This window comes from Dermacentor albipictus, chromosome 9 (genome assembly GCF_038994185.2).
Source record: "Dermacentor albipictus isolate Rhodes 1998 colony chromosome 9, USDA_Dalb.pri_finalv2, whole genome shotgun sequence".
Lineage (NCBI taxonomy): Eukaryota > Metazoa > Arthropoda > Arachnida > Ixodida > Ixodidae > Dermacentor > Dermacentor albipictus.
This window is the reverse complement of record NC_091829.1, coordinates 40,001,887-40,116,552: the sequence shown is the minus strand read 5'-3', so window position 1 is coordinate 40,116,552 and position 114,666 is coordinate 40,001,887. Positions and strand designations below refer to the sequence as shown.

General features: G+C 46.2%; 2 protein-coding genes and 1 long non-coding RNA gene across 3 annotated transcripts; 2 read left to right on the top strand and 1 right to left on the bottom strand.

Annotated features, from left to right (window-relative positions):
- Positions 1 to 19,626: 19,626 nt before the first annotated feature.
- On the bottom strand, positions 19,627 to 51,404 carry LOC135916491 (lysosomal protective protein-like). The gene is made up of 11 exons (XM_065449880.2): positions 51,291 to 51,404; positions 49,231 to 49,419; positions 33,266 to 33,428; positions 32,644 to 32,892; positions 31,833 to 31,924; positions 29,646 to 29,745; positions 27,712 to 27,885; positions 25,359 to 25,477; positions 23,969 to 24,128; positions 22,514 to 22,606; positions 19,627 to 19,738 (listed from the first exon to the last, which is right to left on the bottom strand). Exons 2-11 carry the CDS (start codon positions 49,395 to 49,397, stop codon positions 19,652 to 19,654), a joined length of 1,404 nt encoding a protein of 467 aa, XP_065305952.1. The 5' UTR covers positions 49,398 to 49,419; positions 51,291 to 51,404; the 3' UTR covers positions 19,627 to 19,651.
- A 21,717-nt stretch (positions 51,405 to 73,121) lies between these two features.
- On the top strand, positions 73,122 to 76,351 carry LOC139049645 (uncharacterized). The gene is made up of 3 exons (XR_011508453.1): positions 73,122 to 73,389; positions 75,903 to 75,968; positions 76,300 to 76,351. It is a non-coding gene; the product is annotated as an uncharacterized lncRNA (long non-coding RNA).
- Positions 76,352 to 79,174: 2,823 nt separating this feature from the next.
- LOC139046733 (sodium-coupled monocarboxylate transporter 2-like) lies at positions 79,175 to 113,220 on the top strand. Its single transcript, XM_070525293.1, has 12 exons — positions 79,175 to 79,239; positions 81,906 to 82,063; positions 83,108 to 83,248; positions 85,420 to 85,549; positions 92,469 to 92,557; positions 94,929 to 95,038; positions 104,649 to 104,716; positions 105,936 to 106,022; positions 107,783 to 107,940; positions 108,518 to 108,618; positions 110,180 to 110,277; positions 112,700 to 113,220. The coding sequence occupies exons 2-12, from the start codon at positions 81,954 to 81,956 to the stop codon at positions 112,928 to 112,930; spliced, it is 1,323 nt and encodes a 440-aa protein (XP_070381394.1). The 5' UTR covers positions 79,175 to 79,239; positions 81,906 to 81,953; the 3' UTR covers positions 112,931 to 113,220.
- The last annotated feature ends 1,446 nt before the right edge of the window (positions 113,221 to 114,666 follow it).

The following is a 114,666-nucleotide window of genomic DNA, read 5'->3' as shown; positions in this document are numbered from 1 at the left end:
CGCTCACCTGCAACGCAGATAGATTTTAGTTGTGTGCTCAAGTTGCACTGCTGCCGAACTGCAAGCCTGGTCGCCGATCCGCCGCTTTTTAAACCAGCCGTGGTGTCCTGATGCCCTCTTGTGGCAGAAAAGGCGCCCAGGGAACCACGTGGGTGTCAGATGGACGATACAAGGCCAGGGCGATGAAGCTCCGCAATCTTGTAGGCGTCACCCCACTGCTCCACGTGCGGCAAATCCAGCGGCGAAAGCGATAGCTGCAACGCAGATAGATTTTAGTTGTGTGCTCAAGTTGCACTGCTGCCGAACTGCAACCTCTAAAGTGTCGTTTGGAGTCACCTCCAAAGTGTCGCATGTCTGTTGTCTAGGGATAGGTGAGGTGGGGGGTAGATCTGACGTGCGGCTCTATAAGCCTGCGTCAGATCGCTGAAATAGTGCATGCGCTCCTTCGTGAATCCCGGATCGGAGGCCACCTGAGCCCGGTTAATAGAACCTCGGGCTAAAAGTTTGGCAGCCTCGTTTCCGGGATTCCCGGTGTCCGCAGGCACCCATATCAGCTCCACATGGCGGGGTGGAGGTGCAATGGGCGAGTCCAGTATGCAAAAAGCAGGAACATGGATGGACTCGGCCTCGTGCAAAATTTAGTATAGCTTTTTTTGATCTATTATTATGTACGGCGCTTCCATATGGGTGATGGCAATGACAATCGCAGCTTCCTCTGCTGCTTCTGGGGAGGTGTGTGTGTGGGGGGGGGGGGGGAGGGGTAGTGTGATGAGTGGGCAGAGGGAGGAGTCCACCACGGCGGCAACCGCTAGCTGTCCCATGCATGCGGCGTCCACCCATACGGCTTCCGGTTTGGGGCCGTACTTCAAATCATAAGCAAAACCGCCTGCTTCTTGGCCAATCCCCCATAGTGGGTATGCCCCACTGTCTGGGACACCAGACAAGGCTATGCACATTGCGCGATAACTTACAACTCGAAGGGTAATATCGCGAGCCTGAACCTTCTGCGCTGCTATCGTGAATCGCAGTTAAAGGTGTCATTGATTTTTTTTTTTGCAAAAATATAACGGCGTGCACGTACGTTTACGAGGCAGGCCTTTACGCCGCACAGTGCCAGAAAGTACGTTTGCAGAGTTCTGCCTTGAGCTGCCAAATAACGTAAGTACACGCGATGAACACACATACACATTTCTTATGTTGCGCAAAGATGCATTTAGCATATTTTAACCTTAATCAAAATACTTTCACCAATGACAGGATTGTGCTTCACCACCATTTGTTTCTTGCATGACATCGGAATGCGCAGCGCTATCATCGCTATCTCGAAGGTGGCCAGCTACACACTCTACTGGCAATGACTCAACGATTTTGCTAGACACCTGGCCAGACAGTTCGTCGGCATGCCGGAGAGATGTCTGGCCCAGATAACGGCTCCTGCAAAGCTTCCGCTGAAAATGTTTTGTTCTTGCGCGGATGTATTTTATTTCTACACTCCTGTGGCCGCGGGCTTGCTCATACGTCATGGTTCTGTTTCGTCGGTTTGCCTTAGAACTGCCGTGGTACAGCCTCCCTGATTTTTAATAATATAGCGCGAGCGTCGACTGAACTGCTTATAACTGCTTATAACGGCGATAAGCGTGCAACAAGGCGAGAGTTCGCGCACGAGCCTTGTTGCCTTGTTGCACTCGCCTTGTTGCACGCTCTTTTTGCACGCTTATCGCCGTTTTAAAGCGCTCACCAGCAGTTCAGTCGACGCTCGCGCTATATTATTAAAAATCAGGGAGGCTGTACATTGTTTAAGCGGAAGCTTTAGCTCCGGCATATCTCCGATCTCTTAGTAGGGAAACGACAGGAAACAAAGACATACAAAAGTGAAGTTCACTATAGGGGGTTAGAAAATTTAGTTGTGGGAGTTCATAGTCCTTCTTTTTTTCTTAACTTAGCTAGGACATTAGGCAGTATAACAGCCAGAGCTTGGTGCGCAACTCACCGCCCCGTTCCAAAAGGGACACTCCATCCATGCATGTGGTATGTGGAAAGGTGCAATGGTTCCAGGACTTACATTTGAAAATGCGGTTGTTTGCTTGAAATCAGGGGTACAATAGGGACTCGATGGCAAACAAAGGTAAGTGGGACGCCTAACATTGGGCGCTCACGGGAAGACTACAAATAAGTTGTGAAGGGTGATATGGGATGGACAAGTTTTGAAGTGAGGGGCGCTCACAGAAAAAATAATTACGAAGAACAGCTAAGGAATATGGAAGAAAGTAAATAGGCTGGGAAAGTGTTCATGTACGTGTACAGGAATAACATCGATTCACAATGGTCGAAAAGAACTAGGAAGCTTACCAGCAAGTATGCGGCCTGTATGGTGAGCAACGAAGAACGTCAAGCGTGAAGTCAGAGAGGCAGAGATAATCTCATGGGTGGCGGCAATGGAAAAAAAAACCTGCCATGAGTAAGTACTTAGGAGGAAGAAAACGAAATTAGGAAAGAAAGAAATTATAACTCATACGGAAGCTCATTAGTTTTCGAAGTGGGATCAGGATGCCTTAGAACACGCAATTATAAAGCGAGGTCTAAAAAGAAAGAAGCATTTGCTTGCTGCAGTAAAGCTAGGGAAACGATTGAGCATGTTGTATCAGACTGTGAAGATATCTGCCAAGCGGTCGATTTAGGTATCACTAGCCTCCTCGAATCTCTTGGATTCAACGAGAGCAGGGGGAAAGTTAACATGTCCGCAATAGAGATTATTAAGAGGAGATTGGAAGATTGGTGGAAGTGGCGAAACGACAAACAACGGAGGCGTACAAAGGTCACGATAGGGGCTAGAAAATTTTGGTTATGGGAATTAAAGGTGGGTCTTGTTTTTACTTGTTTCTTAACATAGGTAGGACAGTAGGCAATAAACAAAAGTTTGGTGACGCAACCTACCACCCCGTTCCAAATGGGCGGTAAGTTCTTAACATCCACCCACCCACCCGTCCGTCCATCCGTCCGTCCGTCCGTCCGTCCGTCCGTCCGTCCGTCCGTCCATCCATCCATCCATCCATCCATCCATCCATCCATCCGTCCGTCCATCCGTCCATCCGTCCGTCCACCCGTCCGTCCTGCCGTCCGTCCGTCCGTCCGTCCGTCCGTCCACCCATCCATCCATCCATCCATCCATCCATCCATCCATCCATCCATCCATCCATCCATCCATCCATCCATCCATCCATCCATCCATCCATCCATCCATCCATCGTGTTTATAAACATCCAATGTTTATCGTGTATACTAGTATAACGAATATATGCTTTTCATAAGTATAGAATATAACGAAGGTATTTTTGTCTGTGATGTGGCTGATAATGAGCATCGACAATTAACAGTGAGGGTTTCGTTGTGTAGGTTCTCTGCACATTACCCATTCGGGGCTCTTTGGGATTCACTGGTAATAACAAGCAAGACCCTCTTGGCTTACGCATTTATTATATTATTTTACGTCAAGCACCTTCGCCACATCCGAGTACGTGAATCTTCCGCCTGTAGGTGGCGTGCTCGGCAGTATAGTTGTGTATAGGACCTCGCCGCAACAACGTCCTCGTTGGTTTCAAGCGCGTGGTTTCAGCAATACATGAATGAAGAAATGTGGGGGCATGAGCGCTCCATTGACTAAGTGATTAAATGTTAGCGAAAAAAATATTTCACGGAGTAATAAATCGAAACTTTCTTCCGGGCACTGGCGACATGGCACGGGTAGGAGGCGCCCGGCGAGCGGCTATCTTCGTCCTAGATTTGATATCTGTAAAAAAGAAAAGGAGAGAGAGAGAGAGAAAATATAAGAACGCGTAGAACCACGGGTTTTTCTCGGCGCTCACAGAAGCTGGGCTGCGTACTTCTTTGTTGTACAAAAGCAACCCTACACTTTTACTACACATCACTCTTACCCCGTCATTTTCAAACGATCCTCGACTGGACGCCTTCTTTCTGCTCAACTGAACTGACCACAGCGCCACCTCTCGGCTGACAAAAGCGCTATGATTCTCAAGATTTGCTGCGGTCCGTCATCCTAACCCAGTGGCCACTTCTCTCGCGGAGCTACGCTGCCGTCGACTTTCTCGAGTTCAGGAGGAACTTTCTAGAATACAGGTTTTACACTTGTCCAACATCAGTTTCACGAGGCGAGGAAAAATGTTTCTCCTTGAAGAACTTAAAGGAAGATGAATAATAGTGAAGAGGCACGACAGCAGCGGCGTATTCTTTTCATAGCGTAATGTATATACAGGTTTAAATGCTAGCATTATTATTTTAGACCATACTCAGTACCCCAGCCATTAGGCAAGTTGTTAAGGTGCAATAACAAATAGGCGCAAGTTACATCAATAGGCGTCTGATAAAAACTTTGCTAACTATACAGTAATAACTGCGATTAGTTAGCGTGTGCAAAAGCGAAGTGTCACAGGTGAGCGCTTGTAACACGGACTTTCAGCTAACTCCACAATGTTAGCTTGTGTATGACGAAGGAGCTGGTTCTCATTTGTAGTTACGATGTCTTTTGAAAGACGGTTCCAGCTTCCAGTCAGAGGACATACGAGGCAATAAGGATCAATAAAAGATAGGGTTACAGAATGCGATGTCGAAGTTATGTGGGCTATGGCAGAAAGACGAAGGTCCAAGAATTTGTTTGAAGCGTGGTATTGTGGTGCAACCCGTCTATGAGAAACTAGTGTGGACATCACGCATGAGACAGAACAGCAAAGCTGTTTCGCACTGATGTTAGACCGCCGTTCGGTTGTAATATATATTTATTTATATATATATATATATTGAAGTACATGGGACAAATACACCTGAACGTACAGGGAAGCAGTCTTGTAAACATATTCTGTAAGCTGGGAATTATATTTAAACGGCATTATAGCACTTCGCGCACTGCTTAATGTATCTGCAGTGTGATCTTCTGTTAAACGGAACATTTGAGTAGAGAGCACGCGGACATTTTTCTGAAGTGAAAAATTGCCCGACTTTGCTGCAGATGACTTGTAGTTTGTGGCTTTGGCCCCTTTATACACACATGTGAAATCACGCAGCCTTGGTAATTAGAACATGCACTTAAGCTGCTCACTAGAGTGTGCCCTTTAACATTGCATCAGGCTGTGCGTCACCATTTATGAAAGCCTAATCGCAATAGCAGCCAAGAAGGAACCCTAAATGGAAAGAGTAAACAAGTTCAAACTCAAATTATTCTCGAACAAGTTCATTTTTGTTATTTTGCCGTAATAAGTTAATTATCACGAGAGAAAAAATCAAGGTCAATGTTCCGGTTTCTTTTTCTGTATTCCAAACCCACAGCTTCGGTACGTCAGTAGGACGTCATAGATTTCAGAGCGCCTTCTTTTCAGGACCGTTGTGGCAGAGTAAGGGTTCGCGAAACCTGTGTGGTTTAGGCTTTGGATGGAATTCTCTTAGAAAACGACGAAGTACATTTTCACCGACACAGAATTAATAAGGCTTCATGAAATTCATGACATCGTGGAGGGATGTTGCGGGAATTTCGAAAGCATTGTGGCCACTTTACTTTTCGTGCTTTTCATAGCTTACCAATCGGCTTCTCGCGCTAGGAGTTGCTCTTTTCGCATCGCAGAGGAGTAATCTATTCCTTGAGTGGTCCGCTGTGGTAGCTTACTGGCTACGGCGTTGCGTTGCTAAGCGCCAGGTCGTGGGATCGAGTGCCAGTCACGGCGGTCACCGCATTTCGATGGGAACGAAATGTGAAAGCGTTCATGTCTGTGAATTGGGTGCGTGTTGAGAATCCTACGGCGCGCCTCACAATAAGTTCGTGATTTAGTATGGCACGTAAAAGCCCCACAAAGTTTTTTTTTTCTCTTCTCGTTAGTGTTCATATAAAAGGGCTCCAGGAAGACACCTTGGCATTCTTTTATTCTTATCTACCCTTGCTCTCATTGTTCTCGAATGTATTTAATCCTCAACCCCCACCCCCCCTTTGGCAAGTGTAGCATTGTAAACTGGACTCGATGTTACTTAACCTCACTGCATTTCCTTTTTTGTGTGCGGGAGGTGCAGAATGATAAAACGCCAACGTGGTGCACCAATATCCCGACTACAGATGAAAATTCTTGTTTTAACCGCGTTCCGCGTACATCTTGAAACACTCCTGAGTGAATACTTCGAGCAGATGTGAATACACACGCTCGAACCGTTCTAGTGAAACAAGTTGGAAGGTAGAGAGACGACTAGGTATTTCACTCTCGATGACAGCCAGCCACCCTTAGCGGGTTCATTTCATTCGTTGCTTCACACGATATTTGATGAGGCCATATATATATATATATATATATATATATATATATATATATATATATATATATATATATATATATATATATATATATATATATAATTATGGGGTAGTATGGGTGAATTCCAAGGGTGCTGGACATTAAATAGTTGATTTACTCATATCTGAACGTTCCCGTACAGAGCATTAACTTTTCAAAACGTAACAACACAACTCACTTTAGAATTGAACATCCTTGACCTGTTCTGCTGCTCTGTGCTTTTGATTCTTGATGTGGATGAAATGTGCTGATGCTAACTTCTCAATGTACAAAATTAACTGGCGCAAGAAGCCAAGTACTGACAACCTGGCGCACATTATGTGAACCTGAGGGTGGAGAAGTCTTTAAAGCGAAGTAATCTTTGCCTATAAGGTTGGAGAAAGTAGCGAGCAACGTAGTAACAGCAAATGGAGGGCCGAGAGTATTCCTATCTTGAATTGTAATCGGGAAGATATGAACATTTCAAATCATCATTAGGACAAATGTACTCAACGAAAGAAAGTGTTTCTCGGTGTTATGCATGGAATCGTAAATAGGATATGTTATGATGATCGAGTCATAAACCGGTTGTGAAATAGTTCATCCGTGCACTCGCTGAACTTACTTGCCTAAACTCGCTCCGTAATCCACTGCCATTCACGACGGCGTTTTGGTTCGCTTCGTTGTTTTTATAGCACGTTAATAAAGAGACAGCAATGATGGAGATGACGTGCAACAAATTATCGAGCAACTTAGTCGACAGAGTGCAACAGTAGGCGTGAAGATTAACACGGAGAAGACTGAGGCAATTTTTGAATAGCCACTCGACAGAGCGAAAATTCGTGATTGGTCGTCGGTCCATGCAATCTGTGTAATCTTGCATTTAACTAGGGTGAATCATTCGCAGGGGACTGTTATCATGAGAATCGCTCTTACGCAAGAACAAAATTGATTGGAATCTACAGGGCAGGCATTGTCGAATCATGACCGCTAGCTTACCGCTCATTGAAAATTGTACTATCATTGCATTCCTTCCGTTCTAATAAATAGAGGACGAAATTGGGGCGGGGGGGGGGGTGCACGAAAAAGAAAGTTGAGAAAAAGTTAGGAGTCCCGCAACGAGCGATAAAAAATGTTATGCGTAACGTTATGAGACTGTTAGACAGCCCTGTGGATTACAGAGGAAGCAGGGGTAGCCGCTATTCTGGTCGAGGCACGAATGGAGTCGGGGAGGACTTGAAATGCACGGGGCAGATAGCGTGTATGACCTATTAAAGCTACAGAATAGTTACGGAGAGAAGGGAAGTAGCTGTCAAGGACGGCAGAGAAGTGGGCAGTGTGGCGAAAAATAGGTCATTCAAAGCCACTGGTTGGTGTCGGCCGGCACAAGACAGTGACAGTCGGGGATTGCAGGGAGAGGCCTTCGCCCTGCTGCGTAATAATCGAGTGACCATGATACTGATGATGATGATTTTGATGATGATGATTTTGATGGTGATGATGATGATGATGATGATGGTGGTGGTGGTGGTGGTGGTGGTGGTGGTGGTGATGATGATGATTAAGGTGGCGTCGTGCACGTACCGTACAGGCAGCGCGCCAAAAATCTCCCCGGATGGTAGCCGACGGAAACTCTGAGCAACTTTCGCATCCTTTCGAGCCACATAAGACGCGACCAAGCGCCTCCCCTGAGCTTGTCGCAGTTCTTGGGTGCCGCATCGTAATTGACGTCGTAGACGGCGATTCCGACGGTCAGCTGCGTGTTGTTGTCCAAGGAGAGGCAGAACTTCAAGGCGGCGCGTTAGGAACGTTAAGAACAACTGGTATGACGCTCACCAGCCATCATTTTCACGCACTAACATCAGGTACAGGTCAGTGAGAACGTTGCGTTGTAGGAGACATAGTTGTTTAAAACCACAGAAAGCTGAGCTGCGCGGGCGTTCGTGTTGTCCACTTCTCTTGCGTCCTGTCTGCACCCCTCGCCTTTTTTTTTGCATAGTGAGCTGCTTGTAGGGTGGACGGGGAACAAGGATGCGAGGAGGCACTTGAAGGATACACGCACATAGCACTGCGTGTGTGTATCCTTTGTTTGCCTGCTCGGGTCCTCCTTCCCTGTCCACGCTACAACTCGATCAAGATGAACAGCCGGAGCCCGCATCGCCTGTTTCCTTACGTCAAAATGACAAAACCCAGCGTATATGGTTATTAGTATTTTAATTTTTTTGTCGCTACGATGAGTATGAAACTTTATCGGACTTGAGCACGAGGAACTTAGCGCGAAGCAAATTAATTATTTCCGTTTTTGACACGCCGGGGCGCGAGTTTTCGGTTGTGGACAGTTCAGCTAATCGATTATTAAGGAACACTAACTATAATAACTATAGGGAAGCTGCTAGTGCCACTACACATGTGCTCCAATATGTTGCATGCCTTTTTCGCGCTGCCTTACGAGAGGTAGATCATTCGCCGAATTTAAATTTAAAAGAAAAGGGAGTCAATTTAAGAGGGATATAGAGGCTAATTTGGCGGTGTGGACTAATCAAAGTCTCGATAAAGATTGCTAAAACCTCGTTTTCTTGCTGTGATGAGGAGGAAACCAAAGTCTCTCCTCTGCAGTGGGAGAACTAGAGGTGCCAGGAATATTACGTTCGGATGGGTACTTTGTTTCGAAAGGTTACAGGGCGCACATTAAATGTGCTTTCGACGGGAAAAAGTGTCATCCATCACAATGTAGCACGAAACGAAGGAAACCCATGGGGGTTTCTCAGAAACTCGTCCTAATCCTCAAAATTCGTCCTAGTCCGGGATTCGAAGCCGGCACCAGCGCTTTACCTGACCGGTCGGGGCAGCAAATTGCAGCGCGAGGGCAAATTAACCTACAACTCAAAGCACAGGGACGCTGAATATGGCAGATATGTTTTGCCGAATCCCGCAAAGTTGGGTTTCATGCAACTGCGCTGGCGTTTCTAGAAGTTCTCACAAATCTGCCATATTTTATTTTTCTCTTTTTGTCTAGTGTCCGTTTTAAGCTATGTTGCAACTCGAAAAAGGAGTCGGCTCGCGGTTGGCACGCGAGGGTCCTGTAGATACGCCAAAAACATGGTGGGCGGGTTACCTTTTTTTTCGAGGGATTCTTCCGTCTCGAACGTCATCGTAAAGCCATGCTTCTTGTCGAATGTAAATCAGGTGACGTGATTTGCCGTGTACTGGAAGTTTTCGGTATATCCAAAGCTGCTGTTGCCGCAAACCTGAAAATGGCCGTAATAGAGAGACAATTAAGGAAGGGCGAGCTTATTGAACGTTTTCTTCGACGCCCACTATAGTACAGCATAGCAGTGCAGCAGTATGATAAGTACAACCTGTGCTTATCACGAGTTGCAAGCTCTGCAAATCTGAAATTTGACTGTTGTTCTGTTAAGGCGCCCCGGAGATAAACACGCAAGGTCGTCAAATGACGCGGCGAGACTCGGGTAGCGAGACAGAGGGATGGCCACTTGCACCCACCACCATTAATTTCGGCGGGCCAACTACGAATCGGAAACGAGCATGATTGCAAGACTATATAACCCACCCTAGCCTTGTCACAAGTTAACCATACAAGGTTTGCAAACTGTGAACAAATGTCGCTGGTGTAATTCATTACGTCGTTTATGTATCCAAGCGCCAATACGCCCTGAGCAGCAAGACTTTTCACGTACCCTACTGTGGCTGAGTCCAAGTACAGCCTCCCGAATTATTTTTTGGGGAATCAGTGTTATTTTACACGCGGATGTCAGTAAAAGTAATGGGGGAGAAGTGGATCCCTATCTTGCATTGCACAGAGTGCAATTACCACCACCCGTTCGTAGAAACGCGGTTTGAGTCGATAGGCCGAGGCAGATGGGGCTGATTGTGTGTGTAGATGCGTGTGCTGCCGCTACGACTAGAGTGCCTAAAGCAGGAACGTTACGAGCTAGCGAATCAGGTTGGAAAGCTAGCACACTAACTCAAGTGTGAACAGAAGCACCGGAAGGGGTAGCATAGAAACTAGCCAAACCGGAAAACTTGTTGAGGACTGTCATTCCCCTAAAGAACGGCGGTCACTTCCGTGCGAGCACAGCGAACATGGGCTCGCTTCGAAGCAGGCTTAGGGTAGGAAAGGAAAACCACCGCGACGAAAGGCCATGACAGACACGTCAGTAATGCTCCCTAATGTCTACCACTGAGGGGGCGGCTTGGGTAGCCGATAAAGCGAAGGAATATGCTGCGTCATGAACTGAGGGAGGGCATCATCGCTTGAGGTACAGCTCTCGAGATCGAGGAGGAGGAGGAGAAATAAACATTTTATTTAAATAGTGGAATAACATTCGTGCGGGCGGAATCCCTATTCCAGGGCCACACTGGCTCTAGCGGCTCGTTCGGCTTGGTCCAAGCAGCCCTCCCAGGTCCTGGCTGGCAAGTCAAACCTCCCACGACCTTTCAATATCGTTGCGTGCGACGAGGGGCGAGTTACCCTCTGCTGGTCTTCGTTTGGAATGCTAACTGATGTGTTTGAGGGTTGGTGTTTCGCCACACCAAGAACAGCAGTCATCGTATTGGGGCGGCTGTATTTTGCTAAGAGTGTGTATTGTGAGGTACCTGTTTGTGTGCAGCCGTCTCTAGCTCCTGGATTGCAAGCCTGTCAGTTAAGGTTGGGGCGGCGCCATTGTCTGTCTGGCGCGTCTTTGTAAATCCAAAAATTAGTCCTCGAGCCGGGCTGTCCACCCGCCGTTCGTTTCCCTGTACACCTTCGTGAGCGGTACACCATGTGATGACGTGGTCTTCTCGAAGGTTGATTGGACATTCCGAGGGAGGACGCCCCTGAGAAACAGTTTGCAAGCTTTTTGGGAATCCGGGAAAATATGTGCAGATTACCTCTTGCCCTCTGCCGCTCGTATGGCTAGTGCTATGGCTGTCACCTTGCCACGGTCGTGCTCTTGGTGCGGGTCGTAGCCTACGTGATCGCTTGTTGCCTTCTAATGACGACCGCAGTAAATGCTCCCTGCCTCCAGGGGTAGGGACTTGCGTCTGTGTAGCATGTGTTTAGGTCGCTGCGTAACCGTTCGAGTGCAGCCGCTCTCGCTCGTCTGCGGCCGGCATTAACCATGGGGTGCATGTTCTTGGGTATTGGCTCTACGTGTATGCGTTCCCTCTATTTTCTGGGTATTTGTTGCGTCTCCTCCCTGCAGAATTAGGGTGCCAAAGGGTAGTGCAGCCTTTGTAGTAAAGGTCTACCTCGGTTTATCCAGTTGAGCCTCTCTCTCTGCGAGATCAAGGCTGCCGCGGCTTGTTCATCGGTAAATACCCAAGCTCTGCAGATGCTCAGTGCCAGTGCAGTTGGGGAGGCCAAATGCACTTTGTAGGCCGTGCGTATGAGTCTGCTCCTCTTCACATCCGCTTTAAGGCTGGTATGGCAGAGCGTACGTAATACGGCTAATGATGAAGGCTTGTACCAGTCTCCTGGTGTCGCCCTCTCTCATGCCGTCCTTACTGCGGGCGATTCTCCTTATGAGTCTCGCTACGCTCCTGGTCGTGTGTTTGAGTCTGTCTAGCATTGAGAATACGCTACCTGTCTCCTGAATTAGCATTCCTAGCATCTTAAGCTCCTGCACTTGTTTGACCTGGCTTCCGCTGTGGTTGTTCCGCACTTGTTTGACCTGACCCGCCGTGGTTGCTCAGTGGCTATGGTGTTAGGCTGCTGAGCACGAGGTCGCGGGATCGAATCCTGGCCACGGCGGCCGCATTTCGGTGGGGGCAAAATGCGAAAACATCCGTGTACTTAGATTTAGGTGCACGTTAAAGAACCCCAGGTGGTCAAAATTTCCGGAGTCCCCCACTACGGCGTGCCTCATAATCAGAAAGTTGTTTTGGCACGTAAAACCCCATATATTATTATTATTAGGTATTAGAATGACCTCAGCCTTTTTCCATTCAGGTGGTATGGTCCCTCTTATTTTTCAAGCCGTATCGTTGAAGAGCTGCGTTATGTTCTTCAAAGCTTACGTGCCCAGGTTCCTGATCATGGGATTTGTAACACAATCAGGTCCGGGTGTGCAGTGTTCCTCTTGAAAGCCTGTGCTGCAGCTTATACTTCTGCGAGCGATATCGATTCGTCAAGGGCGAGGTTAGCCGGTCCCGTGTAACTTGGTGTGTGGTGGTTGGGGCCACCGTTTCTCCCACGTACGTGCTTTGGAGCTTCTGCAGCAGCTCCGCTTCTGAGCCTGCGTAGTTGTAAAAAAGTGTCTTGAAAGAGCCCCTTCTCCGCATATGTAATTGCGTGGCATGCACAGACACGGTTTAACACGTGAAATGAACGATTGGGCACAGAATAATTTTCCCCGAAAAATTGAAAATGTACTGAGAATGACCTCTGTGCGGCCAAAAAAAAAGTGCCTTGAAAGAGCCCTTTCTCCGCATATCTAATTGCGTGGCATGCACAGACACCGTTTAACACGTTAAATGAACGATTGGGCACAGAATAATTTTCTCCGAAAAATTGAAAAATGTACTGAGAATGACCTCTGTGCGACCAAAAAAAAAGTGTCTTGAAAGAGCTCCTTCTCGGCATATCTAATTGCGTGGCATGCACAGGCACCATTTAAAACGTTAAATGAACGATTGGGCACAGAATCATTTTTCCCGAAAAATTGAAAAATGTACTGAGAATGACCTCTGTGCGACCAAAAAAAAAGTGTCTTGAAAGAGTCCGTTCTCCGCATATCTAATTGCGAGGCACGCACAGACACCGTTTAACACGTTCAATGAACGATTGGGCACAGAATAATTTTTCCCGAAAAATTTAAAATTGTGCTCAGAATAACCTCTGTTCGACCAAAAAAAAAAGTGTCTTGACAGAGCTCCATCTTCGCATATCTAATTGCGTGGCATGCACAGACACCGTTTACACGTTAAATGAATGATTGCGCGCAGAATAACTTTTCCCGAAAAATTGAATAATGTACTGAGAATGACCTCTATTCGACCAAAAAAAAGTGTCTTGAAAGAGCCCCTTCTCCGCATATCTATTTGCGTGGCATGCACAGACACCGGTTAACACGTTAAATGGACGATTGGGACCAGAATCATTTTTCCCGAAACACGCCGCCGTGCTAAACGGGAAAGTTGGCAAAAATACAACAGTAGCATCAATTTATATACAGACGAACGGAAAACCTGGAATAGGGTCAGCAAAAGAAAAGGCCGCGAAACTCATCCTCTGCCTTTAGTAAACACACAAGGAGAGACTACTGAGGACCAAGCCGATTCTCTAGGGGCACATTTTCAGTACATTTCTAGTTCATCCCATTACTCAGATACATTCCAAAGATATCAGCGATAAGCGGAACGACAGCCTCTGGATCTAAAATGAAATAAAAATGAACCTTACAACCGCACTGCCTGGAAGCAAACAGTCAGAATTCCTCTTCTCAAAGAGGGTAAGGATCCGACTTGCGCCAGCAGCTACAGGCCTACAGCCCTGACAAGCTGCCTATGCAAACTCTTTGAGAAAATGGTAAACAGACGCCTAATTCATTATCTTGAAAGCAGCAAAATACTAGACCCCCTGCAATGTCGTTTCAGGAAGGGTAGATCTACAACAGATCACCTTGTCCGCATGGAGGCGAATATCCGAGATGCCTTCTTGCACAGGCAGTTTTTATTAGCGGTATTTTTTAGATGTGGAGAAGGCTTACGACACAATTTGGCGTTTTGGAATTCTTCGTTATCTGGCTGCTATTGATGTCAAGGCAACCTGTTGAACGTGATTAAAAGCTGCCTTTCCAATTGTACGTTCCGTCTCAGGGTAGGTAATATGTTATCTCGTCCATTTACGCAGGAAACAAGTGTGCCACAAGGTGATGTGCTAAGCTGCACCCTATTCATCGTAAAAATGAATTCCCTGTGTAGGGTTATAGCACGAACGATGTTTTATTCAGTGTATGTGGATGACGTATAGATAGGGTCTAAATCATTCAATATTTCTATCTGTGAACGACATGTAGAGCGTAGCCTAAACAAAATGTCTAAGTGGGCTGACGAGAATGGATTTAAGTTAAACCCCGAAAAAGCACATGCGTTCTATTCTGGAAACAGACAGGTATACTACCTAACCTTGCTATCTATATTAATGGACAGCGGATATCTGTCAACCACGAACATGAATTTTAATGAATCATCTTAGAATCAAAACTAACACTTGCCCCTCACTTTAGGTATCTGAGAGCGAAATCTCTGAAGACAATGAATTTACTGAAGCTCTTGTCCCGCGCATATCGGGGAAGTGAGAGGAGATGCCTTTTGAGCCTTTACAAAAGCCTTATACGGCCTGGCCTCGACTATGGAGCTATAGTATATAGCTCAGTTGCACCTAGTGCTTTGAAGATGCTGGATCCCATTCACCACTTAGGTATACGCCTGGCTACAGGCCCTTTTAGGACAAGTCCCGTGAAAAGCCTGTATGTAGAGTGTAATGATTGGTCATTACATCTCCAAAGGACATATTCAAGCTGTACCTATGCTCTCAAGGTTAAATCAGACGTGCAGAATCCATGTAACTCCTCTATTCGTGACGTGGCTACTTCCAGGCTATTTCGTAACCGCACAGCTATTAGGGCTCCATTGAACCTTCGTTTGATAACACTGGCAGAAGAAACAGGTGTCTTAGTCCCAGAGAATGTCCTAATGGCACCCACTCGCATTCCCCTAACGTTGGAATGTCAGACCTTTGAATGCGACATTTTTTTTCTCGTAGAAATATCTAAGCGGGCGTTAAAAGCACATATAGAATTCCATTTTCGTGAACATCAGGAGAAGTACTCCTTTTCAGAATGCTATACAAATGCTTGCAAGTTCCCTACTTGACTTTCCTACGCAGCTCTGGGACCCTCATTTTCAGTATCCGGGGCACTAAATCGACACACAAGAATGTTTACATTGGAAGCCTACGCTATACTCTCGATTATTCAAATATAACACTTACAAACCTTGCTAGGGCTGTTGTGTTTACCGATTCATGAAGTGTAGTCAAAGCCCTACTTAGACCATAAAAATATAAGAACGCTATTCTAAGTGAGCTGTACATTCTTTTGTGCTCCCTATATATGTGCAATCAAGTGATTGTTATATGCTGGGTACCTGTTCAAAAAGTTACAAGAGGCAACGAAGCTGCTGACGAAAGCGCTACGTCAGTAAATTTTAGCGACAAAGATGGAAATATCCCCATCCCTGCTACAGACCCAAAGCCTTTTCTACGCCGCAAATTGAGGAATCATTGGCAAAGCGAGTGGGATACACAAACAATGAATAACCTTCACATTGTAAAGCCAAAACTGGCGAACCGGATAAGTGGGAAAATAGCACGGTACAAGGAAGTGCTTCTTTGCCGATTAAGGATAGGCCCCACATACAGTACTCACTCTTATCTCTTGACTGGGGGCGATCCTCCAATATGTAGTAAGTGCAGCAATAGTCTGACAGTGCTCCATGTTCTTATTCAGTGCCCTGCAATAGAAACAGAGAGGAAAAAGTATTTCCCTTCAGCATATCTCGAAAATATACATCTTCATCCCGCATTTTTTCTTAGCGATGAACCGTTTTTTTTTAATTTGCAAATAGTTTTCAATTTCTTAAGCGAAACCGACACCCTGAAAATCATTTGGCCACGTAACTTTTAGCACATGACTAACAGCCCTGCATTTAAGGGCTTTCTTGAAACTCGGGTGTCACTGCTATGTTTTATTGCATCATGTTTTAATGAAAGCCCATTGGCATAGCCCACATCACTACCTAGTGAGCGTCATTATTTTAGCAGTAAATATTCTACGCCACTCACAGCGACAGATTTTAGGCCCGTTTACAGCCATGTCACATCTACCATGAGGAATTCATTGTGCACGCCATCCACAATACACCGTTAGCATTACCACTTCTCATGGCGCTCTTTGGCCAAACCTGGCCCTTGCGCCATAAAACACCACACATCATCATCATCAGATCCAACGAGTTTGGATATATATATGTACAGCGAAGCTTTCTGTGAATGCATAGAAAGTCGAAACACGAGTACACGCACGCACGCGCGCACGCACACACACACATACAAGCACGGGTGCGCACAAATTATGCCAAGCCTTTTGTTCATGAGAGTGGCTTGTTGGGCTAGTTGGTACATGGTTATGCTAGGAGAATGCTAGCAAACTTTAGAGTAGGAAAAAATCGAGAGGCAGACATAGACAAAGAGACAGGAAGGTGGCTGGACTAACAACTGAACTTTATTCATGAAAACGACGTCCCCCAAGTCCGTACTGAACATGCGCAGGCACAACAAAACAAAAACACGTTCAACACCTTATCTATACACGTCTACAGTTATCAAGAAATAAAAGCTCTTTCTTGGTTAGGAACACAGATGGGGCGCTTACACACTTCTCGGGGCCAAGTTTATAGATGCGATAGGCTTCAATCAGTTCTCTTTCTTGCTGAGTCTTCGCCTTCGCCAAGATTGAAACGTCATTGAAGATAGGATCACAACCGCACTCCTTACAATGCAGCGGAAGATTACCTCCTGCGCCTGTGGGTATTAGATTTGCATGCTCACGCATGCGATCATTGACACAGTGACCGGTTTGTCCTATATAATCTCTACCACATGTCAAAGGTATACTGTACACTACACATGTGTCGCACGTGCGGTGCTTCACAACATGCTTGGTATTGCACGTACTCTTTCGCGAACTGTGCTGTGAGACCCTACTGCAAAGTTTTGCAAGCTTCCAAGGCGCAGAACAAACCGAACTGACGTCGTTTCTTGCCGCAATTTTTTCAATCGATGAGAAATGCCATGTACATACGGCATGACCACCAAGTTCTTCTTTATTTTGTCTCGCACTTCGCGATCCTCCCTGTTTTTCTTTTTCAAACGCTTGTACACAGATTCAGCCACTGCAGTGATGAAAGTCTTTGGGTAGCCTGCCGCTAACAGTCTCCTTTCTTGCTGGGCGGCACTGTCTTGCATTAGATGCGTACAACTCTTTTCCACCGCATTCGACAAGCACAAAGAGGCTATGCCACGCTTTACCAGTTTCGAGTGAGCGGATTGGTACGGTAGCAACGTCTTTTTAGTTCTTGGACTATAAGCCCAGCAAATGTGACCTTGAGGGTGCAAGGTTAGAGTCAAATCGAAAAACTTGATGGAATTTTCTTGTGGTGCCTCGTGGGGGAAACTAAGATGGCGAGAGCAATGCTGAAAAACTAATAAAATACTGCAAATGATATCAGGGAGACAATCACTTCGTCTGATATTTAAGAGAACCAGGAAATCGTCGACATACCTGAACACCCGGGCAACACGGTAATCGGTAATGGCGTCTGACAAAGACTTGTCGAATTTCGCTAAGAAAATACCACACATTATCGGCGCAACACTTGACCCTATACAGATACCATTCTTCTGTAAAAACATCTTGCCATCGAATTTAACAAAAGTTGCCGACAAATAAAAAAGCAACAGTTCCATAAAACTCTCAGCCGAGAGGCCGCAACTACCTTGAAAAGAAGTCTCTCCTTGGCATTCGATAGCTTCCCGCACTGCCACAAAAAGTTCTTCATGTGGAATAGAATAATACAGCTCTTCGATGTCCACAGAAAATGCCGTGTTCGCTGTTAGCACTCCCGATCTCAAAGCGTCGATCACTACCCTTGAACTGTCAATGCCGAATGGGTCCTCAGTGGCAAGGGCATTCAAGGAACGTTGCAAGAACCTTCCAACAGGCTTCTGCCATGAGCCTTCTTCTGTCACTATGGTTCTCATAGGGTAGTCAGGCTTGTGCGTTTTTACAGTGAAAAATGCGGAAAGTACATCACCCTTGCTCTTCTTAACAGTCTTTTCTAACAACTCCAGGTTAAGCCTTTTTAGCAGCTCTAAGGCACTTTTCACTTTTTCTGGTTTTACGCACACAGCCTTGAAGTTTTTGCTCAAAGCTTCTTTGGCTTTCTTAGTAAACGAAGTATTCGGGAGGACAACAAACCCACCTTCCTTATCGGACTGCAGAAGTCCAAGGTCATTGTCCACGCAGAAACGTACGACAGGCCGCATGAGCTTTTCCGTGGGACCACGGGAAGGTCCTGAATGCTGGAGTTGTTCGATACCCTCTGATATGCACCTTTCCTTCTCCTCGGAAGGCGCTTTTCGTGATATCTCCCGGACAGTGGCTAGAAGCTGGTTGAAGCTGGTTGAACGCTGTTCGAAATCAGTGCGCTGCCGCCTAGATGCCCCTATCTAATCATTCCAGCTACCTGATTCAAGCGCAGGTAGCGCGCGTTTCATGTATCCAATATCAACTCGTTAACTGCAAATGTTCATTTCTCATGTACTGTAAGCTTGTTCACTTACTCCCTTATAATTAGGGTGTAAATTTAAAAACTGGGGTTTCCAAGGGTGTTTTTTCTTGAACACCCTTTTCCGTTATAAAAGGGTGTTTCAAGGGTGTTTACAAGGGTGAAAGGATAAGTACGCCCGCATTACACCCATAAGGGTGTGAAAATTTTTAGCGTGTACTGGAATACCGTCTTGAGTGCGACACCAGGTGGGAGACGCAAGCGCGACGAGCTTTTCGGGGGAGATCTGATGACGCTTAACGGCCCATAGCAAACGCGGATTATGAGAAACGTCGCTGTGGGGTGCTGCAGATTAATTTAAGACTATCTGGAGGTTCTTCGAAGTGTACCCAAAGCGCAATACGCGATCTTTCGGACTAAAACGCAGCCTTCACGACTGGGGATCGCCCCGGGACATAGCGATCACGAATGCAGGGCTATAGCCACTGTGCCGCCGTAGCTGGTAGGTTTTTAATAGGCAAGTTCACTGCGAGATTAATGTTCACGCGCACGCTAGGGCGCGCCTGCGTGTATCAGAATTCTCTTGAGTGTTATCGATAGTTCCGTATTCTAATCACCAAAGCTTTTTGCAATCGGATCGTGTGCGCGACGCGATTCGTGTAGCACTTTCTGGAAATCACGAAAGGGCCAGCGATTACTCTTTAACCTTCGACCAGTCACGTATAAAAGCAGCTGGCTTGACCCGGCGAGCAGATTTTCGTTGTGCTTGATTGTTACTTGTTTTGCGACGCTTCCGTCCGTCTGCAACGTGCCGCACGAGACAGATTGTCCACGCCAGCCAATAAACCACGAAATGAAAACACGTGTGCAGCTGCGTTAAAATTTTGCATTAGGGATTATCGTTATCGTCGGTGAATTTCTTTTTTATTCCGCCGCTTCTTCATCGATCTTTTCCGCTGAAAACACATTTTCCTTTATTCAAACGAGCGCCTTGACAGGAAGTTGGATATCATCTGCAGTGATTCTTCAGACTTGTCCATGGGAACCATGTGGCCGGCACCCTGAAGTGATGAAGCAGTAGTTCAGGAAACAAAGGCAACACTGCAGTTCCATCCGATATTTGCAAGTGTCAACTGAATTCTTTGATCACCGAGTCAAGAACGATATCCCTGTGCTTCCATTATATGCTCTTAGTAACACGAGTATAACTGAATTCCAAGTAGCCTGTGAGAAAGTTCCCTGCCCATTGTTTGAAGGACGCTTAAGCTTCGCCTTTAAGAGTGGAATGCGATAGCATTCAAAGATGTCTGACTGCTTCTCACGCTTCCCGGCAACTGCAGCATATGTAACCGTAACGTTTACCCGGAAACGCTGGCGGCGAACGCCATGCACGAAGGCTAGCTTTCTGGTAGGAACGCGGCCTCTTGCGTAAGCCTGTTCGCAAAGGTCGCGCACAGCCACGCCGAAAAGATATTACATCATCTTCAGGCTTCCGTTATTGATTTTAACTTCTAATATTTCAGTCTGAGAAGATTTAATATAAAAGACATGCGCTGTCGGTGTTTTGTTTCGTGACAATTGTTTGTGGGCTGTCATTCTCAAAATACCGAGGAATAACTTTGTGAATAATGTGAGACAACGTGTGAGCAATTTTAGTGATATAATGTTGTGGCAACATAACCCACATACACCGCATGTCATATAGCAAGGCGTGGTGTATACATATGCCTAGGTATATACGGAAATGTTTGCTCACGGACAGCTACGCCGACACCGCATTTTCTGCGACACGGAGCCCTTAGCGCTATCGCGTTAAGAAATGTGAAACATTACTATTTATTATGGACTTGTAAATCGTCTCGGACAAATGGCGCTTGCATAAATGCGCGAAACACCTCATAACATCTCGTTTACTAGAATATCAAAGATTGCCAGAAGTTTTACATGACCTCCGGCAGCAGGTTTACACGAGGCTCAAAAGATTCTGGTGTACACAAAAAGCCAACTTCACTCAATGAAGAATAATATGTCATCCTAGAAACTACAGCTCGAACATTTTGGTGCCTCCCCCACCTCCCACCCTTTCTTCTCAAAAGCTAAAATACAACGAAACAGAAAAGTAGGACACAACTCCCCCTTTGGCATGCCAAGGTAAAAAAGCACAAAGGGAGAATTTCACTGCGTTTGTTTAGTGGTTTTGCTAAGCCATATCGAAATGAAAAGTCAATTCGGTCTAAAAATTGCAAACGCCAGGAAGCACCAGGTCTCAATATGGTATAAAGCATAAGGTGTTTAAATTTAAACACTTTAACAGACACGGGACTACCGAGAGAGCGGAGACTGCGAACCTGGATTTCTACCTCCCTTTCACAGAGCGCTAAGCCTCCGCAAAACATTTCCTCGCATTTATTTTTTATTTCCAAGCTTAAACAGGCTCTAAAATTAGCGGTGGATTATTGGGGCCGTGGAGTGTCAAAGTTTCCCTTCTAAAGGACGTTGTCGCTTTCGTAGAACTTAGATCATCTGTCTGCCCAAGTACGTATTTCCTCAGTACAAGAAAGTGTAGAATCGTCAATATCGAAAAGAGCTGTAATGGGACATTTAACTAGTTCATAATGCTAAAGTATGCTTTCAAATCTTTATTTTCGTTAATTTTGCGGTAACAGCTTGATTAAGAAAACAGAAAGAAAGCGCTCAACCATGGTACGTATATTGGGACGATTATTTTCGGCTGCTTAGTGGCTATGGTGTTAGACTGCTGAGCACGAGGTCGCGGGATCGAATCCCGGCCATGGTGGCCGCATTTCGATGGGGGCGAAATGCGAAAACACCCGTGTACTTAGATTTAGGTGCACGTTAAAGAACCCTAGGTGGTCGAAATTTCCGGAGTCCTCCACTACGGCGTGCCTCATAATCAGAAAGTGGTTTTGGCACGTGAAACCCCATAATTTAAAAAAAAAATTAAAAAAACACTGTCCCCTCGGCGATAGTATCACCGTCAGGTGTACGCTGATCGGCTCGTTGTGAACGTTCAGATGACGCAGTACTCAACCAGCCAATCAGGCTCATCCGATTCTGCTAGTACAGCCACTCCGCGTGCGCCAATGGCGAAGGCGACGTGGCCAAGGCGATAGTATCGCTGAAATTGATCGTCGCAGAATACGTTCCGTCTTCCTTTATGATCCCAGTGCCTATAAATGTGTGTGACGTCACCAATTTAAAAGTATTTTCCTACATTTCTTCGTTGTGGAGCCTTGAAGTTAGCGAAATCTTTCAAGTTAAGCCTTTGGCTCTTTCACAATACAATGAAATCAATTTTTTTCGGTAAAATGTTAGTAGGTCCGAACCGATGCAGCCGAACTTCGCGACATGACGCCGGGTCCATGCGAAAACTTCAAGATGGCAGCGTCACTGGTCTTTGAGTCTTTCCTACGTAAACAAGCCTTCTCTTACGATAACTGTCTCTTTTCTGGTATTGTAGGGGCATAATTTACTAATACAGGTCGTCTTCGTTTGCTCTTTTGTGCCTTTCTGAGGCAGAACTGCCTATTATCCTCACCATGTTGCCACGCATTGTGTAGCTGCCTGCGCCTGCGTTTATCACCCTGTCTCACAAGACATCGTCCGCGTTTTCGTGAAGCCTGAGTGCTAGGAATATTAGCGATAGCGGAATTCCTTAACTGCTTCTTGTTCGGCTGTGTTCTACCAAACACTGCTGCGAATGACGGCTTTTGCTTGGGCGCTCAAGCCTCGCAAAGTATTACCTGACCCGATCGACACAATTCCCAACACGTGTCAATTACTGCACCAGTAAAATACACTGCAAAAAAAATTACCTTCACGGTGACGAAAGTGATGTCCTTGGCGAAGGTCTGCACGAAGCCAGCGATAAACGATCCAGCGTGCCACATCTTGTATTGAGATGTGGGCTGCCAAAGAAAAGAATGAGACGCACAAGGCAAAATTCCACATAAATAAACGAAACTAATGCTTCAACGCTTTATAATGCGAAGGTTGCGAAGGTAATGCTTATCGACTGAAACGCGATACTCCTACAGCATGGTGACCTGTACTTCGTCCCAGGTGGGCGCTGGGGACAGGGAGCTGATGCATATTTTGGGACATGTGAAAAGAGAAAGTCGCTTCGATGCACGTTGACGGCATTCGGTCCACTTAGCCATCTCCCAGCAAACAACGGTAGCGCCAAAAAAACGAAGCGGCCGGCATACTGTGAGAAATTTTCAAATTCGTAACTCTCCACCAAAAAGAGATCAAATTTCTGTTAGGTGCGTCAGTCAGAGCACCTAAAGCGGACAAATTTGATATATGAGCATACAGCGTTCGTGAAAGTGTTTCAACGTGCATGAGAGTTTTGCGAAGAGCCCACTCAGACATTGGTCGTTTTCGTTTTAGATACGTCATGAGGTACAGTGTACGTAATAGTGATATCGTTTTTTATTCCGGAATTAGTTTTATTCTTCATACTTGAGGTCTTCTTATACAATTTTTTAATTTCAAACATTTTTGGTTAAAAACGTTTACGGCATGAATAACAAGCTCGCCATTCTACAGTCGCTGTTTACTAACAGTTTACTTTAAGTGCAACAGATCTCGTCAAATTTGGTGCAGTGTTTGCAGATAAAAAAAAAACAAGTTCTCTCCGTTCCCATGTATTCCGATGGGAGATCCCATCCTAAAGCTTCCTCTTAAGAGCGTTTGAAGATTAGACTACTGTTACAGGATGCAAGGAAAGGGTGGAGGGGAAGAGGAGGGGGAGGATGAGTTTTAAGAAGGATAGGCGAAGAATTCACTCCTGTCTTCGCTTCCACAGAGCTGTTCAGGAGTATCGTACAAGATTCGTAGGCTGCTTTAGAAATTGCCACGCTATCCGACTAAAAGTTTGAGAGGAAAGTTTAAAAAATGCAATTTGTTGCATTTTTTTACGTAGACCGTCAACTCTTTTTATGAGCAGTATGTTGAACAACAAACATTCGTATGCTGCCTGAAGGCGCCAAACATGCCGCATTTGAGACGCTCGCTATGAAATGAAGGACGATAAGGGGAACGAAGAGACCCCTAAGAACATACGAACCCACCACCTTCGCATTACGTAAGTTCACGTGACCCATCGCAGATGTCCACTGTGGCGTTGCCTGTGCGCAGTAACAGTATAAAAGGGACATTATGTCCACAAGGCGGAAATTTTCACCTCACAAACTACTCCTGGTACACGTAGCAAAAAAAAAAAGACTTTTTTCACTTCTTTCTTCTTTTTGTGGAGAAAACATTACCTCGTATCCCAAGCTGCGTACGAACCAGTCGCCTCCGAGAAACGGGCACGCCATGTCCACGTCACCGTGATAAATAAGGCCTCTGAGACGCCCAGATTCGGCCAGTTGTTGCACCACTTCCCGCACAGTCACATGCTGCTGGGTGTAGTTTAGGGTTGCACTGTAATGAAGCATGAAACAAGGGGTTGTTCCGAGAACATATGCATATGCGCTTGCTATAAGCACACATTTATTCTCAAACTTAAAGCTCACGCTGTGCCAAGAAAAAACAACAAACATTTTAAAACAAGAAATGAGAGGAACCATGTAGTACTGATGGAGCAGTTCATTTCATTTTTTATTGCTTGTGATGGCTCCATGGCAAATGGCGTACATTTTTCGCGCAAAATTGCAGGCCCAATTAATGGCATAGCGGCCCCGTCCAGATGAAGCCAACGTGATGAACCTACAGTTGCTGAAGCTTATGTTCGTCACTAGTCAGTGCTCAGGTGTACACTGTATGGTGCAGTACCGAATCAATAATTTAGCCCTTGGTCGGCAACAATAATACATTCATATCGGTAGATCTTGTAATACCTAATCGCGCGGCTGTTACTCTTTCATAGGGTCTTTAAGGACATTGGGCTCAGGCGCATCCTGTTTGCCACACCTTTACGTACTTCATCGCGTGTTATCTATCACTGATGCCCAAGTGTCAAGCTGGCATTTCAAAATCATGCGTTCGCTGCCTCGTTACGAAAACCACAGCTAAATTATAGCATGTCGATTTCAAAGTTCGCAGTCCGCAACCTGTATATTTACTTGTTACCCTCTATAGGATATAATGAATGTGCAGTAACATTCTTCTCTGTGTAAGCTGCAAATGCATTGGAGGTTTTGCGAATGCATAAATACAATACTGTTAACAAAGGAGCCAATAGCAACAGTATGCAAACATTTTTGGAAAGTTACATCTGTACTATACCATTGCAACATACAATTCTAACTCAAATTTAACTCTCATATGCTTGAACTGCGCTTTATGGAGACCAATTTCACTGTATTGTAGAAACAAAACAGTTTTTGTAAACATATGCCTGTTGTCCTATGGAATTCAGGGCCGGCGCTCCAGTCCCAAAATGAGTATATTCTTCGCATTATGGTCAAATCGTTTTGTATAACATATGTTAGGACCTGTTTAAAAACGTTAAAAGCGTGGAAGCGAATGTAGTACATTTCCTTCTAAACGACATTCATCCTTGCAGAAGCTTCGTTGAATTTCCTTGAATATTGTTTATCGGACTTGTCTCCTCAGATTTTGCGTTTCGCTTCTTGAGTATGCCACGTGACACAGTGACAGTGCTGGCGCCCCCGCCCTCTACGTGACTGCGAACCCTTAAAATGGACTCACCTGCACGGCAGCCACATATGGGGAGACTGTTCAACGTGCAAAGCTTCGATGACGTCGCGTCTATTGTAGTACAGCAGCAAGTTGTCCTGGTTGTAGCAATTCGGAGTCTCGGACAGGCTCTAGAAAACACCGACGGACCACAGTCACGTGAGTACGGCACCGCATTTGCGAAACGAAAGCGGAATTGTTAAACGTGGTACTCACACTGGCTGGTTCATGACTGGAGTAATAGCGAAAATGGAGTTAAGAGGAAGCTTTACCTCGGACGCATCTCCGATTTCCGTGTTCAATTACTCGTGAAATGAAGAAATACATTTATCATCATCATACATCAAACAACCGTTGGAATTATCCGAGTAAAACTTGCTCGAACCGAGAGAAAAAATCTTAAATGCTGGCAACTCCGAAAGCAGAATAATTATTTAAGATATATCGTATTATACAAAAATTGCCGGAATTCCGCGAGTTAAAAAACTTGAAAAACGAAGTTCAGAAATACGTAATTATTCTCCAAAAACGCTTAGCTCAATTTTCTAAAGTGCATAGCGGACAACTTGATGTACGATTGTTCAGGTTACATGAAATTATTACAACATTTACGAGAGTTTTCCACAAGTAATTCTCCCAAATAAGTGCTATATATTACAGAGCAGTGTATAACATACCATTTATGTCCAAGCTATTATTCTTAGGTGCAGTTTCCAGAATTTTGGTCCAATTCTTTATTGCTCAATTACAGAGCATCAAACTTGATACTTGATCCTTTCGCGATGTTGCAATTTTCGAGAGGTTTTTTTTTTCGGAAAAAAGCACGACATAAATTGATAATCTACTTCTTTCAGTTATTAAATTTTCACTTGTTCTTTTACATGCCACAAACCTAATCAAAATTGGTTTAGTGGTTGCCAAAAACTATTTCTCCGTTTCCATGTTTTTAGATCGTATCTCCCGAGCTAATACTGCCTCTAAAGGACAGCCTGTGAGATGCGACAAATATCAGCACTGACTAACAGACAAATGTGCATTTCTTCACGCAGTAAATACTATTGAAAGTAACATGCTACATTGTAGGCTGCAATGATAGTCAGTTCTTACCGTTAGTGTTTGTCACTGTCTTTACCTCCTATAAGAAGCTCCGGATTGGGGTTTAGTGTCAAAGCATCTCTATCTATCTATCTATCTATCTATCTATCTATCTATCTATCTATCTATCTATCTATCTATCTATCTATCTATCTATCTATCTATCTATCTATCTATCTATCTATCTATCGCTCTCTCTCTCTCTCGGTATGACTGCTTTCGACTGCATCGCAATTATGACATTGCGTCGGTCTTCTTAACCTAATTTATTGCGCCTAATCTTTCCCCGTGTTTTGTTGTAGCATTATGCTCTTAAGATGGAGATTTAGAGCGAATTCAGGTCTAACTTCATTATTCCGATACATGTGGAGCACAGAAATGACCAAATCAGAGAACCACGCTCAATTTGAACAATGTTTCTCACATTTGAGAACTAAAACTAAATCATACCGACTGCAAGTAGCAGAATCTTGATTTAGGCCTAAACTTCCTTACAAAGACTGCCGTAAATATGTAAGGAATAAAAAAAATGTAGGCACGAAGTTAACAAATGCATAACTAACTCCAAGCCAAATAAAGACGCGCAGCTGTGTAAACTGCACTTGTCAGAGTATATCAAGCAAACAGATGTGATATATGAATTGACAGTTGCCGTGAAGTGTTTAGTACAGTTACGAGGGTCCTGCAAAAATCTTTCTAAAAAACAAGTGGTATATGTCAGAGCGGTGTTTAATACAATAATTCTTGTGCACTTTAGATGTATCATTGGGTGCAGTTTACAGGAATTATGAGGTACTTTCTTATTGCGCACTTACACAGTAGGGAAGTAGACGCAAAAGCTTCTGTTAATCTTGCAAGCTGTCATAACTTATTTAATTCCAATTCAAACTCTTTCAAATTCAAATTCCTTATTTATCCATGAAAACACAATAAAATTGTGTCCAATACTCTTTGGACCCGTAGCCGTAGGCTAGTTATAGGTCCAAATTTCAAAATGCGTGAAGCATAAATTGACATTCCACTTCCTACAGTTACAATATGTTTAACTTTTTTTTTCATTAGAATTCAACAAACCGCCAAAATTTGGTTCAATGCAAGCCGAGAAACACGTTTTCCCCATTCACGCGTATTTAGACAGGAGATTGCGAGCTAAAGCGTATGGTGGCATGTTCCTAAGCCCACAATCGTGGTATGTTCATGAGGGATGTTCACGTGGCATGTTCATGTTCAATTCAAAATGACGGCATGTTCAGATGCACGCGGCTCTCACCGAGGTTCGCAGGCCAAGCATCTTGTTCAGGAGCTCCTTCGTTGCGTACTGACTCGTCATCTCCGGGTGACGCCTCGACAGAAGCTCCCCCGGTTGGTTGACGATGTCGCAGGGGACGTACAAGTTGTACACGTTCAAGCCACTCTTGAGAACGATTTCGTACGCGACGCTCACCTAAGAAATCAAAATTAACGTTGTAGCGAGCACGACGAAGAAGCGCACAGCAAGGAAAAGAACAAGCGCAACACCAACAGAACCTGAAATAAGCTGCCTTATAAACGCGCTTCTTTGCGAATCCTTCCCTCAAATGCTGAAATTTAAAGGTCAAACTAAGACGGAGACCGTGGGTAGCGAGCGCTTGCTTGTCATCTTTGACTTTTTTTATCCAGGTAAGCACACAATGTTTCGCGTCTAAGCGTTACATATCCTCCTGCACGTATCCGCGCGTTTACGCGCGGATACGTGCACCTCATGCGACGCACCGAGTCTCCACACTGTGAGGTGTGCAATGTGACTGAGTCTATAAGTCATGCGTTTTGCGACTGCACTAAGTACGTGGAAGAGCGTGATAGGTTGGTCAAGGACCTTACGCGTTTCGACAGCGCACCGTTGTCGGAGGACGTAATTTTAGGCCCTTGGCCAGATTCTCAGTCGAGTTTCAAGGCCATCAAGGCATTACTGAACTTTTAAAAAATAACGGGCTTGGATTGCAGACTTTGAGCATTGCAAATTGCATGCCATATGTTCTATATCTTCCTTGTACCGCCATCGTCACCCATCATGCACCTCTTTCTTCCCTCTTTCTTTCTCTCTTCCCCTTCCCCCATTGCCAAGTAGCTGGTTAGAGGATTATACCTCAGGCCAACCTCCGGCATTTCGTATCATTAAACTTCTTTCTCTCTCTGTTGACAAAAGCTGAAGTTGCATCTGCATGTAGCAATCTTTCCAATTATGCGTGACGCTAATTTGTTTTTCTATTGCTAGACGCGTGGTTACAACGTATTGCGTCCTCGAAATTTCTTTTTGTCGTACAGATCTCAAAGCGCACCGGCACACTGACAAAATGTCACAGAAAAGCAGACCCCTTTAACCTTCGGTCTCTGTGCCAGTGCGCGGCATGATGTGTTCAACATAAACTTCTACCAACTAACCCGACTCGCCGTCTTGAAAGAAAAAATTTTCCAGGGGTACGCAATGCGCTGGATGTACCACACCATTTTTTTTCAGAAACGCACCGTCCCTTTTCAGCGGTACTACGTTAGCGCGTATGCAGGGGAAGAAAAAAAAGGGGGGGGGGGGGGTAGAAAACACGATATCTCAGCAATCTGCTTGCCTACATCTTCTTAAACCGAAAGACAGGATCTGCGAAATAAAGTTGGATCCTGCGCGGTGGCGCCATGGCTATAGCGGTCAGTTGCTTGGTGCCACGTCGAGTGTTCGCCTCCAAGCCACGGCGGACGCACTTCAAGGAAGGCGAAATGTATAAACACATGTATACATTGATTTTGGGAGGCACGTTGAAGAATACGAGGCGGTCAAAATTATTCCAGAGCGCTCGTCCACTACAGCGTCTCTGGCATTCCCCGTGTCGCTTTGGAACCTTAAAAGCCACCACTCAAATCAGTGCAAAGTTGGCGAGGTGTGATTGCCGGCTAAGACTAGGCGCCATTTCGGCATGAAGTGCACGACAAATATGCCCAGATATCTGCTAATATCACGCATTTATTTGCAGGTTCTTGAATTTTAATCTTACTGGCGTTGTTCTTCTTCCTATCAGACGGGACGTCATTTACAAAACTATTTCTCTGGGTACTGCGTTTCAGTGGTGCCAATAAATAACATACAAAGAAGCATCTCCTTCAATATGCTGGCGCTGAAATATGATTCACCGTCGATAAGCAAACATCACAACTTGCTAAGGAGTAGAGATATACCGGATTAACGCAGGCAGGATCATGGGTGTTCCAGGCGAAGTCACATGTCTCCTTCGAGACTAAGCCATTGCAGCAATTTGATGTCACCTCGTTCCAGAGGCTGCAAAAAAAGAGAAATGTATCGCGCTTTGCATTTGGGAAAACCAAATGACAATGCCCGCGAATGATGGGCTTAAGCTCTATCCAGTGTTGTCGGAATATTTTTTAGTCGCATCGTTTAATCGCGTCGCTCTTCGCAGTACTGATTGGTCCATGCTATAAGGAAGCAGTGTATTGAGGCTCGCGCGAACAACACCAGCCGCTCCTATGCACAAGATTTGCTCCACTCGGTCTACCTTATTAATAGTGCGGCATTCTTTGCCTACTTCAGCCGTTCTAAGCCTATCTATCTATCTATCTATCTATCTATCTATCTATCTATCTATCTATCTATCTATCTATCTATCTATCTATCTATCTATCTATCTATCTATCTATCTATCTATCTATCTATCTTGTCTCTTACGCCGACACAGTGACAAAAGTTGTCTACCAGCTTGAATCGCTAGGTACGTGCTTGTGATTGCGACGTTGTCGTGACCATTCCATCGTCATCATTCCAGCTTCGTCATCCGAATCTCGGGACGCCATAGTCGTCACGCCTTTTACACCGACCCAGTGGCCCAAGTTGTCTATTCGCTCGCGCTTAGGATATGTGCTTGTGGTAGTTGCATCGTCATCATTCCAGCTTTGTCGTCCAAGTTGCGTCATCATGCCATCGTCCCCACGTCATCTTTATCACTCCATCACCGTCATACAATCGCCATGCATTCGTTATCACATCGCCGTCGTTACTCCAGCTTCGTCATCCGACTCTTGTCATCCCATCGTGGTCAAGCCATCGTCGTCGTCCAGGCTTCGTCATGCCATGTCGTCGTACACTCGTCGTCGTGTTATACTCACACCACACACTTACTCATGCCACAGTCATCGTGTCCTTGTCATCCATTCGTGGTCATTCCGTTGTTGTGACGCCATTGTGGTCGTTCCGTTTTCGTCATTCCCAACTTCATCATTTGAGTTTCATGATTCTATCGTCGTCCCACCTTCGATCGTCCCACCATGATTCTATCATTGTCATCATACCACCTTCGACATTCCGTCGACGCGAATCCTTGTTTGTCGTTCTATCGTAATTAATCCGTCGTCATTCCGTCATACCATCGTCAATATCTTGCCGTCGTCGTCCCTCCAGCTTCGTCACGCCGCCGTAACCACGTCATCGTCGTCATACAGGCTTCGTGGTACAGTTGTAACGCCAGTGTCGCAATAGGCTCGTCGTCATCGCATGGCCTTGACAGTGTTGTCATGCCATCATTGCCATTGAAGCTTCGTCACCCGTTTGTCGTCACGCCTTCGTCATTACGCCATCTTCGTCATGCCCTCGTCTGTAATATCACCTTTGTCGTTCCATCGACGTCATTTCGTCGCCACTGCGTCGACATCCTGCATTCGCCGTCATCGTGCTCGACCTTGGCAAGCGAGCGCCCCAGCAAAGTGGGACGACGCCGGAATATGTCGCATTTAGCCGAAGCAACGGAACGTTCTGAATAACAGCTACGCACGTTAAGTAACCATGACTTCAGAAATACGACTTGCCGCTGGATAGTTCAAATGCTAATCGCACTAATGCCGAGTCATCGTGACACGAGTTCTGCCATAATTACTCACCTGCGGCCTTCTAAACGTCGCAACAAAATTTGTATACGTCCATCACTCGAGCGTACTTAGTGAAAGCGCAAGGCCCGAAACGTTAGGACCCATGTACATCGGTTTCGCAAACGTAAAACAATAATAAAAAAACGTGCATTTTGTGAGCACACTGAAACCTGGGAAAGCAAGCATTGCTTTATCATGGTCACAGAGCCTACTCGTCATACAGCCAATTTCGGCGCTCCCGTGTAGCTTTTAAATCATGAAGAGCATTATAGAAGGCTATCTCTGAAGCAATTTTTCTAACTTCGAAGTCGCTAAAATGTCAGTAGATCTTTCACGTCGCTAAAAAAGTCGTCGGTCGGTGAATTTTAAAAAATACTGCCACTAAACCGAGAATAAAGTGGCTAAATCTAGCGGCAAAATTGATAAAATGGCAGCACTGGCTCCATCAGCCTGCTTCGCGAAGGAAGAACGAGAGTAACCAACGCTTACTCGTCACCGAAGAGGCCGTGGTAGTAGCCGAAAAAGAGGATCGCCTGGCCGTGGAGCTCGAAATCAACCGCTCCGTTTCCGATGGCGTAACCCTTGGCAAATCAAAAGCGTGAGTAAATTTGCGAGCAAATTTGAATAGCCGCACTGTAAGTTCTGAAGCAGGTCTTTCATTTGCAGATATATACAGCGCATGCGCAAGCACATCTCAGAATGTCACGGAGTCCAAGACGCACAGTATGAAGAGCTGAAGAAACATATGCGGCAGAACTCTCATCATACTATGCATACCAGGGCCGGTTTACGCCCACTTTACAGGTCCTTTTGATCAGTTTCGCATTAACCATTGTGATTCCAATCGAGAAATATTCACATTCTATCCCGCGATTACGTCTTCAGTCATATCAAGGGCAAGAGAATTTGTCAAAATCTTCGCTCTTTCGGATTTCTGACATTTATTGCAGCTCTAGTTGAAGCTCTATTTCACAGCAACCTCTCAGTGGCGGATATCCCTTAGGTATATGCTAGTTTCAGAATTTATAAGCAGACAAGACCTCACAACTGCTCAGCTTCAATTTCGGAATCGCAACCTGTTACCCATAACGAGTAAGATTGTAACTCGTGAACTTGTTTAGTTAGCAACAGATGCATTGAGATTTCTAATGCAGACAGCTTTACTCTTTCAGAAATGCGCACTGAAAGGTGGAGCAGCTATGTCTGTCACAGTTTTTTTTTTCTTTTTTTCGTTCGAACTTAAACAGAGATGCTGTATGGCTCAAGTCCGACGTATATGATTGTAGATTAAACCACATACCTTCAAGTTTATTCCGAGTGGATTCGAGAGGAGAAGGCGTTGTGTTAGGAGAGGAACGAAGACACCGGCGTAGCTCTCACCCGTCACGTAAAACTCATTCTTCCTGAACTCCGGGAACTTGGAAAAGAAATCCAGTATTGCCTGGTAGCTGTCTTCGGTGGCCTTGTAGTCGTCACTACTGTTGTTCCCGCTGGGGTCGTACGAGTAACCGACACCTGCCGGCGCCTCGAGGAATATCACGTTTGCAATCTACACAGAGAAAAGAATAGCAAACACCACAAGATCAGCAGTTGTCGCGATTTAAATGACAAATGAGCCCCAGCGGAACTTGGTTGCGTATGAGTCATCGCTGCCTCTTCATAATGAAATTGTACGAGATGTAATACAACCACCGCTAAAGCAAGTTAAGCTAGTCAGGTTTATGAACGATGACGTTTAGTAATTTATAGAAGGAAGTATGGCACGTGACCACGTTTGCGGATCAGCGATATAAAATTAAGTGCTCGGTTTACATGGGTAGCGAATGGTCACTGCTCCATCGAGACGAGACTCGAAGAGCGCCTTTAGGAAAATTAACGCGAGGCTGTGTAACGCGTTAATTAACAAAGCAAGTTGTACTAGCCTTGTTCCAGCTGAATGGGTTTATGGTTAGGTTCACGCCGAGAGGATCAATGCGGAACGGGCCCAACTCCATGGCAACACCAACGAGCGAGCTACAGCCGGGTCCTCCATTCATCCACAGCAGCACGGGGTCGTCAGACGGAGACCGCTGGCTTTCCATAAACCTTCGTATGCAGAAACAAGAACAGGGACAACGGCTTGTACATTATTTCGCAATAATGCAGCACTGGAAAGAAAAATATGACAGAATCCCTAAGGCGCGAGGCTATGCTCGAGACAAGGACACTACGATGCAGAAGGACACGCCCCTGAACGACACGTGTTTGTGAACGATCATGCTCCTGATTGGCCTACGCATGCTATGGCTTTACGTTATCGTAAATCGGAGTCAAAATCTACCTCCCTATATAGTGAATAGGAAGTGCTAAGGCATGATGCAGACACTATTTCTGAGCGAGTATGCCTTCAGTATTTATATTTTTATGCGATGACATTGCTAATCATTGAAACATTACACTCATAATTCCAGAGTTGTCTGTCCTTTACACACGCGCAAGTACACGCAAACACACACATACACCTGTGGGCAATTACGGAAATAGTCATTCATTGTCTGCTGCATTCCTATGTAGTCAGTTACGCAATGTACTTACTACGGTGCCCGACTTTACTTTCTACAGGTATCGACGATAATTTATACGCCTGCACAGAACGCAACCCCTACGCAGAAAGACAATTTTCGTCAGCCTAAAATCCGCCTCGAAATACTCCGCTGTAGTAATCCCGCTGACATACAACGGTGGCAAAGCCTGAAAGCGATCCAATGTAACAGTAAAAGCCAGAACTTCTGCAGGTGGTCTAACAGCACTCTCGATATACAACACATGTCATTCTCGCGTTTCTTTTGTTCTTGTTTTTCTTTCATCTTATTTGTCGACACACCTATCATGTACGCTATAGACCCTTCTAGGAAACCTGTGCCCTGTTTGACTGAAAAACTGCAGCAATAAAATTGGCCATCACAGTGCCTCAATGCTAATTCTACTCTAAGCATTGGTAACGCACCAGCAGTTCTGTATGAAACGAAAAACAGGCAGAAGCTCGACATCCTGTTTCCATTTCTTTGTGTTTGTTTATTTGTTTATTTCCATGTGCATGGAAGCTTAGGTCTTCTTAAGTCGTACCAGAGGATGCGAGGGCAACTTGTATATCAATGCCTTTCCAAAGTAAAAGTATTGTACATTCAGAAAAAAAAACTGACATTGGTTTGCATATTGAATCGTCGAAAAAAGAAAAGATTCTCAATGATCGAGTGAGGCATGAAAAAAAGCAGCACAGGACTTCTATACGCCATGTGTCTCAAACGCAAAATGCTTGTCGCAATTAATGTGAGTCTTAAGCACCTGGAAAGCACTTTGCCCGTAATCGTACACGTTCCGCCAGCGTCGCGATCATGTCAACTACCACCACGTTGGATGTACAGTGGCGCCACCTATAGCCCGTGAAAGTATCGGTTTATTTTAGTTTCAGTATATTTCTTTCATAAGCGATATACGGGATCACATAAGTGTACAGAAGGAGGTCCCAGAGCATGTAGCTGAAAGGTGACCTTCTGTCACGACATATATACATTTGTGCAAATATATGGCATAAAAGAGCAACGTAGTAGTCAGTAAGTGGAATACTATTCCAGATTTTCCGGACACGTACCAATTAGCGCCCCAAGCGGTCCCGGCACGATGCTAGGGCGTTTTCAATGGAACGAGCGGGTTTTTCGCGAATAACAAAAGCTGCAGGCCGATTATTGAGAAAGGCAAGTGACAAACGTGTTCTGGAAGACAATCAACACGAGCGAAATGCAGTGATCACTCTATGGCACGTAAGAATTTTGTTCCCACAGCGGTTAAAGTTTTAGCAATGGAAGCCTATGGAAACGACGAAAATTTGTGCTCGATTTTTGAGGCAAGAACGATGACTGTAATAAAACTATCCCGTCTATCGTAATACGCAATGCAGCGTATGTAGTCTGGAGACTCAGCTTTCGATTGATGTCTATCTCGACTCTCCACACATGGCGTAAGACTGTTCCCGAAAGCGAATTTTGTAACACTGTCCTGAAAATTCACGTGGTATCTATAAAAACATAAGCGTACCATTTGGCGAAGCCTCGGTAACCGTGGCCGATGTCCTTTTTGAGCATCCGTTGGAGGCTCAAAAAGGACATCGGCCATGGTTACCGAGGCTTCGCCAAATGGTGCGCTTATGACATGACTCCATATACCATTAGGTTTCTACCGTTTAAGGTTACAGGTGGTCCTCCCTATGACATGTTCATAGTATTTCGTTTACATAGCCTATGGAGAAGTAGACTGTGTGACCGCCATGCCGAAAGCCCGCGATCTACAAAGTCCTTCTTTCGCGAAAGTGCTGCTTATGTAAGAAGTGTCTACGCTGCGCAAGAACCTCCGCCAGACAGGATGCACTTGTTGGATGCATGTGTGTGTTTGCCTGAGTTTTAAGTGTGTAGTTGTGTCCACTTTGTAATACACCTTCAGTTTTCTTTTCCATGTAATAAAGAAAAAAAAAGGTAACCGTGGCCGAGTGGTAGAATAGCGAGCACCCGCGTCACGGTGGCCGCGGTTCGATTCCCGCTTCGCACTTTTTTTAAGCCGCATAGGACCTAGTTTCGTAGTCTCTCACTAGATGGCAGAATCACAAAACCAAAGATTCGCTTTCAGTTTTGGTTTTTCAGCAGCGCATTTTTTTAAAGCCGCTTAAGACTTAGTTTTATAGTCTCCTATCAAATGGCAGAAATACAAAACTCAAGATTTGCTTTCGGTTATGGTTTTCCAGTGGTGCTTTTGAAATATTATGCTTTCTATTTTTCCTTCATAAAATGTTGCAGTATCGTGTTCATTTGTTAAGTCATCGCTTTTATGAAGATTTTATTCATTGGACATCATAGCTAGAAGTTTGCGCATGGCTTTGTGTTATGAAAAAAAGCTTTCGTGCTTTGTAGCTTGGAACCTGGGAGAACAATATGGCTATTCTTATTGCGTTCTTCTGGAAGGTCCGTTTTCTTCGACTTTCGGCTGTCCTTAATGACACACACTCAGAGCGAATCACGTCCACCTGTGCCACAATGCCACCCGGTGGCCAGTGCCATTCCTATGCAACATTCGTGTGGAACGAAGGTTCTGCTAGGCTGAGTCGCTACCCGAACGTTAATTACTTCTAAAGATTCATCCAAATATAAAATGCACCAACTAGGAGAAGATGTGCAGCGTCTGGAGTAATAGCTACTGTTAATGTGTTCCCTACAGCCAAGTGGTATCTATCCGTAGGTGTGGCCGTAAAAAACTATTTGAATAAATGTCGAGTGCTGTGTCTGTCCCGGTCGCTCTACAGAGAAGCTAGCTTGGCTAGCCGTCAGCACTAGGATCAACATATGGTGTCCTTCGTTCGGTGAATTCGCTTTTAATGCGCAGCGCTCTTTGGCGAGTATCCCAGCAACTTGGTAGCAAAATCGTGAAAATCGTGTCTGTAACGCCAAAAGATTGAAGCATTTCCCATATAAATATATAGGTCTTCATAAAAAGGCTTGGGATGGCCAACTTGAAATTGGAAGTGGCACCCGCATAAATTTCGGCGTGATACAGAGATGGGCCAAGCTGAATTTGGCAGTGATATGGGAGTGGCCCTACATAAATGTGGGGTGAAATGGTAGTGAGCCAAGCTGAATTTGAGGCTGATATGGGGGTGGCCCAACCTAAATTTGATGTGATATAGAGGTGGGTAAGCCTAAGCTGGGGGGAATATGGGGGATGGGCCAGCCTGGATTTGGGGATGATATGGGGGTGGGAGACCCTAAACTTGTGGGTGATAGGGGGGGTGGGCCACCTTAACCATCGGCGTGATATGGGGCTGGGCCAAGCTGAATCGGGGGGAGGCAGGGGGGGTTAACCTAAATTTGGGAGTGATTGGCGGTGGGGCATCCTAAATTTGAGGTGAAGAGGGGTGGGCCAGGCTAAGTTTGGGGCTGATATGGGGGTGGGCCAACTTAAATTTTGGGATGATATGGGGGTTTGCCAACCTAAATTTGGAGGTAACATGGGGACGGGCTAACCTAACCATGGGGGTGATGTTTGGCTGGGCCAAGCTGAATAGGGGGGGGGGGAGAGTGATGGGTGGACTAACCTATATTGGGGGATGATTTGCGGTGGGCCATGATAAATTTGAGGTGATCGAGGGATGTGGGCCAGCGTTAGTTTGGGGCTGATATTGGGGCGGGTCGACCTCGATTTCCAGGTGGTATTGGAGTGGGCCAATATAAATTTGGTGGTGTTGGGGAGGCGGGCCAATCTGTATTTCGGGGTGATATGGGGTTGGTCCTACATAAATGTGGGGGCAATCTCGGGGTAGGCCAATCTGAACTTGGGGGCGATATGGGGGTGGGCCAACCTAAATTTTGGGGCGCATTGACTGGAAATTTGGGCGACGATTTAAGGAAATTCGTGGGTGGACCAACTTGAAAATTAGGGGTGGCCCAATTGAAATTGAGGATTGGGCCAGCTCCAAGTTTAAGGCTGGGCGAAAAGAAAATCGGGCGTGGCCGACTTTAAATTTGGGGGTGGGCCAATTTAAATTTTAAGGTGTGCCAATTTGAAATTTGGGGTTGGGCCTATTTAATGTTTCGGGGTGGGCCAATTGAAATTTGGGGGCCTGTTTACGAATAGTTAGACAACACCAGTGGTGTTTCTGCATCTTTTTCATCATCGCAAAGTACGTATATTAATAAGTGTTACATAATACTCCTCAAGATGAGCTACCGCTCGAGCCTTCCCAGCCCACTGGGCTAATAATGTCACAGATGTACTCTCACCGTGACAACTGCGACGTTCAATGTGGAAATCACAAGAACAAATCGCAGACCAAGCTGGCCATTTTCACACCAATGTCATCGCTAACACTACTCGCTCGTGCTAGAGGCAACACAAGCTTACAACGATCATAATTAAACTTTCACTCTCACGCTGGTCGACACGCTCTCAGTGCACAATTTCGCCAACCATTGGACAGAGCCTTGCTGGATGTTTTACTGTCATGTTGCGTCATTTTTCACGAAGGCCGTCTCCCGAAAAGAGAATAGATTTTTGAGATTGACGAGGCAAGCTAGTATATAACTCATCCGAAGCGAATGTATAAACGATTATAGTGATTTTTCTACAATGAATATAAGTAAATAAGATTTCAAATGGTATTGTTTCGACCGGGCATAACAACGAGTTTTTCCCGCCTGTCACAGTGCTTTGACCGAAAACCTCATAATACTGCTCAAACGTATTGCCCCATTACTACATGTTGTTAGATATGGAGCTGTTTACTGCGCCTACTTCAAGGTCCCCCGGACCACATCGAATCGCAGCACATTCCAGAGGAGCGCACGAGCCAGCAAGTTTGTAAGCCGCCGGTAGCTATTCTCTGCTTGACTCTTCCAGAAAGCGAGGGGATAGCACGGCATTGTTGGAAGTAAAGTGGGTGCCAAACCAAGACGGCGGTAATGCGCCGTGACAGCCGGACGGCTGTGACGTACCGAGAAGACCTGGCAGCGTCGCACCGGTAGCCTTTGAAGAAAGCATTTGCTACCACAGCGGAGCCATACCGCCGGGACTAGGTGGGCTCTCGGACAATGGAGCCCAATCGTCCCTCTTCATCGCCTTTGAAGATATTTGCTACCGCTGTGGGGCCGTAGCACCGGGAGCAGATGGGCCCTCGGACAATGGAGCATGAGCAACCCCCCCTTCTCCTCCTTTGAAAAAGTGCATTGCAAGTCTGCGAGGCAAGACCGCAGAGAGCCGCCGGGTGTGACAACGCGATACGGGCGCCAACCATTGGCTGAAAATGGCGTCATCTGAGCGGACTCTCCCATTGGCCTAACATGACGCGACTTCCAGCCCTCGAAGGGTTTAAAAGAAGCATTCCAGAGAGACCAGAGCATTCCCTGATTCCCTGATTCCCTGATTGACCTCTATCGAACTTCTTGCCGCGGGCCGCAGCGTCCGAGTTGCTGCCGGCCCGTAATGACTGTACGACTGTTACTTGACTCTCACCTTTCTGTATATAATGTAAAATAAATACTCCCAAGTTTTGCTTTCATCCCGAAGTCCGTCCTCAACCCCTACAATGTGCTAAATGTACGAAAGTGCGGTGCGTGGTCGCAGCTTCAAAGCCAGTCTGTTTTGTGTACGGTTGTTGATATTGTAGTAATGTGGAGTTTTCTTTATAAGAGCACAAAAAGAAAAGTATAACAGATGGTAGCTAAGCGCAAAGTACACTGAAAGATCTGAAACCAGCAATTATTTTTAATTTGTGGGTTGGTCTCCGCCGGTAGATCGCTGTCCGATCGCGTCAAAGAATTTTGTTTGCGTGCAACTGCAGCAAAAACGAAGATACTACCATTTCATTGCCAGGACCTTTATGCCCTCCACACACACAAGAAGGACACCAGATAATTGGCAATATCAGTTTATAAACTGACATTGTTTTGCTAATTTCAGTGTAGCGTGGTGCCTGCGGACGGAGTATTTTCTTAGTCCAGTGTTAGCAGTGAGAAGCAGTTTGGTCTACCATTCCCATGAGGGCATATTAGCCACTGCAGCGCTTTACTGTAGGACAAGTGCTAAAAACTTGGTGTGCCTTGTCCTTTCCGCAGGTCGTCCATCCATTCTGTTATGGTGACGATCAACGTTGTGTCCGTCAGGCCTCCTCCTCATTTTTAGCTTCACCATCGCGAGAGTGGATAGAGAAAGGAAGCTTTCTTCACAATCAGCCCCAGCGGGATTCCACCACTCGTAACTGCTGCAATTTGCATTCAGTGGCTGGCCATGCTAACCACATCCTTAGTTTCACAATAACTAGAGTACGCAGAAAATGTAGAGCTTTGGTCGCTATCACTACCACGAACCCACGTCAATGCAGATATAGGTACGTGCAGGGGCTGGGTATGCTAAATTCTCCGCTACCACCCGCTTCCACCACCTTAGATTTTGCAGGCATACCTGCTTCTTGTTTTCATCGCAGACGCATACAGGATAAACGCGGATAACTAAAGAATCTCAGTGCCCTTCCATTCTGCGAAGAAACATGACCTGCAAAACTGTGTATATGTGCCCCTTAATGGCGAACTGCACCTCCACCGTATGTCGGCCGCGCATTGCACTGTTTTCGGGATCGTCCCACGTATGGGGAGTGCTTAACGCCTGCTTCATCTCCGCCGCGGGTCTCCCCGGCATGGCGTTACATTCGGGATCAGCCCACGTATGCGGAGCGCTGAACGCGTGCTTCACCGCCGCTGCGGGTCGGGCCGGTATTACGCTATATTCGGGATTTGGCTCGAAACGTGGACGCCATAGTGGGGAAAGTAGCCCTTAAGAGGAAGCTTTAGCTCTGGTCGTCCTATCTAAATAAATGTAAAAGGAGAATTAGTTCTTCTCGACAGCCACTGCATCTAACTTGAGAAGGTTTGTTGCATTTAAAGCAAAAACTTAAAATCTAGTGTCTGTCGGTTTCGAATTCTTGATTTATGTCATCATTTATTTATTCAATATTGTCAAAAATCGCAAATTTTAAGAAAACGAAACCATCAAGTTTACAACTCTCTTTCGGCAATGAAAACTGATATCAGAATTATGTACATAGCATCTAACAGCACATCTAAAGCAGACAAAATTGATATATTACGTATGAATCTCAAAAAATGTAGTAATATGGAAATACAGCTTTTCCACAACCCTTGTTCACAACGTAACGATTTCGCGTAAGATATAAATCGGCATATTGGATTTGTCCACTTTGAATTGTCTAATGGATGCTGTTTACAGAACCGCGATATCAGTTCTTGATGCAGGGTTAATAATTTGTAAACCTCGTGCTTGTGTACGTTTCGCACGTTCGAATTTTTGAATACCCTTTACCGAAATTCAGGCCCTAAATAGAAATTCCGCTTCCAATAGTCACAAGAATTTACCTTTCTCTCCCGAATGCAACAAATTTCATTAAAATCGGTCCAGGGTTTATCTAAGAAAAGCGTTTCGGCGTTTTACATCTATTTGAATTGGCCGAGTCGGAGTAAGGCCCGTGTTAAAGCTTCGTTTTAACGACTTCGCTGTAAAAAAAAGAACAAAAGAAAAAAACGCTGCAGCCATCAATATCGCCGCCTCAGATTTCGTCATGATGGCACCGTCACCATCAGCCCGGCTCCGTGAGTAGCTACCTAGCTGTTCACTTTCGTTATCTTCCTTCTCTTGGCGGCCGCGCATTGTCTTGATGCCAGCGACGTGCTAAATCTGCACCATCATTCCGTCATGCATCGCTTCTTCGACCAAGCAAGCTTTCGGCGGCACACGTACACTGCCGCATTGACACAAAACTTTAAAATGCTTGCCTTCGGGAAAGCAGCATGAATAAAAATGGAACGCGATTATAAGGCCACGGGGAACATGTTCACGGGGCCGTACTATTGATGAGAGCATCACAAAAGGCTAGATGTGGTCATGTTGACTTTACAGATTTGGAAGGAATGACTGACGGTCTAGTTGCTTCTTTATCACATAAAGAACAGCGCTTGAAGTTGTTAGCGCAGTTTGTGTGTGGTTCCTCCTTTGTGTCCCGTCGTGAACTGCTGTTCTTTCGGTGGCTTTACATATGTTCCTTTTCTGCGTCAGTTGCGCCTTCCAAGAGTGTTTACTTGGAAAATTTTTGTTCGCATGGCTCTTACAGAAGCGTGTTTAGTTGAAAGTTTTTCGCTTGACTGCATAATCTCGAGGACGGGCTCCAAACTGCTCATTTTCTTTAGCCACGTAAGAACCATTGCTAAAAATTTAATTAACGTAGCTTTGTTAATTACGCAAACAACTTCTCCACTTACACCGCATCTAGAGATTACCAATCTCCACACTCGAATGATAAAGTGATGTTAACATTGTTTGTATCGTTTCAATAGTTTTGTTTCGTGCAGTTAAAAGCAGCCGGCATATTGATGGTGCTATAGACTTCTTATAAAGTAAGTGTGAAAGCTTGGACAGGTTATCTTGGCACAAATCAACTTCATGAGCTTAAGCACATGTGCCCTAGCTTGCACGACTGCCTTTACAACCGATTCTCATACATTATACAAGAAGCACCTCAGCGCTACGGTACATCCCACAAGGTGCGCGAGAACATTGTGCGCGCTCCCGATTAGGTTTCTGAGCGTTGGTGGCATCAGGCTTTGTTTTCTGGCATCATAATGAATAAAAACAGCTGCCTGGAGCAAAGCATTGCGTACATTTTCAGTACTTGGTAACATATGGATCAGCACGGATACGTACGTTAGAACGAAAAGTACTGAAATATTAAGATGAGGATTTCGCTGGATGTATTTTAGCTGTGTAATAAGATCTAAAGAAAAAATACTGTGATTTTGTGACAATTAATGCTGACATGAAATATGAGCTCCGACACAGTAAGTACCTGTGGCGGAACTGGCCCCTGGACTACAGGGCTATATTGAACCACGATATGCTGGTTTGAGAAATGCCAGTAATTGGAAAGTGGGTCGCTCTTGAATTTTCTGTATGTCGGCGCCGCTGTACAGTGTTGGGGGCCCCTTTTAAACCACAAGCACTATGTTTCAGCTAATATTGAAAGCAACTGTATTCTTTTTCTTTTTTTTTGGGGGGGGGGGGAGTTTAGCGTGTAACCACAGTTCTAAAGTTATCAGTTCGGTCAAGATGCGCCTGCATGTATTTCTAATATCCAGTATGTTGTCGCGCATTCAATAGCGAAAGAGCGTTATCTTATCAGATTGCGCGCGTGAAACGAATACTGGCGTACATTCTCCATCACATTTGAGGACCAGGGATTGCGCTGCAATGTACGAGCATTTCAATCTGACGAACTGATGCCTTGATCCGTAGATTGAAATCAGAGGAAGCACTTTGCGCGCAGCCATCGTTGCGCTTTGAGCGTTTTCTTTGCCAGCGCAAGCTCACCTTATAATGAGTTATATTCGTGACTCACTCTCTTGGAAGTGTTTTGTTCTTGACATCCCTACAATGTGAGAGTATAGAGGCGCTTCATGTTCATTGAGTGAATACTGGGAAACGGACTAGGCCTTTTCTTGCGTCTGCGTTCACACATTTACCGCACCAAATTATTTTTATAACCTAATTTAGGAGGCTGTAAAGCACAGCAACCTCTTATTAACAGGAGGTTTTAATAACACAGAAAATCTAAATGCTTATTAGTCGGCTTTCACCTCATGGTAAGGAATTTCAATAAAGATATCCTTATGATAATTAAAAGCCTATCCTCTTGACAACGTTTAATCTGAGTTCTTCTTTGCAAGCTGATACAGACTTGCAGGTGGTTCGTATCGGGGGCCGTCGACATATGTCTAACCATCAAACAAAGAGTTATTCCGAATGTTTCATTTCAGGAAGGCGTGTTACCCTCCCGTCTTTCATTCCCGTTCGCAAACACGCATAAGACGAAAGTGCTGCATGAAGAGCGTCGTTAGTCCAAACCAACTAGCTACCGTAACTCACCTCGCTTATACCGCTGTCATTTAGGCTTAGATAAGAAATATATATATATATATATATATATATATATATATATATATATATATATATATATATATATATATATATATATATATATATATAAAATCGACGCATCACGAATCCAAAAAGAGCTGTCCGTGACCAGCCCAGCTAGGTTTCTTTCATTTCATACTTCGTAGTAGCGGCTAATGGTAGCTCACGAAGCAGAGCACTGAGTGTGGATATGGCATAGAAGGTGTTCTATATACTGTATCGTCACCCACCGAAAATTGCCCGCCGAGCTACTGGCCATTCCTAGAAAATTGTATATGTGACGCCCAGCCATTTGCAACACCCCAACTTTGTTTTGCGATTGGAAAGTCCAGTTTAGAGACAGGGTGGTTATGGAGATAAAGACTCGCTATTTTCTGCAGTAAGTTAGGAATGCATGAATGAATGCCTTCATTTATTGAGAAAAAAAGAAGAGCAAGCATCAGTGGAAGCACGTCTCAGCAGATTGGGAAAGAAGCGGGGGTCAAAGAGGAAAGGCTGGAGCCCGGGTGGCAGGCGAAGTCGCAGTTTAGGGGCGCGAGAATATAAGCAAGAGTTGGTGAAACCAGTTAAATTCCAGTGTAGATGTGTGATGTGGCGAGTAAATAATTGGAGTCACCACCCAGCATCGGTCCTTTGCGGTAGTATAAGCACCCACCGTTCTTGGTAACAAACGCTTACTGAAAACCAATCTTCGCAATTAATTATTCATGAGCTATACCTCGCCACGCATTTCTTAGTGGCAGGGTCAGTGGATTTCAACTACGCTGTCGCGACAAGTTACGACCATAACGTGACGCTTGCGGTTACGTGACTCTTACTATTGCACGAGTACTATAAACATGGGTTTACTGCACAAGTTAGTGAACAGACATTTTAGAACCGCGTTTTGCACCTTACATACGCTCAACGCAAGCATCATTGCAGCATGTTACGGTGCGCGTCCGTTCAAGCCAGACGAAAACAAAAGAACGCGTTAGAAGACAGGGTACTGCCTTGGGCCTCGTGCCAAACATATCCAAGCCAACAATGTTTATTTTATTTCAATACCGTAAAGGCCCAATGCGGGCGTTAGATGGGGGGGGGGGGGGGGGGGGGAGTTTAATCAAAGAAAACTTAATATGCAGCACAGAGTATAAACGGCTGAAGACAGGAATAAACAAGTTAATAAGCCAGGTACAAGTTAATGGGGGAAAAATGCCTAGGAACAGGTACTGAAAAAATGCACATGTAGCAAATCCCGCAAAACAAAACAAAAATCGCACCTTCAAAAGTTACAAAACATGTCATCTAACATTCCACGGAACGTTACGGCCCGCACGCACACACTGAAAAAAAAACGCACATCATTCTACATTGGAATTTTCTAAGTATGACCAAAGAGATGTTTGAAATGATGATGTTCCAGGGATAGCCGCAATGCTAGAAGGAAGCGAATTCCACTTTTCAATAGCCAGGACCAAAGGTATTTATATCGTTCTGTCCGAGCGAAAATGGGTTTAGGCTTCTTCATGTGATCTACACGAGCCGATGTGTGCGGCACCGGGAGAAGATGTGAACTTGCGGATGGTGTGTTGCTGTCGTAGATAGTATGGAAAAAAGATAAACGGCTGAGTTTTCTTCGCATGACCTGAGGCGGGAGATGGAGCGATATTTTCATTGGTGTTACACTTTGATACCGAGAGTAACGGAAAAGGATGAATCGAGTAGCCTTGTTTTGTATAGATTTCAACATGTTAACAAGATCGGTATAATGAGAGTTTCAGATCACGGACGCGTATTCCGTCACATGCCTGATTAGGATGTTGAATGCGTGTAGTTTTGTGTCCTGGTTGGCTTGGTGTAGTCGGCATTTAAGAAGACATGCTTTTTTTTAAGTCTTTGGTAGTAATCAGTTCAATGTGACTGCTCCAGGATAAATACGAGCTAAAATTTACACCGAGGTATTTTACCGACGCTGAAGTTTCAATGATAGTATTATTAACTGTGTAGGCATTAGGAATCGTCTTAGCAGCGGAAGTAAACTTGAGATGTTTAGTTGTGTCTGCGTTAATTACCATCTGCCCTGCCGCACCAATAAGTTAGCTAATCAAGATCAGTCTGGAGAGCAATAATGTTAACAATCATGCCGTCATCTCTATGCAAAGAGGTTATGTATTTAAACTTCTGGACTGACAGTCCAATCCGCCACCTACGGGAGCGCGTGAAGCCGCCGGCAGCCATATTGCTGGCCAGGATGACGTCAGCGTTTTATTCAGCGTTTATTTCTGAGAAAATGAGTTGAAGTTACGTTTATTTGCATCACAATGGCGGGCGTAATCAGGCAAACATTGACAGCATTTCATTAGAGGGTGCCTGACTACTCTGTGGAGATTACGTTTAACAATGACAACAAACACAGAAAGCTTTGCTTACATCGATTCGCACATACGTGGGATCCGCATAATTTTGTGACTATCAATTCAGGTGCTTTAGAATGGTGCTCATTAACGCAATATTTCCATCCACAATGAGCAAAAGCGGCTGTCGTATCCACAGTAGAATTGATTTAACTGGCTTTAATCCCATGGACATTATAACGTTGCCAACTTCCGTGGGATTGGAGTCGTCAAAATGGGATACAGGTGACAGGCAAATCAGGAGGTCGATGAATGGCAAGAAGGCATAAGCTTGCACAAGACCTCAGGGATATAAAATGACTTTTTGAGCAGCTTGGTCAGGGGGCCACGCAATGGTTTCCACGTATAATGAAGATCCTCCGAAATATGAGCAGAGGCCGACAAATATAAGGGCATTTTGGGAAAGGTGAAACCGCTGGAAATTTCAGGACAGCATTAGTCGAAATATAAAAGATGACTTAAAGATAAGAAACCATAACGTTGACAGGGTGGCCAAATTTTGGCACAAATAAATTGGCTGTTGAAGCAGTTCAGCTGAAACGCAATGGTGCGAAATAAGGCGAGAATGTCGGCAAGTGTTGAACAAAGATCAAGCAGGTCCTGTGACCGACGGCAGCACTCGGCAGCTGTCAAGCGACTGCACGTGTTAGCGAGATGCCTGGTCGTCAGTCGTTGCAGCATGATTCGGGTCTGAAACATTGGACGCGGACTCCATCACATTAAATACATTGCATTCTACGGTGTCAGTCTTCGAAAGATGGCACTGATTCTCTCTCAATGAGGATGGGAACAAATTGTTTCACGTGCCGGCTATCACCTTCCTCGAACTGCCAACATTCCTTCCCCTCCGTAGTTGCTTAGCTTTTATTGGGTTCAGCTGCTAATCACGAGGTCTCGGGATCGAATCCCAACCTCGGCAGCCGTATTTCAATGGGTGTGAAATGGGTGTGTACTTAGGGCTAGGCGCACGTTAAAAAATCCCAACTAGTCTAAATTATTCCCGAATCCTCAACTACGGCGTGCCTCATAATGAAATCGTGGTTTTGGCAAGTAAAACCTCATACTGTGTTATGTAACATTCGTTAAGGATATCCTGGGCAGTCGCACAACTACAGAATACAATTAGGCGTCAGGAGTTGTGCGCGAGGTCTTTGAGTATGTGGATAGCCTTTATGGCGTTCGATAGCTGCTAGTGTACATTGCGGCGGAACGGTAACATGGTAGAGAATGTGGAGAACATACACATCCCGCATATATTACTGCACAATAATTTTAAATTGCGTTCTTGCTTCACGCACGTGTATAACCGTTCTTGCTTCACGCACGTGTATAACCGTCATAGGAGACTATTTTGGAAACTAACTGCAAGTATTGTATATGTCATACCCAAGGGTATACCTGGCCTGGTGGCCAGTAAATGTGCTGTAATATTGTGAGCAGCTTCGACCATAGCATGCTAACGAATGACGACACAGACTGAAGTCACTAGCGCAAGAGTGGACAGGGGACATTAAAGAGGCTAGAAGGACAAGCGCCCAGCTGGAAGTTTGCGCTTATCCTTGTCGCCTCTTTAGTGTCTCGTGTGCACTCTTGCGCTAGTCACTGCAGCATGGAATACTGACTAGCCCGGTCTCACACCCTGCGATGACACAGGGACAGTTTGCTGAATTATTGGGTCGGGACTTGTGTGTCAAGGTGAAAAACCAACATATCCATGTATATGTCTTAATACTTAAGCACATATAGATGTGCAGCTGCGGCGGTAGCCCATGAGTGCCCATTGCAAAGTCGCTAGTGAAATAACTGTGTGCTCCTTAACGAATTCGATAGGTGAAAATCTAAATCCGTCCGCGACGGCGTCTCTAGTGAAAGCTGTGCGATGTTCGGACGTTAACAATGCGTGCCGACTGACGAAACCCTGCCACGAAGTGCTTCTGACGGTTATCCTAGCTTCTTTACTACGTAGAATAAAAAGAAAAAGAAAAAAGAACGAGAAGAAAAAAAAAGAACGTATCAAAAGCCCAGAATCAACCATTGCTCGTCGCGACTAAACGCTCTTAGGATGACGAGTAATTTCCAGGCGACGAGCGGCTACGCTTTATCAAGAACACTGATAACGCCGGCGGGACAAGCATTGTGGCGAAGTTCAATGCGCAGGGATAGCTTTTAATTATTTTATTTTTGTTTTGTTGACGACATCACACGTCACCGCGGGAAGTTTGAAAAGCTTAAGGTCAGTGCGCCACGTGGTGGCACTGACGCGATCTAAACCCATTGTGTCCAGAAAAGCTGGATACGACTGTGCAAAGTAATGTAGTACGAACTGCAAATAATACAAAGTCAATAAATAGCATCACGATTGAAACAGTAGCTTCGGCGTTCACAACAGAACAAACCAAAAATGTTTAAACATGTACAATTGAAAAGCAAAGAAAGAAAGGAAAAACGAAAGAGAAATGAGCAGGAGCGAAGTGGTTATGGGAATCATTTTGATCATGGAGTAGGAAAGTGAATAATGTTTTCTTCGAGAGAGCTCGAAGAAGTTACGAAATGTTAGCAAGCCCTTTGGATTAATGCTGTGCTTGGAGGCATATAAGCTATTAGACAGAGCGGCGAAAGAAACGCAGTAAGCAGGTTGACGACCGCAATTCAGAGGAGTGCAACCCTCGCCTGCTACTCAGCAATATGATGGGAACAAAGAAAGTAAACCTCGGAAGATGGGAAAGGAAGCGAGGGGAGTGCAATTCTTGCCTGCTTCTCAGCAAGATGACAGCAAGAAAAAAAAAGTAAAGATGGTAAGATGGGCAAGGAGGCGAGATGACAGCAGACGACACACTACAAATGCTCAAATAAAACTACTACGAACAAATGAGCATGACCACGGGAACAGATAGACGTGCTTACAGTTAACACGTGGCCACGCGTACACTTACCAATAGTGAAGCAGTCGACCTTCGGTGGCGTTCAGAAAACCCGAGTAGTGCCTGAAGTGTATGGGCTCACGGAGTCCCGGCAAGTCGACCACCTCCAACGCGGACGGTGCGACGGCCACGCCCAGCAGTGGCAGTGCCGACACCACGAGCACAATTTCGGTTAGCATGGCTCTCACCAGGCGTCGTGCCCTTTGAGCAATGAAGTTGAACAACGTGTGAAATGCGTGTGTGGCAGCCACACTTTCGATGCGCAAAGTTCCTCAAAACGTTACGTGCCGTACCGAAGTTTGCACAACGATGACTCCAAGTCTCGCTCTTAAGCCATAGATGGCGTCGATATAGTATGGGCCACCCAAACTCCACAAATATTGCGTACTATGCATCACAGTAAGGAATTTTGCGCCGTTAAGGGGGCTTGAGAGAGAGAGAGAGAGAGGGGGGGGAGGTAGGGAGGTTAACCAGAGTGCGTCCAGTTGGCTACTGTGCACGTTGGGTAATTAAGATCGAATATTTGATGTGGTCAAATGAAGGTTTATTTACGGTCTTTTTTGTGAGAAGTAAGCATGATATTAGCTGCGCAGACGACACCAAAACTGCATGAAGTCGTAGTCAAACTCTCGTTTCACATATGTCAGTGCGCACTAGATGGTCAGAATTAGTACCCAGTTTACAACTATTATACTTGTTTCATCACAGCTGCAGTTTCAGCACGCTGTCGAACACAATACAATATCATACGACATTCAACGCCAACTTGAATATAATTTAATTCGGCAAAATTGGTAATAGATTAGTTGTATAGGCGACTGAACCAATGTTGACAAAGCTGCAAAGCCGTATTTTGCTATTACCAGCATTGAAATAGCTCTTAAGCAGATGACGTGTCCACCTGGTGAATAGCGGATATGACCTCTGTTCCAAAACGTCACCTCCGAGATTTTTGCATCACGCCATGGGCAGCCACGGATGACGCCTAATCTCTGAGGTCACATCTGAAACTAGTCTTTTACGCAGCACAATATTACCGTGCACTTCACCTATAAGCGTAAGTGCGTTATTCGTGAGACAAATCGGCAACCTCAAGGGTGTAAAAATTTCTGGAGTAATTCAACTAGTATGCAGCGAATCATTTCCAGATATGTGTTCTTGTGAAGCCACTTCGTGGCTCATAATTTTAGAAACGTATCGAGGCTCGATTCGAGCGTACGCATCTGATAAGATAATTATTTTTTCTTGCTTACTCCAGTGCAGACTTTTTTTAATAATGAAAAAGGCCTTGCTGCAAAGTTCACGCATCTGATATTTATTCAGGAATGCCCCGAAAGGCCCTCGAAGAGGGTATAAAATAAAAAAAGGGGGGGTAGGGGTACAGAACAGGTGCAACTTATCCCATAGAGATATTGAATAGTATTGCAGTCCAGAACAAACGAGTGCTGTTTTATGAACCGGAAATAGCGGCCACCGTAACGTTGTTCTTCAGAAACTATAGGAGCAGGGAAGTAACCTAAAGAGCAAGACAATATGCGTAACTATAGAGAGAACGCTGCAATTTACCTACTCTCCAAAGAGAGCAAACAATATCTCTCGAAAACGGGGCTAAATATAGTATAAGCAGTTGCTGAAGCAAGTGGCAATAACATTTCAGTTATTTTCTTTTTGGGCGTATACAGCAAGTCCCTAAAACGGCGAAACTGAAAAACTCATGAATCGTAAGCCGTCTTCCCTTACGCATCGAGTTCATGCCGTGTGGGTGGTAACCGCAATCCTTCGGCCTGCGCCAAAATGACACGGCAACTCCCTTTCTGTAATAAAGGGAGCACCGCAGGTGGCGGCGTCACTTATCAATCAGAACGTTATCGAATTATAACCCTTAACCAGTAGACCCTTGCAAGGTAATAATGACGCGAATGTTTACATTGATCGTTATATAGATGCATCGTTACAAACAACACATCTCTACGTGCGGTATCGTTGTAAACGGACTTTCAACTACACATTTCCGCTGTTACGCAAACCGGTTTTATTTCGCTACGTTTACCTCGGAGGTAAAGAAGACTTACCTTATTAGTTCAGGGAGTACCGGGCACTTTGGCGCCCCGTGTCCTCTCACTCCTCTGACTGCGCGGCTCCTTGGCTGAGCACGTGTCACTCTCAGCTGCTGTTACAGCAGCAACGTGCCAGTACGCGAGATAGCGGCTCGCTTAGGGAGACAGCAGGTTTCGTGTTTCGCTGCGGGCCGGAGCACCGATAAAACGGAAACTATATCACCCGCATAGGTCACGGGCACGGACACCGTAGGTGCTTTCCGACAGCACGTGTGCGTTCCGTCCAAGTAGCTTGCGTATTAGCTACCCAGTAGCCCTGGCCAACCTCTTCGCTTTCTTGAATTCAAAAAAAAAATTTCATGCACCTCATTCACGTCTGTCTGATGGGCTCACCTACATGTAGCGCCCGAAACTGCCCAGCGCCGCTCCAACTCGCCGCACTTTCGCACATGGTTGGGATTCCTGCGCTTGTCTCAATCATTGGCACTTGCGCTGCTATGCAGACGGACACGTTCCGCCGCGGACAATGGGCTTGCATGTCCCTTTGTCTTGCTTCCAGAGCCTCTTCACGCCATTTCTGGACCACACGTATCGAAATCAAGAGGTGCCATAGGGGAACAATCTTTAAATTCCTGCAAACAAATCGCACACATGTTGTCCCTATAACTCCTGATTAGCGTCAGTAAGAGTTTTCTAACTGGCCTTTCAAGCACTGTCAAAACAAGCATTCACGCAAGGGTGGACAAACGTATTGCCCAGCTACGCCTCTCCGTACGGCCTGGCACGAGGCCTCACTCCATATTATCATGATCACTCCCTATTAATAGCTGGCCAGCCGTAGTCAAAGGTGGTGGGAGCGAATCGGCGTCCCTTCGTCTTGCCGCCCGACTTTCTTCACGCCACTCCCGGAACACGAGTGTCGAACGCGAGAGGCGCCGAAACCGAGCAAGTGTGACACTTATGCAAAAAAAAAAAAGATTCCACGCTTGTAAGTGTTATACAGCTACTTACGAGCACTGGTTCGAATTCTATGGCTTAAACCTACTATGGCTGAGTGAGCTCTCTCAAACTCGACCGCTCGCCCTCGGATCGACAAACGTACTGCTGAGCTCTGTGCATCTCTGGGCGCCGAGCGAAAGGCTAAATTTAGCTCCGATTGCGTCATGCGTGGCGCGGCAGCGGCGCCATCTGTGCACGTGACACACGCATGATCGAGTAATAGCTTCTACACGAAGATGCCAAAGTAAGGCGGGTGGGTTTAGGAGGCGACTACGCTGTTTTAGCAAACGACCCCTTATTTCCCGCTTCCAAAAGACGTTTCACGTTACAAATTCAAAAAAATACTATTTGATAAAACAAAAGGAGGAGCGAAAGACCACGTTACGCACGCCGCGACCTTCCTCTCGTATCAAGAATTACCCGAACCTAAAATACGACTCGACCCAGAGCCCCGGCATCGAGAAAAAGACAATTTTGGGGCGGGTCTAAGAGGGCGCTCAAAACTGGGAGTCTCTCGGCAATTTAGTGTGATTCATACAACACACTGCAACTGGAGACGCAGACCATGAGAGGCCTGTACGTGTCATCAAGATCACTCTGTGTGATTAATGTTTTGCAACAGCAAATATATCACAGGCTTCTCCAACCAGGAAACACACAGGAGGAGGGTTAACCTAATGGGCTTGTTAGGCTCAAAGCGATGGCTTCAGGTTTGCTAAGCCATCGCCTTTGAACGACGAGAAAAGCAGGTGTTGCCATAGCTCACGCAGTAACTTGTTTTTGTAGGCCATGCGAGACAAACCACTGGCGCACAGTCGGAAAAAGCACGCTTATATACTGTCCTTAAATAAATTACGTTTTTCATCAGAGAGCCCTTCGAAAGACCGTGCGTCACCGCCTGTCAGGCAATAAGGCAAAGCAAAAGCAATTCTGCACAATTTATCCAGCCTAAAATAACTTCTTCGGATCTTGTTCGGTCCTCTGTATACGTTCCATTTTATTAAGGCGAATAGCATTCTCAACCTGCTTCGGCAACTTTGTGTCTGTTTATCTAGCCTCTTTACGCAACTCGGAGGGAGGAAGCGCGGCAGCAGCTTCGAGCGAATTGGCCTTAGGGCTGCCTCTCGCTTCAACGCAAACTAAGCTGCGAAAACACAGCGCAGACGAAGCTATCAGCACTGACGCACTCTGTCCGCGTCGCAGATCCCTTTCAATATAAGGCCCGCGCGGAAGCGCCACACGCAGCAGCTGCCGGAGTATTGGCCTCGAGCTCCACCACTGGAAAAGCTGGCGCCACCGTCGGCGTGACGTGCTAGGAGGGATCACGTGGACATAGCGGCCGCGTCGGCTGCTTCGGGCGCGCCGAAGCGAGCTGAAAACGAGTTTAAATTCCCTCGTACGCTGCGGTCCTCATTTAGTGGCGAAATTTTCCCGCTTCGAGTGTCTCCTTTACAACGCTTGAAAGCACTACAATAGGTAGCAGCTGCCTTTGAAGGCGCGCAACATGGTAGGCTACTGCTCGGTGCCGCAGGGCCGGACGCACGTAATGGAGGCCGGTGTCAGCCTTATTCACACGTAGCCGCAGGACAAGAAGCTGCATGAAGCTTGGCTCGCGAAACATAAAACCGGCAAACAGTCATCGGCTACAACTCGGGTATACAGCAAGCACAGACGCGAGGAAGATTTCTGCTACGGCGCCCGGTCTGCGATGTTCTGAAAACGCGCACTGAGACGCTCGCCCGAGTCCGCTGCCCGACTAATGTCATGACGGTTTGGTCTATGAACTTGTCGATGCTATAGATACTGGCAAGTTCAGTGGAGTGGAAAAACAGCGGTAAGAAGCACATTTAAAAAAAGCATGGTATATGGTCATGTTTGTGTTATGAATAAATGCACTGGATTACAAGAAAGGAGCAGCGGGAAATTGCACGCTGAGAACACCGATAAACATACAGTGCGACGCAACTCGAGAAATAGTATTGAAAGATCAAAGAATTTAGAAGAAAAAAAAATATTTAATCGTCGCGACGGCACATCACAGTCCCCCGTAGGCGTCGAAGTCTCTACAATGAAATTATTTTTGAACAGCTGTGATAGCGCCCACGCAACAATGGTTGCTTGTATACTGCCAAATGCTCATATTCTGCGGCCTGAAGCTCATGGCACGGTGCGAAAACGCGCGCGCGGAGAAAGCGACACAGTGCGCGGACAAGCATGCAGACGCGCAGTCGGTCGCTGCGAATCTGCGCGATCGCTGCATTGAGGCTTCGTTCTATTACACTCCATTTAGTTATACAAACACTATAAGAACATATTTCATATAGTTTGCTCCCAGCGTTTACCTACCTTTCACGTAAGAAGCCGGTTCGGGAGACTCCATCGCTGCAACCGCGCGCAGTGGCGTTCGCTGTACGTATTCGGTAAGGAGATAGCGTCTGCAAACGATTGTATGCTTTCAGTTTGCCCAAGAATATTATTTAGACAGTAAGAAACTTCTCTCCTTTCGAAAGTACTTACAGAAATCTTCGGGAGAGCTAGCGCGTGGTGTTTTCAGTGAGCACTGACAGCAAAACCTATGAGGAGCGCACCACGTGATCCCTCATACTACGCCAGCGAGGCGCTTCCGATAGATGGCGACTCCGTAACTCTTCGCCGCCAATAACGCCCCCCTCCCTCCGCTCTCCTCGATGCTGCTTTCCTCCCTTGAGCGCGCGAGCTCAAGCCGCCATCGTCAGCTCACCCCCGCACGCTTTCACTCGCACATACGGGATGCGGTGTGCGGAGACGATCTTATCACCTTTGAACATATACGGAACGCCACGGCGACGCAGTCGGTGACAACGACAGCCGAAATGCGCCTGGAGTGTCCATATCATAGCCATCGCAATAATCAGCTAATGTCAGTAGTGCCAACCGCCGCCGCCGCTATCCCTGTTACGGCTGGCGCGACTCTTCCCTAGTGTCCCCGTATATGAGCACATACAGGGACACTACTCTTCCCCACCCGCAAGCGTCCTTGGCTAGATATGCGGGGACAACTGAAGACTTCGCCTCGCCTCCCTCACGCATTGACAGCAGCGCAACTCGACAGGCTGCACCTTGATCGTTTTCACGCAGAGGCCGCCGTACTACACCCTTAATCTCGTTCCACTTATTTTCAAGCTATGATAAGCGAGGAACTGTCGTAAATATTTTCTATTCGATCAAACTAAATAGCGGTCCACATAAACTCTCAAAATAAATTTGAACTGTTTATTTTTAAGCTCACGCAGCCAAAATTGAGGCAAAGCTCTCCTAGAATGACTAACCAAGTATGCAAACACAGTCAAATGCCTTTATAACAAAACCAAGTATGCAAACACAGTCAAATGCCTTTATAACAAAGTTCTGGGTGTTTCCGAAATCCTTCGTTATAGAGGTCACTTCGTTGTAAAGGTCGCGCACCGCACAGATCACAATAGAACCTAGACAGAAGTATACCTTCGCGGTCCAGGTCATTTCGTTGTAGAGGCTTTCTTGTAGAGGCGCTCGACTTAGCCGAAACGCGTCATGCACAAGGCGTGCTGGGATCCCCTTTTGAGCTTCCTTCTGGACGCGCCGCGCCTTCTGGCGGCGCCGCTTTGAAGTCCGCGCGTACCCACTGGCACCTACACAGGCAACCATGTTGGTATCGAGGAGGCCTGTTGAAGAGCAGCACATGCCGAGCAAAGCATACCCACGCGAAAGGCCCACATTTTTCGACTCAACTATATTTATAGACGTATAGCCCGAAAAAATACTGATCTGACAATGCCAATGGTGCTATTGACAGTAAAAGTTATCTGAAATTATGTTCCACTTATGTAGTCGCTGTTGCCCAGAACAGTGTTCAGGATATCTGTGACTACCAGGAACATTCTTCCAAACAGCTACAACTGGAACCAAGATTTAAGTACATGACATAAAACTAAATTAAATATGGGGTTTTACGTGCGAAAACCACATTCTGATTATGAGGCACGTCGTAGTGGAGGACTCTAGAAATTTTGACCACCTGGGGTTCCTTAACCTGCACCTAAATCTAAGTACATGGATGTTTTCGCATTTCGCCTCCATCGAAATGCGGCTGCCATGGCCGGGATTCGATGCCGCGACCTCGTGCTCAGCAGCCCAACACCATAGCCACTGAGCAACCACGGTGTATGAGTATATGGCACCGGTGCCTTAGGAAAACTCGTCGTGAAATTTGTGTATTTTGTCTGTTGATCGATTACATAAAGAGGCGCACATAGCTTGCACAACAAATCTCAATGTGCCCGCGGCTATCAAGCTTGATTCGCTGAATAACTTTAATTATTGACTTCAAGACGCACGCTCCAATTGCAAATTCAAATCCATAGTTTTATTCGAAATGGTGCCTACTAAGCTGAAATGCTAAGACTATCGCCAACTTCCAAGATGTTCATCGCCGTAATCCACCAAAGAAGCATTGGCGTTCCAATTATGCGAACTGACAATCGATTTTTAAGGACCTAGTTTTTTACGGCGCAAAGCAAAGCTCTCCCTAGGTAGTGCTAACACCTGCAGTGGTTGCTTCCAAAAGCGCGTGGATATTTAGCGAGCAGAATTTTTCCATCTAAGCAGCGTCTAAAAGAAGAGTCCCTCCTCCAGCCACGCTGAGAAGTGAGAGCGATGTCGATAACCCGCCTCACAAATTCTGAACCTCGCCCATCGTTCTGCTTTCACAGGAGTGAGCGTAACTGTGGTGAACCGCCTACATTTTGACCTTTTCAACCACTTTTGAAATAAAAAAGAACTGGTGCAATAAGTTTGCGTTGTTGCGCAGACATTCATTGTGTTTGCCTACAAACATTCCCAAGTACAAGCCTACGTCATGGCTGGCTGGTTCCCGTCATCCTTGTTCTGCCGATAGCCGAGCCAAGCCAACGCATCGAAAATGAAGGCGGGAGCTGCGCCACTTTTCTGCTCATTACAAGCGAAGGCTTATCTGCACGTAGTAAGTCAGGAAAAACTTAGGACAATAAAGAGTATACTGCATTTCAATACTAATAAAGAGACCAGGAAACTAGTAGAGGTCACGTGGTGGAACTCTTACGCAGCTTCATGTTTTTGCTGCGTGGGGTACCAAATGGCATTTTTCGCGACATTTAGGGATGAATTAAAAGTATAAATCCACGTTTAATGAGAAAAACGGGGCTCGTTTTAGCCACTACGAGCGGGAATCATTCCATCAGCGGTGTTATCATGATTCCTGTTCTGAGCGGTTGTCTGTACTTTCAACATCGTCCTGGCCCTCAGCATCCCGAATGCTGGAATAAACTTCGATTTGATTTAATTCGATTTGACAGCTTGGCGCCATACTTTTGTAACGCTGTTAAGTGAAAATCCGATGAATTTTATTCTAATGCAGAATATATTTCAAGGATAGCGCTACAGTAAGACCTCGCTCTCATATTGAGGTACGCCGTAGGGGACTACGGATTTGTTTTGGTTACCTGGGGGTTCGCTTTAATGTAAGCTTATATCTATAAGTAGAGGAGCGTCGTCATTTTTTTTTGCACTTTGCCTCCATCGAAGCGTGGCTGCCCCGGACGGAATCGAACGCGCTACCTCGAGCTTAGCGCAACACCATAGCCACGAAGCTGCCGCGGTGGCCCATCTCGCGGCTCCTGCTAAGCAAGCATGACTTCACTGCCCCTCGGTCTAAATTTCGCAATGGCGACACGTGTCCTAAAGCGGATAATTAAAAAAGTTTGATTAATCGTTTTTTTTTTTTTTTCAATTGGACACCTGGGCATTTTGATTTATGGAGCAGGTAACTTCTGCGTGTTCCGGATACGCACTCAAAAAGGCGCAGCAGTGCTATCTGTCAAAGGTAATTTCTTTTTTTATTCTATCCCAACTGAAAGAAGGAAACTCGGTACAGGTGGTGTATAAAAGCCGTAGTCGAAGCACATAGAAAGAAGATAAATCAAGATATAGGGGAAAAAAAAGGAACAATATCAAGAGGCATGCATCAAGTGCCGTCAGTGTATTAGGCGTTCTTGTTTTAACGGCAGTGATGAACGCTGAAGTGCACTCAAATACCGAAGCGCGGCCACATTTTTAGCAATGTGCTGTCTAATCGAACTCGTGAGTGCCTTCTCCGTTAAAAATATTTCACCATCCCAATTAGCAGATCGGTGTGTTCAAGATATGCCTCTGAGCCGACATAATAAGCTTATTTTTCTTGCTGAAAACAAATATAAATGCTTGGTCGACATACATGGGTTATGTAAGCCACTTTGCGGGGTTTTTTTTTCTATGCTCTTTGTCTGTATATCCACAAATATATCCGCAAGATAGACCTCGACCCAACAACCAGAAGTAGGCAAAGAAGGCTTCGCTTTAACAGCTCCAACAAACACGTTGCAATTTGTGTGAACCTTTGCAGTTTGTAGCATCTTCCGCGGGGCCACTTTTCGATGCATTGCGATTACGTGACTACGCGGCAACAAGGCAACACATGGAGAACCCCCTCCTCCCCTCCTCCGCGACCCATGGAATCGGCCCAATTAACTATTGCACCATCTCCAGGACTGGCCCACTTCGTTCGCCGAGGAGTCGACAGAGCAGACCCACCCGACCCGGAAAAGCAGGCTTAGAACGCTTCGCTTTACCCTTTCACTTCCAATGACGTACCAGTACGTTTTCCCGTTTCTCTCCCGGCATGTCGCCGATGTCACATAGGATTACCATACCACCATACCCACACCCACCATACCCACCATACCCATACCACCATACCCAAACAGCATTTGTCATTATTCGTGGCATTCTCTACCTTCCACATGACCGAAAACAAACCACTGTGTCCATTTTTTTTTATTTTTAATACCACATGAAAAACCCGACGCTGGAAGTGCGTCACCTCGGAAAAAAGGAAAACGACACTCAGGATTTATAAAGGAATGATGCGTTTGAAGGAGTATGTTACTTGCACTGATGATATTGTAACGATGTTAGTAAAACAAGGATATTTATTAAAGGCGAACTTGTGCCCACTAGTAAAAGTCACTGAGGTCGTGCAGAAATCCGCGGCAGTCGCGTTCCCAAGCTGGGCTCCAACCGTCTTCCTCTTCTCCTCGCGTGACACCTCGTGCGCGTGGCGCATGCGAGCCGGGTCCAACTGGCTGCCCGTGCCACGAATATCGCTGCCTGTTGTTGCTGAACAACGCCACTGTACGGCGTGCACAGTGCCCAGTGCAAAGGGCGCGCAACTTGAATGTCACCAAGTTTGTCGTGGCATTATCCCCCTCCTTACCGCATCGGCCCGATGCGTGAGAGGATGTAGGGGTTCCTGTGGGCGCTCAATTTTTTTGTGCATGTTGTTGCTGTTGTTCATGACCTCTCCTGGTAGGGTTTCATGCGGACAACATGTACAACTTCCGTGGAGTTGCGCCGTCTTGGGCTCTCGTGTCCAGCGGATTTCACTTCGTAAGTGACGTCGCTTATACGACGAAGTATTTCGTAAGGGCCGAAGTATCTGCACAGAAGCTTTTCAGACAGTCCACGGTGGCGCACTGGGGTCCATACCCACACCTTGTCACCGGGCTGGAAATGAGCTTCACGACGGCGCTGGTTGTACCGGCTGGAGTCGATGCGTTGTTGGCGGCGTATTCGGTACCTTGCCAGCTGTCGTGCCTCCTCGGCTCGTTGCAAGAAATCATCCAGGTCAGATGAGTTATGGGTTTCTTCATCTAACGGCAACATAGCATCCAAAGTTGTGGTTACTGCTCAGCCGAATACAAGTTCAAACGGGGTGACTCGTGTAGTTTCCTGAACGGCCGTATTATATGCGAAGGTGATGTATGGCAAAATTTCGTCCCAAAGCCTATGTTCAACGTCGACATACATCGAAAGCATGTCGGTCAGTGTTCTGTTAAGGCGTTCAGTTAAACCGTTTGTCTGAGGGTGGTACGCCGTAGTTTTCCTATGATCAGTATGTGTCATTCGCAACAAGCATTTCATTAGGTCCGCAGTAAAGGCCATTCCACGATCGGTAATAACAACTGTGGGAGCGCCATGCCTGAGCACGATATTGTGGACAAAGAATTTTGCAACTTCGACAGCCGTTGCATCGTACAGGGAATCAGTTTCTGCGTAACGGGTCAGATAGTCCGTGGCCACAACTATCCACTTTTTGCCTAAAGATGATGTTGGGAAGGGTTCAAGGAGGTCCATACCGACTTGTTGGAATGGGGCTTTTGGTGGCTCTATTGGCTGGAGGAGGCCGGCCGGTTTTACGGATGGAGTCTTGCGCCTTTGACACTCGCGACAAGTCTTGACGTAGTGCTGCACTGATGCTAACAACTTGGGCCAGTAGTATTTCAGACGAATCCTGGCGACTGTACGGCTCACGCCCATGTGTCCAGACGTCGGCTCATCGTGACAGGCATGCAAAATTTCTTCTCGCATAGAGGTGGGTACGACAAGTAAAAACTTTGTCTCGCTGTTCTCGAAGTTTCTCTTGTAGAGTACACGTCCTCGCAGACAGAACGAGGATAGCCCCCTAGAGAAAATACGCGGCAGTTGAACGTAGAGTCCCTCCAGGCGCTGTATAAGTGGAAGCAATTCCGGGTCATCTCGTTATTGTTGAGCAATTTGTGACGCGTCAACAATGCCAAGGAACGGGAAATCTTCTTCTTCTGACACAGTTGTCTCGACGGGTGCGCGTGACAAGCAGTCGGCATCGCTGTGTTTTCTCCCGGATCGGTATACGACAGTAATATCAAACTCTTGAAGCCTAAGGCTCCATCTTGCTAGTCGTCCGGATGGATCCTTGAGATTCGCCAGCCAGCAAAGCGAATGGTGATCGCTGACTGCTCGGAATGGTCTACCATAGAGGTAGGGCCACGACAGACTTGGTTACATTCAAGTTTGTCGTGGCAATATTTTGGCACTGTTTACTGCTTCACTGCGTAGCGAACATCTGTAGAGAACAAGGCCGGTCATCAACACACTTGCATAGGTAGCAACAATGACTACATATAGTCTGTTCTTTCTCGCTTTTTTTCTTCGAAGATTTCTTTTTAAAGAAGCCCACAAATCTTACTTGAATCACTCAATGCAGATTTGGTGCAAATAGTTATTTTTCTTTATTTATTTATTTACTTAAGATCGGAAGTGTTAGCAACAAGCACAGTGTGTCGTCAGCTTCACAAAAATAAATTGGTGAAAGAATGAAGAGTGATTATTCTGTGTAGGGTATTTTTCGCACCAGACGCTCCCCCAGCGTCGTTTATTTCTTCCTCGAATATTACAAAACTAAAACAAAGGTTGAGTTTGGCTGCGCAGAAATAAAAGAAAATTACGTGTGTGATGGCAAATGCTCCCTTGGTGCGGTCGTCACATTCGACCCTGTCTCACAAAAGGAATGTCATAAGGAACATGGCGGTACAGGAACTCAGAAACGTGCCAGTACGTCAGTGACTATATGGAAAGGTTAATGAAATGAAATGCTTTAGCCATATAGCAGTGCGCTCGCAGCCAAACCGGGGCGGTGAATTGCAGTTAAAAAGTAATCAATAAATAGACGGCAACGTGGATAATATTGTCACGTGGTGGTGACGTTGAAGAACACAGTAGCAAATACTGTGAAAGACAGAACTAACTTTTATTGGGCGAACCTGTGCCCACAACGACAGGCTACACTTGTAGCACAACGATAGCGGCGAACACGGTCGGCGATCGTCGAAAATCTGATCAGCTGGTCAAGCGCGTTCGCTTTCATACAGCAGTCGTCGAATGTTCCAGACTAATCGTTTGGGCCCGCGTGCCTTCCACAAAGTTCTACACCATTCGCGTCACGCGATGAAATCAGATAACAAAAGGTTCGGCGACAACAGACAGCCGGGTAGAAACATCGATAACTTTCCAGAAACTTCGGATACATGCAGGAGCATCCCGCGCTGTGCGATTACAGTTGTTAAGCGGCGAAACGTGGTCGCCCGATAAAGATAAGTACACGTGTCAATATGCATCACATCCGTAACAGTCTGGCGTGTGAACGGTAGAAAACCGCCTTCAGCTAGTGTTCAGAGACGTTCAGTTCACGGACAACACGCGCGAAACGAACAGCCGCGCTTACGGTACTCATTCAGTGAGGGTTCTTTTGCAACTGCAGAAAAACAAACCGGCAGCATAGGATGCGGACCGGATATATAAGCGAGGCCTAAGTGATGCGGCACTACGGCTTCGCACTCGCCGTACATTGCAGCGATCGAAACACGGCACCAAAGAGCGCAGGCGCAACATCAATGGTGGTTTTGGCTAGGGCTATCATTGGCTGATGGTGTTGCTATGGCTGTGATGTTGGCTTGCTAAGCACGAGGTCGCTGTATTGAATCCCGGTCACGGCGGCCGCATTTCGATGCGAAAACACCCGCGTACTTAGATTTAGGCGTACGTTAAAGACAGCCCCATGGTGGTCCAAATTATTTCGGAGTCCGCCACTACGGCGTGCCTCATAATCAGATCGCGGTTTCGCCACGTAAACTCCCATAATTTTGAAGGCCACACTGCGGCGACTCAAGACACAGCAAAGCACAGTTACAACGACATGCATTTCGCAGATAGTCAACTTAAACAAAAGAAAGACAACAAAACGGTCTCCAATCCACGCTGTGAAGGTGGTTGGACAGCGAAGCTGTAAACGGCGACTAGAACGATTACCCGTTGCAACGTAGGTTGAAATTATTCGCGCGCTGACATTCACATGCACTTTACCTAATTGTTAGCCCAAGACATTTCGACGGCCTGCGACTTCGCTTTCTGCACCTACGAAGAGTGGACCAGAGAGAATAGAACTTCGCCGCGCCTGGCATGCATGCTGCCCTTCAGGAGTTTTTTTTTTTTTTTACATAAAAACTGTTTACAGCGCAAACACATGCAACCACAAAGAATAAGGGACAGGACACAAGCGCTTACTGTCAACTAACTTTTAATAACGGAAGACGGGTGCCTTATATAAGGGGAAAGGCAGAAGTGAAGTGGGAAGGGAGTGATAAAATCGGGGAAAATGATGATGCGCATCGATGAACGAACGTGCCAGCAGTCAACGCATTCAGGCGCGAAGAAACAAGAAAACGAAAAAACTAGACGAACACTAACAAAAGGCGAGGGATACTAAGATACAATGAAATCGGTAAGCAGCCGCTTCCAAAAAATGAAGCTCTGCCGCAAAAAGTGATACAGAAGGGGTGCTTGTATGAAATGATGATAGAAGGGGTGCATGTGTTTGCGCTGTAAACAGTTTTTATGTCAAGTATGCACCAACTCGCCCAGAAAGAAGTTTTAATGAAGTACCTTCAGGAGTCCTCGCTATGCGTGGCGTTGCCATGGCACTGTTACAACACAAATTAGTTGCTAGGCGGGTTATTCTTTCACGTACGAGTGTGTAGTTACGTGTGTAGTTACGTGTGTAGTTACGTGTGTAGTTACTCCCTGCTTCGTATGATACAGTCAAGCTGCCATCACCGCGGCAGCTTGCGCAGCTGTAATCTTTACGGGGAAACATTTGTGGGAACGTAACGGTTCCCCGTAAACTTGTGGGAACCCCAGCCACCGGCTATGGTCTACCGGTGTTCAGGAAGTCAATAACCCTTCTGTCAACTGTCAAAGCGCCGCAAGTGCCGGAAGGCAGTATATTCTGACGTTGCTAATTGAATATATATATATATATATATATATATATATATATATATATATATATATAGAGAGAGAGAGAGAGAGAGAGAGAGAGAGAGAAATTCGACCAATCTTTTCAAATGCAACTTTTTTTATATGAAAAGCTTCCCACTCAGGTATGGACGTACAGTGCGGTTACGTTCAACTGATAGCCGAAGGGGAAGCGTACGGAATCGGTAGGCATGATCCGCCTAATTACGCTCCAGCAGCATAGAACAAAAGAAAAGATGGTAGGCGACCCTAATCATTGATTTAGGTGTCCCCTAGGGCCACACGCACCTCGGCGTTGTTGCTCTTTAGGTTAACTTTAGGCCAGCAAGGCAGGAGCCGAACTGGGAGGCAACTGTTTTCCATTAATTAGCCGGTTAAATATCACGCCACCTGCTTGCGTGTGATGTCATGAGCAACGGCATTACTTTGGCTTTCTACTTCCGGGTTTCCAGGAATTTCGCCGCAGTCATGCTCGCGTGGCGGGTCTCTAATGTCTATGATTACGTGCTTTGGTGTGCGGTAATCAGTGATTTATAAATAATTATAACTATTCCACACACTTCAGTAACTCAACTTGTAAATAACCTTATGCTATGATATCATATGTAAATAAAGTCCAGGCATTTTGTACTGTACTACTTCTTCTCGATTATTTTCTTAAATATCTTGAATTTCGTGTTCATTCGTCTCAGTGATTTCTAATTGATTCTAATTACTCCAGACACTTCAGTATCTCAGCTTGTAGCTGAGCTTCTGCTCTAAAGGAATATATATCACGAAACCCATGAATGTTGTACATTTATTTTTTTCCATGTTTTCTGATTCATTTTGAATTTCGTTCCCGGACGTCTCGGTGATTTCTAAATAATTCTAATTATTCCAGAAACTTCAGTAACTCAACATGTAACTAAACTTATGCTCTGGTATGGCATATGTCACGAAAGCCATGAACTTTGTACTGTATTGTTTTTTTTTCCTGATTTATTTTGAATGGAGGCGCACTGACAGTGCTGCGAAAGAAACAAGAGTGCCAGTCGATGCTCTTACCACTAAAGAAAAAGAAGACGAGAAAGAAAAAAAGCAGAGTAGTGCGAGCTGTCACTAACTGATGATATAAAAGTGCCGTTCAACGCTGCGATACGAAACTCTGAGCCCACAACCCGGATTGTTTGACGAATGCACAAGCCTAGCTATACTCGCAAAGAGAGAGAGAAAGAGAGAGAGAGAGAGATAGCAACGAGAGGAAAGGCAGGGAGGTCAACCAGACGAGCGTATGGTTTGCTATGTACTCGCGAAACAATCTTCAATGGCTATGAAGGGAAAGCTGTGAAACACATGTGTTACCGCGCCAAGTAGTCCGGCAGCCTTTGACAGCACTTTTTGGTTGCTTGGAGCGCACGCTGAACCGACGCGCCTTCCGCATGCGACGGGTTCGCGTTTCCCCAAACACGGAAAGAAACAGCCGCGAAATACGCGAACATTTGCACTCGCTGGTGCATCCTATCTTGTTCAACGGTCCCCGATGAGGCGTTTATGTTTTTCCTTCCCCAGCCAAAACTGAGGAGGACTAAGCCTCCTTTTTTTTTCAGAAGCACTCTCTCACCTGTGCGCGCGTTGCCTCCGCAGCTTTCCCTTCGCAGCCACAGAAGGTGGGCCTTGCGTATAGCATGTTCGGCGACGTCGAAAAAAGCGAGAGAAAGGGAGAACGAACGATGTATCATTCGATCCCAATGCGACACCTGCAGAACCTCAAAAGCAACAGACTGCCCGCGCCAGTTCATCAACAGCATCCACGTCGTCTGCTCCAATGGCTGCACCCAGCGTGCCCACTTGGGATTACGTAGTTTTCGTCGGCCTCACGGCGCTAAGCCTGGGTGAGTACGAGCAACGCGTGGTATCCGGATAGTTGTGAAGCTGCCTAGTGTGGCACCTGTGTCACGACGTATGCGACGCTCTTATACTGAAGGGGGAAGCTTTGGCTCAGAGCCAACTCTCGTTTCCCTATTCGAATGCGTATATAGGACATTCGTGGACTTAAAGGCGGTAGCGTTACGCGCGTAAAACTACTTGCTGGACGTGCTTTCGAAGAGATGGAGACTGAAGGAAGCCCGGTCAGGATAGTTGGTTTGGTTGGTCGGTTCTTCGACCCAACATCTAGCCCACGTCAACTATGGGGGATATCGGCCAAGAATCGGTGGTTTTTGAGAATTTAGCAACGAAATAGTCCTCAGTCAGGCTGCTAGATCGTCGAAAACTTTTGTCGCCGGCTTTTCTAAGACATTTCATTCTGGGAAATGAATGTAGAGAAATTAAATCCGGAAATGTGAAAAGAAAACGAAGTAATGATCTGCTCAATGCGGCGTGTGAACGAATTCGAATGACATTCGCATCATTTCAAGGCGAAATCTATTCTCTCCCGATTGTTAGGAGTACATTACTGATTTGGCATCTCAACAATTGCACAAGGCCGAATGTGGGTAAACTAGACACAATTTTAGCACAATGTTTAGAAATTCGTAACCTTGAATAAAAGCATATAACAATTCAGTAAGCTGTTAGATTGGCTAATGCAGACGGTCATGATGTGTCACAGCTCTCGCGAAGTCGTTACATCGTTTACATGACTTTTCCTACATTATTATTCACTAAATATTGGAATAATTCAGCGAGGCGTACGCTACATTGATTTTATCCGCTTTATATGCACGGGAGATAGAAATCGTTTGGAAAATTAACAGTGACACCGTTGTTATTGCTAAGGAAAACAAATGTTAATTTTACGCTTTATTCAAGAAAAAAATAATCACACAAGTTCTTTCATTTGAAAACGCAAATTGCAGGAGTGGTCTGGGCGAAAGCACTGAACTGCACTGAACACTGAAAGCACTGAACATATTCCACTTAACCTAAAATATCTACTTAATCTATGCAAGTTCAAGATCAAGTTGCTCGTAACAAGTGCCACTGTTACGGTGTGTCGTTGACAAAATTTATTTTCAGTTCCACAGAAAAAAAAAACTTTGACGGGCGACTTTTCCTTCATCCCGTCACTGTGACCTGTTTTATGTCGATGGTTGTAAAACGCATCGCGTTCATAAATAGCTGCCGCTTTTAACGATCAACTCCTCTGTTTTCACTACGGGCGACTATATTCTACCACGTTTTACTTCCAGTTATTCACCCACACGTGATGTAGCAATAATCAACAAGGCATGTGCGATATGTACCTGCGTAATGAACGCACTTTCTTTTCCAAGAGAAAATAAAGAAAAGTTGGGGAGGGTGGAGGGGTTTACTATGCGCGGTAAGCTTTACGACAGCTCTTGCGAAAAGGCAAAAAATGGAAACTTAAGACGCTAATGATATGAAAAATGCATCAGATAACTGCGTTTTTATTTGCACTCCACCTCACACCGATTGGAAACACCAGACTCGCACGGGTCGCTGCACGATTCCAGAACAGCTCGCCTTGCAGCTGCTTCCGGCCGCCTGCCATTATCGCAATCATCACGATGGCATCCTGGCCACGGCGGCCGCATTTCGATGTGGCTGAAATGCGAAAAACATCCCCGCACTTAGATTTACGTGCACGTCAAAGAATCCCAGGTGGTCCCAATTATTCCGGAGACAACCCCCGCTACGGCGTGCCTCGTAATCGGATCGTTGTTCAGGCGCGTGAAACCTCGTAGTATTTTTTTGTCATCATGTTGACGCGCTGATTTAGGGAACCTGCTGTTTAGGCGACCAGGCTGTGTGTGCGCCTTCCGCCGACCTGCTCATCGGCATGTTAAAGACTATATGGTCAGCGTTTACGTTTTCTGAGCAGATAAACTCTCTGTCCCTCGGCAGGAGGAGACAAAGGAGAGGAAAGACAGGGAGGTTAGCCAGTGTAAGTACCGGCTGGCTACCCTGTGCTGGGGAAAGGGGCAAAGGGAATGAAAGGAGAAAGAAGAAGAAGAGGGGAAAAAAAGAAAATTCGCACAGTAACGTGAAACTACGCTCTACAACGTTCAAAGGCGGTCGCACAGTTCGCATGTCCTTAAAAACTTCAACAAAGCCCTTAAGGCCTTGAGTGCCGAAGCCCGTCTGGACCAATGTCCTAGAGCTTTTTCCTCTGTAAAGGGGCGATTGTCCAGTTTTGCGAGAGCGGTCACGAGCACTGTTCTTCGCACTGCGTAACGGGGACAGTCACAAAGGAGGTGTTCAATCGTCTCCTCGCAGCCGCAGGTGTCACAAGTAGGGCTGTCGGCCATTCCAATGCGGAATGAATATGAGTTCGTGAATGCCACGCCGAGCCACAGGTGGCACAGAAGTGTTGCTTCCGCTCGTGGCAACCCTGGTAGTAGGCGGAGTTGCAGACGTGGATCCAATTTGTGGAGACGTGCGTTCGCGAATTCACTGGTGTTCCACAGATTCTGTGTAAGCTTGCGGGCGAGGGAGCGAAGACTTGTGGCTGCGTCTGTCCTTGACAGCGGTATGGGTATAATCTGGGCGCCATCATGAGCCGACCGGGCTGCGTCATCCGCACTGTCATTTCCTGAAATTCCACAGTGACCCGGTATCCACTGGTAGATGATGTTGTGTCCCTTGTTGATTGCGTCATGGTGGAGTAGTCGGATGTCTGCTACTAGTTGCTCATTTGGTCCAGGGTTGAAAGGGGACATCAGACACTGAAGAGCTGCCTTTGAGTCACATAAGATGGACCATGAATGTGATGATTTCTGAACAATAAACTCCAGAGCAGCACGGATAGCTGCGAGTTCTGCAGCTGTCGATGATGTAATGTGAGATGTCTTGAACTTGAGGGTCTTGAACTGGACTTGGGGCCCATCGCACACTTCGGAACCAAAGAGAGGCAGAAAAGCGGGCAACGGACGCCAATTCCACACTACTCCCGACCATGCCGTCCAAGTGCTGGCCGCCCCTCCTTCACGTGGACTCTCCCGCGCCAGGTCGCGCTTCGCGCCCGCACGCGCTCTCCTATTACGTCACACCAAAGCCCGTAAACTGCATAAAATAACAGATTGCAGGGAGCCAGTTGCGGCTTTAAGTGCGTAAGCATGTCTATGCTTACCGAAGGAGGAAACTCGTCCGTCTGTCCATCGCGTAAGACGATCGCTTTCAAGACGAGGCCCGCAGCAGTGAACGAATTGACCTTCGCGTTGCCCCTCGCTTCAACACGAATTAGCGGCGATAGCACAGCGCACACGACGCTACGAGCGCGCGACACGCTCTGTTTCCATCGGAGTTCGCTTCCGAAATAGTGCCCGCGCAACCGCGTCATCCAGCGATCATCCTTTATGAAGCAGCGGCATCATAGAAACGCACCATCATGTAAGATGAGCGAACATTGCTACTACTCGCCTCTTTCTTCTTCGTGTAGTCCCAGTTAACATTACGGTGCTACAAACGCGCTTCCCCGTTTCGCGATTCTGTTGCGGTGCTTCTCGCAATTATACCAAACGCAGCAGCGTACGACGACGAATAGCAAGTGATTAGTAGCAAATGCTTTCGCATCATTTATACAACACGCACAGGAGATTCCGCGTGTAATTCTTTTTCTTCTCTCCCGAGTTTGCGAGGTGCCTTTGCACCCGCCCTAGCGCCAATCATGCGACAAGAACAGCCAGAGTGTTACCGCGGTCACTCTTTCCGCGATGCCCCAAGCGAGCGTGATAACACGTAGCCTATTCCTACCGCATGCTTGCCGCCTGAGTTCTCTAGTCGTAGCGTTGACGTCAGCTTCTCAGTCGCCAAAACCAACGCCCCTGCTGGTAGCGTGCATGGATGCGCAGCCTGCGCTAGTTCGCCGCAGAATTTCGTTTACGTCGCCTCGGCGTTTCTCGCGTGGCATTACTAATATTTCCAACGCAGCGACGGGCACAGAGATTAAGTGCGCTTGCTTTAAACACGTGAGCGAGCAAAATATTCTAGTTTCTCCGAAAAACTACAGCACGGCTTTTTGAACGTGAGACAAACAGTATAGCAAAGCAAAAAACAAAAAATTTAGCAGAGGCACACAAGGCTGCTGACGTGTCGGAATGCGAAAGCATTGTACTCCCTGTGGTGACATGTCTTACAGCGGAGCTGTATATGTCTACCCTCCCGTACATTTTAGAGCGAACCTTACTTTGCCTCTTCTCCCGGCTTTCCGGGCACTGTGACGGCCTTGCCGCGCGTCCCGCTGGGTTTCTTGAAACGCGTGCCATCGTCATCGATTTCAGACGGAAAGACAAACATTATCTTTCGCGTTGCGACGACTGGATCGATCGGCGGTGTCTGTGTAGGTGCTACTTGAAGGCCGTCCCCATCGTTCATAGGCTGTCAGGATTGGGGGCTCAATCCCATCACTCGTGGTCCTTTGCCAAGATTGGAGTACGGCATGAATTCGAAGGTAGCTGACCCATGCCGTCGTCCAATTTATTTATGCTGAGGACGTTGATGAAGTGAAGAACTGCTTCTCATCGAGAACGAGGAATATGGGTTTATTTACAGAAATTAAATCAGTCTAACATGACTGCTTGAGAAAAAGAGTGTCAGTCCAACATGACTGCACGAGAGAAGTGTATCAGTCTAACATGACTGCTCAAGAGAAGTGTGTCCAGCATTCGTACAACAACAGTTTTTATACACTCGGTCCGCCGGCCATACGAGGCGGCGACTGTTCGTTTACTCATCGCCAACCTGCCGCCCCTCCGCAGAACAATTTACGTACACAAAGGCACACACATTCCGATGCCCGACGATGGCGTTGGAGGGGTGCCCTTCCGGGAAGTATCGGTGCCAATCGTGGGTAGCTCGTTGTCTTGCGTCTGGCCGAGGCATGAGAAGCACCAATATACGGCTTTCCCTCGGCAGCTTGTTCATGCGTATCAGATCAGGTCCGCGCTGGAGAACTCCGGAACCATTGTTCGCACACCGAACTCGTTCCGTCACAATGTCGATGGGGCTGGTGGAAGGAGGCGGTTTTCAGCACAAAGGCCGCTTCTTCGAACGCCTCCTAGCTGCAGCGACGGTGAGTGGGGGATGCGCGTCTTGTCCCCCAGTCGTAACTGGGTGGCAATCTTGCCTTGCAGCTCGCCGTTCTTAACAAGGCCCAAAAAGCATGTCCACGCCCCCCACGCGCCCACTCGAACAGCGCATGGCGCCTCCCCTCCTTGCTCCACTCAGCGGGGGCACCTCCTCTCCTCGCTCCCTCGCCGGTGATCACCGCTTTCCTGCGTCCACCCCGGACTGCGCCCGGACACTCATGAGCCACTGAAGGCTTACGCCTTAATATATGACGTCAACCCGAGTATATATAGTTTTGAGGTGTTTTTATGGTTTGCGCCGTCGGCCATTTTCGGTATCACCTTTCAGTAGTGCCGACACCTACGGATTTTCGCGTAACGGGGCATATAATGCTTTCGCATTAAAATATGCAGATTTTCAAAAGCAAATTAAGATGGGGGTGGGTTCATTATGCGAGTGCATTTCTTGCGCAGTGCTTGATATCTTCCTTAAAATATTGATTTGAAAAAAGCATGTGGTCCTGATGACATCCCTAATGCATTTGTAAAAGATATGTCGAATGGGTAGCAAAATAATTCCAGTTCCTGTTTTCAAAGTCATTGCAAGAAAGTGAGGTTTCAAACCATTGGAAAGTAGCAAAATTGAAATCACTACACAAAATTGGGTCAAAATACTCTGTTACAAACAAACTACTGCCCGTTTCAATTATATCAACTGCTTGTAAATTGACAGAGCAAATGTACCCTAGGCATATATTAGAGCTTTTCGAAGAAGACGACTTTTTCATCAAGCGTCAACATAGGCGTCGCAGGGTTTTTTCTACCCAAACTCAATTAGCAGAAATAATTCACGATTTCGCGATTTCTCCAAACAATGGAAACGAAACTGACGAAATTTTTCTAGACTTCTGCAAACTTTCTATGAGGTCTATCACAATATACTGCTTCGTAATTTAAATTGTATACTTAAAACGCCTAACTAATGTCCTGGATTTCACCATGTATTGCTCACCGAAAACAATCTGTTTCCATTCAGAGGCACAATTCGGCAAAAGTCCTCGCTTATTCAAATGACCTACATGGCCCAGTGCTTGGCCAGCTGTTCTTTCTTATCTTTATTAATGATATCACTATTGGCATTCCTGTTAAAATTAAGCTATTAAATAAGCTGTTTCACCTTTTCGATAGATTGAGGCAAAGAAATCGAGCAACACATGTATGCGCTATCACAGAATTTTTTTTTATTTTTCACACGTATTCCTTTAACAAAGACTCCATTAACAGTTCTTGACAGTCATGAAGGAAGCTTTGTGGTCGGAGAAATAGACTGATATATGTTCGACTTGGTACACCAATGCTTGATTCTCAAAGACGAGATCTATACAAGTGCCTCGCGAGGTTGTCACAGCCGTGGGACGCGTTACGAGCGAGAGGAACGGGATGTTCTCCCGCATAAGTGTTAGGAAATTGCTGTTTGTCTTTATGTCAACATTAAAGTCCCCCACTACTAACATCGGTGTGGATCGATGGACGGTTAATGCGAGTTGCAGGAAGTGCACGACGTCTTTCGTGAGTGCGGTAGCGGACTCACGAAAGCGGTATCAGTCGGTCGCTGCTAGCGCTGGGGGGATGAAAGGGGGGCGGAGCTGGTTATGAGGCCGACGACAACGCGAAACCCAGGAACGGACGCCAAAGAGCCATTTGTGTAGCCAGCCCTCCTCCACAGTCTCTCCTCCTCCCTTCCATCATCCTCCCTCGCCCGGAGAGCCGACAGCGCGCATGCGCGGCGGCGGAGCAGCGGCGCATGCGCGGCGGCGGAGCGCGGCGGCGGAGGCGAGCTGGTTACGAGGCCGACGCCGACGACGACGACGCCGACGACGACGCGAAACCCAGGAACGGACGCCAAAGAGCTGCGCTCTAAAAGAAAGTAGACAGAAGGGACGGTAATCTTACGATGAAGGATACTAGAACAAGGAAAACAAGAACACATTAAAAAGATGCCTGAGAAATAAAACTGTCTTAACGTGCCTACATATCTTAGTCACATCAACGCGCGAGCTCCAGCCAGCAAAGCGCAATATCACCAACTTCTCGTCCGCACATACCACGCAGGCGCCGGCCTGTACCTGTCCCTGCGTCGACGGTCTCGCTTCCGGAGCAAAGACGAGACGTTCCTGGGAAGCCGGACAATAGGCACACTTCCGCTGGCCGTGTCCATGGTGGCGTCCAACGTGACGGCGTCGGGCCTGATAGCGTTCACGGCGCACTACTACGCGTACGGCTTCCACACTCTCTGGGCCATCCCGGTCTTCGCGCCAGCCGTGCTGATGGTCGCCTACCTCTTCCTGCCCGTCCTGTACGAGCTGAAGATCACCTCGGTCTTCGAGGTGATGTGCTCGCAGCGCCTTCTCGTACACCATTATCAGCTCAACTACAGCAGCGGTGGTGGTTGCGCTTGCGGTAGCTGCAGGCGAGATTAACTGGAAATCCCTGCACCAAAGCATCTCTTGCGGTCTCACTGAGCTACGTCACCGCATGTTCAGCGCGTTAGTGCCTCGCTGTGATGCGAGAAGGAGACGGGACGCTTGCTTGTGTGCTATAAGAGACTCTGCTGGAAGCGCAGTGTGTTGCAGGCACGCCATGGTCGTCTGAGGCGCATAATCGTAAGACCTTGGAAGCGTTCATAAAAACCCGCTGGTGTCGTGAGCCCGTTCGCTCTGTGGTTTTCTATGTTGCTTAACTGTTCATAGACAAGCACTCTGCGTCGGAGAGGCTTTACACAAAGGCTTGCGCGTGACGCTGTGTGAGTTCAGCGTTAAGGGCCCCGTGTCGCAGAAAACTCGGTGTCGGCGTCCCGCGCCGGCGTCCCCGTGAGCGAAAATTCCCGTATGTATTTAGGTATATGTATATGCGACGCCTTGCTATATGACATGCGGAATATGCGGGTTATATGTCCACGCCATCGTAACACTAAAGTTGTTCATACCGTGTCTTAGATTCCTGACGAAGTTATTCATCGTTAAAGAACCCTTAGTGGTCAATATTTTACTTCACTCCCCCACTACTGTGTGCCTCATAATGAAATCCTGGTGTTGGCATCTAAAACTCCGCAATTAAAGGCGTCGTATACATGATACCTCTGCCCTGTGGTAGACACTACGTCGGGCGAACCGGCCGATGTCTGGACGATATAGGCTCAGAAAGCACAGAAACAATGTAAAGAAAGGTGCTAATGGCTGGTTGGCAGCCCACTGCAGCATATGTGCTGGCTCGCCTCTTTTACAAGAACGTGTCGTCCAGCACAAGCACAAAGAGGATATAACGAGACATAACCGAGACTGCGACCATTGACACGGCATGCCAAGATAGTGTTAGCACCCCTTCACTCTCTTTAACAAGGAAATAACTTTCGTGTCTCGATGCATATCTGTTTGCGCTTGCCTGAGTTGCTGCATGGCCTATGAATAGTGATTCGGCTTCCATTAAACATTCTGTAGAAAGTTAGCGCTTACGAGTGTGTCCCTTCCTGCGTCCGTGTGACAATGTTAACGCGCTAAACACTATATCAAAGATGTTGCAGTAACAGGGACAGCAGTCGATCCTTGCTAACCTCATGTATCGTTCTGGCAGTGCCCAGCTGTCCAGTGTCTTCGCACGGCACCTGCCTCTGTGAACTAAAATGTGAACAAATGCACAGATGTGCAATGATTTGATCATTACCTCAAAGCGTCACACGTGGAACTGTCGACCAAATGAACATAAGAACGGTGACGAGAATCAGATTGCACAGGGTCAACTTATTACTTTTCTAATAGCTGCAGTGACCGCTAATGCTATGACTTACGAGGCAATCACGGTTTCAAGCTATGTGGATGTTGCGGTGAACTGACAATCTTCTTTTTTTTTTGACGAGATTATATGTCTGATTCTTTAAGCGCTTGGCAATTAAGCGCTCAAACGTTTTCAGCGCTCAAACGTTTGGAACTACTCCATGAAACACGTGATATTGCGGTTTATCTTGAAACAATAAATTGTTATTTTTGCCCTTACTGTACTAATCCACAAACGCCCATCAGCGAACTTCATGCGTTATTCGTCAGTATAACTTCATTGCACCGACACACGCAGTTGCATTTAATTACAAGTCACCGCCACTGGCCACGACAAGAGACGTTCAAAAGAACTTCGTTGTGCCACTTCAACGTGACGAAAGTAATTAATGCATTTCTTTTATTTATTTATTTGAACCTCAAGGGTCCCTGGCGGGACATTACATGAGGGGTGGGCGCAAGAACGGCGGTTGACAATGAATGTTACATGAGAATCATGACGATGACATGGCTTCCTCGATGGCACTCTTGAAATGGACTGGATCAGGGATTTGTGCTAAGTGACAGGGAAGGTCATTCCAGTCGCGAGCTGTGTGGACAAAAAATTATTTCTGAAATGTAGTTGTTCGGGAACGATGCGGGATGACGCTGTTTGGATGGCCTGTGCGGGGTGTTCGACGTACTGGTAGGATGAGGTTGCTGTCACGGGGCGAGCAATGGAAAAACCTGTGATAAAGGCAGAGACGTGAAATTCGGCGACGGGAAGCGAGAGAAGGAAGTTATAGTTGCAATTTCAAGGCGGATATGCTAGAGTATCGAGAGTAGTTTGAAATAATAAAGCGAGTGGCACGATTCTGAAAAGATTCAAGGACTGAGATAAGGTTAGACTGATGGGGGTCAAATATTGCGCAAGCGTATTCAAGTTTAGGTCGGACAAATGTTTTATAAGCTAGTAATTTTAAGGAAGAAGGTGTCATGCGCAGGGTACGGCGCATGACACCGCAGTGTGGTGCGCAGCGTACGGCGCAGGGTACGTCGGGTTCAAACTATTTTACCTCTTCTCCCAACAGTACCTTCGTATGCGCTATGGAAACGGCGTTGGAGTTGCGTCATCGGTTATCTACTTCGTGCTAAGCGTAAGTGCATCTCCACGAGTTCTAACCTGGGCTGTTTTCTGCAGAACGAAGGGATGTGGAGGGTTGGGAACTATTGATTTTTGAGGAGGTGATAAACCTGAACACTTTCGCTAGTTTTTACCGCCGCACACTTCTTGCGATAATGTTCCTACACTTACAACATCAATTACACTTTCGCCACTGCGCGTACTACTTTAGTGAGAAACTAGCCGAGTTGTCACCACGTACGAATGAACACGCTTTATTTATTTATTTATTTATTTATTTATTTATTTATTTATTTATTTATTTATTTATTTATTTATTTATTTATTTATTTATTTATTTTCAGCAAGCCATAGGCGTAACTGGCCTCTACTGTGCCGCAGTTGCCATGTCGACAGGTAAGTTATATCGCTAACTCCTAATTTTCTTTAAAATATCGGCCATGTCACCTTGAGAAAGGTTACAAATATTCACCGCAACAGTGGCCTATTCATAACCATGGTTCGTCGTGCTCAGTAGTCACGTGACATATATGATGGCGACGCTTTAACATCTAGTGGTTTTTCGTAAGGGCCACAAGTGCGGTATGTTTCCCGTGTCTACTTATTATAATACCAATTGCAAAAAAATGCCGCAACATTTATTTTATTGCGATATTAATTATACAGACGTGCTAGAGAGGTACGTCTGCGACGTCGGTGACGCCGTTGCAATGCTGTTCCGGTGACGGCGCATAAACCACTACGAACGCTTCTCCAGTGCAGCACAGCCGTGCAGAATTCTCGATGTGATGTGATTTTTCATCACGATAACGAGGGTGTCTCAACTGTAACCCCCCATACGAATGGTGAGTCTTAGTAGGAGTCCTTGTGCTGCTCTGCAGCGGCTCAGTGTCTTTTGAAGGCCCGCAGCGCGGTTGCCCGTATCCGATATGGCGATTCCTAGATTCCGAAGTCCTGTACTTCTGTCGATCGGGCTTCCTTCTATTTCCGGCCCATTCAGTATAGCTGCTGCGTCTTCCCTCATCTTTTTCGGACCAAGCACAATATACTATACGAATTTGACGGGGAAGGAGAGAGCCTGGCTGCTGAAAGATGAAAGTATACTGCATTTAGAGCTGCTTGGACGGCATACTTGCTGCTCACCAAGCGAGCCTTCCGTGGTCCGTACTGTGATTGGAGTCTGCGTACGTTGAGTGATGCAACCTGCCTATCTTTGCGAGGTGATACAGGAGATTGTGCATGGCTAGGTTACAAAGAACACGGGACAATAGTGAGCCTTGCTGAAGGCCATGTGTGATATAACGAAGAGGCGAGAATTAATCTCCTATCTTGAGACTCGAAGAGTGCGGTTTGTCAATAGTGACGTGATGTATGTCACTATGCTACCATGTAGTCGTACCGCGTGCATTTCTTGCAACGTAGCATCTACCCCTACGTTGTCGTGTGCCTTGTTTTACAACATAAAATGCTCGTGATTGTTTTCTTGCACTCGATTCTTTCTCCTATGAAATACCTACATGCTCGTTATATATAGCGCGTAATTATTTATGCAAGTGTACTTATATGTTCAAAGTGTGTAATTATGTGGGTGGTGGTGGTGGTGGTGGTGGTGGTGGTGGCGTAGCAACAGGCGGGTTTAGCCTGGCGAACAAGGCCGGCAATTGCTCCGCCCGAGCGTCTCGCACAATACCGCTGATGGGTTTCACCATATGTCCATCAACCCAGTGTCTCTTAAGAATTCGATCAGGAGACGTGAAGTTTCTTTGCGGGCCATCACTGATCCCTCGGGAAATATAAGGTGTTGCAGGCGCGCATGCGGAAGGTCCTTGTTTTGCAAATTCTTCAGGAGAGCGTCTCTTTCATCTTGGAATTGCTGGCAGGACCACAAAAAGTGCTCAATGTCTCCTGTCTCGTTGCATGCCGTAGAGTTCGGAGAATTGAGTAATTATGTGAATGGAGGACAGTGTGCATTTCTTTCATACAGACTGTTACGGGAGGGGGACTGTCCCCAACCCCTCGTGTGCTTGTTCGCTCTTCTTTTCTTTATTTTTGTGGAGGGGGTCGCACACTCTCCATAGCACTGTAGTCGATGTTATCTCAAATATGTCATTTATATGCGAGTGCTTCTTTTGCAGTTATAGCACGCTGACGAAAATACAGGATGGCAGTAAGCCTGAAGTTAGGAATCTCGAAGAAATAAAAAAAATGTAGAAAGTGAATTTGTAGGGGAAGGAAATCGGGCTATGACAGTAGAACTCATTTATTTAAGGATCGAAGAAGGTGCCAGTAGCAGCTTCATTTTTTTCAGTCGCACTTCTCGAGCGCATGTAGTGGTGATTCGAGTATGAGAATACAATTTAACGAACACTCCTAACTGTTCAAAAAATCAGTGCGCGGTTGGCAAAAGCTCACCACTAGTATTAACAATATTATTATATCACATCTGTTTATTATAATTATAAAAAGCTAGCAATAACATGTTATTTTTGTCGATATATTTAGTGATTAATTTCTTATAACAGCACAGTATACGACTACGGAAGTAAGTCAGTCAGTCTTAATTCTGATCATAACCCGAGCAACAGTTGTAAAAAGCTTTTACAAAACTAAATCCTGAAGGGAAAAAGAAAAGACGAGCGATCTTGTTCGCCGTAGGTGCCACATTGGAGATCGCGGGACGAGTTTGTATCACCCCTAGTTCTTTGACGTGCACCTAAATTTAAGAGCACGAGTTCTCTTTTCTTTTTCTGTTCCGCCTGCGTTAGAGCGCGGTTGTAGCGTCCAGAAATCGCACCCGCGACCTCGCACTCATCAACGGAACATCTAGTCATGGCTTCAACCACGGCGACGTTTCTACTTTATATAGTGGTGGAATTGCACACGTGGTTCGCTATGCAGACATCTATGAAATATTCATCTGCAAGCATCGATGCCTAATCTCCGTATACTATAGTCGGTGCTGGAGTATTCATAGTGCGTTCCCTTCCTAGTTCAGAGCGCACGTAGTCATATTTTCTTTCTTTCTTTGCCGTCAGCTCTATCCTGTCACTGTGCGTTTTATTCGTCGCACGGTTAACTCCTCGGTTCGACGTGAGATGACGTTTACAGTTTCTCACAGTTTCTGCTGTCAGTAACTGTAACATGTGACTGTTTTTGAATGTTTCGTTTCATTCGTTTACCTTCTAGTTTGTACTTTTCATTTGTTTTTGATTCCAGTGTTTCCGGTGTCAACGGTAGCCACGACCGTTATAATTGGCGTCACTGGCACCGTATACACGGCACTGGTGAGTTACACGTGCTGTGTATTCCTCCTCGGGGAACTGAACATCGGCAATACAATTAGCGGAACCTACTGGCCTGCAATGACAAAGTTTGAGCGCTAGTGACATCCTTCTTTACAATCTTTTTAGTGGAAAGTTCTACCTTGTCCTTAAACTTCTTGCCAATTGGGGTCCCACCTGCAGTTTTTACTTTGGGACATCATCCTGCATACATCTGTGTTAGTATTTATTCATCGATAAAAGCTTAATTGAATTGAATTGAATTTACGGAATACCAGGTACCAGAGTCATGGACGCCACTACCAGAGATTGTCGCGACATCTTGTGACAATTTGTTCAACTACAACGCGTGTAATATTTTTTTTCTTTGTGACGCATGAATGTTCTTGTCGAAGGAAACTCGTAAAATGGCTGCAGGTTAACTGTCACGCAACCAACGCCCCGCACCGGAAATTAAGTAGAATATCGTTGGTCATTTGAAGCACTGCATTTGTCTGCTCTCAGGTTAAACGCTGCGACGCGAATGTCGCTATACCAGAACCGTTGCTGCCCTCAACGAAACCGGTGACCCACTATTCCGCAAACTGTGATAGCTAAATCTGTTGAGCGAGAAGAATAAGGAGAACTGAAGGGCTTTGTTGTTGTTGTTGTTGTTGTTGTTGTTGTTGTTGTCGTCGTCGTCGTCGTCGTCGTCGTCGTCGTCGTCGTCGTCGTCGTCGTTGTTGTTGTTGTTGTTGTTGTTGTTGTTGTTGTTGTTGTTGTTGTTGTTGTTGTTGTTGTTGTTGTTGTTGTTGTTGTTGTTGTTGTTGCGGCCGTCGTCGTCGTTGTTGATTACAACTACATGAAGCCCGAGAGAGAGGAAGCCTAAAGCATGTTTAAATAGACTGTCGCCAAAACAAAGAAAAAATAACTGCAGGATAAAACACGCGCTACTACTCTGTAGTATAAAACAAAACGAGTAGCAGCAAGATATCCACGTAAGGGGCAAAACATTTGATACGCCATAGAGTAGCACGAAACTAAAAAAAGAAAACTTTCCGAGCTGGTGAGAAAGAAATTAACCTTCGAATCTGCAGTAAAGTTCCTCCTCGTTTACGGATAGAACCCAGAACCAATGCACTTTTCTGGGCAGTTGCTCTACGCTCAAATTCAAAGCTTTCTTTGAGAAACGTTTCTGGCTTTTCTTGTAGCTTCGTGCTGACAGCCATTCTTTGGTTCCTGTTGTCGTTTCTTACCCGTTAATGTATGTAAAGTTTGGTTACTAAGGAGCGAGCAATTTAAGAATCACACATAGACAGAAGAGAGGAAATGCAGGAAGTAGAAGCACGTCCGGCTTGCTACCGGGCGCTGGAGAAAGAGTATACAGAGACAAAGAACGACAGAGAGAGAGAGAGAGCACTCTGATTGCGGGCAAATTTTAAGGTGCACATTATGTCTATAAACGGTCGCAGAGACCTGTCGACTTGAAGTACTGCAATGGTGCTCTCGTTCCCGGTTGTGTCATATACGCGTTACGTTGAATATAGAGGTAATGCAGATGCATATCCCGCAAATCATAATACAGGGTCCTTCGCGAGGTCGCGGCACGTTGGAAATCAACAGTTGGAAAACACGCAAACGTTACATGTGCACCTTGATATGAGAGAGAAAGACAGAGCGAGCAAATGAGTAATGAAAGGCAGTGAGGTTAACCAGGACTGAGACCGATTGGCTACCCTGCACTGGGGAAGGGAAAAAGGAATGGAAAGATTGAAAGAAGAAGACAAAGTCCACTGGGGATAACGGTCGGTCACTCAGTCCGGATCACAGACGGTGACTCAATCCAGAAACTTTCAAATATCGCAGCAGCGCTTTTGTGGCCTTTTGTAGCTGCGACATGTGAGGCCATGGTCCCAAGATCTTGTTCAAGGTGAACGGTTTTCTATCTAACTGATTTAGAGTTGTGCAGAGGTCACGTCTTTCATTTTCAAAAGATGGGCAGTAGGACAGTAGATGTTCTATGCCAGAAGTACATGTTGCTGGGCTAGTCGGTTCATACTTGCGTTCCTCTTGTTCCCTTCCGTCCTTCCTTGTTCGCACCAAAGCGATCATATTTATGGTCTACTCAGCAGATGTTCTGTAGTCTCCTCGACACCGCAGGCATTCTACTGGGCGCTATCAGCCATTCCAATCAAACACGTGCATGCATTGGTGAATGCGAAGCGTAAGCGGCACAGCATTGTTTCCTCATTTCGCGGAAGCCCAGGTAACAGCCGCAGTTGCATAGATGGGTCGAGGGAATGCAATCAATGTTGGGGAAACTCAGGTCTGTGCCACTTCTCCAATGTCATACGGTGCGTTAGCTTGCTTAAGTCTTGACCCGGATAAGGGCACGAATGGCCTGAGTTTAATGCAATCAGGGTCCTTTAATAACTTCGCATTCAGCAGTCCATTCGGATGGATATTTATGAATGTGTATGCGTCACACCTGCATGGGCGCGCTGACTCTGTTACGGAACTTAATTTTGGTGTAACACCATTGTCTGCCATTTTCTGGAGAAACCATCGCAAGAACGCGTTGAAGCGCTTCGTAGAGCACAGAGTAAATTCTTGATGGGGGACCTCAACGCACGGCTCAACGCTCAGCGCATGCGCTGACGGTGATCGCCTTGTTTTTTTTTTTCCTTTAGGGTGGCCTTCGCAGCGTCGTCTGGGCCGACTGCGTGCAGACCCTGATCATGGCGGCATCGCCTTTTGTAATCATTGCCAAGATAGCGTACGATTCTTCCGGCCGAAGCGCGCCAGCATCAAACCTAGAAAAACTTGATGTCAGGGCTTACATCTTTCGGTAAGCTATTATCAGTATCGATGGACATTGATATTACCTCCTTTCTTTCAGGCGTGCCTGTTTTGTTGTGTTCGTCTTCATCCCTCCGAAGAGATTTTTGTCGTTTGTAGGTTGTGGGTGACCACACACACAGCCTTTTATATTGCTGTGTTGTTGCTGAACCCTGAAACGTCAGTCGTTTTGAATAGGCTTCCGAAAACATAAAAGTGCGGAGATAAAAGGCGAGCCAGACTCTGCTACCCTTAGAGTTCATTTATTGAGCACTGATCCTAAAGAGGAACCGAGGGATCTGATTTGTGTTGGTCACAGCCATAGAAGTCAAGAAAAGCATAGGGGAAGTTGTGTAGTTTTCAATCGATTTGGAGAAATGATAAGCTAAAGGGAAATGGAAGTGGACTAGACAATCTTTCCACCGGTGGGAGGAAGGTTATGTCAGGCGCATTCAACTCGTGACCTGAAAGTGTGGGAACTGAAACGTTAAAGATAGGAAAGGCACTCAAGATTGATGGCGGAGATTGTTTTTCGGGGACAAGGCAAGGCTCAAGGAATGCAAATTATCTGAGAGGGTACCATGTCTATGGAGTGTAAAATTCATCGCCTCGAGCCCTTTGAGGCGCACAGAAATCTAAGCGCAGGGCGATTTCGCCCATTAAGTCACCGTCAGAATTCGGCTGCCGCTCTAGAGAATTCAGCTCGCGACCTCATGATCGGAGCGCTATAACTATGAATGATACCGCGCGGCCATCAAACGAATATAACATAGTAAGTTAAACGTTAGGGATAGTTGGTGGGTCAGCCTGAACACGCTCACAGCGCAGAGCTAAACGCATTATAGGCAGAGACAATAAAGTACGCGGGCCGCACCATCTGTACTTTACGTTCTGGCGTTTTTGTTGCACAGTACTACATAAGTTGTTCCTTCTGCGAACAGAATTAATAGGAAGACAGCGCTGTCAGCGTTGTTTCACGGCTCTTTCCTTGCATCTTGGCGCTGTAACTATGCATTGAGAATGTTACGTGTCTGAGTTTCTGCTTCCTACGCAGGACTGACATCGACCTAACCACCGACGAAACTGTGTGGGCCGCCTCAGTCGCGGCTTTCCCCTATCAGCTCCTGCGATTGGGCCTGGATCAAATGATCACGCAAAGGTTCTTGGCCGCAAGATCCCTCCCCGAGGCTAGAATGTAAGTCCGCGTGCATTGCCGACACTATTGTTCTTTATGGAACTCAATATATGAAAAAAAAACGATTCAAACACCTTAAACTCCGTGTAGTGGTGGCGGCTTTCCCGTTTCGCTAAAATATGTAATGAATACGGAAAGTTGGAAAGTGAACAGAAAAGAAAGAAAGAAAGAGTTCAAAATTTTTACTACCGATCGAACAGTCCTTGCTATCCGATTCATATTAGAATTGAGAATTCACAAGTTGTTGAACGTTTATTTATGCTCACATACTACATATACTCTATACGACACTTCAAGTTCTCCACAGGGAGAAGGAACGACGCAAGTGGCCAATGTTCCCAGGGATTCTGGTGCAGGAAAAAAAAACGTTTACTACGCAGAAGCACCACTTGCTGAGCGAATCACATAGAGTCGCTAACTTTTCAATAATTTTCTCTCGTTCAATAAGGATGCCTTGCATCAGGCAGCCTAGTAAATATTTCTTCTTTTTATTTTGCTTTTCTACCTTTAACCAAGTACTTCATTATTTGGACAATCTCCGCATACTTTCATTCCCTTAAGAAAATCCACGGGCTTTTATACCACTTTCTTCCTTCAACATTTGGTGAAGAGCTGCTTTCCTAACTGTCCTTGCACATGTCCTGTTATGCACAATCAATTTTCTTCGTTGTTTCTATGGCGCCGGGCAGTTAAGCGCGAGGTGGCGGATATTAATTCCCAGGCACGGGAGCCGTTCTCGCTGGGGGCAAAGTGCAAAAACTATCGTGCGCCGTGCACCGTGCACTGGGGGCACTTTAAAGAACCACAGGTGGTCAAACTTAATCGGGGGTCCTCCACTGTAGCATGCCTCACAATCAGATGGAGGACGTGGCACCTTAAATCACTGGATTTAATTTTCTTTTAGCGCGCAGCTCCTATAGGCACCCCTCCCTGCGGCGAGCGTTGGCGTGCCTCGGCGTCGTAGCTCGGCGAAACCGAGCGAACAAACACAGCGAAAGATGAAAGAGAAACGCGGAGTGAAGCGGGAGATGAAGGACGCGAGGAGGAAAGCGGAGAGAGTGCAGCGGAACCGTGAGGCGGAAGGCGGAGGAGGGTATGGCGAAGGAGAGGAGAAAATCGCGGCGCGTCGACAATGGTGCCAGAGTGGCGCATGTCGTGTGGGAGGTCTCTCTGCGGCAGCTGTTGGTAATCGCTCCCACGCGTCACCCACGCGTTGGCTCTCGCGATCTTCCCATTAATGAGGCAGTCGCGCCACCCTTCGCTGCATTTCCATGTCGCCCGAGACAGATTGTCCGTGCCAGCCCATGTATCGTGAAATGAAAATACGTATAGAGCTGCGCTCAAATTTCGCATTAGGGAGTACCGTAATCGTCGGTGAATGTTTTTTTATTAACGCGACAGCGTAAAGGAGCTCGTGTTCCAGAAAACCAGGTGTCGGCGGCGTTGGCCGTGAGCGAAAAATCCTTGAAGGCAATTCATAAATAAAAACAACTTGCAAGGTGGGAATCGAACCAGGCTCTCTGGAGCGTGAGACGGAGACGCTACCACTCAGCCATGAGTTTGATGGTTCAAAGCGCGACAAAAGCGCCTTTAGTGAGTGCGGTATTGCCTTAGAAACGTGCCGTAGAAAGTTATACTGCGGTGTATATCGGTAATTATGTGCATCTAAATTACAGAAGTCGCAGTTAAACGAGTAGCGAAGTACGTTTCCGCTGCATTTCTTGTGTGCTTCGCGCACACGCATAGCCATCTTGCGGCAAACACAGAAGACCCCCTACTCACAATGTACGGCGTTGCCCCAACAGGTGACGCGCCACTCGCCCGCTTCTCCCCTTCGTCTCGTCAAAAGCATGCCGAGCGAATGAGTGGGCGGTGCCAACAGGCTGCGATAACGCTATCGCGTTCCACTCTTGAAGGCGAATCTTAAGCGTCCTCCAAATTTTTACAAGTTTCTTCATTGAGCTGGAGCAGTTGGGATTGGTAATACATGCATCATGTAATGAAAATAGGTCACCAATTTCTTCTTCTTTTTTATTCTTCTTTTTCGCAGATGGAATGTATTGTGTATTCCATTCAATATTCGGTGGTCTTTGTCTCAAACAGTAACATGGATTACACAAGCAAATTTTTATATGCCGACACCCATACATGTTTGTCTGCCTTTTTTCCAGGGTAACGTTCATCGGCGCTGGCCTCCTTTCGTTCTTCTACGCTATCGGTGGCCTGACAGCATTGACCCTGGTATTTTGGTTTCGGGACTGCGACCCAGTTCTTTCCGGATCCATATCTCGCTACGATCAGGTACCTTATTGATACAGAGTTTGCAATATTTCCGAAGGAAGCTTTGCACAGAAACGCACAAGAAAGCATTCGCCTGACGCATTACTGGACTGCTTCGTCCAATTTCCGAACGCGAACATCATTTGAAGGATACTTGACAGCATGGTGTCACGCGCTTACTTGCGACAGCTGGTATTTCGAAAAGTCTTGCGTCGTTTTCAAATGATAATTCGAGCAACTCCATTAAGTACTGCAGACCAATTAAATGTCAAAGAAAAATTAATAGAGAGAACTATAGTACTCTGATCTTTCTGCTACCGTGGAATGCGGATTTGTCTAATTTTGGTGCTTGAGCCTCGAATGAATGAATTCTGCGGTTTTACTTGCCAAAACCCCTATTTGATTATGCGGCACGTCTTCTTCTTGCAATGTTCTTGCAATGGCATTTATTGCGCCTGATCTATCTGTGTTCCCAGTCACTCGTAGGTTCATTTCTAAACACAGCAAGACAGTAAGTATAGGACCAACGAGCCTAATATTTGCAAATCGTTGCACTTATAACGCATAATTTTGTCACCAATTGGACAATTCACCATATTCAAAGTCACGAGGCCCTTTCAAGCCAAGAGAAATAAGTGTAAGGCGAATCCACGCACTTCTCGTCATTTCCATAGTTAATTTAACCGCCATGCTAGCAGCTCCCGTTGTTACTAGCGCTTGAATTCCCTCTAGTCATATTTTGCAGAAAACACTAAGCTGTATAACACGGCCTGCGAGACTGGGCCGCGCCAGATGCCAGGCTACAGGCATCGTTATATACAACGCGAACGAAACAAACTGCAGACCACGAAAGGGCGACACGACGCCAGCGCTATCTCACGACTGGAAGCGCATTGCTAATAAGTGACATGTAAACGGCAAGACCCACGTATGCGCAAACTAACAAAGCTAAAGTGTCAGCAACAAAAAACAATGTGTGTTAACGACGTAATGGCGCTGTAAGCAAAGATGCAATTAGTATTACTAACTCGCTAGGTACGGTTCTTCGCGTTGTAGGCAGTGGCAGCAACGACCTAATCGGCGTAATCTTTGTTAAAGTGGGGGGGGGGGGGGGGGGCGGTTCTATTTATACCAGCAAGTTCGTTTTTGTTTTATTGTGGTTCGTTATTTCGACGAATATATTTTTTCTAGATGAATTTCCACCAGCTTTTGTCAGCGAATCAGCACATCTGCGTGGCGCAAGCTGATTCGGCTTTGGCTGATTTCGCAACGAGGTGACTGCGAACACCTGGGCTGTCTAATTCATACCGATTGCCGCACGCAAGTCAACCACAGTGACACTCGCCATGTCGGCGTGACGATTTACGTCTATAGTGCTTTGCTGTTTCGCGCCTTGTTTTCGTCGGCGTGTCTCTGCCTATATGCAATCCCATGGGGACTGAGCGAAGTGAAATTGAATTTGGCGTTTGTACGCGTCCATTTCCGTGTTCCTTCGCTATCGCGCTACAGCAACTTGTCAAAACAAAGTAACATTGTTAAAGTGTAGGTCGTCCATCAATTTCCTCTTTTTTTTTCCTTTTTTTTCTGCATTCTTTTTTTCATGCGCCTACGTTTTGTACATGGACGGGCTTGAATGTTTCGTAAGGGGCAGTTAATATCAATTTTTAGCGTCCCAGTAAACGTGTTAGAGAGCTTTAGATGCCCGTATGGCCTATTACCATTTATGAAATACCGGGATATGCGATACGCAGACGCCAGCAGTATAGCACTGATAGCGACCGGGGACAGGTTATCCACAAAACGAACTTTTTTTTTTCGCACATTGTTCTAGTAAAACGTACGATGAAACTTCCCGATGGACCAATAAGTAGTACGTTTCAAGGCACTGTGAACATGGGCAGGATAAAAACAATTAAAAAAATTGTGATTTTAATTATGTTGCGAGTGATTCGTTATAATTAAGAGTGGAAATTTGGGTGTGTTTTCATTATATCTTGCAGCATGATTTGAGGTACAGCATTTTCGGCTTTTACTTTAGAAGAAGTTGGCGTAATCTTTTTTCAGGGGGGAAGGGGGGGGGGGGTTCTATTTATACCAGAAAGTTCGTTTTTGTTTTATTGTGTTTCGTTATTTTGACGAATATATTCTTTCCAGATAAATTTCCACCAGCTTTTGTGAGCGAATCATTTCTTGGTCGGAATATAGCGATCTTTTTTCAACTAACATTTGGTTCACTAATTTTCTTGACATTGAACCATTATGTCATCAGATTCTGCTTTTCAACAATTTAGTTAGAGCCAATAAAGAACAATTAAAATTTCGAGAAGCAGTTTGGCACAGAACCACGCCACGCGGAAGTACGACGGTTGTTACGATCGGCCAGCGGGGGTAGTGACCTTCTGGCCTCTCCGGCCCCGCTGCGACGGGTCGCTTCGTGAAGCCAACAATAAGCCCCCTTCGGACAGCGCTACGGCTCCAGTAAGGCAATACACGTTTGGCGGACCGAGTATTGTTAGCTGGTTCGCTCTCGCCTTCACGGACTAATTGGAGCACGAGAACTCCTGGAAAAGGTTGTTCTACGGCACTCCGCCGCGGACTCGGTAATCGTCGTGGTCGTTTGACAGAGGCGGCCGCTAACTGCGAAGTCAGCTCAGTGACGAAGACGTGCCAGCTCGAGTAAAGCGTGACAACGTCAGTCAACGAGCCCCCACTCCGTTCGGTGTGTTCACTGAAACAAAAGTGCGGGAGTGAGTGTGTTAACTCTCGCCCGCAAAGGGGTGGTCCTTCGACGACTTTGAACGCACCGATTGGACGAAGATTGGACAGCAGGGAGGACAAAGGGGGTTTTAAGCAGCCGTTTTCGGCTCTTCGGTGTGCTTCGTTTCAGTCATGCTGGACTGATGAAATGCAACGTTCTCAACCCTTCATGTAGACAATATAAATAAATCCCGTACTCCTCGTTCTCGATGAGAACGGGTTCCTCCCTTCAGCACCGCCCTTAGAGCGGATGAGTTGGACGACGGTATGGGACAGCTACCCCTTCTTACATGCCCGAACCCAACTTTTACACTGTCCAGTAATTGCGTGAGTGTTCCGGGTGAAAGAATTCGAGCCCAAATGCCATATTCACGCTTCAGTTTTAGCATTACGCAGATAAAAAGCTCCAACAAAAGAAAATTCAGAAAGAATAACACGCTGATCCGATTCAATGTTTGAATCCGAATGGTGCGAAGCTTGTTTGAGTTAGCGGCGTAGCTGCTATAGCGAATTATGCAAGCGAAATATTGACACGTGTACTTGTTTGTCTTTATCGGGCGACACGTTTCAGCACCTAACAAATGTTATCGCACAGCGCAGGACGCGCCTGCATGTATCGGAAGTTTCTGGAATGTTATCGATGGTTCCATCCGCTGTCTGTGGCCGAACCTTGTGTACTCTGGTCGCATGTGTGCGCGACGCGAATAATGTAGAACTTTGTGCAAAGCACGCGGGTCCCAGTGATTACTCTGGAACATTCGACGTCTAATGTATAAAAGCCGACGTGCTTGACCCGCTGATCCGACTTTCGACGATCGCCGACTGTATTCGCCGTTATCGTTGCGCCATAAGTGTAGGCTGTTTTTGTGGGCACAGGTTCGCCTAATAAAAGTTAGTTTTGTCTTTCACAGTATTGCTACTGTGTTCGTCAACGTCACCACCAAGTGACAATATCATTACCTGTAGCTGTAGTTATCTGCGTCCCGAAGACGAAGTCAAGAAGAAGAAACTTTCTTTTAAAAAAATGGCCTGGCAGTTTTTGTTGTTGTGGCCTCAGGTGGTGGCTGGAAGTCCTTGAACTCGGGCGGTATCTTAGGCTTGCCAAAATGAAGGCAATGTATAATTATTTCTTTTATTATAAACAGAGGAGTTGTCACCGTTAGCTGTCACCGTTTGCGTGACAGCTATAGCTATCCCGCTTGATTGTTGATAAAGGATAGAAAACTAAACAACAGAATTGGTTGCATTAGTTCATGCTTAAACAAAAGAGAAGGAAAGAAAATGGTCTAAAACTCTCAGAGTGAAAGTCTCTTTCGAGAAGTTCTCGATTGCAACGAAGTGCGCGGATGCCTGATGTACATGTTTTAAATGCCACGAATGAGACAATTACTCACGACGCAGTAGAGTCAATCATTTGTTTTTTTTACTGTTATTATTTATACATTCTGCAGGCCACACTCAGGTCCAAGCAGGAGTGAGGAACTAATAATCGTCACAGAGGCAAGTGTCTTCACAGAAGCGCTGAAGTGCATTCATAACATTGTGATGCACTTTTTAACGCCATGGGCCTAACACCTTGGCATGCGAAAAAGGCCAATGCAAGTAAAATAAACGCAGTTCTTATTCAAGGCGCTGTCTATGTGTAGTGTGTTTCGAACAGTCGAGTGGTAGGTGGTATAACTCCTCGTCGTCGTAATCGCGCGAACATGTTGGATAGGTCACACGCTTCATTCGAAATAAAGGAATTCAGCAGATCCAACGGGTTTGAATCAATATACAGCGAAGCTTTCTGTGAATGCATAGAGAATAGAAACACGAGTACACGCACGCACGCATGCGCGGGCACACACAAATTATACCAAGCCTTTTCGTTAGGCGAAGTTGCTGACTACTACCGAGTACGACGGCCGCCTTGAGCGCGTCATGGTTTCAGGGGCAGCATGCACATACTTACGTAGCGCAATTCGAATCCATTCTATACGCAAGAAGAGTTTACTTCCTCATTAGCGTGCAGCCGCGGATGGATGCGTGGAGGCGAGCTTTCTAGTTCTTTTTTTGTTTCCCCTCACGGCCGGCGCTGCCACGGATGCGAGCGCCATCTGGTGGTGATGCAAGAAACCCAGTGGCGCGTGTACTCCGCCGTGATTGGTTGACCTATTTGGCAAGAGAACAGCCAGGCCGCAGCCACGGTCGTGAAACCCGGCAGGGTTCACAAGGAAAAGCTTCGCCTTTAAGAGTGTTTTCTGCAACTGGAGGCGGAGACGGTGTAAGAGGATGTCGATGACGTCGTGGAAGCTAAGGGTCTTAGCTGGTACTCAGGATAGAGGTCATGGGCATCAGGTTTATTATTCTTGTGCTCTATGTGAGTCAGTTCGACGCGCACATTTCTCGCTCGAAGCCTCGTAAGATGCGCCGGGTGTGGGGCTGGGACATGCGATTAAGGCGCGTTTCCAAATTTCCACGAGCTGCTTTTACCAACGCATCCGCCATTTCCCTGATTCCGCAGTGACTTGGAATCCACTGGAATACCACACGTTCTTTTAACGAAGTAGCATGAGTAAGTTCTTTCAGTAGAGCGCAGGTTATACGCGTGCCTCTTTGTCCAGGTGTGGCATTTCAATGCATGTAAGAGCCACCAAGGAATCAGTCATGGCGAACCAATTTCTTGGCGTCTGTGACATTTTGACGAAGCCGATGGCAAACGATTCGCATGTTTTTATTCAACTATGGGATGATAAGTGCTGAGGCTGAACTTTGTTGTAACGGAGCCATCAGGATACTCATGGACGAAGTCTTGGTACAGCTAAAAAAAAAAGATGATGTGAAGCCAACTGCACCGCTGCAACGGCTGGTGCCTCTTCTTTACTGCGACGGCCTTCTACAGACGTTCCGGTTGTTCCCAGATCCAAAAGCCACTGAGAGTAGATTGTCAAGACAAAAATTCTGATTTAAGGTGTATTGGCAGGGATGTACCACATATTTAGGTATATGTGGTACCTATATACTTAAATGTGGTACATATATACCTATGGTACCACATATACCTAAATATGTTTAGGGCGCCATAACCCTTGTGCAACAGTGTCACATTCATTCTGGGGGATCGGCAAAGAATGGGCACATACCCTATGCGCTTACGTTGTCTGTTGGGACACATACTCAGTCACCCAATTTGTCTGCTAAACCAGACAGCAGACTCCAGCAAGTTGCCTATTCGGGCACACCTTCAATGATTTCAAGTTGTATACTCGGCAAGGCAAGCAGCCAGCACATACCCAGTAGTCTAAGCTGTCTGTACGACAAGTATATCCGGTGAAATAACGACGACGAATGTCAAACCCCGGAAAGAAAGAGATCGAAAACTTCGCCTTAAAATTTTACTAGGCACTGTTGCGCATTGCCACCGGTGAACTTGCCCCGTTCATCCACAGCAATGACTGGCCGCAGCGCGAAGATTGTAAAGGCCCTGCCACCTCCCCCCTCGACCCACCGCGTAAGTCTGCGATGTGACTTTTGATGCGGTTAGCATTCTTAAGCAACTTCACTAAGTTTCACATAGCCAGTGACCCACCTTGTACACTAGCTTGGTCCACTAGGTATGTGCTGGCTGCTGTCTTGACGAGCACGAAACGCACTCCCCTGAGTATGTACCCGAATGGACGACTTCCGGTTCGCTGCTGTCTGACCTATAGACAATTTGGGTCACTGGGCACGTGCAACAGAGTATGTGCCACTAGGTGTGTGCCTGAACAGACAGCTCGTATTTGCCGCTGCGTATGGGATATTGGTATGCGCCCATTCCTGGCCAATCCCGCAGAATGGATGTGCCAAGGCGCCACAACGGGTACGTGAGAACGTACCACAAGGCGACAACGAAGCATACTGTATCGCGTTATCATTCGGCACTGTGGTTGGCAGCGAGATTGCCAGTTCGTGTGCCCTGCTGATGTGCCCACGAGGCATCGCGCTTCATGAATGACACGGGATAAAGCGTATCATAATGAATTACACGCCCATCATAAGAAACATGGCTAATCGCATTAACGTCACCAATCACCTCCTAAGGATCAATGCACCCTCATCTTTTTTTTCATTGCTTAACTGTGAGAAATAGCACGTGAAAGACACGTGCACATTCATATCACTTCTGCACAGTTACATAGTCATGCGCTCCTTGTTTCAGATCGTGCCGTACTACATAAACACAAGCGTCAGTGCGATCGCAGGTGTGCGGGGGTTGTTCCTGGCTGGAGTCGTCAGCGCATCGATAAGGTAACTACACGCGTCGTACTTTAAACTCATCTATAAATTTGCTGCATCTGTCAGAGTGTAGCAACAAGCGCATGTTGCAAGTACCCCTGACAAATTACTTCCGGCCTCGCTCTGTTTTATGATAGAACGGTAAGTGCTGACCACTTCTCGTTTACTCTTGAGGATAGAGGTCCGCAAGTTCCGCAGAAATCTTGTGGCGTTCTTGTGCATAGCGACAAGCAAGATAAGAGTTAAAGAGGGCAATCAAAATTAACTGTCTTTCTTTTACTCTTAGTTTCAGCCTGGTGAGCAAGTCAGCCGGTTAGCCACTGGTTAGTTTAGTTATCAGATTTCGGCGTCCGAAGGCCCCACAGCGCCGAGTCAGTTCCTAAATGAAACGCGCAAACAAGAACAGTAGTGTATCATTAACAGACGACATGGTGAACAGTGTAGTGTTGAAGACAGGAACGCCAGAAATGGCTGCGATGAAAACGAGAACTCTTGTTTCTATTCATTACAGGTGTATTATTATGAAAGAGTAATTACGCGTATTCGTTCGAATACACATCCCATCAACTATGTGTCAGTGCTCGAACAAAGCGTGAAATGAAAATATTAGGTGAAAAAGCATTTTTCTTGTTGACGTAGCTTCAACATTTGAAGGCGTATACTGTTGAGACCTGATGAAAGATCAAGTAAGCGACGCACTTTTTTCTTTCGTGAAAGTAAGAGAATAGACCATCCCGAAGTCGTTTTCCTTTTCAACATTGTATCCTCGCCTCATAGTGAAACAATTAGATCACTCAACGATAGATGTATCGTGCATTACATATACCCTCCGCTAACCTTTGTACTTGCCAACCAAAGAGAACATTAGCCGTTACTGGACCAGATTTTCTTGTTTTATTATCGGAGCCAATACACATGAAGTTCATTGGAGAATCGGGATGCGAGTCGGTATGCAGAAGGAATCTCACTGACGCCGGCGATTAAACCACGTAACTCACAGAGAAAAGTTTCCTTCTGCTTGAGGACAATATAAAACCTAGAAAAAGACCGTAAAAGTTCGATACCCGTTCTACTAAAGCATCGCAAAATGTTTTATCCATTTCAACAGCAGCCTAGCGTAATTAAAAAACAAAAATCAGAAAAGGCTTGGCTCGGCATTGCAGTGACTCCAGCATGACGTCACGCACCTTGCATCGGTGCCCTTGAAAGCTGCAGCGGCGGGTCGCGGTCTCACCTCGTTTTGTTCAGGGGGCGCTAGGTGCCAGCATCGCGCTCTGCTTTCGCGCGACTAGGAGACGCGGGATAGGCCGCGGAAAAGATGGAAGCAGGGTTGTTGCTCCCCCAACTTCAACGAGCCCCATTGTGAAGTGTACCTTTGCGTGTCTTTCTCTGCATGGCAGATAATGCTTAGCATTGTATACGTCTACTATAGCGATGTATCAATGTGCGAAATTTCTAGTAACGATCGAATAGGTTATGCTATTCAATTTGTATTCTATTCGAGAATTCATCATTCGGAATTGTCAGACACACGGATCTGTACGGATACCACTTGTGATAACAACCGTTGTTGCAGTCTGTAGGGAGGAGGAACCATGAAAGCCAAGTCTGCCTTAACTGACACCACAGCAGACTGGCGGTGGTTGAGTAGACGCACCAGTTCGAGAGACGAACGCTTGTAGGCGGTCACTTCCGCGCACTAGCTTCGAGCCCCTGACTAAGCCTGTCTCGCCCCTTTTTGGCCTGCGTGCTTGTTGTCTGAATAAGAAAAGCAATAGTTCGGCCCATTTCATGAAGGATGAACCATTAAAATGATGTGCGCTGATGTTTTCTTATACTTTGCTGCTTAGGCAAACGCCGTCTCTACAACGTGACTGGCAGTTTTCCATCGCTTTATTGCTGTCACTGTCACTAGCGTACCGTAAATGATGAACTTTCAGTTATTTTTCCTTTGAGAGCTTCTCAATCTGAGATTCAATCGTTCGCGACATTACATGTACACCATAACGTAATGAAGCCCTCTATTTTTACCCCCATCTGACTAGAAATTCAACCTTTATGTTACACATTGTTTAGAAATTCGATGTATTCAGTATTGGATTCGATATTCGATGCGATATTCAAAGGCCCTCTTTCTAGAATATCGGTACTCGTTTCGATTGAAAACTTCCGCCTTTCTAACGCCTCCGATATATCTAGTTGCATAACGTTGTCCATCAATGCATAGCGTCTAACTAGCGTCTAACTAAAACCCCTAACTGCTACAGCATCCACTGGCTCTTCCAATACCAGTCGTACAGCGGTAGGACGAAGACGGTAGCAGTTTTTCTTTTCTTCTACTGCCCACTAACTTTTATTACCCGTGTTTCTCTCCATGTTTCAGCACGATATCGTCTATTGTCAACTCCCACGCAGCCGTTCTATATGTGGACATTGTTTCACCGAGCATACGCGTCTCCGAAAAAGCGACCCCATTCGTGGTAGCTGGCCTCGGTAAGTTGACGCATGCTTTCACTCGTTGTATAATAAAGATCGAAACCTGTTGCAGCAGTGAGAGCAAAAAAAAATTGATTTTGCCAAACGACTACACGAATTTCTCGAGGCACGACGATGACACTGTGATATACTTCCAGGACAGCAGAGCACTACCAGATGCGCGCTACTCATGACTCGCGTTAGACTACACCAAAGTTTCAATCTATGTGCTACACCCTGCACAAGGTTCCTAGTTTGACAAAGAGGCAATATAAACGCAATGAAACATGAACGAATTGCCACAATAGGTACCCGATGTTCAGCGCTCATAAACATAAGGGTATCACATGAGCCAAAGCGCAAAAAAGCACGAGCACAACAGAAGGGAACGTCGACACTGATGTCTCTGCTGTCCTCGTGCTTTTTTGCACTTTGCCTCAAGTGACGCAGTACCAACGCATTCGGAGACGGGTGGCTCCAGATGTCCATATGCATATGTCGTCCACATATGGGCTAATCTTCACCGCGTTAGGAAGTTCAGATGCAAGGCCAGTCAAAGTACAACAATGAAAAGAGTTGGACTGAAACTCCCCTTTGTGGAACACCTCGACGGATATTGTACTGGCCGGTGTCGCCATCACTTGTCGACGTATACACGGTGCGGCCACTGGGGTAGCTAACAATCCGTCCATATAGCCGGCCACCGACGCCTAAATCTTCGAGTGCATGACGGATTGCATAATGGAGTACATTGTCGTATGCACCTTTAATGTCCAGAAGAACAGCTCCAACTAACCGAAGGCGACTTCTTTCCTGTTCAACAGTTGAGACCAAATCGACAACACCAACTATTGTATTGCTCTCTGGGAACCATTCCATCCTTGACAAGACCATTTTTTTCCATTACTTTACCGACGCAACTGGCTAAGGCGATCGGTCTGTAGGAGGAATGCTCGTTAGGGCGCTTTCATTGCAAGCAATGAAAACTTCGCCATGAAAAACATATGTGTTATGTTGGCACACAGCTGCTCAACAGGAATGATAGGGAGCGCGACCGCAGCGTCCATGCCAGCAGGGGAAGGCAGAGCGCTGAGTCTGCTGAGAGAAGCGTGATAGACACGTTCACTTGTCTTTGTCTTTTTGTTGCGATAACAATCATATGGACACTGCAAGCAAATTATTGCCGTCGGCGTCGCCACGATGCTCCTTATATATTTAGGTATATGTATGGTTATATGCTATGTGCCACGCCATGCCCTATGAGGTGCGGTATAATGCGGGTTATGTATTACCGCACCATTCTGTCACTACAGATGCTCATACCAGGTCCTGAATTCGTGACAAAATTATTCCGCAGTATATTGATAATGGCAGCGCACAAACAAATGTTATGAAACAAAACACCGACAACGCATGCCTTTCATCTTAATTTTTTTCAGAAAGTATTGAAAGTTGGAAACTAACAGAGCTCAAGCCTGCAAATGATGTAATTTTATTGGCGCGACTGCACACTACCTTCGGGATCGGGCCAGGAAATAGGTTTGAAACATACCCGATACGAAAAAGTAATGGGAAAGACGTTAAGACGCTGGCTTTATTTTTTCAACATAAATGAAATTTTCCAGTTGAAGGTTTCGAACAGAGGACCCATAGCACAACAGCTCGTTTTCACTTATAGTCAGCTTACGCCTACTTAAATTCATGCTGCCATTACAGCTACGCGTCTTACACTTCGTGTATTATTCTGACATGTTGCCATCGCATGCATTGATCCGCTCTTGTGGCAAAACTGTGATATTTTAACGCGATAGCGTTAAGGAGCTCGTGTCACAGAAAAGCCGGTGTCGTCGGTGTCGGCGGCGTTGGCCGTGAGCGATAAATCCCAGCAGGCACTTTATGAATAAAAAACTTTCAAGATGGGCTAGGTGGGAATCGAACTAGGGTCTCCGGAGTGTGAGACGGAGACGCCACCACTCAGCCACGAGTTCGATGCTTCAAAGCGGTACAAAAGCGCCTGTAGCGAATGCGGTGCTGCCTTAGAAACGAGCTGTTTCTAAGGCTCAGGCGTGCGTCGCTTGCTCAGGCGCACATTTCGTTGCCGCGCCGAACGCGGCGTTCCTCGACGCTCACCGCGTCCGATGCGGGGCGCGTAGACGCTGCGCCGTAGCCCATTGTCTTACATCCCTTGGCGGGTCAACGGGAACACTGTCGCGGTCCACTCTTGAAGGCGGAGCTTAAGCGTCCTCCAATTTTTCTGCTTCCAAGTTGACTGCGGGTCGCTCGCATCTTTGGGGGACGTGCCATAGAGAAAGAAATTCAACAAGAGGGGACACTCTTCAAAAACTGGCAACAGGAAACACGTCACGCCTGGTTTCAACAACGTCCGTTAGTTGACGCGAGCATCAGAAAAAAAGAATGTGAAATAAACTTCCAGACAACGTTTTATTTTTTTTATTCCTTCCCACTAAAAGTGAAAAAGTTTTGCGTGTAAATGAACTTATACTTTGCAGCTTTTTGTTGCGTTGCCTAGCAACAAGCTAGCGGCACGCCAGACGCGCGTGCATACGTCATGCGCCAGACAAGCCGCAGGAGTGAGCGAGGACGGTCGTACGTGCGAATCTCGCGTGCTCGGCGACCCGTCTGTTTTGGATATAGCCCATTTTTGGGGGGCTCCCGGCCTTCTCTATGCTTCTCTTGCGTGTCGTCTGCATTTCCACACGGCACCACTGCACTACTGTACTACGGCAAGGTGAGAAATTGTGTTTGACAGTGTGCGGCGCATTTTAATCACATTTAGGCTTAGTTCGAGTGGCGCAGTTAGCGAAAAACAGCACCGCCGTCCTGGCGCAGTTAATTTGAGTTAATGCCTCGTCCTGGGATATGTTTGCGACGCTTTCTAGGAGCCGCAACATTACTGTAACTTATTTCGGTAGTATTTGGGTACGCTTGCCGCGCCCGGCTTATTGACGCAGTAAGCGAAAACAGGCTCGGCCGTGTGCCGCATTTGCGCGTGTGCATGCGTGCACTACGTCGTAGCGCCTGAGACAGACAAGTTTTCGCGCATTCTGTGGCCCCCAACATTATTGTAACTAACGTGGTTATATTTGGGGTAGTTTAGAAGCACGGTTGCCGCGCCCGGCTTATTGACGCAGTTAGCGAAAAGCAGCTCGGCTGTGTGCCGCAGTTTCGCGTGTACTGAATCTTACTGGTAGAAGTTCGTGACGCATTCTCTGACCCGAAAAAAAGTATTGTAAATTATTTGGTAACTTTTTCGGATACCCTGAGGCTTGCTCGCCGCGCCTGGGGATGTGAAGCTGTTAGCGAAAAAAGCAAGCCGGGGCCGCGGCCACAGTGAGTTAGTTTTGCGTGTACTGAATTTTAGTGGGACAAGTTTGTGACGCATTTTGTAGCCCTGCAACAACATATACATTATTGCGGTACTCACGCTTCTCGAAAACGCGACGAGCGATTGCCGAGAGTGATAACACGGGAGTGTTGCATGCGCCGGCAGGACGCGTAAAAGATAACACGGAGGAGCTCAAGAACATGACATTTATGTATTCTGAGCGACTGAAAACAGGCATTGCACCGACGAGTCTGACTTGAGTACGATTAGAAGGCATTCTGCGAGCGTGTAACATGGTCTGGCCTAGCCTGTGTTGTAGCTACCTTTGTGTACTTGGCGTACCATCGTGTCGGCCGAGGCCAAGTTGTTTTGGAAACGCGCAGTCACCCGTGTATTTGTGCACTTAAAGTGCAGGAAATAATGCCCGGGAAGGGAGGGGTGCTTGAAAATCGGATTTTCAGATTTTTTGGCATTGTTTCGGAGGAGTCTTTGCTGCGAAATGTACGTAAAAGTGAATTTATCTGTAATGCCGCTCATTCACCACTTACGCACGTTTCGCCTCTACACGCAATACTCCTGTTAGGTCAATATACGTAAATCATACATGCTTGTAATTTACTTTCTTTCAGCTGATGACATCCGGTGGAGCATCGTACGGCAATGACTGCTGCTTACCTGGTGCCACAACTTTGGATGAATGCAGAAGAAGCCCGGAACGAGCATTTATATAGAGCAAAATAAACATTCCATCATTTCAGAAGACGTCTTTCGTTTTCTTTATGAAATTGCACCTGACAGATTCGGCGCAATCTTGTAAAGGTCAATCGCAATCGTTTCTACTTAAAACGATTCCACGCGAAGGCCACGCGAGATTCAGCAGCAGCGAAAAAAAAAAGAATGCCGTGCCGAGCAGCGGAGCCGGCGCGGCGTTTACCAACTGGTTTTCAAAACGCGCGCGCCCAAAACCGAAACCGGAAGGAGTCAACAACATCCGCTTGGTGTGCTGCAGTCAATTCGGCCGCTGGGCTCTATGGGAGTGTCCGCTCTTGTTGAAATTTCTTTCTCTATGGACGTGCTATGACTCATAGAAAATTCCTAATCAAAGTCTCAAAAGCAACAGAAACAACTCATCAACCATTTCTTAGGACACAATCATCGAAGCAATGTTCTCATTGTCTACGTGCTAAACGCGTTAGAGGTGCTCCAGAGAACTACCTATACAATACATTACCTCCATAGTTGCTTGGGGTATCTAGGGGAAGGTTGTCAAAATATTATTTCAAAACTTGTGAGAGTTGGACGGTGCTGCTGCACTGATAAAGTAGTTCGGTGTGGCAGTACTTCTTTTAACCTAGCATATGTAAAAACCCACACATATTAAATAGATCAAACAACTGTCATGACACCATTTATAACTTATTTATCATTCTAGCTCCTAGCACACTCCGACGTTCGCCGACTTCTTTCTCTTTTTCGGCGCGCTTCAGCCTCCCACCTATTTAACACGAGAGCGTTAAGAGCCCCGTGTCGCAGAAAATCCGGTGTTGGCGTCGGTGGACTTGTTCGTAAGCGAAACGTTCCAAATATATTTAAGTATATGTACACGGACACACCTTGTTATATGGCAAGCAGTATATGCGGGTTACGTTGCCACACCATTCTATCACTGAAGTTACTCCACACCTTGTCTTACATTCTTGACCAAGTTATTCCTCGGAATTTTGAGAATTGCAACCCACAAACAAACTTCAGGAACGAAAGCACCGACCGCGTATGCCTTATGTGGTAAATCTTCTCAGACTGAATTATTAGAAGTGCAAAACAATAACATAAACCTGAAAATGATGTATATTATTTTGGCACGGCCATGGGGGGGGGGGGGTGCACTACCTCCGGGATCGGTCCACTCAAGAGGCCGCGTTTCTAAAAGCTCGCCTCCGTGCATAGCATTCGCCGCCAGCGTTTGCAAACACTACGGTTGCTGCAGTTGCCGGAAAGCGTGAGACGCAGTGAAGGATCTTTGAATGCTACCGTGTTCCAACCTTAAAGGCAAAGCTTAAGCGTGCTCCAAGCATTTTTCTTCCTCCCTCTTTGGGTGGGGTTTAAACAGATTCGCTACGGAAGCCGATTTTTCCTTTCTGTTCGCGTCGATATACCAGACACCTTTAAGTTACATTGCCGACTTGCGGTTTCCACGAAACGATACGTTCCTTTGTAGACAAAGCCAGTGTTTGATAGTCGTTTTCGCACCGGAACCTAGTCTCCTACATCCAGCGATAGTAACGTCGTGTTTGGCTTCTTATCAAAGTTTCATTTATTCTTTCGCGGTAGTTGGCTTGGCTGTCTTCTGTCCTTTCTTTTTATTGAAACAAAAATAAAAGAAGGAGACGTAGTTACCTTATAATGGCGACGGCCACTCCTTTTCGCATAGCGAAAGAACACCATAAAATATATATGTAAGATTCTTCTTTCTGTAAAATGCGTCATCTTGTCGACTCCCAAGGATACATCAGAGGGAACATAAATTTGTTTACCAGTTGCAAAAAAGGGTGGTGTACATCCTAAGCCAGATGTGTGTGATCGGTTATGATGAGATACCGCTGCTTCAAGGGAGAACTTCCATCCTGTCGGGAAATTGGAAACGCTGTTGGAATCCTCTCTTTCTGGCTTCACTGCTATCGTCATTGTGCTCTCGTACAAGCACACACGGAACGCTTGCGTTTTCTTCCCACCTTGTGACTTATTACCGAGCTCGGCGAAGTCTAAGTGGGCAATCTTGAATGGTACCTCAATATTTTGGCAATGTCATTTATTGGGTTGGTTGTCTGAATATGACTTCATTTCGGTCACATTCGTGACAGATTGCACATACATCTTCACGCGTTCAGCTCCATGTGAGACCATTTCTTAGGACACAACCAAGAATACCTCTACGAAGGGATGTTCTCATTGTTTCCGCGCTTAACCCGTCGAAGCCGCACCAGGGGACTACCAATACCATACATTACCTCCATAATCGCTTGGCGTATCAAGGGAACGGTTGTTAAAATATTTTTCTTCAAGACTTGTGAGAGTTGGACAGTGCTGCAGCACTAATAAAGATCTTTAGTGCGACAGTATACCTTTTAACCTAAGGCATTCAATACGCTTCTAGGCTCTATGTTTCATATTGTCTGTCGTAGCAAACGTGTTCCCAAAGGCACCCCGATACGCCACTGCAACGTAATATCAGGACCCGGGTAATATTGAGACCCGAAAGCTCTTTTAATGGAAGCCAACGTATACACGTTCATCTTGCAGACGATGCAATTATACAATACATACAGTACATACAATCATACAATAAGCGATCATACAATAAGCGAGAAGGGCAACAACTCGACAACATTGTCCAGATGGCGCTGTTTGCAGCTACGGTATATATCCCCTTGATCTTTACTGCAGCATGAAGAACTAATACGCACGCCTACATTTCTAGCGCTTGAGCGTGCGTGAGTATAAGGGTTCCTTACTACGGCAGTATATATGCAGCAATGTATACTGGCTCCTGTGCGGTTTCAAGAAACTTCCCGACGCGAAATAAATAGAAGAGTGAGCGTCTGCTCTGCCTCTCACTTACGGCATCGAGTAAAATGGAAACGAAGACGCGTTCACAAACGCTAAGCGTGTTTGAATTGAATTATGGCGTTTTACGTTCCAAAACCGCAATTTGATGACGAGTCACGCCGTGCTGGGGGACTCCGGATTAATTGTGACCACTGGGCGATTTTCAGCGTGCCCGCAATGCACGGGACGCGGGTGTGTTTGCCTTTCGCTCCCATCGAAATGCGGCCTCCGCGGCCGGGGTTTGATCCCGCGACCTCGTGCTTGGCAGCGCAACACCATAGCCGTCAAGCCACTGTGGCAGTCGCCAAGCGTGTTTCGCGCGTCAACGACAAGATCTTCAGCATTGAGGTTGAGGTACACAGGGTCTTTACGTTAGCCAAGTTTACTAAAAAAAATACACTTGTTTAATAACACGGTTAAACATACGAGTTTTAAGACTTACAGTGCTCTGTTGTCAGACCTGCGAAGACCAAACACCGTAAATTTTATAATTATATGTTGCTACGCGTCTTTTTTTTTAATCTTTCTCTCTTCATTGAACAGCTTGGCTAATGTTAGCTGGGACCCACGGTATACGCCAATTCAATGCTGCACCCAAACCATCGTGCTTAGAAGTGTGCGAAACAAAGACGACTACTGTTCATTTCGTCCTGATGTGAATCCACTCTGTGAATTGAGTCTTGTTTCGAGAGACGACAAACCGCTTGGCGATCCTAATTCGTCTTACCACCCTGGCGCCACCGCTCCAGCCATGTCCGAAGAGAAATCGCAGCGCTGAGTAAAACTACGCCCGGTAGACGGCGCTACGGTTCTTTACGCAAAACGCAAAAGGGCGGCCATAGAGAAACCGAGCCAAGACAAAGCATTGGATTCGCAGCTGCAGCTGCGCTCGGTCTAGTGGCGTGGACCGTTCGGGCATCCCGCAACATCACGTAGGCCTGGAATTCTTTAAGAAAAAATTAAATTATGGGGTTTTACTTGCCAAAACCACTTTCTGATTATGAGGCACGCCGTAGTGGAGGACTCCGGAAATTTTGACCAACTAGGGTTCTTTAACCTGCACCTAAATCTAAGTACACGGGTCTTTTTGCCCCCATCCAAATGCGGCCGCCGTGATCGGGATTCGATCCCGCGACCTCGTGCTCAGCAGTCCAACACCATAGCCACTGAGCATCCACAGCGGGTACCTAGAATTGTCTGCTACTTGAAGTTTGTGCGAGTTGCACTAGCTAGTAAAACCAGCGCAGCAGTGCGCGATAAGGAAACTATACGGAAACGCGAAAGCGCGGGCAGCGCTGAGTCGAGCGAAAAACGAAACCTTTCGACCACCCGCGTCGTCGTCAAGGATTACGTCAATGACCTCTTTTTTTTTCTAAAAATCAAATAGAACTGGACAAGTAGCAGTTGCTTCCGTATTATAATCCAATGCAATGACCTTTTTTTTTAATACGAGTGTTTGAGCACTGCTGACAGGAAGGAAGGAATGAAATCAACTTTATTCGAGGTGAGCGTATAATGGTTTCCAGGAAGTACGGACGCGAGCACAAATTTGTAAAAACGGACAGGACAACGCTGTTTACAACGCTTACTTGTGCTCGCGTCCGTACTTGCTGGAAACGATTATACGTTCACCATGCACCAACTGACCTAGCAAACTACTCTACTAAACTGCTTTATTCGAGGTCCTGCAGGCCACGAGAGCTTTGGGCTCTCACGGAGTCGGCGTCTCCCACTTATAAGGGGAGCCTACGTCATAAAAAAATTAAATTATGGGGTTTTACGTGCCAAAACCACTTTCTCATTATGAGACACGCCGTAGTGGAGGACTCCGGAAATTTCGACCACCTGGGGTTCTTTAACGTGCACCTAAATCTAAGCACACGGGTGTTTTCGCATTTCGCCCCCATCGAAATGCGGCCGCCGTGGCCGGGATTCGATCCCGCGACCTCGTGCTCAGCAGCCTAACACCATAGCCACTGAGCAACCACGGCGGGTGGAGCCTACGTCATCGGGCTAGTACTTGTATGTCCCGGGGGAGTCTCGTGTCCCGTATCTACCTTAATTTCTCGATTACTTAAGCTCTGTTCACTATAAAATTGACGTGTTAGTAGTTCTCCAGCATTAATCTATCCATTCAGCTTGACTTAACATTTGACTTTAGTGTCCCTTTAAGAGCAAGCGTTAGCTTGGAGGATCCCAATGGGAACGGAAAAATTGTATCTCTCGGCAACCACTTTACCAAATTTGGTAATGTATATTGCATTTAGAGGGCAAAGTTAAAATCTGGTGACTGTTCGAAGCGAAGTTTTTGTTTAGGCGTTCGATTTAGGCGTTCAAAGCGAAGGTACTTGTAAATTGTTACCAAATCTAATGGCGCGTTATTAAGGGAGTACACAGGTGGTTCATTGGTAGTTCTAGATAGACGCATGAATTGACACTTGTTAACATTTAGTTCCATTAACCATGAACTGCATGATGCAAATGCTTCAACTTTCTCTCGCAAATGCAAGAGAAATCGTTCAAATTAGTTCAGGGATTGATTCATAAGAGCGTTTCTGCGTTTTACATGTATTTGAATAGGCGGCATCGGGTTTGGCACCACACTAAAATAGAGCTTCGTATATATTCCTTCTTTTGGCCATACTTACGATATTTACTCACTGTTTACATGTACAGCTGCGACAAGCGGCACCGTGATGACCCTCCTCGGCCTGGCGGTTCCTTACGCTGGATCTGCCGCAAGGGTAAGTATCAAAACAGGCAGCGCTTAGCATGCAATGCAGTGTACCAGCAAAACGCTTGTCACACGAAAATGCGCGAGCTTAGGTTTGCAGCGCACAATCACCGAGCTGGACAGGAATGACACAACGTACGCAATGAATTCCTCTGGTGACTTACACAAAACATTGGTTGCACACTTGCAGACGTTTTCTTGCTTTTTTGTTTTTGTTTTGATTGAGTGAGTGAGTGAGTGAGTGAGTGAGTGAGTGAGTGAGTGAGTGAGTGAGTGAGTGAGTGAGTGAGTGAGTGAGTGAGTGAGTGAGTGAGTGAGTGAGTGAGTGAGTGAGTGAGTGAGTGAGTGAGTGAGTGAGTGAGTGAGTGAGTGAGTGAGTGAGTGAGTGAGTGAGTGAGTGAGTGAGTGAGTGAGTGAGTGAGTGAGTGAGTGAGTGAGTGAGTGAGTGAGTGAGTGAGTGAGTGAGTGAGTGAGTGAGTGAGTGAGTGAGTGAGTGAGTGAGTGAGTGAGTGAGTGAGTGAGTGAGTGAGTGTGTGTGAGTGAGTGAGTGAGTCATTCTTTTGTCGTGCATTCATTATTTCATTCCGTTGAGAACCTCTCAAATTTTATCCCCTTCTGTTCAACAACATTTAATATTCGAAATGGCACCCGATGAAAGAAATGCGATAACAAAGAGCAGAGCATTTACCGATTGACTGAAACTTTCGAAAGCAGCGCGGGGGGAGGATTGTCACATACGCCGCGTTTGAACGCTTCAGCCCGATTTTAACGACCTTGCACAAGGTGCGAAAGCCAGACGACACGGAGACAGAATAGGAGACCCAGTGTGTCACTTTCATCTAACCACATTGATCCGAGGGACACAATGTGATCGGCAATGTAGTTGGCAGTAGCACTCTGGCATCTATTTTTCCTTCGGTGCCGCCGTCCTTTCGCACCTTACACGTGAATATGTAAAACTTTCTTGAGTTTACAGGTTTAATTATCGTTTTTAAAGCAGCCATCACCGCTGAGGCTCGCCCTGGCGACTTCGGAGAGCTGCAGCGCGCCATAGCCGCGTAAACTCCACGGCGGTTCAAGAATTAACAGTGAAGCGTTGTTACCTGCAGCGGGAAGGACTGTTTCCTTTGATCTTGTAGCATGTCTAGTCCTTCATGCAAAAAAAAAAGCGAGCGAATGTGAAATCTGAACTTACGTCTCTGCTTTTCTGCATCGTACCCGCCCTGCAGTTCTGCATCTCGCTCTACTCAGCGGCTTCGGGACCCTTTGCCGGAATCATGATTCTCGCCTTCTTGTTTCCTTGGGCAAATGCCAGGGTAAGCACGACCGTTAGAGCATCACTCCAGTCGTGCTTTCCCCCTCACAGGTTTTGCATCAGTGTTAGATTTTGTGACAAGACACTAAGTGACGTCGGCTGTATACCATGTCATATAATATGTCACACACATACACGAGAGATGCGTACATACATACATACATACATACATACATACATACATACATACATACATACATACATACATACATACATACATACATACATACATACATACATACATACATACATACATACATACATACATACATACATACATACACACAGACAGACAGACAGACAGACAGACAGACAGACAGACAGACAGACAGACAGATAGATAGATAGATAGATAGATAGATAGATAGATAGATAGATAGATAGATAGATAGATAGATAGATAGATAGATAGATAGATAGATAGATAGATAGATAGATAGATAGATAGATAGATAGACAGACAGACAGACAGACAGACAGACAGACAGACAGACAGACAGACAGACAGACAGACAGACAGACAGACAGACAGACAGACAGACAGACAGATAGATAGATAGACAGACAGACAGACAGACAGACAGACAGACAGACAGACAGACAGACAGACAGATAGATAGACAGATAGACAGATAGATAGATAGATAGATAGATAGATAGATAGATAGATAGATAGATAGATAGATAGATAGATAGATAGATAGATAGATAGATAGATAGATAGATAGATAGATAGATAGATAGATAGATAGATAGATAGATAGATAGATAGATAGATAGATAGATAGATAGATAGATAGATAGATAGATAGATAGATAGATAGATAGATAGATAGATAGATAGATAGATAGATAGATCGTCGCCTGGCTGAGTCTTAATTCTGATCAGCTACTAGGCATTGGGGAAGGAGAGCTGGAGTGAAAGGAGAAATATAAAAAATATAAAAAATTGGCGATGATAGTGACGCAAATAGTGGACATGAACAACAAAGTCTATTCAAACTCGAGTTTGGGTTTTACGGGTAACAAGGTTGAAAGTAGGGCAGGTTGGTGTACGTTCACTATGAAAGGCAGCGCGACGTTGAGCACGAACGGACAGAACACGGGGACTTTGAATAAGAGCACAGAAATGTTATATATATAAACAGCGCGCGGTTTGCGCGTCATGTTTGCGTTCAGAGATCATGTGACGCAGCGTAATAAGCGACACAGATGACGGAGCAGTCAACAGAAACAAAAAGACAATGCCACGCAGAAAAAAAATGCTACACCGATACCGCAAGCATTCATGGTCTGTCACAACGCCCGAATTCATCTCAAGTGCAAGATTATAAGCAAGACATTGTGACAGTGATTCTTATAATGAAAACGGACTAGACCAGCAAAAGCCTAAATTTTGGGAGCTGCGAATCATCTGCAAATAATACGGCTACGTAGCATTTAGCACACTCTCACCATCAAAACAGGGGCAAGTGAAAACAGGGCAGACGGTGTACGATTAATTTCCTTTCAAGTCGTAGAGACGTATCTATCTCAAGCAAAACCAAGCATAGTTACCCAATCAAGTGACCGCAATAGAATTACTCAGACTAATTAGCACTTCTTCATCTTTACTTAATCAAGTTATATCAAGATGTCCCTGCCGCTGGCGCTTGCGCACAGCATCCGAGCACTGACACGTCGCATTAGTGTCGCATTCGTGTTATCGCACTCGCTGAGATCTTGATATTGGCTTATGTTTTTTTTTTATTATTATTTCAGGGCACGGCTATGGCAGCCCTCGCTGTTTTCCTCATTCAGACGTGGCAGACCACCGGCCGATTCTTATCTCGGATCGAAGCGGTCCGGATGATCTACAGCGTCGAAAGTTGCCCTTTTAACTCCACTCTGCGTGAAGAACCATCCGGCACCTTGGAAGCGTGAGGGGCCTTGTCTGTTCATAGGAAACAGCTGTCAGTGCTATAAACAGGGCCCGTGTAGTCTTGTTTTGTAATTTTGCGCTATGGTTTTATACAAGTTGAACAATGGTGAACATTTTATGATTACAAGAGAGAGAGAACTTATTTGAAAGAAGGCAGAGAGGTCGTCTTGAGCTAACTCACTCTAAAGGTGTGATGAGGGATGAGGATTACATGATTAAAAAATCGTGTTTTAACAAGTAAGTAGGTCGAGGATAAAACTAACTCGGTCCTTATGTGTGGTATGTCGAGTGGTATATAGATCGCGCAGACAACAATAAACATGCTGTTTTTTTTTATATTCTAGAAGGTCTGAAGGATGTTGAACTCGGTTTTGCAAAAGGTCGTACGTCTTGCAGAATCTTAAGGTCGCAAAAACATCGTCTTTTTTTTTTGCAATAGTAGCAATTCTAGAGAATACGTCCTCAGTAACGAGCTACTGTTTCTAGGAAAGATCTCCTATTTTAGGGCTTTATTTGCGCGAATTCGTGTAGCTTTCTTAAGTTGACCTATATGACCGCACCTGCAATGCACGCAGATCGGAGGGGTTCCTTCTGTATCGGCTCTCATCGTACTGGTGCTGCCTGCTGTCGGCCTGTTCGACCGTGCTGCTCGGATTGGTGCTCAGTCTCTTGATCGGTACTCCCCACTTTCGACATGTCACTTATGAGCCACTAATTGAGCTGTCCCCGCGTTTCTTTAATTTATTTGCAAAATGTTGTGGACGGTCAACGTATCTTTTCTCACAATTGACAAGAATCCGTAGCAGCATGTTATAACATCGGATTAGGTATCAGGTGAAGGTCCCATACGCAGGCGAGTGAATACTGCGAGTATTTAACATAGGGGCGGCGTGCGCACTAAAGTAGACGCGTACAAGAACAACGGCAGCAGACGCGGGTGGCGGCAGCACCTGTGCTAGTACGTGGCGACATCTATCGACGCGCCGCTTAATCACACCTTCCTAGAAATATCCATGCGCCGCTGAATTATCCTTTTTGAAGAATAGTGAGATAGATGCAAAAGCGCTGCCGCGATTGCGTCGCTGCGGAAACATTTCACTGAAATGTCTTTCGTAGCACGCATCTTCGGCGCGGATGGCTAGGAAACTACTGTGTCGGCCTTAGCGTTTGTCCTAAAAGAACACAGTTCATCCCAGCATTCCGCACACTGCCAGACTCCTCCATATTATCCAATACGCCATCTTGTCAACTCTGATTGTCTCACGGGGCTGCTACGGGCTCTCTGGCTGGCTCAAAATGCTGCCATTGCAGAATTCTACACTATGCCGAAATTTGGTAATATCCAAACTAGCACCTCTGCTTACCGCCACGCATCAACACGAAGTTTCAGTACCGCACGTGCTAGAATTCCCGAAAAATTAGGTTAAATTACCTGATAGGGATATATTGTATATTTTTATTCAATTAGTTTATTCAATATGGCTGATATGCATGCGCGCAATACTGAAATTTGATTGAAAGGGTGGAATGCTACCCTTGCTGAGATAGCTATCCCGGCATACGGCAAGGGCAAAATTTTAGGCTTAGAGGAAACTATCTTCGTCTACTCAACCACATTTATATGACAAGCAATTTGTTTTCGGGCAGACGTAATAAACCATAATACAGATGCATAGATCGCATAACTATTGTTAGCAAAAAACAACTCAAGTATTCTTACGGTTCAAGGACGATAATGTTTAACACATTCTGTTCGGGGGAACAAAGCACAACGACTTTTGATTCGTTGCTGCGTATCCCGAAGTTCGAGTCAAACCTACGCCTCGAAAGTTTCAACACGTTACTGGCACATTGGCGTGACATTCAAAGCTCGGCGCGGCATTCCGAATGCGAATGACCACACTAGCATGATGTTCAAATTGAGTTCCAGCAGCGAAGCCGTCACAAGACGCCAGACAATCTGGCTAGTTGGTGCATTATTTCATAGCGCACACACCGTATTCAGCTCTAAGAGAGAAAGGGTAGAATGGACATCACTAGCGCTTGTCATCAGCTGGAAGTTTATGCACGCAATTCCAGCGTTACACAAATATTCAGAGATGTTAAGTGTTGACACGTGATACATAACAACGTATATCACTGATTAGGTTCTAAAGAATTGTAACCGTAATTCTAACTTCTCGTTAATCCGCTGGTGATTCGTTCCAGAAATGGGGGTATTTTTTTCCCTCTTTCAGGTGGACCCGCTGACAGCCTAAGAAATGCCGCCAGACTCTCAACCCCCGTGATGTTGAAGTTCTGGCAGCGGATAGGACTACTTCAACATTTACCAAAGGTAAAAACGTTTCAAGATGGTGATACCTTCACTGCTTCTGCTTCCTCTTATTGCTGCCAAACCAAAGGTTCTGCAATATTTTGCAGATATGCGCTGTTTCAATGCGAAAATTTTTTTGGCTCGCACCAGGCACTTTGCGGTAAGTGGGTTCCTGTCTCGCACCATTTCGGCATCTGCAGTAAAAATCTAAAAAATAAACGCAATTGTCCAATAGTGAAACAAAACAAAGCTCCCCCCCCCCCTCTTAGCATAGCAACGCGAGGCTTTAACCATTAGGCCTCAACTGCTTTCTTGTTTCTTTTTCAACATTTCAGTTACACAGAGGTCCCCGCACGACATTTTTGAATCTCTGTGCCGCTATCCTAGTTTCTCTGCCAAGAATTTCGCTAGAATGAGGAACCCTTTCTCATTGGTGCGTTCCCTTCCTTGGGTGTTACGTAATACTCACGAAATGTTCCCAGGGCTTTTCGGAGGGATGACCGGAAAGTCGCACCGGTGTGATCTCTTTTCAGAGGCCGATTTAAAAATCGAAGTATGAGAACTCACGGCACAAGTACCTTTATGCGGCAGCAACGCCAACTGCCGACTACCTAGTCCAGCACGGAGCAGGTTTGCGAGCAAAAAGATGGTTCACCAAGCCTGGCTACCCACACACTGACTATCTTGCTACCCAAAATTGGAACGTGAACAGAAGTGAGGAGAGGAAAGATAGATAGTATGAGATGAAAGAAAAAGCTTGGAAAGTAGGACTGGAAGAGGCTACTGCCGTTTTCGCCAGGTCAGCTTAGTCTGGAAGCGCCATATGCAAGAAGCTGGGACCGAAGTGGTGCGTTGCCTTTGCCGAGCGGCCTTAATGGTCCCAGCACTCGGCACCGGCTCAACCACGAGGATTAACTTTTCCCCAGACATTCCTAAGCCATGCACGGATAAATGCGGAAGGGTCCTACCCCATCTGCTCGGGTCCATGGTGTCGCAACGCACCAGACGACTGCAAACTGCATGCGCCCCTACGGCTGAAACCGGAACCACACGCGAACTTCTTTCGAGCCAACAGCAGCTAGCTTTTCGCTACGATCGGCGCGTACGTCTCATCACAGAGCGCGACCAAGACCACATACCACGGAAAAAGGAAATAAAGTTGGATAGATGCACTACGCCACGCAACCAACCTTGGCAAACCAACCCTCCCTGAAGCCATTTTCTTCGCCTTCTTCCTCTGAAAGTGCCGTGTAATTTTTAATCGATGGGCAGTTGTTCGGTTGCTCGGCGGTGGCTCTAGAACCACTGCGCTGGCAGCTGCGAGCACTGCGGCAGCCCTAAAACCTACTGCGCATTCTGGCGTAACAATCACGTTGTTGGGCCAACTCGTTTGGCTTCGATCGTGCTGCGCAATAGCTCCCTCCTTGTTCTTTCCTTCTTCCGTGGCCACATGCGCCAACGTCATTTTTTCTTATTCGGCCACAGACTGTCCTTCGCATGCGTCACATCGAGTAGCAACACGCTGCTTATATGAGCGAGCGAGCGCCAGTTTCTCCCATCCTTCCCTCCTGGCTGCATCTATCTTTGTTTGCATCTGCAGATGCAGATGCTGTGTTTAACTGCTCTGTTAACTGCACAAACACAGCATCTGCAGATGGTGTGTTTAACTGCACTTCTTCATCGATCGACTCACATTCTCCAGCCCTTTCCTCGTAGTACCTAACGCTGTACTTGGGCGTTGCACGTCATTCTACCGCCTTCGGGATCGGCTAACGTCACAACGGAGCAGGCTCTAATGTTTCTTCAACGAGGCGCAAAACAAGACGAGCCACCATGCCTACACCATTATATTATCGTCATCTTGCTGCTGTTTTCACACACACGCTGGTGTGTGTGACGCCTTTCACCAACACGTGGGTCTCTGGCAACGCTATGCAGAACCCCTAACGATGCGAGCTCTAGACAGTCAGCAACCTGGGAAATTTTTCACATAGGGTCTATTTCCGCAGTTCTTCGAATATGCATTTTTTTTTATTCTCCCGATAATCGATAAACTTTATGCTGCCATCGTTAGACTCAAAGAGAACGCATACCACAGGAGAGCCGCTGACAGACACACGCATAAAAACATAAGTTTCAAGCAAGTAATGGCCAGGTAGAACCTATCCGCGCACGAAAGAATCGACACAGTAGAAGAACAAGGTTTTATTGGGACATAGTTATTCAACACGAGTATTTGTCTTTTCGTCCATTGTCACGCGTGACCCGGTTGCACTTTCCGTCAACATCGCAGCCGTGTGCACCTGTCAGTCAATTCCTGTCCTGTCGTGTGCGTTGCTTCTACGTTTCTTTGTCTTCAGACAATTAACATCACTATCAGCAAGGTGAACGCACCCAGATCAAGGTTTCCGTGTTACATTATGGATTTTATTTTATCTTACAGGAGAATGGCCATGTCACCGTCATCGATCCGTACTTCAAAGTGCCACCTTTGGAACTGCAACACTTGCAAGAAAAAGATGGTGACCCTTGCGTTCCTGTTGATTCGATGAAAGAAGGCGGCGTGATTTACAAGTTCACTCCCCTCGGCAACGTGATACGCAAACCTCGAAAGAATGGCAGGCAGAAGGATAGTGTCAGTGGCCTCCGGCCGTCAACGGGCGCAGGTGTCTGAGAAGCACCCGCAACGCTCACTGTTGTCACCTTCGGTTTCACGAGATGTCGCAATTGCTAATTGTGAGAACGACACGGGAAACGGCTGGCCCTTCTCTCAGCGCCCTTTTGTACATATATCTCGTGTTCACCTTCATTGGCGGATCCTTCCGACGTCTTACCACAGTTCATTAAACTTTAGTGTACTTAAATAAACGCACCTGCTGATTTGCATCGAAAGGACTGACAAGCCTCAACCTGGAGCCAGCGCTATGACAGAATCACTTGTATCCGTCAGTGTTTCAAATAAAAGCATTGGCGCTACAAACTGAGGCTTCGCATGTTCGGACACTGATGAACACTTCCAAGTCTTCACCTTGTGTGTTTGTCTGTGTGTTTCAAATAATTAATGGTTAAAGAAACTCGTGATGTGGCGTATAGACCTTAAAAGACGACCAGTCTGCGCACCGCGTACCAGGGGCCGCCACCAGCTTGCTGCCATCGAACGCCTTCTGAATCGAGAGCTCGCTCGCGCCAGCAAGCGCTGACAGCTTCAGCAACGTTCCGCCGAGAGGGCCGGGGTTATACCGAGTAAATGTCAGATAAATATCAAAGGCGAGTTAATGACATCTTAGTTGAAATCAAGAAAAAGAAATGGGCATGGGCAGGACATGTAATAAGAAGGGAAGATAACCGATGGTCATTAAGGGTTACGCACTGGATTCCAGACGGGAAGCGTAGCAGGGGGCGGCAGAAAGTTAGGTGGGCGGATGAGATTAAGTTTGCAGGGACGACATGGCCACAATACGTACATGACCGCGGTTGTTGGAGAAGTATGGGAGAGGCCTTTGCCCTGCAGTGGGCGTAACCAGGATGATGATGATGATGATGATGAAATATCAAGTAAGTATAATACTTTTGTCACAGATGGAATCAAAGGGTATGCTCGAGGTGTAAAAATGACTCTTCACAGATAACAGCCATGTTAATTGGCAGAAACACCCACAGAGCTCTTACTTGAATCAGGCCGAAAAAGGAGACAATGTTTCCAGTTGCAAATGAGTCTACAGCAAACAAATCCGGGCAGGTTAAAGTATACAGCAGTGACTTCTGATGGTGTGCCATCACCTTCGACATGACATCCCAGAAAAAAAGTTCCTGGATACGCCACCGCCCCTAGACCTAACGCAGAGAGTTGCTAGGAAACAGAACAGCTAGAGCCGGGAAGCAAGACCAGTGACGGCGCATTTGAATTCGCGTTATGCAGCGGCACCTCCCAGACATTCTTTACGAATAAGCACGTTAAATGAAACATGTTAAGAACTAGTGAGAACGTTGCGAACTTGTGAGCACCTAGTCTAAACAGGATACTTTAAAGCATCTGACAGAACAACGTCTGCCAAACGGCCCAGCGAAACACCTTTATAATTTAGAAACGAGATAGGAATCGGCTTCTGTGAGTGAGCAGCGCCAAGTCATAAAACCATACAAAAAACCCAGCCACACGGTGGCTTTTCGATCGTTATTGCTAGCTTGGGTAGGGAGCCAATCGAAATCGAAAAATTCTATGGCGTTTCAAGTTGCCCTTTGTGGCCGTGGGAACCAAATTCATATCTGGCAGGAGACGAGAAACAAAACCAGCGCTGGAACATTTTTTGCAAATTACGTCAGATAGCAGCACTTACTGGGCAATTACAGCCCGAAAAAAAAAAAATACGGAAGCTTGACGCGATCTAAAACCCCTAGAGTGGCAGAATC

Excerpts from the sequence above, each read along its gene's own strand:
- LOC135916491 (XM_065449880.2), bottom strand. The coding sequence starts at position 49,397 with ATGCTAACCGAAATTGTGCTCGTGGTGTCGGCACTGCCACTGCTGGGC. Across the intron at positions 29,746-31,832 it reads CACGGCCTCTTCGGTGACGA|CCTCTGGAACGAGGTGACAT; the intron begins GTAAGCGTTGGT and ends CTTTTTTTGCAG. Across the intron at positions 27,886-29,645 it reads ATCCTGCCTGCGTTAATCCG|GTGAGCGTCGCGTACGAAAT; the intron begins GTATATCTCTAC and ends TTGATTTCTTAG.
- LOC139046733 (XM_070525293.1), top strand. The coding sequence starts at position 81,954 with ATGGCGGCATCGCCTTTTGTAATCATTGCCAAGATAGCGTACGATTCT. Across the intron at positions 107,941-108,517 it reads CCATCCGGCACCTTGGAAGC|ATCGGAGGGGTTCCTTCTGT; the intron begins GTGAGGGGCCTT and ends CAATGCACGCAG. Across the intron at positions 110,278-112,699 it reads TACTTCAACATTTACCAAAG|GAGAATGGCCATGTCACCGT; the intron begins GTAAAAACGTTT and ends TTTATCTTACAG.